At 36.8% G+C, this 121,896-nt stretch overlaps 1 long non-coding RNA gene and 1 other non-coding gene across 6 annotated transcripts; both read right to left on the reverse strand.

Moving 5' to 3' along the window:
• Positions 1 to 16,213: 16,213 nt before the first annotated feature.
• LOC143686377 (uncharacterized) lies at positions 16,214 to 116,357 on the reverse strand. 5 transcript variants are annotated; one of them, XR_013177099.1, is made up of 6 exons: positions 116,262 to 116,357; positions 104,808 to 104,918; positions 56,504 to 56,604; positions 29,703 to 29,808; positions 17,774 to 17,847; positions 16,214 to 16,624 (listed from the first exon to the last, which is right to left on the reverse strand). It is a non-coding gene; the product is annotated as an uncharacterized LOC143686377 (long non-coding RNA). The 5 variants fall into 5 exon arrangements; XR_013177102.1 differs by lacking the exons at positions 16,214 to 16,624; positions 17,774 to 17,847; positions 29,703 to 29,808; positions 56,504 to 56,604 and adding exons at positions 87,770 to 88,085; positions 89,973 to 90,104; positions 91,298 to 91,398; positions 93,504 to 93,622; XR_013177100.1 differs by lacking the exon at positions 17,774 to 17,847.
• On the reverse strand, positions 94,018 to 94,122 carry LOC143689155 (U6 spliceosomal RNA). Its single transcript, XR_013178619.1, has one exon. It is a non-coding gene; the product is annotated as a U6 spliceosomal RNA (small nuclear RNA).
• Positions 116,358 to 121,896: the final 5,539 nt, after the last annotated feature.

A 121,896-nucleotide genomic window follows, 5' to 3' on the forward strand; every position in this document is an offset into this window, starting at 1 on the left:
GTGCACACACACACACGTTATACCACTAGTGACATTAAAATTACCTGGAGAAATAATAGTGGTGGTCGTAGTAGTCATTCCAATGTAGACCTTATGGGGATATAACCGGCTTCCTATCATTTTAATGCCAGTTTAAATGTCAAGTTATTAAGAGTAGGGGAATAAAATCACACAGCCCTATTACTTATACTCAGGTATGATATTCAAAATATTTAACATAGCATATTGACCAATCAGAAGAGACACTACCTTTAGCACTGGAGGCCCTGTCCATTAGGGCTGGAGCTTGGGGAGGTCTGGTGTTGGGAAGGTACTAGGGTGGCCTGGGCTAAGGGGTTGGACAGGACATTGGAAGTCTGGGAGAGTAAATACTTAACAACCAGTATATACTTTCCTCTGTAGGTTAACAATGATCACACTCATTTGATTGCCTATTCTTGAACCACTTTAGCTCAGTGTTTTGCCCTGAACATATCATATGCATACATACTTTCTTACCTGCACATGCATTGTTGCCTTTACATCCAATCTACAGTCATCCACATTCTCCACTCCCGAGTCTATGCCTGGTAATTCTCCTCTTCAAGATACAGCTTTCAAATTAGTTCAAATCTTTTCCTCTCTATATCATCCATCCACTTTTCTTCACTGCCAGTACTAACTACAGAGGTAGCTACCTCCTCTTCCTTTGAGTCCCGAAAGAACTCTGTTATCCCAGTGTTACGTATTTTCTACTCCATTGTATACTGCTACAATTGGGCTCCTAGATAGGATGTGTGTATCTTATTAATTTTGTATGCTCACCAACTAACCTAGTGTGGAGCTCATAGTGGGTATATGTATTAGTTGGATTTATTAATAGTAGTAGAATTAGGAGACATGGTAGCAGTGTTTGTCTTCTTTATGCAAGGCACTAGTACTTTGCATGTATTAACTTATTTAGTCTTCATAACGAGACAATATAGCATTAATTTCACCATTTATCAATGAACTGCCCAAGCTTAACTGTCATCATGGCAGAGACAAGATCCCAGGCAAACTAACAGATGGACCCCACCACTAAACCTAGACCTATCCACTGACCCACAAACCTTCATGGGAGCTGGATGGGTAGGCAGGTCTCCGGTCCAGAAACCTGTGGTCACAAAATCATGTGCCCATCCCTGGTGGGCAGTTCTAGGCTGGGTATTGAACGTGCCCAGTATATCGGTCAGCATAATCAGGGAGGCCAGAGAGTGGAAAGCAAGAACATTCGCTTTGGGAATAAGTCACCTCAGAAGGGAGATAATGAGTATGTTCATTTCACACAGCCCAGGGTGAAATGAAATTCTAATCCCTCTGTTAAGTTGCTAAGAGGAGACTCTCAGACTGTGTGTGAGCAGGTGTGTGTATGTGTATATGAACACTTACTTCATGAGTGTCTGTTAAAATAATAAAAAAACACCATGAACACATATAGCCCATATTAAGGGCTTTACATTTAACTAATACATTTAGTTATAAGAGCAACCTTAAGAAGTTGGTGCTATTATCAGCTCCCTTTCACAGAGGAGGAAACTGGGACCCATAGAAGTTAAATGACTTGCCAAGGTCACAGAGTTAGAGACTGACGGAACCAAGATTTCAATCCAGTAATTTAACTTGATAGTACACCTAATTAATGGCCATGCCATTTTTTATTTTTAAATCAGAGCTAAAAATTAATGAGCAGCTCTAACATGTGTTAATAATTAAAATGTATTATGCAGGACTGCAGATAAAGAAAAGGCTCAAAAGATGTTAGAACCGTGGGAGATAGGTACTGGTTTTCACCAAATTTTCAGAGGAGAAAGCCGAAGTCCAGAGAGATTAAGTAACTTAATTCAAATTACAATAAATTACATAGGTAAGAAGTGATGGAACTATAATTTGAATTCTGACACTTGGGCTACTCCTAAACATTTAAGCAATACACTCTAATGTCTCCATAGTAGGTGGGAATTGTCAGAGTCCAACAGGAAAATGCAACATTTTAAGTATGAAAAATAATCAAGCCCAAAGCAGGGGCCAGCTTATATCTAGCTGACTAGCTGGATGCCAACCAGCATCTCAGGGTAGTGTTACATTTTTGACATCTTGAGACGTAGGATTTGGTCATCAGTCTTTAATCTTTTTTCTTATGCTTTTACTATGATATATATATATTGCATTCATAAAACTTTAAAAAATAATATAATGATCATAAATGTACCTACTTCCCAACTCTGCTAAATCTTAAATTTATATGCATCCATATTATATGCCATTTAAAATTAGGTAGATAGAAGGTGATAGATAGAGATAGATAGACAGACAGATAGATAGATAGATAGATAGATAGATAGATAGATAGATAGATAGATAGATAGATAGATATAGATATAGATAGATGACATAGATGTTTATATATGCTAAGATTAGTGAAGTTCAGGATTTTCCTCCACATTCTCATACCTCACATCACTTTGCCTCATGGTAGGAGGCCCACCACCCATTTAGTGTTTATAATACCCAGGCATTTCTTTATATATTCACTATTTACAGATGTATTCATAAACAAAATGTAGTATTTTTTGCAGGTTTTCAAATATTATTCTGTATCATACCTTGTCCCAGCACCTCGACCATGCACAGCAGAAAGCAGGTGCTCAGTAAATACTTTTCATTTTCTATTGAATTCCTGCTGTGAGAGATGAGGATTTAGCTCATTCATACCATTATACTCAATAAATAATTTCAAGTGAATAAGAATGGATGTTTTCAAGATTACTCTATGCTGTTACATGCAACTCTAATCTCTTCCTTTGTTGTATAATGTCCCGTTTTTTAATATACCATAATGTATTCACCTAACAAAGATTCATCTTGAATGTAAATAACAGTTTAAAAATTAATTTTGATCTTATATTTTGTGTTTCCTTTTCTTGACTTAATTCACTGAATGCTCATTTATTCACTGTTGAGTAGGAGTAGAAATATTTGGCATCTTTATTTTGTTTGTGACTTTAATGGAAGTGGCCTCTAATATTTTTACCTATAAATCTGTTGTTCACTGTCAAGGGTACCCTTATTTCTTTTATTGTCAAGTTCTTGGGAAGTATCTTACTCATTGCTGTCCACATGTACTTTCTCCAAGTGCATGCTCAAGAATTAAAACTCGGCGTTTCCCTATACTACTCCTACACTTGTATGCTATGGATCATAAGGTCACCATCTAAAGATTTTACAGAGTTCTTATGTCATGGGTTTCAATTTATTAATCTCAATACAATTCCCCAACATGAGACACACCCTCAAACAAAGTGAGCACTCATTTAGAAGCAACTCAATAGGGCGAGACCAAAGCTATCATTTAGGGAATTGAGGTGTACACAAATCTGTGGGCCTACCAGTGAGGTGGGGCACATGGGAAGGCAGAAGAAGACACTAAGCAGAAGGCTGAATAACAAGATGCCACTGACCCTTAAGAGAATAATTTGATCTGTGTTACAGAAAAAAAGAAAGGGCCCAGACATTCAGAACCTTCCTCCCTTACTCATCTTAAATTTGCTTTCTTCTATTTAATGTCTGTTTTATACACCTAGAAGTTACTCAAAATGTTCTTTTTTTTCAACTAGATGAGTGTCAGTTTCTAAGAGACCTTGCTGTTCTTTTCCTGGGTAGCATTTATTTTAACTCTGATTAAGCCATAAACATTTTATTACCAAGGCCTTATCAAAGTGCTTTCCAAATAGCTTTTGCCAGCAGTCTCTCTGGCATGAACAATGCCATTCTCTTGCATGATTAAATGTTTGTGCAATTGACAGGTATCTCTTGATGTTCAGATAAGGCTGAAATCTTCAGATACCATCTTGAAACTTAAAATGATTGGTTTGGTTATTTGGGTGATTTCTTTGTCGTTTGGCTTCAGTTTCAGCTGCTGAAAGAACTTCCAGGAGGTTATTTCCTGAGAATTTCCTCTGTGACTAAGGCAAAGGAGTAGAAGTTCCAATCTCATTAGAAACTGTAAAATGCGCTAAATTTCATTTTCTTAAAGACTAAAATGTCATAAATAACAGAAGAAGAGTCACATTGAGAGAATTTACTTGTATTTAGGCCAGATTTGGTAGAGAAAAGAATCCTCTCCATAGCAGATAAGGCATGAAACTTTGGTGGATTAAAATCATGGATTCTGTAGTTCCATTTGCTAGTTCAAATCTTAGCTCCAATAATTACTGGCTATAACATGATACTTAACCTATCTGTGCTTCAGTGTTTTACATGTGAAAATTGAGTCTACTAAAAATATCTACCTTATAATGAAATTAGGAAAATATAGGTAATGTGTTTATTATAGAACTTATCAAAAAATTATCACTTTTGTTATATATTATTATTATTATTTGCATGATTCATTAATTTGTCCCATTTTTAACGCATAAATTACACTTCATTTGGATCACTGGAATTGAATGAATCTCTATAGTGTTTGAATACATTCTAAAAATGAAACAAAATCAGCAGGAGGTGTGTTTGACAGTTCTGCATGGGTCACCAGGTTCTACAAGAAAAAGTAAAAATCACATCATGCATATTGCAATACATGTTGTATAGAAAAAAATGTACTTCGTTCCCAATTTACTTTTATAACATCCCTGTTAGAGTTCCATTTATAAGTGAAAGTTGAAGTTTAGAGGTGTGATAAATCACGATTGCTTCACAGCTTGAAATCAATTTAAGAGAACAACACACAAGACAGGCATTGTCATTTATTTATTCAACAGATATTTATTGAGTATCTACTATGTGTTTAGTACTGAGTAGCCTGAACCTTTGTGGGTTAGTCGGTCAATCTCTCATCTGCTGTCTCAAACCGTAAAACTAAGCATAACCAGAAAACTCACAAATGCATGCTCTTCATAACAAAAATGATTAGGCAAATGAGCGGCACCTCTTTTGAACTATTGGCTGATTCCCAACAGCCTAAAAATCCTAAAGTCTTCATAATCTAAAAATTAAAGCTAAACATACTAAAATGTTATTCAACAATCACATTAAAAGCTCTTCCCCCTTTTCCGTCTGTTCGTCATTCCATTTGCACCATCAATTTCGGTCTCTTGTAATAGTTGTGTCAGACATGAATAATAATACACATGAAAATACTTTGTAAATACTCTCCAGATGTTAAGCAGGGTTATTTTTAATTAAGTCCAACTCCTACATGTCAGATCTTACTAGATATCACCATTATAAAAATATTCTTTCATGAATTATATCATGTACCACACTAACGCCAGGTGTTAATAATAGGAAACTCTGTATTTTATGTATTTTATGCATGATATTTCTGTAAAACTACAACTTCACTAACAAAAAAAATTAATAAATTTCTGTTTTTGTTGTGCTCCCGCTTTGCAGGTACCCTCGGTATCCATTGAGTAATCCAGCATGGCTGGGTGCGTCACCCCTCCCTGTCTCCTGGTTCGGATCCCGCACAGCAGCCTCCTTGATAGCTGCATTAGTCCACTAGTTGGTTATTCTGCCTTTATCTTTCTCCATCCCAATCCATCTTTCAATGATGTTGCCAGAATGATCTCTGGTAAGCACAGGATTGCTTATACAATTTCTCTTCTTCAAATCTCTTCATGGTTCTCATCACCATCAAAGACAAACTCTTTTATTCCTTAGCATGACACACAAGGCCATTTCCACATTAGCAGCAACATGCCTTTCTCAGATCATTTCCAGATACTTCTTTCCTGACCTTCCTGCCACATTATCACCATATGTCATGTAATTTCACATTTCCTTTCCTTAACTCTTGTTTTCTCTGCCTTCTCTCCCTTCCCTTCAGCTGATACTAACATTACATTTTTTCATTTCAATAAATAAATAAACTGATAAAATTTGTTTTTGTCTTTCAATACCTTTCTCAGATGCCTCTGCTTTTGCCATTCCTAACCATTCTAGTACAGCAGAAATAACTCCCTCTTTTGATTTCCTATGTAAGTTGGTTTATTAACACATAAAACACTTACTACCTTGTTTTATGGTTAACTGTACAAAAGCCTGTTTTCCTGCTACACCACTCCTTTCGAGACCAGTAGCTACGTCTTACTCTCCATCCTTTTCCCTTCCCAGTTCTCAGAAATAAGCACTTTTTCCACTTGGAAGCTGTTGGTGTCTGGAAAGGAAGGGAACTCTAAGCTTCACTCTCTTTCCACTGGAACCTCATTTATTTTACTCCCTTCTTTGCTTCCCCCAACTCTTCCATTCAGGTAGAAGATGAAGCTAATTTATTCAGAAAGAAACACTGATTGGGCCATGTATACCAGGTTCCAAGTTGACTGAGGTGCTGCAGCAAACTTTGCCTTCCCTGTTTCACCTGTGAGCCCCAAAGCACTTAGCAGCTGCAGCTAAGATTCAGACAAATGAACCCAGAGACTTCTTCTGGGCCACGAGCCTGAGCCAAGAGCTCAGCCCAGCTGTCCAGAGAGCTCTGTGATCACTTTGGGGGTCAGCCGACAGGAATCAGGCACATTTAAATTTAGCATTTGTCTTCACCCTTCCGGTACATAGTTTCTTGGGAGTGGTCCGTGGAAAAGAGGAGAGGTCCAAAAGTTGCAGCTGGAAATTCTGGGTCCTCTGCTTCTGGAATCTTCTAGCATCATCAAAATCTAATCTTGCTTCTTAACTGCAGAGTAGAGCAACCCCATTTTGTGTATTGAGAACAGTACATTTAAAATGCTTCTATTCTCTGATGTAGCTGGGTAGATTCAATTGTTTCAATCCCTAAGCCTTCTTACCACACAACCTTTCATTCGGAGCGATTGGATGGGAGGACAATTGGATTGGGGTTGATAACAATAAAATTATATTCTTTAATAACTCTCATTTGTTTACCTGGAATTTTGTTTGGTAACCTGAAAGAAATTGCCTGCTCTTTTTTTTTTCTGCTAGTGCCTATGGGGCTGCTTCTTAGGAGTATTTCAAATTTTCTATCACCTTTCACTTTCACTAAAAGCTCATGAGGTAGAGAGTTCTAAATCTGTTTCTCACCTAAGTCAAAGGTGGTAATTCTATCCCAATGTGCATGGTTGAAGGGTGGGGTTATAGTATCTGCTCAATTATATATATGATGCTTATGCTGATCTCAAATCTGTCATGGAAGGTGCTACCTAATTTTAGCAGGTACGCATGAAGGAAAAGTGGGTCATTTACTTCAAAGTTGGAGCTACCAGCTGGCTATTAAAGCTTTGTGCTGTGCTGAATGACAATACCTTTTTTATGTCTCAAGTTAAAAATTTTAAGCAGCTACATGCTCATCATTTTAATTGATACTAGACTGCTGCTGTCCCTCCATTCTTTCCTCCTCAAATGAACATAAGTATTCCCCTTAGTTCACAAGCTTCTATTTCTTTCACTGATACCCAGTATTCGTGCACTGAGGGCGCTGTAGCTGGTAATGAAGACTGCAGACTGCAGTAGGTAACACCTGGACCTCTGTTTTGCAATGTGGAAGAAGAGCATTTGTTGCTGTCATATTACTATTTTTCTGAATTAAAGTCCCTATTCCCACTGTAGCCAAATTCAAAGAGCCTGTGTTGGATTTCATTCATCAGAATCATGATTAATGCAGTTCTCAGCTCTGGCATGAGTTATGGCCTGCCCAGGTCTGCTGAAGAGCTGGATTTTTGATTTACCTGACTCAGTATGTGATCGGGCATCTCCATTATTGGAATAAAATGAAAACTTTCAAGATCATGGTCATGCAATAGAGGAAACAATTTTACCTCAGCACTAAAGCTCAGATGCTATACTAATCTACGGTAATTCTGTTATTGCATTTGGAAACAATTCCTTCCATTCACTTAGAGATAACTGTTACAATACAATAGGCTGCCTCCTGCCTTTCCCCCTCAAGTGAGCAAAATATGCAGTTCATTACAAAGAAACCTAGCAGTAGTAGGCTGTAGTGTTTGTTTCTATGTGAATTCACCTTCGCATGAGGAGCATCAGGAGGTTCGGTTTGTACTAGATGGTTACAGTGGAGTATGAACTTGGGCTATAAACACTCAAGCAAAATGTTAGGGGGGCGGGGACTATTGCTTAATTCAGATTTAGTGAGAAATCTAATAAAATGCTCTGACTCCAGGAGTCCTACCAGCATAACTCTGGCTCAGAAATTGAGCTGTCTGGATTGTTCAGGTACCACTACCTGAAAATAAATTATTTAAACAAACAAACATTACACATTTGCTCTCTATAGATCACTATGGATTTGGCTCATTGGTTGCTCACTTGGTCTTAAGTTTAAACATTGATTTCAGATTTACATCAATCATTTAAGGTAGAAGAAAATAAATTTTATTTGGAAAAAATGACCCCAAATCCCCTGCTATTCCCCATTCTTATTGCATTTTATGTGTTAACTTTTTTACATGAGTTAATTTTTCCTCTTCCATGCCTCTCTATAGATTGCCATGTACTGATTTCAAACCATATCCTTCCTGCCCACCCAGAGAGGGAGTGATAGCCATTTAAAAAACAGCAAATATCACTTGAACACAACTTCTATTTTCCTACTATCATCACATTCTTCTCATTTTTTAGTTTATCAATCTTCTCTGCCAATTGTATTATGGGAACATTTCTTTTAAAACATAATTTTGGCCTTTCTGACCTTTACTCTAATAAAACAAAGCAGATCTTCTAGAAATGACAGATTATTTTAGACTTGGCATCATTGGGTCTCTTAGTCAAAATCCCTGTTACATGTTAGCATTTAGCTTGGAATGTAATTCTCATCACTGTATGGTGTCAACTTTCACACAAACAAGCTAAAATAAACATGAAGGCTGTAAAGCTTATAACTGGAGAAATCAACAGTATCTGGGGTATGTAAAAGAGGAGGAGTTGAGTATCCACAGCCAAGAGAATCCAAGGAATGAAAATCCCAGGCTAATCACCCCAGACATTTTTGCTTGATTTGATTAAAACATATGTTTAAAATGATGGGATGTGTAGATTTAAAAATAGTAGCAAGGCAAAGTACAACTCAATCCTTTTCTAAATTGGGAAAATGAGGTCACAACGATTATTCAAAGAAGAAAACTTGTGGAAGACAAAAGGGTATTATAAAACTTACTTTTCCCCTTTGCCACTTTCCTAAGAGCACCATGGCAAGGGATAGCAGTTTCAGAAGTGAAATAAAATCATTGCATCTAGTGCAACATAAAGGAAAGAAATTTTGCATGCATTCACAAGAAGGATGGAGTGTTTATTTTGTACGTAGGGTGAAACCAAAGAACATTACTGACTTTTAGAGACTTTGTTTTACAGGACAAAGACAATCAGATTTCTTTCTTGTCGGTATGGTTACCTAAAAACCTTCCATTTTGATGCAAAGCTTTACAATAAGAAGTTCTAAGACATGTCCATGTGCCAAAAGTTGTGCTGTATGCTTTGCTAGTCAAATAAAGTACAAAGTGATATGACTTGAAATTTAAGTATTAAAACTTTCCCACCAGGCATACTTTTCTTATGTTACTCACACATAAGCAACCATAAATTTCACTTCCCACTAGTAATAATGGTTATTTCCTTGATCCCTTTATATGTAATTTCCCCTCCTTTCTTTTCAACCTTTATATATAATTTTCCTCTTTTCTTTTCACCTATGGTTCTAAACATAGTCACCAAGGAGAGGCAGAAGAGGTTCACATACTAAAGTCAGGAGCAAGGAAATAGATACATGTGGATGTAACATCTGCCATAAGCCAGCAAATAGTGTAATATGCCACTCAGGTGTCTATGCTTCTAAGCTCCTGGCATTTTTCCTTCTAAACTTCTCCTGTATAAATGCAAGCAACCAAGAGAGACAGAATCTTCTCTTTAGAAATACCACTACATTTAGTTTGATTCCCTGCCTCCTTCACTCCACCATTTCCCAGCTTTCATAGTTAGAAAGTTGAAGCTTTTATGTAAGGTTTGAATGCTCAGGGAGCCAAGTTCAGAAGATTCCTTTTTGACTTTGTAGCTTCTCAGCTTGAGCAGATATTAGGTATCTCTGACTACTGTCAGCCTTAGAAGATCTGTAGTCTGGTCCTTACCTCCTGGATGAAAAACCACCGTGCATATCTTTGAAAGCCCCATTGCTTTATGTTCTCAACGTTTGGACTTGCTTCTCAATCGCATATGGTTATCAGCATTGGGTTCATGCTCTGAATACCCTGTATTCAAAAGGAGAGCTCACTAGCATGGAGGCCCAAAGCAATGAACAATATAAAAAGTGATGCTTTTCCTACCTTTATAAATATCACTTAAATAGGTTTTCATATATAAATATAACTTCTCTAGCAAAACTTTTTCTGGGAACCATCTGGAATACTATGGAAATGATCATATGGGATCATATGTTGATCCCATTTTCTCTTCCTCCTTTGGTATCGTTAGAATCCATATCCAAGATAAATCTGGGAAGGGTCAGATGCCTCCGTTCATCTGTACTTCCTTAATTCAAGCTATTAAATATGATGACAACTACAAAGCTCTTGGCAACTATAAAGACACTGATGTGTTGGGAAGGTTATTTTGGATAGTGCTGAAAATATTTGTGATGACACGATTAATTTAGACACAAATGTATACTTGAGTGGAGAAGTACTGAAATTCTTTTTTGAGATGCCCATGGTATATTTAAAATAAGAATAGTCCCTAGCAGATTTTTCCACCTCCATTTCTGAGTGAGGGTGATAGAGAAATCACATCTTCAACCCTCAGAGAACATGGATGTTCTATTTTTCTGATTTTTTTTATTATTTTACTATTTAAGTTAGGTAAACTATCTCTGTATGCTGGCAGCCATTCAACCTCATTGGCCTGACTCACTCAACAGGAGCATATCATGTTGCACTCACCCCCCCTAAAAGTTCTTAAAGGAAGCACAGTAAAAGTAAAAGCTAAAATCTCCCAGGAAGTTTCCAGAAGTAGTGAGTTTTTCTCTTCCTCTAGTATAATGAATGCTTAATATGGACTAGTACCATGCAGGGGTAGATTCAGATTTTATAAGAACTAAAGTTTATGCCATTTGAATAATCTCCTTAAGAAAAATATGACAATTAATAACAAAAATTGATTGTTACATTGCATGAGAAACAGAAATCACACAAACCATAAATTTTAAAGAGCTGACAAGGGTCACATACATCACAAAATTTAGAAAAAATAGCATAATATTTATATTAATTAACTGCCTGGCAAACCTCACTAATACATTTTTCTCTCTGTATTTTGCTACGTATACCTCAAGGGCCTCTTCTCTTGACAAATTAGTATTTTCTGGGGGCGGGGGGTGTAACAGGAAGATAATTCTGTTTTTCTTAGAGCATGGTTGACTGAAATTTGTTGTGATTGTATTTAAATTACTGATAATTTCAACAAATTTCTTTTAGGTTCAAAATCACTGTAGTAACATCATATAAAGTTTTCTGGGAAGCTTCTATAAATTTTCTTTCACATAGGAGCTGTAAGATTTGTGAAAATATTCCACAGATGAACTTCTGGCTCTGCACCTCTAAGATCTTATTTCTGTTCCATTGTCCACCTCTTTCTTGGTGCCTGAGATAGCAGGACAGGTCCATTTTTGACATCATTCTCTGTCCCTGTACTTTTGGGTAATGACTCTGGATAAATCAGGCAGTTCATAATGGGTGTATTCCTGGAAGTACACCACAATGACCAAAAGTATCTTAACTAGAACTTGCTGTGGCATTAAGATTCTTCTCTTGGTCTCAAGCCAATCATAGCCTCTAAGTAAAGCTGTTAAATTTACCAATTTGATTTCCTTTTAGCCATGTCTCCAGAATCCCTGCAGCTGCTTCAATGCCACTCAATGTAAAGGGAAGGAGGGAGGGGTGAATCAGAGCGAAAAGAGACAATGGTCTTAACTGGTTGTGATTCAAATATCTTGCTTTTTCAAACTTTACAAAAACATATGATGATGTGAACAAAGTTCCCTTCTAAGGCCTTGAAAGGAGCCTATGCAAGTCAGAATTTCCCTTGGATATGGAGGCTGAGGATACCAAAGGAGGAAGGGAAAATGGGATCAACATTCTTATACTCTCTGATGCTATTATAAATGGAGCTGTCTTCTTAATTTCATTTCCAGATTATTCATTGCTAGTCTATAGAAATGCGATTGGTGTTTGTATACTGATCTTGTACTCTGCAACCTTGCTGAACTCATTTATTGGCCCTTATAGATATTTTGAGAATTCCTTGGGATTTTTTGTACACAAGATCATGTCATCTGCAAATAGAGATGGTTTTACTTCTTCCTTTCTAATAAATATGCCTTTCATTTCTTTTTCTTGCCTAATTGCCCTGGCTAGAACCATCAGTACAATGTTGAATAGAAGTGGTGTGACAGACATTCTTGCCTGGTGCCTGATCTTAGAAGGAAAGCATTCAGTTTTTCACCATTCAGTATAATGCTAGATGTGGATTTTTGGTAGATGTTGTTTGACGTTCCCTATTATTCCTAGATTGTTGAATGTTTTTATTATGAGAGGTTGTTGGATTTTGTTAAATGTTTTTTCTGCCTTTATTGAGATGATCGTGGTTTTTATCCTTTATTTTATTAATATGCTGTATTGCATTGCTTGATTTTCATGTGTTGAACTATGCATACTTGGTCATGTTGTATAATTTTTTTATGTCAGTGGATTTATTTTGCTGAGAATTTTTTTGTATTATTATTTCGTTGCTGTTGTTGAGAATTTATACATCCATTTTCATAAGAATATTGACCTTTTTCCTTTCTTCTGAAGTCTGTTTGCTTTCGGTATCAGGATAACATTGGCCTCATAGGATGAGTTGGAAAGCATTCCTCATTTTCAAATTTTGGAAGAATTTGGAAGGAGTGGTATAACTTATTGTTTAAATGTTTGATAGAATTCACCAGTGAAGCCACCTGGCCCTGGAATTTTCTTTGTGGGAAATTTAATCTCTTTACTTATTATAGATTTATTCAGAATGTCTATTTCTTCTTAAGTTAATTTCAGTGGTTTCTGTCTTTCTGGGAATTTTTCCATTTAATCAAAGTTACCATGACACTTTTTTTTTTTTTTTTTACCATAAGGAAGGTTATGTTAAAAAAGGCTAAATAAATTTCCAGAAATCAGGCCTTCATGTTTGAACCCAAGGATGGGTAGCCCTCATCTCAGGATACTATCACAGAGGTCCCCAGAGGCCTAAGGCCAAAGGGAAAACTCCTATGTCGCACTGAGCTCTGCCTTCCAATTCTCTACTGAGAGAATATTCCAGAACGTTGAAGATAACAAAAACTGGAGAACTAATATTTTCATTCCATTCAAATTCTTTCAATCTGTACATTTATCCAATACTCTTTTCTTATATTTATAAAATCATATTAAATTTTACTTTCTTAATCTACTAGCTTTAGCATTTCAGTTTTTTATAAATATTTAAATTTCACTCCACTTTCTTAGAGTATTACTTTATGCTCAAATAGTGCAGAAATGAAAATGTATAGGTCACAGTTTCTAATTTCAAGAAGCTTACTTTATTAGTAAACATATTCCAATTTTTCTCTATGTTTTAACCTTCTTTCTCAAATTCTTTTTAAATTCTTAGTCTATTAATGAAGTTGTATATTAAATAGTAAATAAAAATTTTATATTTATTCACACCTCAATACTATGCTTAGATTGCTTCAAATTGGTCTCTTAGACACCACCATGTATTAGTTATTGTTGCCACCTCCTTCTGCAGATGTTGAAACACATATCCAGGGATGCAAATAATTTACAAAGGTTGTACAGCAAAGAAGAATTCTTCACCACCACACTTTCCTTATTAACATTTCATCTTCAAATCAAATATGGTTAACCTTTTAAAGCCTAATTCCAGGGAAATTCTGTCCCAGACAGTATCAGGCAGATCAATACTAGAATGCTTGGTCAGGTATAAATGTGTCTTGGCTCATAGCAACATTATATCAAGTGAGATAGGACGTAAATACTTCTAGTTCAATCAGTCTAGATCACACTGGAAATAATTTCCCTTTAAACAATCTATTTCCAAATCTGTTACATATTTAAATTCATGAGGAATAAGAAAAATAACTTTTCCATATAGAATGACTTGCCCATGATTTCTCTTCCCATGCTGAAATACAAGCCACTTGGCCAGGGATAAAAATATGATATTATTAATAGTATTGGAGTTTATGAAAAACACAAGAGAATAGAAACAGCAAGTCTATATTCCCTGGACTTTATAGTCTAAAATCCAGATCTGTATTTATATACCTACCTAAACCTGAAACTCAACAAGTGCTAACTGATCTCATCCCCTTTATCCAAATGTTTTCTTTTGTCTGTAATCCTTGTTTCAGTGACCGGCCTTGCCAGCCACCAGTATCCAGGCCAGAAATCTGGAAACCATGTTCACTTCCTTTTCTATTTTACACCCTTTGTTCCCTCCTGCTAAATACATTCAACCAACCCATATCCTTTCAATTCAGACTCCCAAACAGCTCTTATTTCATTCTCTTCTGTTTCATTTCTACAGCTACTACCCTAATTTGAGTTTAGCCATCTCTCCTACAGGCTGTTTAAAAACTCTCTTCTATGGAATGTAATCCTCACATTGCCTCCTTCTCGTTCCCGTTCATTCTCTACATCGGTGCCAGGATGATCTTAGAAATTCAAATGTGTTCAGACAAAATGAGCAAATTTATTAGATGAAATTAAAACTCCTTAGCATAGTATTTACAGCCAATTGTAACTTGGTGTCCAATTAATTGTTGTCCAGCCCCACCCCCCCATGACTTTTGCTCTCACTTTGTTTCTTATATTTTATATTGTGACATCTTCTTTCAGACCACAACAGCATGCAAGGAAGAATGAGGTCACACTCTTAGTAATCATTTGTATTGTATGAACTCATGTCCACCCCTGCTAATTTCTATCCCCTCTAAAAACCTCACTCAGTAACTTCTGTGTATCCTTGGGACTGTTCCATATGAGCTCATGAACATTTCTCTCGGCTACCTTGGCCACCACGTGCAAACTGTTGTGCTGGTCCTCTCCTTCCCATTGGGAAAGCCCCCCTTCCATGAGAAAAACGCTCTCCCAGTGCCCAATTGCTACAGAGACCCACCGTGAATTTGCTTTCCTTGTAGCCCTCAATGGGCTGAGGTTGGTGTTAACGCCTGGGGACTTGTAGTAAAGTCTCCTGTCATACCGGCTTGTAGATTTGTTAGATAATTTCCCCAGTGTTCTTTCCTTCTTCTTTTTTGAAAATCTCTTCTAGGAAGCCACTCCTCACTCCGGTTTGGAGACATCTTCTGTGTACATACTATGAAAACCTATAACTTCATAAGGTTTTTATTTTCCAGCTCTCTTCTTGTATTCCCAGTATCTCCCACAGTGTTGGAATATAGGATATACTCAACTGATGTTTGTTAAATGTACAATGAATATCCTTTCCAGCTTACATCCAGAGAAGCATGATTTTAGAAACAATACATTTTTTAACTACAGAAAAATTAGATTAATTTTTCTACTTTTGTTTCTATCAAGACAGGTTTTATTTGGCGTAAATTCTACTGCTTATATTTTCAGGTGTCATTACTGTATTTTCAACTACAAACTGCAGAAAGAGTTAATTTAGGTGATTACGATACTGAAAAAAGAGTCTTTACATTTAGTGACCTGAGTCATTAATTAGGCATCTCATTTATCATAAGACCTAACTAGAAAAAAAAAAAAAAAAAACAAAGAAAGAAAAAGAACTAACACAGGATTCTGGTTTTGTTAGGAAAAAAGTTTAAGGAATCTGCACTTAATCAAAACACACAAAACAATCTCCAGATACTGTCTGGCAACAAATTTAGGATTTGCAGAGCTGAAATGTTGATTTGCTTAGCTATAAATATTACCTTGATGAAAGACAGTCCTAACTCTGTCTTCTACCACTTCATGCCTGATAGGAAAGTCACTCTTATATGTGTTTTCTTGGGAACCCATTAGATCTAACCTTTCTGAAACAGCCAAAGAGACATAGTTATTCAGCATGAAAAGAGATACCCAGATTTTACAAGAAAAATGCCCACCACACAAAGGCGCCACAAGTGAGAAACAGAGAGCAAGAATAAAATGATGAAAATTTTATTCATATTGAAGGACTAATCCAGCAGCCCTGTGAAAAAAAGAAAACTCCTTTTGATGTCAGTGAGAATTCTGAATTCTCAAGTTTGGGCACAGGGCCCATCCTGTGATATGTTAACTAAAAGAAAAAAATTCTTTCCCAGGCATCTGCCTTCCTTCTTCTCCATTTCCATGGCAAGCTGTTTCAAGGTGCTTTATGAAAAGCTTCTCAAAATCAATGTGTTCTGAAAGCCACAAGTTTGATGACTGATGAAAGAGTCACAAGAGAGAGTTTTTGTATCTCCTTTTTTAAGAGAGATCTTGAAAAGCCAAATGATGGGGAAAGAGCATGATTCATCCCCTGCGAATGCTGAAGAGTGTGTTTAACTGTCACCTACTGCAGTTTGCAGCAGTACCTATTCAAAGGCTTCCCAAAAGCTGCAAGTACCGTTCTGAGGAGAGAAAACAAACTGAGTCATGATAAATCTCATACTAAACTTTCTTTCATTTATGGAAATCGTGAATATTCAAATGTTACAAAGACACATTTCTATTCACATTATATGAAAACTCAGATACAGTAAGTCCTCAACTATACAGAACTCCCTGGAAATGAGTTATTCTGAACAGCTGAATTTTCCAGATGGCTTGGAGTTAACCCATTAAGTTCCAGCTGGAACACAGCAAGTATCTCCAAAGCAGATGGGTTGTCCATCTAAAATTTTTCAGGACATAGACTGAGCTTAGAGATTAGTTAACTTTTAAAAAGTTTATTCTACAAGTGTGTGCAATGTCTAAAGTATTTAGTACAGGCCTCTGCACAGAGTAAATAACTCAAGGAATAGTAGAAACTGTTACTCCCTCTTTAACTACAACTACTTATTGCTAAAGATTCTTATCTTTTGGGGAAACACTGTATTAGAAATGGGCCATCCTTAGATCATTTGACTGAGAACTACTTGAATCAAAAAAGGATTGAGGTATGATTTGAGTAGATGGAACATATGGTGTTATACCACAGCTTTATATAACACAGCAATATTCTCTGTCTCTGATAATATACAGGGCATTTAAGTCATTGTATTGATCCACTAATCCGTTGAAAAATTCCTCCTGGAACATCAACCATTGGTTCAGGTGAGGTAAACCATCACTTCCTTTTACTGCCTTCCTTTATGACCCACAGCGTGGACACCCAGGGCTGAATCAAACAAGGAGTGGGGAAGATGTTGCAGAGGAGCTCAGCATAGGAACAGAGAGTTAGCATCCAACATTCTCTGAGATTTCTATCCCACTGGAAATTACCAACATATCTCTTATAACTAAGAGATTATGTTGGGTGTAAAATGGGTGGACTGTTGCCCACAGTGGGAATTACTTCTGCACCCAGTGTACACAAGTTATTCTTACATCTAGTGAACTTAGGATAATTCTGTTCTATCTTTCTTCATTAAAAAAAAAAAACGTGGGTAGCAACCACCTACAAATACTTCATGGCCCATGTTTTGAAATACATTTATATAAACCAATAAGAAACATTTTCCCTAAATCCATTCATTATTCGGAGGGCCACTCCCCTCCCAGAGGAGATGGTACTTTACCTTAACACGAGAAGTAGAGTGAACAGCCTTCTTTTACTCTACCGCCCCTGCCACTGGCTTTAAAATTATGCTGCCTGAAAAAGAAGAGGACCCATTTCTGCAGTTTTTGCTGGTCAACTGAAATCTTGAAATTATGTTTCATAAGGACTTAAGCTTTTAGGGTGAGGTGCATTTCCTTGCTAGTCTCTGATAGAGAGGTACAGGAAGGGGGCATTTTGGTGAGATGGAAGTAGATGGTTTAGTCCAGATATATTCTGTAGACCAGCATTTCCTAGCACACCAGGAAGCTGCAAGCGGGTTGCAGTAACAGGTGCAAAGGTATTGATCCCCTCGGTCCTCAGGGCAGCAGGCAAGGCTTGAAGGAGAAGGCACTATCTGTCTGGTAGTTGCCTCTGGTCCGGTCCCATTTCCTTAGTGTATCCCAATGGGCCCTTCAGATATATGTGTGAATTATTCCCTGTGCAAGCCATACTGTGACAACGGTCAAGAAGCACTACTTTAGTCATTGCAGGACACTTCAGTACCTTCTCTTTATAACACCATTTGTACCAGCAGAACAGGGCTTCATCCTTTTGGCTGAGTCTGTTCATTGCTCCCTGTTATTTCTTTATCAGAAAATAGGTTTTCCGCTGGTTGTTGTTATGGGTTTGTTGTTTGTCTGTTTATTTGTTTTTTGGTATTTTAAGATATGAAATTGTTCAAGGAGCCTGAGAGTTCTGGAAAGCTAATCTCTGGACAACCACAGTTTTAACTAACTAATCATGCTCAAATGATTAATGATCTATACTTTTGAGAGCTGTAATTTTGCATGAGGCATTTATAAATCAATGCTTTTAATTCCTTAATATCACCAACTTGGGCAAAGGGGAAAGAGAAGAAAAACATCCTTTTCTTTATAGTTATTAATTTTGTCTTTGATTAAACATGTTCTTAGGGTTTACTTGCAGAAATGTAAATACCTTGCTTTACATATTTATAATGGGGAAATATATCTGGGGAAGAACCATATTTATTAGGAATGAGGCAAGACACCAAGAGATTATCATAGAAATCCACAAATGTTCTGCTGAGTATCACGGATTAAAAGAAAATACTGTATGCATATGAAGTCACTTTTATTAAGGTCATATAGAATTTATATAAAACATTAAGGAAATACAGTCAAAAAGCTTTCACAGACTTAGATTATAAAAAATATCTTAAATTTCTAACATGAACACACATATACTTGCTGCATTTTGCTCTTAACATCAAAGTGCTCTAGGGGTCAGTCCTGAGACCTTTTCGCTGTCCTCATTCAACCTATAGGTGACTTAATCAGGTCTGCTGGCTTTTAATGACCTGAGAAGAGACTCTACAAAAGCCAATAACCACAGAAAAACCTTCTGATAATGTTAATCATTAGGGAAATGCAAATTAAAAGCCACGGTGTGCTTACATAATACACCTTCTTAGAATGACTAAAATAAATAAAGACTGACAAGGTAACTTTCATATATTGTGGGAAAAGAGTTTGGAAATTTCTTACAAAGTTAAATGTACAGATCTCATATCTCAACAGTTCTACCACTAGGCATTTACCCAAGATAAATGAAGGCATATGTGCACAAAATTACTGGTATGTTCATATCAGCTTTATTCATGCTAACCCAAACTGGAAACAACCCAAATGTTCATCAATTGATGAATACATAAATAAATTGTGATATATTTAAACAACTGTATACTACAAAATAAAACACGTCAAACTACTAATACATAAAATAATACAGATGAATCTCACAGATAAAACGTTAAGTGGAAAATGTAGGATACTAAAGATATATACTGCCTGATTCTGGTTACATGAATTTCTAGAACAAGCAAAATCGAGTGACGGTGAAACACATCAGATCATTGGTTTCTGGGTGGTAAGTTTTGATTAGAGGGGAATGCAAATGGGGCTACTTGGGGTGATGGAAGTGTTCTAATCTTGATTTGGGTTATGAGTCCAGGAATATGTACATTTTAAAAAATTCATCAAATCATACAAATTGTACAAAATGGGAGATCATATTATATTAAACTGTAACCAAAAAAATTGATTTGTAAAAGTCTCATGTCATCAATGTCATCTACATACCTGTGACTCTCAAATTTATGTTTTTGGCTTGGGTCGCTCCCTCTCAAACATTCAAATGCTATTTAATATTCTCACTTGGATATCTTATATGCACCTTCCACAAAACTGCTCCTCCCACAATCTTCCCTGTATTGATTACTTTTATCTCATATTTCTAGTTACACAGGGGAAAAAAAAAGAGACTTTCAGTCACTTTGATTCCTTGCTTTCTCTCATGCTCTTAAACCTTATTTGCTACAAAATCCTTAAACTCTACTTTCAAAATATACAGAATATTTCTACCTGTCACCATCTCCACTGTTCCCACCCTGCTCTAAGCTATGTTCTTCTCGTCTGGATTTTTACAATAGTCCTTTCACAGAAAGACTAAGCAAGTGATTTAATATCTCCAGCAAGTTCATGGCTCACCTTTTACTAAAGCATAGCACCTTCTTGATTTAGCCTGATTTCTTTCTTTAAAAGGTGATGAGGCTCTTCCAATTAAATGAAGAGAATATGTGATTCCCATAGCTTAATCTTTGCTCCCATAGCTCAATCTTGGATTTACATAGCTGAATCCATGCAAAATGAAATATTGTTAATGTCCAAATTAAATAAAGTTGTATAAGCATGGAGATTGCACACATTTACTTCAATGGCAAACATTCAAAGTCTGAGATTTATCAAATGTTGCAAGATTATCAGCAAAAACTCCCATGTACGGCTGGCTGGTGGGAGGGGCAGGTAGTACCTCTCATTTGTAGGACAGTTTTACATAATCTAAAATTTGAAGACACTATGTTTCAGCAATTCTGCTTCTGGGTACATGCCCTAGAGAAATATATGCTCCCAGATACAAGGAGAAGAATGTTTATAGCATTCTGTTCATAATGGCCCTAAACAGGAAACACCTCAAATATTCATCATTTGATTACATATAGTCATACAATGCACTACTATAAATGAAACAATGAATATAGGCCAACGAGGGCTACCTGTAATCACAAGGATGAATCTCTGAGACCCAATACCAAGTGGGGGAAAAGACACAAAATAATACATACATGTAATTTCACCCACGTAAATGTCAAAAGCAGGCAAATATAAAAGATAGTGTTTAAAGATGTGGGTAAAACTACAAAGAAAAGCTGGAAAATGAACAAAGATGTAGATCTCTCCAGAGTTGCAGGGTGCAGAGAATGCATGTAATACATTTTATGATGCTCTATTACTTGTGTTCAGTGTTAATTGCATGGTGTTATATTTTTTTAAACAAACTATACATATGTTTTATTTACTTTCCTTTGTGCATATTTCATAACTTTGAAAATCTCTAGAAAGAAACTCAAAGAAACTGTAAAACTGTATGACTATTTAGATATAGATAAGGCTGTAGATAAATATAAAAACATATAGCTAGAGATATGGAAAGAAATGTGGAAATACACACACACGGAGATGTAAGTATATTTAACACTTTCTGCCTTTACCACCACTGAGACTTGGTTCAGGAAAAATGTAGGTTCTCTTGGTTCCATCAGATTATGAACTACTTGGTCTGAATTTCTCCTAACAGATTGTGTCCTCTGTGCCTTACAATATATTAATATCTTTCAGGAGAATCTCAACCTCTCTCAAGAGAATTTAACAATGGCGAGAGTGGGTATCTTTTGCCTCACAAGTTCTAAACCCTGCAAACAGTGATCTTTCTTCTTGATAATAGAAGCCAGAATTGGACAAATATGCATTTATCCAATTATTTAATCATTGATTTATTAAGAGTTGTCCATGTGGGCGGGCCGCGGTGGCTCAGCGGGCAAGAGTGCTTGCCTGCCGTGCCGGAGGACCCCGGTTCGATTCCCGGCCCCAGCCCATGTAAAAAACAAACAAACAAACAAAATATAATAAAACAAGAAAATGTTTAAAAAAATGTTTCCCTTTCTTCCTCCTTTCCTTCCTTCCATCCTTCCTTCCTTCTCTGTCTTTCCTTCCTTTCCTCCCTCTCTCTTTAAAAAAAAAAAAAAAAAAAAAAAAAAAAGAGTTGTCCATGTGTTCAAGCTACTGAGGACCAAGCAGTAAAAAGTGAACAAACAAAATAAATCCATATCCTCATGTAGTTTACATGAGAAGAAAGCCAAAGAAATAAATCAGCGAATAATTTAGTGGCAATATTGTATTAAATAATTGCTGACCTTATTAAGATTAATTATTATATGAAAGAAATAATTTTTTCTTGTAAAAATTTTAAGTCCATTGACCACTTGGGTTAGGAAGCAAAGAAGCACCTAAACTTTTTCTTGCCACCATTAAATATCTACTAATATATGCATATTTCACATAGGAAAATAACCAAGTAACTGTCATCTAGGACAAGTGAGATAATTCATATTGATTTAATCTATAAAGCAGTGAAAAATATTTAATCTAACTAAATTTCTCACAATAAAATAAACAGTTGGTGAAGAGAACTAGCAGATTCTTTTTACTTAAAGAGATTAAATTCACTGGATTTTCTTAAGTTCCAAACAGACTTGTAAAAATTTCTGTTAGTGTCTAAGTTGCTCAATGTAACAAAAATATTAAGTGCCTTGTTCATTAAAATATACAGACAAAAACAGTTTTAATCATGTAATATGAGATGCCAGTATAGATCTGGGCCATCATCATAAATATAAAATAAATTGAATCACAGAAATAAAAATGTAAGCACAGAGAATCTCAGTTGGGGTAACAGGGAAGACTGTCCTTTGCCTTGAGTCCCAGATCTAGTTTAGACTTAATGTATGAGATTTCTCTTGTTATTTTTGGAGCAGGGAAAATGTATTGAAAAGGAAAAAGACAAATAGAGTGATAGCATGAATGGGATCTCAAGAGACCCCTGTGCTGATTTTTCATCTACCAAAACCATTTTTGACCATTTGGAATATACTTTTAAAGCTTTCCAAAGAGAGAACTCTCACAAATCCCTTCAACAATCTATGTCAGAGAGTATATACGCCAAAGTTTCATTTCTCATCAGCCTGATGATGCAAATGAGGGTCATATAACATCAATGTCCAAATTCTAAGAGCTCTTAGGACCATCTGAAGAAGCATCAGTCTCCATGTCCTTTCATGCACTTTGGAGAATCCTCAGGGCTGCTTCTTATAACTCAGGCACAGATCCCCTAATGAATTTCTACTCAGGCTTCTCACTTAAAGTTTCTCTATATTTCTGCTTCCAACGCCTATCACACAGCCATCCTCTACCGCAGTGCTTCTCAGAGCTGCTCATCTATGAACGGTTTGCTACCAGTCAGTGACAAAATTAGGAAATCACATCACAATCAGTTGAATTAAACAATATGCTTGCCTTCTGGCACAAGTTCCTTCTTGGTTCATGGAATAGTTACAAACAACAGTCTGGGGATGATACTTCCTGTAGCACTGCTTTAGGAAGCTGTCCTGAAAGTCTTTATGATTCACCTTTGCAGAGTGTTCTGTGGTTGAGCAGGAATGGGGTGAGGTGAAGTAGGGAGTCAGAGGACAACCAGATTCTTTACTCTGGGTTGTACTTTATCACCAGCTCCTTATGCCAGATTCTCATTCTTACCTTCTGATCTTAAATACTCTCTGCCTAACCAGAACAAACTTATCATTAAATCCTTAGACTGAGTGCTTCCATCTTTATCTTTACCTTCCTCTTTCCTTCTCTCTGTACCCTTCCACAAAACAAATAAACACGCAAACAGATAAGCAGATGGAGAAATAAAAAACACTTCCTCCCTCAATCTTACAAAACATCTGTGGCATCAATTCATGCAAATAGAACATTGGCCAGTGAAATGCAACTATGATTTCTTAATCATAAAAGATTTAAAACTTAATGGTTTAAGCATTAAAAATGTATGAATATCATGGTATTAATTCACTGAGAATTTAAATGGAGTACAAGATTGTGACATATTGTATATACATAATTTGTATTAGCACATATCCCCCCAAAATCGGTTAAATTCATTTTAACCAATTCCATTCATCCATTCAAAATATGCTTGACCCCAGGGATAAAACAGTAACTAAAGGGAGGCGATACCTTCTGCTTTGGAAGCTTACAGATTAGTAGGAAAGGTAAATGTTAACAAACAAAAAAAAAACCCAAATGTGTAATTACAAACTGTGATGTACATACTGTGAAGGAGACATGCAGAGTAATATGGTGGCCTGTAGCAGGAATTCACAATCGGTGGGGGATGCAGGGGACAAAAAGATGTCAGGAGGGAGGTTTTCCTAAAGGAGGAATTTATCCATCCTGGTCAAGGACACAGAACTCATAAGAACAAAGAAATCAGAAATTGATTGTTTGGAAAGTTCTGAGCCTATCCAGATAATGTGTCTGAGACTGTGGCCAGAAACAGCTCTAACAGGTTGCTATCTGAGCTTTCAGTAAGTGAGTCCCCAGAGAATAGGACTACATGTGAGGGTTTAATTGTACATGGATCCAGTCAGCTGTCTCAATGGAAGTCGTGATTGGAAATGCTATTATGCTGGAAGGTTCTATGTAGGATTCTATCATCTGATGGTTTGGACCCCTATGAACTGCATGCAAAGTTGACAAGTTTTTTGCAAAACTTATATGAGCAGAACCACTGCAGATATAATTAAGATGCGGTCATACTGGATTACCATGGGGACTAAATCCAATGACTAGTATCCTTATAGGAAGATGAAAGGACGCACTGATACACAGGGAAAATGTGAAGACAGTAACACAGATTGGCATGGACGCAGCTACATGCCAAGAAATGCCAAGAAATGCCCAGAGCCAGCAGAAATTTGGAAGTGGCAAGGAAGAATTCTTCTCTAGAACCTTCAGAGGGAGTAAGGCCCTGCTGACACCTTGATTTTGGACTTATATACTCCAGAACTGTAAGAGAATAAACTTCTTTTATTCTAAGCCATCCAGTGTGAGGCATTTTATTATAGCAGCTTTAAGAAACTTATACAGTAGTCCACAGTGAGCTGCACTATATATATAAAAGACAGACCAGAACTTTTGTATGAAAAAAATTTTGTATGTATAATATTTAATTAATTCTTATGCTGGTTACATGTTGATTTGATAATATTTTAGATATATGGCATTAACAAAATATAAATCAATTTTCCCTGTTTGTTTTTACTTTGTTAACATGGCTACTAGATAACTAGAATTCCATATATGGTCATGAGATATATTTCTATCAGGAAGTGCTACTCCAGAGACTTAATAATAGGTTGGGGTACAGAAAACATATTTTTAGTCAAAGAGATCCTGGAATTAAGAGACCAAGATATTTGCTGGTTCATGTGCACGGATGCCAAAGTCAACAGTAATGAAAGATGTGGTCGTAAGGAAACAGTGATCAGTTTCCTTTCTCTGAAATGGAGAAAATAACCCACTCTACCCACTCCCAACACGTAAGTGACAATTAAACAGTTATTTATTGTGAAAGTCATTGGGGTCCTTGATAGCTTTCTTAACATTTCCAACAAAGTGTCTCCTTTATATATCTTAAGACAACTTTTTATTAGTCCATGTAATTCTGAGGAAGTGGAAGTTTAAAAGAAAACGTAGAAGACCAAATAGTGTTTCTTATAATTCCAGGAGCAAAACAAGTAATGAGTGGAGGAAAAGAAAGAAAAAGGGACACAATGAAGTAGAAAGGTGCTAATTTCAGTATTTCTCTAACAATCATTCTAATTACTCTGCGAAATTTGAATTTCTATGATGGCCCATTTTAAATGCTCTTTCAGACTATCTCCCACCATGATGCTTTTTTGTGCATTTGACCTTCATAAACATCAAGAGATAAGGTAAAGTTTACTGCTGATACTCAAAGGTGTGACTTTATTGCCGAATAATAAATAAAATTGTTCTCAATTTGGGGGACATTGTGTTTATTATTTTTGGGGGGGCCGGGTTCATGGTCCGAGAATCAAACCCGTGTCTCTCACATGGAAGGCAAGCATTCTACCGCTGAACCAGCAGCGCGCCCTGTGTCTATTATTTAAATAGTCATTTTGCTCTTGTTAGATAGGAGGCACTTCGAAAGCTGGTCCTAAGGGAAGCTCTAACACTAATTCTGAAATGTCTGATTTGATTTTTTTAATGTGATATTGTGAAAGTTACAAAGTATTGTCAATTCATTTAATGTAAAAGAACTGTCCACTTAAAATGGTTTACATGATTTTTATGCTATGCATATTTTACCACAATTAAAAATAAAATTTAAAAACATTTTGTTTCTATTTATGTGAATGAGACAACTAACAACTTCTAAGGATTCAGGAGCTCTCCACCTGCATTATGGACCACTCAACCCTCTTCTTTTTCTCTGCTCTATTCTGTCTCCTTTCCCCTGGATATTTCATTCTGCTCACCAGCACTTCTAGATTACACTGAACAGAAGGAAAAAATGACAAAAAATATGTCACATGATATTCATTTCCTGATCAACTCTTGATAAACAGTGAGAGAAGATGAATATATTGACTAAGAATATTTTAAAGAAGTATTTGTGAATGTAGTTTGTGCATACTGATTTTTGCTTTGAGTCATGAGCTAATTACTAAGTAATAAATAGCAAGTCTAGAATTTTGTTGGGTTTTTTGGGGGGCGTGGTGGTGTTGTTTTCACATGGGCAGACACTGGGAATTGAACCCGGGTCTCAGGCATGGCAGGCAAGAACTCTGCCACTAAGCCACCATTGCCCACCCACAAGTCTAGAATTTTAAAATCATTTCTTAAAATCATTCTAAAAAATAACTTGATTCTAGCCCATAGCTTACAGAAGAATAAAATAAATTGTAATATTAAATAATTATTCTATCAGAAAGTCAAGATGAAAAAAGAAATCCAAAGTAATTTAAAAATGAGGAGAACAAAAGATGTTGGTTGTTAAAAGTCTGGTTGGAGAAACGTTTTTCTCATCTTCTTAATCTCAAACACAGATACACACATTCTTAACTTGGCTTTAGAGCTCTCCACTTGGTTCAATGCTATTAAAATTTTTGAGATATATTCTAAGCTAATGAACATAGAACTGAAGAACTATAGCAAGACATAATATTTACAGTTTTATGCCAATTATATCTTGAAGTGTAAATATGTATTTCCTACTGTAGTATTAAAGGGCCTCTACCATTTAATCCTTCAATTCCTACTTAACAATGCCTTCTGTGATTTTTGTGAAGGACAATTTACCAAGTTCTTCAATTTAGGGTATTGTTTTTATTGTTGAATGGAATGATTGAGTCATGTGTTTAAATCACAGCTCCGTTACCTAAGTGTATAGCATTGACTAATTGATTTTGAATCTCTAAGGGGCCAATTCCTCTCTGTAAATTGTGGGTAATATGTGAACCCATCTCACAGGGTTGTTGCAAGTACTAAATTAATTGAAATACTTAGTGCATGATTTTATTGTTATATTATTCCATAGGATGTACAATGCAATCCCTTTGGCAGCGGATGATATTTTTCACATATTACTATTAAGAGAGAGATGAAGATGAACCAAGAAAAAGTGCCCCCCTTAGGTTTTTAACAGGATCAAGCATCAGGGCTTGGGTAGGACGCCAATGCTGCATAGAGACCATTCTTCCACAAAGCAGAACAGACAGACTCATCACTGCCCTGAGAGAGGGAGGTCTACATGCCCCACCACAGCCACGTGCCCCACAGAAAGTTCCAGCTCCTTCACTTATGCAATCGATGGATTGTTCCATAGCTGCTTAGCAAAAGAAAAGGAATTTCTTAACTCAATTCAGAAAACAAGAAGATTAGCTGACATCGAAATTTAAAACTTTACTATCAGAGCAGATATGGTTCAGGACTAATTGTGCTTTCTTTGCCTGTGCTACTTTCGTTTCAGCGGTCACTTTCTCAAAAGTCCAGTATTTATAACTTATTCTGCTTATATATCAGTAATAGATCAAATTAGATAATTGTGGAAAGTTGAATGATCCAAATTTCCAAATATCCTTTCACGTGGCTGTGGTGGGGCATGTAGACCTCCCTCTCTCAGGGCAGTGATGAGTCTGTGTCTGTTCTGCTTTGTGGACGAATGGTCTCTATGCAGCATTGGCGTCCTACCCAAGCCCTGATGCTTGATCCTGTTAAAAACCTAAGGGGGGCACATATTGATGTCTCAATAAAAATACAAAATAAATCTTAAGCTTTATTAGCATACAGACAAAATCGTTGGGGATGTTAAAGGAACCCTAAATTGATGTTTGGGCCTTGGGTGGCAAAGTGACTCCCAGCAAAGGACACCCTATGCTCGTGCAATCTGTGCAGCTCGGAGAACAAGACTTACAGGGAATAGGCCAAAAAAAAAGAGGACTAAGTTCTGAACAATCAGTGGGGGCACATTTCCTTCTGCCTCGATTGTTTCAATAAGCTACTAGAACAGAACTTGCCTTTCAACCACCATTTCCCTTGTGTGTGTGTATGTGTATGTGTGTGCATGTGTGAAGGTTAATACTATAAATTCCCAATGCCCACAAACACTTGGAACACTTGCTTTTACTTGGGATTTCCCAATTCATGAGCTGTCATACTGTTAATAAAACTCTCTTCTTTCTATTGCAGTAGCAATTCTTTGGATGCGATTAGAAAAATAGTCTTTAATATTTGGATATTACTTAGTCCTTCAATTACAGGTACTAAAATAGCCTAGAGACAGTTCAAAGCTAGAAAGTCCTCTTACTCTTTTCCTGTTTTATTTGGAATTGCCAAGCTGTGATTCATGGAAAAGTTCTCTGAATTAATGTTTGTGCCAAATTATATGTTGGAAACTTAGTACCATTTCCCTTGCTCTCTGCTCTTCTTGGTTTTGCAGGGCCTGGAAGCCTGTAAACTAGATGTCTCAGATTTCCTGTCAGTGGGGTTCTAGGTAAGATTCTACCAAGAAGAGGCAATGCATGAAACATGAAATGAGGAAAGGAAGCAGAACCATAGTCTCATTCCTCTGGGTGCCACGGGCAGAGATGTGGGTTTTGGTACATGTGAGATTTTTGCAACAAAAGTTTCAGTCAGTTGTGACACCTACCTGACTCCTTAGAAGGCAGCAACAAATAAGAGATCTAGCAATAGCCATGCCAAGTCTCTGTTCCTCAGGTCTTCACATAGTTTGTTACACACTGAATTTCTTTTGTTAAATCCCCTTCCACTTGAAGTACACAGAGAAGATTCTGTTTGCCTGACAAACCTATACTCATGCATGTTTTTTCTATAATGAATCAAAGGAGGTGGAAATTGAGAAGATAGAAAACCTAAACATTTAGAAGGAGCATTTTTATGACCTTGATATATCGATCTTTAGAGTAGAGATTTAATGAGTACTGCTCAGTCTAATTTTAACACACTACAGAAATCATCCTTATATAAATTCAGAAGGTAGAAGGAAAGAGGCCCATGGAAATTTTAAAAAAGAAAGATAAACTGGTTTTCAGAATATCAAAGCAAGAACATAGAATATTCTGTTTTATTTTGGTATTATTAGAATAAAGCTGATAAAATAGAAATAGTAACTTACAAGTAAGCACCTATTTTCTTTTATTTTATATCTTAAAATATTGGCAGGTTTTTGTGGATTTTTCCTAGGTTTTCTAAAATGTGTACCAACTAAATAATAGAAGAATGTCTCATTAATACTCAGGGCTGGAATGTTATCAACTTAAAATGATTTCTTCATCTAGGTATACTATCTTTTATGAATAAAAATTTCCAGTAGTACGTGTGATCAAATCTACATTACATTTTGTTTGCAGAGGGATTTTATTAATTGAAATTAGCTTTGCTTACCATCCTGAATTGATAAAACGTGGCTGACAGTCATCACAGGCCACAGTTGTTACGAATATATGGTTGCTAGGATACCGTCATTATTTCATCGTCATGTTACACCAGTCTATCAATTAATAAAGAAACACTCAAGTTAATTCTCAGCCACATTTATACACATTCTTAGCATATGATTTGCCTTATCTCCAAGTCACATTTCTCCCCTTAGCATTCACCTTCTACTCCATAAAATATTAAACATGAGGTTATCACATCAGTTTACAAATTATAGCAATGATGCACGTCTTCTATTTAACCTTTCCATTCACTTTCCATCATGGTAAAAGTTCCTTCAGCAAATATCCATGCCTAGACTAAATTATTCTTTCTACTTCTCAGGTTTATTTCCAAGAAAATTGATGCCTGGAAAAAATGTATGTATTGAATCGATATCTTCAATCCTTTTTCACTTCTTTCTAAGGGGAAGTAGTAAGGTGGAGCAGGAAATCCCTTTGAAAGTAACTCCTGCATCTTTATATATTCATAACTCTTCCAAGATTATTGCTTTACATTCGAGGGTGAGATTTATAGAAGATGGCTGATACGGGGTCTTATAATACATTTCTAAAGACTATTACCTCACAGTCAGAATCACCACATGTTGTCTTGAGTTGCCACTTGTGAGGACGTTATAAAAATAAGAACGATAGATGAAAATCTTTGATATGCTAAGTTCATCTATACTTGTTCACTTTGATTCAATATCTACTAATTCTAATTTATACTACCACAATAAAATTACATTAACTTTTCTTAAAAATGAGTACGTGGCACATTTCAAAAATTGGCAAAAGAGAATCATCAACTGTAATTACTGGGCAATATATAAATATAGAAACCTTTTAAAGACTCATAGAGCTCTGATACATTCTCACAAAACCCCTACTATAAAAGAAAACTGAGTGATACATGGATTAAGTCATTTGTTGCAAAATATCATTTAGTAACTTGAAGAGTCAAGAACAGAATTAAAATTCCTAATTTTTAGAATACTTTTAAGCTACTATCATTCCTTCCAATTTAATGGTCAATATTTGCATTTGAACGGTTTAATTCAAATCATACATCCTGTAGCATGAAAGGAAAAGACAAAGAAAAGAGGACACAATTCAAGAAATTGATATTTCAACTATTAAAAATGTTTCAAAGAAGTTCAGTACATCTCCATATGTATACACAAATACATTAGCAACCATTGTATCAAAACTGAGGCTGGCTTTCCAGATGTAATCTTTCAAAAAATTTGCCTGTGCCAAAGACTGTACACAGCTGTTTTCAATTCACTAAAATATATGTGTGGTCCTCCTTTCAGGTCAAAGAAAAATCTCTCTCTCTTTAAATTTCCATGTGTGGTTTGGCAAATTATATAGTTAAATGTAAGAGAATGGTTCTTTACCAATCTTGCTATTGTATGAAAAGGTTTAAAACTGTCTAAGAATATATACTAAGGTATTTGATAATTTACAAGTGTCTCCCAAATGTTACTTACATGTGTTTTGGACACAATGCAACCAGATTTTATAAATTTTGAGAATCAGAAATTAAATAACATAACGAAATAAAATCTAGGATCATAGTATTTTTGATGGAATATTCAGAGATTTTTTTTGTGTTTCATGTTGGTAACAGTTTCTTTTTTTTATCTCAGATGACTTTGGACTTATTCCTTAGTTAAGCATCACCACACTTCATTTCTCAGACATGGCGTTCCCTGATTCACCTTCACCTGTACTTTTGTCAAAGTAAAAATTTCAAAATATATTTTAAAAGTGTATCTGTTAGGGCATTATAACAACATTTTCCCCTTAAAATTCAAAAAGAAACTGAGTGGCGACTATGCTTCCATATGATTTTGGCAGGCTTAGCAAAATCCAAACACATTTTAATTTTCTCGCAGTATTCCATTTCCTGTTTTAAATTCATCATGAAACCTCTGTCTGAAAATATTATAGTGGAATATCCTTCAACATGAAAAATTTATGCTTTCAGCTACAAATTCCTTTGCAGTCTAAATACTAAAAAAATTGAAATTTGGGTCCAATAAATGGTTATGGGATAAAGTTACGGCATGAACAAATCTATTTGTTCAAACACTATTTTCAAACACTTTTCTTACTCCAATGCCCCTATGGCAGCTTTGTCCTTTGTGTTGAATAGCACACTCTCATTATCAAAATATTAGTCCCTTCTCTTTTGTGCCATTTACTTATATAAAATTCTTTTTGATCATAATTTCCAGCCCTCAGGGCAGAATTGATTCTCTTTTTGTTTATGTTTTCCTCACTACAGCTTTAGTCCAATACTTTCAAGCTTATGTGATACATTCCATGACGACATTTTTTTCCTGGTCAACTCAATCAAGTTTCATTAATGGCCTACTGTGTGGCATAGGCAAGGGCGGTAGGCTGTCCTGCCTGCCCCACTCTAAGACATACACCATTGTTAAAATGGCACACTTGGCACTAAATCATCATTTTGGATATAAATGGATGCGATCAACATTGCTTCTATTTTCAACGGATGTGAAGTAGGGTATAATCATTTAATCTCACTCTACCTTTCAATTAAAAGTGCCTCCCTAGTATTAACTTCATCTCATTTCTTTAGGTCTCAGAGGGAAGAAAGAGAGAGCAAAGTCAGTGAACAATGAAGTGTGTATGATTGGTGGGGGTTTAGCTGGTACAGGGGTTTACGGTTATGTGTAAAAATATGGAAAAATGTGAATGGCAAATAAGAGGGAAAGAATGAAGACCAGTTAGGAGAGGGCAAAGAAAATGTCAGGGAAAAAATGTTTTATCTCTTTGCATATTTTTATTTGGTTTACTATTTTGACTCCTATATTACCGATAAAATATTTTAAGTTGCAATTCTAGAAGTTATGGAATTCCTATAGGGAATCAACGTGAGTGCTCAATATATTCAAGCTAGGAAAATGTACTTTTTTCTGTAGCTCCACTCTTGAAAAATACATACTACGATGAAGTAATAGCCTTGCCAGGCTTGCATATCTTTTTTTCTCTTTTTTAGCATAGAAGTATAGAGGTTCTATCTGAATTTTCTGCTTAGAGATCCAGTGTTCAAATTTATACTCTGTCTCTAAAGCTCCTCTCACAGTGCCGAATCCTCTACCTGACCATTTTTCGAAGCCCTCTCTACTCTGTTTCGGGATTCCCCTCATGGCCTTCTAGGGCTGTATGCTTATCAGGAGGTAGTGCCTGAGCTTTAAATCTCTTTTTCAGTAGAGTATTTCAAATGGGTTGTATTCTTATTAAAATTTAAGACTTAAAAGATTCTGAAAATTGCACAGACTTCGGGCAAAAAGAACTGGGACTTTATTTCGAATACTCTCTGGAGAAGCATAACCTTTTACAAGCAATAATTTACTCAGCAAACAAAAAGAGAATAAATAAGCCCTAAAAATACTTTTATTAGGCAGCATGACATTATGAGCATAGCAGTATCAGTAGCCCTTCTCTTTTATTGAAACAATGAGGAGCAGTGTTTCTGGTAAAGGTGAATACTTGGCTGCAGCGAACTACTCTGAGTCCATTAATCTAAAACCCAACTGCTGTCCTGCAGGAGCTCTCAGTCCCACACCCAAAAATGGGGCATTATTTTAGAAAAATCAAGGAGAAGCTGTAAAAGCTTAAAACTATAGGATGTAAATCTAAATTACCGACTAAACTTGTACAAATTTTCATGTAGTCGATCTTTGTTTTTAAAATCTCTCTTTGGTTCACTTTTAACGTGTGGGATCTATGAGAAAGCCTGGGTCTAAGTTGATCCTGGTTGTTGAAAATCCACGGTTTGCAGCTCAATGGATTGAAAAAGAAAAGACATTTTTAAAAACCATAAGTTTAAAAGATCATGCTAGGAAAAAAATGTTAACAAGTCACAAATTCCACAATTATTTCCGAGCTTAAAATGTGGATAACAAGAACTAAAGGCCCTTTTTATTCTTTCAGGATTTCTGCTCATTTCCTTTATCAAAGGAAAAGAAATCTTCACTACTGATGCTTGAAGCATTGCAGAGGTCTTTGGCATTGCTTCCATTGTTCAAATGAAGAAAGTATAGTACAGAAATTTTATTCAACTTTTGCATTCACATACTTATTCAGCAATAAAGTCACCACTCAGAAAATGCTCGAGTTACCTGACATTGCACATTTATGAATTCTGTAACCTACACTCAACTCACAGAATCTTAAAAGTGGAATTATTTTTTTCTCCATCCTTCCTGCCAACACTTGAAATGAATTCAACTGCAGCTGCATTAGCAGCATGGACCTGGTGATAGCACACAAATAGAACAAAATTCAGAGAAACTGCATGAGATCCCAGGACATTTCTTCTAGTCCCTTCCCTACTATAAGACAAAAAGCAAATGCTATTTGCTACTCTGCAGCATATGGCCATGACAGAAGACATATACCTATGAGATGATTTCTGTTGTCTCAAAAAAGGTATTTCTTAAATCATACATAAGCATGGTCTAAAAAAAAAAAAGAAATTCTACCTGTCAATCAACTCAGAAATAAACATGAATTTTCACTTGTCACTCATTTGAAAGCCTGAACTTTTGGACTTAGTGTAGCTCAAGCCTTATTGTTTTGCAACATGTTTCTGGGAACATAATGGAAGGAAAATTTTCATCTAATTTGGGAGAAGTGGCTGCCACGTTTTGGTGTGGCATGTGGCCTTCCTATGTACACAGTGATGCCCTGCCATGTACCAGCTTTTCAGCGCTGGCATGTCACCTGGCCTGTGGCATCTCACATTCTCATGTTCTCACACTTGTACTGTGGCCCAACCAACTTGTTAAGCTAAAGCCAAAAAGCAGGTGGGACACATGCTTGTCAGAGACTGGAATGGCAGGCCGAATGCCTCTCCAAGTGCTGTAAACACCAGGGTTTGTTTGGAAATTTCATCTCCTGGTTACAGTAAACACGACTTGATGGAGCATCCAGCAGAGAAGTGGCATGGCCCTTTCATACAAAAAGAAATTTTCAGAAACTAATATGAGCTATTAGTGAATTGTAGAATAATCTTTCAAATCGCCTATTGAGTCACTACTGAACTCTATTTGAATATAATGTAATATAATATAATTTAATACCTTATGTCATAATATTTAAAATGAAATGTATATTATACGATCATTTATATTTCCAAAGTTCGGATAGCAAAAAACTCGGAGGGCAAATTACTATCAATTGTGCTTTGAAAGCATAGAACTCTCAGATTTTGGACAATAACTCTTTTAAGTAAATGTATGAATGCTTTGCTGGAGAAGATTAAATGATAGCATAGTACAATGATTACCTTTTGTCACATCCTTTTCAGCTCTAAGGAAAAACAATTATTCTATTCTATCCTGTTCTAAATTCAGAAAAAAAAACCAGGCTGTGAAACGACTCTTCAGTCTAAAAAGTAAAATCTAACCAACAACTTAAAAATGAGATAATACTCAGTACTATCAAATGCATCAACATTGTCCAAAGACTAATAACTTTTGAGGAGCTTTATAAATAGTCATGATGCAGTAACTTGATTTTCAAGGCATTAGCAGGATTAAAGGATAAGCAGAAAACTATGAACTACTTAGCTCCATGATTTAAGATTAAGATTCTGTTCTTTTAAATTGGATTATAGGCTCTATAAATATTTTTGTTTCTTTATGAAATGTTTTGTGTCTTACACCCAAATTTCCCAGCCATATGTTATTTAGCTTTGCTTATATTGAACCTAAGTGACCATGTGATAATTTTGTTATATAAGGACACATGATGAAAACTTTTAGTTATATGGGAGATGCAACTAAATTTATTCTTAAGAAAAGACTTACATATGAAGAATTTAGTTCATTAGTGAGTGGTCAGTGACAGGAGAGCTAGACTCTACTCTCCTGTTCTACCTCAATAGTTATTGGTTATTTTAGCTATGCAGAGGCGAGTTGTTAGAGAGATTTTACAAAGATTTGTTCTTCTGTAATCATGGTTCTACAGAAAATTCTAAATCAGTAGGTGATGCCAGTATAGGAATATCAGTTCTCCAGGCCTCAAGAAGAGCAATTTTCTTGAGGATTTTTTAGGAGTTTTCATCTACAAGGTAGAAGACCTGTTCTGATTTTTATTAATGAGACTCTCAATCTTATTGCTTACAGCAGAGGTTAGATGACAAAGATAAATGCAACTTTGAGAGTAACAGAAAAATCTGGAATGATATCATTCCCCTTCTGTTTTCTTTGAAATATAGCACATTTCCAAAGAATTTCAATTATAATCCTAAAAAGAGTACTAAAGTGGGGGGTGGGGGGTGAAGAGATGTGGTTTAAAGCTCTTTTAAGGTGAATTGTTAACAGTGGAAAACTTTCTCTTTTCTTTTATCCTTCCCCCACCCCAAATTGCTGCTAAAATCTTTTCTGCATCTAATTCCAATTTTTTTTTTTTTATGGTGTACCTTATATGTGCAAAGTATGGCATAGTTAAGGTTATGCATATTAGCCAGTCTCTGTCCTCAAATAGAACAAAATACTCAAATAGCTGTAGTGCCTAGCCGACTGTAGAACTTCCAATAACAACTACAAACTGTTAAGGATGATAAAGAGAGAATGTATCTGGTTGAGGAAATTAAATTTAAAAAAAAGCTTCATGGAGGAGGAGACATTTGAGATGTCAGTAGAGATTTGACAGGGAGGGAATGCGGAGAATATTTTAGGCAAAGGGAACAGCTTGAAGGAAGATATAAATGCCCAATATGTGCTTGGGAGTTAGCCAGGGGGACAGTTTGTCACTCAAAAGAGGCAGAAGGAGAGTAGGGTGAAATAACACTCTAAGCCTGGTTGGCCCAGAGCTTGGGTGGTCTAGGATGCCAGACTGAGGAATGTGTACTTAATAGGCAATGGGGAAACACTGAAGACTTTTGGTTGGAAAGAGATATTCCAGGCCTATTCTTTAGGAAGATCAAGTGGACCCTCCTTTGTACCAGATAAATTTGAATGTGGGGGGCAGCTAGATAATAGCATAACTTCTGGCAAGCCCAGTGGAATAACTGAAGATATCTGAGGTTCAACTCCAGCTCTGGAATCAAGTAGCTGCATAATTCCAGCCAGTCAACAAACCTTTTGTGGCCTCAGCTCCCTGATCTAGATATCTTCAATGTCCTTTTAGCTGTAACATTCTATGATTCAAGGTATAGTGGCAACAGAATTAAGCATAGAAAATGAGCATAAGGCATTTGAAGAGGTAGACTCGAGTTAGAGTTCTCAATGGTGCCTCCTTTGACATTAGGACTGGACAATATCAGCATTCCAGATAGTTTTACACTACTAGGTTCCTACCCACTAAAGTTGAGTAGCATCTCCCAGTCATGCACGTGACAATCAAAAAATCCCACATATTTCCAAATGCTTCCTAGAGGATCACAGCTACTGGGCCATCCAGCATCCCCATCCACTATTACACAAATGACAAACATGCCGAGTCTGTTTTGACTAATATTTGGATATGGAGAACTAGAAGACTGTTGGTGCCATTAACAGCCACGGAGAATTCATGAGGAAAAAGCTTTCATTTTGGATGCATTACCAGAAAAAAGTGGTGGATTCTTTTGTCCAGTCTGCTCAAATGACCAATTCCTGAGATACCAGGGTTTTAAAGAGAGAAAAAGTTTATTGCTAGGCATGAAGCAGGAAATCAGAAAAAAAATACATCTTCACAAACTGCAGTAATTCTGATGATTTTATAGTATCAAAATACGGGCAGGTTTTAGGATAATGGGCACAATGGCCCCAGATGATGTAATTAGAAGTGATTTAATTATTAAGCATAATGCAGATTGATTACATGCTTAGTCACAGAATGTGTGTAAGAAAATGGTGGCCTTAATATGATGATGGGTGTGATTTTTAGTATTATAATTAGGTATAGGTGACTGATAAGTTAAAGTCTAAGCTATTATGCATGTCAGACCATCCGATTTTGGTTAGATTCAGATTCGGTTATCAAGACAATTTTGGACTTGGGGTGAGTTAGTTCTGGCCTGGCTCAAGACCCTCTATCAATAAACATTAGGGGCTGTCTTTAGTGATCACAAGACTCCAAAGTACAAGTGAGGGGCAGTTACAAGGTTTTTACAATTGCAAGGGTGCAAGATAAAGGCTATGCAATCATTATCAGAGACCAAGGCAGCTGGATTACAGTTCAAAGATTTCAGGAATTTTCCTTTGTCTACTCCAATATACCAGAAAGCAAAAAGGAATATCTGTATAATGATTCAGCAACTATAATCATCCCTTATACTATAATTTCTCAGTTGCAGACACACTGAATTTGAGATGTCAGTTGGAACACCCAGATACCCCATATATACACTGGGCTATACATTCAATACTATATCTATTTACCCTTGAGAGAAAGAAGTTGTTTCCTCTTCAGATATTTTATATTTTATTAAAGAAAAAAGCATTTTGGCTGGAATTCACTGTTGCACCACTCTTTTTGAAACAAACCTCAGGATTTTCTTTTAAACTTCAAAGGAAGCGAAAGAAATGACAATCTCTTAGGCATATATTAGATGCTTGTCAGGCATTTTTACATATATACATATTTTACTGCCACTGTGTCTCAGAGAGGTTAAATACTTTGTTCAAGATGTCATCTTCCTCAAGATGTCCAGTTCCAAAACCTGGGTTCTTTTTGTTGTTTCTTAACAATGTAAAATCTAACTAATTTGAATTTTAAAAACCTATGCAGATATTTACGTTGGTATTATGCATTTATGCATTGCCCCTCCAAGGCCTTCTGGTGATACAATGTTTAAGACACAGTGACCCTGGTGGGAATTCCAGGCTCCATGCTAGGTTAAGCTAGTAGTAAACTCTTTCCATGTCTAATCACATCAAGGACTATTAGCTTTAACTTAAACAAGCTTGTGAGCATTTAGATTTGTTTGTTTCGTTTCCAACACCTTCCCTGATGACAAAAATAAATTGCTTCTACATGTTACAATGAAAATCTCAGATCTGGGTATATTCATCAACATTCCGGGAGATTGCCTTTCCTAAGTTTACTCCTAAACAAAAAAATATCTTCTTATGTGTTGACTATATCCCTGGGTATGGCTTTATCCCATCCATTTTCTTCTTGGCAATGAATTTTGTTGATGTGCTTCCTGCATCAATTTGTGACACTTTGGTGTGGCAAGTGCATCGCAACTCTTATGATTATTGCCTTATAGCCCTAATTATATCTGATAAGTGTCCTGAGATCACTTCTACTCACCCTACTAACCATTTTGCATCAAAAGCTTTCTCTTGGGCTCCCTCCCTTGGCCTTTTTGTCCTCTTTCTACTGATGATGTCAGGCAGCCACACTAGTCTAGAATTTAAGACTTGTTTTACGTGTTATCCATTTTGTTTCTGACGCTGGCCTGTAATCTAGACCAGTGATTTAATTTGCTTTCTTCATCTGTAAAATTTTATTATACATTTTATTTTTTTCCCTTCAGTTTAGCCCTATTAGTGATGATCAGATATCCCACAAGGCCATAAGCCACAACCTTTGGATTGTTCTTCTCTGGTGGAGAAGGAGGGATATCGTTAAGAATAAATAAATGCAAATGAATTAAATCACCTCTAAATACTTCCATTGATGGTGAAAATTAAAATTTACTTTCAATGTTTGTATAATAATATTTTGGAAGGACATATAATACACACAACACGTTATATATCCCAATATGTTTATAAACATCTAGGGGTTGCAAGTTAGTCTCTGAATTCAATTTCTGTTTCTGTTTACTATAAATGGTTTACTGAGAAAGAGTATTTTTTAAATTTCTCTTCTATTAAGTAAGGTCTAGGGAAGAAACATCTGTCACATTTACACTTCAGGTGTCTTGCCTAGTACCTAAGATTCAGTAAATCATGCAGTGAATACTTGTTTCTTAAGGGATATGATTTGGATTTAAAAGTATTGATATGATCCAGATTAAGGGCTAGAACAAAAAAAGCTGCTCTGTCACATGGAACAGTTCAAATAAGATTTAAAGATGAAAGAAAACCAAAACATGTTTTCTCTGTTTGAGAAGTCAAAGTAAAGTATATGAGTATATCTTACTTTTTACCTAGGGTAAGTGAAATCACATCCAAGGAAACCCAGTGAGATTTTATCTGACCATGCCCAAGCAATCCCACTTTCCTAAATGTGAGCAGTTCTAAACAATGCCCCATACAGAAGTATTCCTATCTTTAAAGAGAGGTCACCAAGAATGACTTTCATGGAAAGAAGCTCAATACAGCTGTTCTAGCTAATTCCATCAGGTAAAAATGTCCTGACCTTGGGCCATGAAGGATGTAGTAGATATATCTATTAGTTAAATCTGCATATACAAGCATTCACTTCATATGTACACATTTTAACCATTTGGGTTTGGACTTATTTCCTGTCAACGAATGATGTACATGTCTCATTGTTAATGCAAAATTAACATAATGAAAATAACTTTTTAATGAGCTTACCAATATATTTCCAATAAATAAATGCTGATTGTCTTAATATATGACTGTAAGATTGTAGAAAAATCATTGTTTTGTTTCACAAACATTCTCCTAGGAAAGAAGTAATCTAGCAAATAATTTTAAATGTGTAAGATCAGAAGTCAACTAGATATCACCTCTTAGGGCTGTAATATTAGTACAGCAATAAATATACTCAAGAAATAGTAGCTATATTATTATTGTCATTGATAAACTACATTTTATGTACCTGTGCCCTATATGCATCCCAAATATTAGCCACTAGCTGCCCACAAGGATTTAAGTAAAATTTTGTCTCAAAATCCCTTTCCCAATATCTCTAGGGGTTCAGGGGGTGAAGGTTGGTCAGAGTGACATTTTGCCTAGGCACAGCTGTACTGTGTTCCTCCTAAATCTTTAATTCCCTTCATGTCTCATAGCTTTCAGCTATTCTGGTCTCTCTCCCCTGTGTAACCCAGTTACAGAACAAAACCCTTTTCCTTGATTACTTTAACACACCATACTCACAGAGAGTTGTGTACTTGTATTTTAAGAAAATTTGAGCATTCCATCTCAGTATTGCATTCATTTTTAGTATTTTCATGGTGAATATTAAACATTCCTACTGCCATTTTTCAGCACTGGGAATATCTCACTTGGCAATTCTTCTCTCTTCTTGACAACTGTATCTCCTGGGACATCTGGGGTCCAGGCCCTCTCCATTCCTTGGCCCCTTCCCCCTTCCTCCCGGCAGCCTCCAGAAATGAAAAATTATTATGTAGAGCAAGTTAATTCTTTTTTGAAAACTCTTACTGCATTCTAGCAATGTTCTGAGGGATATTGCAGTGAAACCAATATAGATCCATATGCTATTTTGTGAAACAAAATTAAATTATCTTTTAAGAGTAATTCTGATGCCATCTCTGAACAGGTTTTTCTCCCTCGATTAGATGTGTATTTCCTAAGGTTATACAAGCATATACATGAAATTAATACACATATATATTTCACTTTCATCCTATTCTTATTCTACCCTCTAGCATTCTCATCCCTCTATAGTTAATTCCTGCTAAAAATTTAAATGTTCAGATTTCCCGAAGCTTTCTTTAAATTACTAACTTAGTGATGCTAACACTTGCTACTATCAGTCTATTTCCTCCCTGCCTTTAATGAATAAGCATCCTGCTGCCACTTCTCACCATCTTTTCCTTCCTTAGTCCTCTCAACTTGGCCTCCATTGCTGCTACTCTGCTGAAGGGATTCACCAACTTCTAGGCAAATCTGTTCTTTTTCCTCTTATGGATGCTCTCTTTGTTCTTTAAGCTCTCCCTTAGGGTGTTCTCTCTAGCATTTTCGCACTGCTGTTCTCTACTTGATTTCAAGATCTCATTTTTCACCATCCCACATTCATCCTCCGACTTCTTGTGATTTTGTTCTCTAGCACTCTTCTTTTATTCTTAAATTCATAAAGGATTCATCCATTTGTCTTGGGCCAACTACAAGCTCTAACCAAACCACCCTCAAATCCACATTTCCAGTCATGATCTTTCACTATCTTTTCAATTTTGCATTTCAGCTTCCTATAGATGCTACTTTAAGTGTCAAATACCAAATTCATTATTTTCTCACACAAACCTTTGTTTGTACTTCTTTATCATCACTTTTCTTGCTGGATAAATTTATTCCAACATTTTTATTCTCTTTACGTGACCGAGTCTGTCAGACTGTTCTACCTAACACATCTCTGAAATTTAACTTTTCTTCTTCACCATTTCTATAGCAACCACACTAGCTCAGATCTCCTTACCTACATATTTTGCCTCTTCCTCATTTAGAGCATAATTTTTCATACTAATCAGCATTCAAAAATTGTTACTTATATTTTTCTTTATATACACTTACCTCCAGTATCTTCTCACTCCAATACCATCATTAGACATTAACCAGGAGAGTTTTTCTCAAATGCAATTTTAATCACATCAATTCATGGTGAAGAACCTGAGATTAAATTGTGATCTCTAATGTGATCTACTCTAAACACTTGAAGGTTGTTTGTCAGTTGCCTTTTTCCCTCAGCAGGAAAACTATTCTCAACAGTTACTGTACATGTCTGCTATTCACTACTTGATGGTATCTTTCCGGGAATGATCCTTCCTTTCATGTCCCTCACTCGGGCTAACCACCTCATTAAAAGTTTTCTCAAGATTTACTTATTCCAAGTAGCTTATTTGGAATGCTATACTCCAAGGTGACCACTTTTTATTGTTATCCTCCCTATGTACATGGCAAATGATTACAACCTGTCAGATATGGCCTTTATGCAGAACAATTTATCTACATTGCAAACTCCAGGGATAAGTAGTGTATCTTCTCCATACTTTTAAAACCTTATTACATAAAGTACAGTGCTGTGTATCCCACAGGTGTTAAATCACAGGTACATCATGGAATCAGGCAGCCATAAATTCCACATGGCAAATTGTTACAAAAGTCATACAGCCTTTCTGCCTATAATTTGTACCACCACATTCTTTTTTCCTTGAGCTCAATTATTAATGTAAAATAAATGAACAGAGTCATAAAAGAGGAAATGCTAAAAATCCTCATTCATTCTGAATCCCACCCAAGCTGAGCAATGGAGAGGTGACACACTGCATCAGCCAGCATATCTTTAATTTCTGTGTGCTCCAGCTCCTATTATCCCTCTCCTGCCACAGCTGCATACTGCTATTGTCAGTGGTAAAGATGAGACATCTCTAATTAGAGGGCAGGGTAAATTGCTTTTATCTACTTTTAACATGCTTTTACATGGCACCTGGTACACAAGCCTTAGCTAGGCAGCCATAATTTGAAAAGCAAATGAATGCTCAGAGAAATACGTTTTTTCAAAGAAAATTAAATATCTAGAGTAGCAAAATCAACATATTGGAGACTGCAGAGTTTTAGAGCTGTCAGAGTCTTGAACGCTTATGCATTGCAGTGAATTAAAATAGGCAATCAGAGTCCATGTACCCTGTGGAGTCCACTCGTGTCTTTCTCTTTCTGTTGGCAAAAAAATGGTGAGGTTGCAAATTTAGAAAAATTAACAGTACAAGGAATGAACTTAACATCATTGCCTTGATCTAAAACAGTAGATTTTTAGGTGAAAAAAATTCAACAAGATCTTTCCTGACCCACAAACATCTAATCAGCTTTATAATAAAAAAGAAATCCATCATGTATGAGTTTGTTTCTGTTTGGGGACTCAATTTTTATTTCTTTAGCTGTCCAGAACATTTTCAACAGCCAAGCAATCTATCTGCTTTTGAAAAATAAAACAAAGAGAAATCAACCACAGTCAGATCCATAATGTGTTGGACAGCAAAGACATGCAATAAAAATATCTGACATTTATTATTGCTTGGAATATAGATTCTAGAGCTCAGAGAGCCTGAACCATCCACAGCCTCCACAGGCTCCTCTCCCTTTGATCATTATCAGCAAAAATGCTTCAACTGTGTTCCTCTGACACTGGCATCCCAGAAGGGCACAGCCCCACTCTGTGCCATCGCTGGAGCCCTTCCTCAAACATCAGTTCTATTACCGCTATAGGATTGAGGCCATTTCCCTCCAAACTTTGCCAACTTATTTCCTTGGAGATTGCCTGATTACCGGCTATAACTTTCAGGCCATGAGAACTGGCAGCTCTAAATAATAACTGGGACACACTAGTTATTGCTGGCTTTGGAACAGAAAACCAACTGTAGTACACTGGGTAAGGGCTCTCAGGTAAGAGAAGCTGCAACTCTGAACATCGTGGTTCTGACAAAGGGACTGTCTGATTAGGGATCTTTAGTTTTTTTCTTCAATTCCCATATGCCAGGCATGTATCTGCATTTAGAGCTTGTGACTTGCTTTATTCCTGATATACCATGAATGAGAGGGTACAATTTAAAGGGCCAGTGCAAGGGACATGTTTTAGAAGTATCTCTAAGTTAAATATTTGAGCCATGTGCAAGGTTAGAACACATGCCTCACTGCATTGTGGTATTTAGAAAGCACCGATACCTGTTTTAGTGTTTGTGGGAGTCATCAGCACAGTTGGTTAAATAATTCGCTGCTTTCCATGTGCTTGAAGGTTTCCTCTTTCTAGCCCTCTGTGCTTTGGTATAGCCATGTGATTATTTCTAGCCAATGATTCATGAGTGGAAATGACATTTAATGGTTGGCGTGAGACCTTCGAGAAATGATTATGTGTAGGGATCTCTCTGCCTATACAATCGACAATGTTCAAGACGGCAACTGATCTTTCAGCTTGGGATCGGTGGTGGTGAAGTTCATGCATCAGCCTGGCTAGGTTATTGTGTTCAGTTGTTTGGTCAAGCAAGCAATTGTATGATTGTAACAGTGAGGGTATCTTGTGGTTTTAAATTGTTAGTCAGTTAATTGCATCTATGGCTGATTGCATTTACAATTGACAAAGTAGCCTGCTTTCAGCAATGAGAGAAGTCACATCCAATCAATTGAAGGTCTTAAAGGGAGAACTGATGATTTCAGTAGTCAGAAAGAAAAATTTCTATCACTACTTCAGTCAGCCAGCTTCTCCTGGGGAATTCACTGCAACCTTCGTCAGTTCCCAACTTTGCAGCTTGTCTTACAGAATTCTGACTTGTGAGTCCCCTGGTCACGTGAGCCAATTCCTTAAATAAATTTCATTATATTTACATATGTGTGTATGTGTAAATATGTATGCACAGACACATACCATTGGTTCTGTTTTTCTGGAGAACCCTGATTAATGCAAGTCCTTGAGAAAGAAGAATGAGAAGAACCCGGAAGAGACTTAGGCTGGTCATATAGCATGAGCAAGAAATAAAGCTTGCTGTTTTATGCCACTGGGATTTCAGTGTTGCTTGTTACTGTGGCATACTTTAGCCTACACTGATTACTATACCATTGTTGTTTATTTCTCATTTTGAGCATAGCTCCACCTACTGAACTTGTTAATTTAGCTCCCCAAACACACTTGATCATAGTACTTACCACCTAAATTACATTTACATTGTCTGTGTCCTTTATTAATCTACAATTTTCTTGAGGACAAAGACATCTCACTTGTCCTTTTATTTTCTGTCCTTAGTAAAATGCCTCTATACAATAAACACTCCATACCCCCTTGTTGATTTGAATTGAATTCAATGAACCCTATATCAACATTTCAGCCTCTGCCTAAATGGGGAATAAGCTAGAGTGGCAATTAATCTTAAATAACATTACTTGGATATGTGCCTCAAAGTTAAAAGAGGCAAAAATGGTAGTTAGTCTGGTGTAGTAGAAAATATATTAAATTTAGTGGATTTTTAGCTGTGTGTCTTCTGATAATTCATTTTGAAAAATATTTATTATTTGTCCACTTGCAGTGTGCCCAGCCATATTTTAGACCCCAAGAATACTAAGATTAAAAAGTATTCTGGAGAAATTAACAGGGTCACAGCAAGTCACATAGTAAGTTAAATTTTCATCCTCTTTGGTAAATTAGAGACAATAGTACCTTCTTTACTTGGTGAATTTACTGGAAGGTTTGAAGAAATTAATACACACACATGTTTTGTAAATTTCAAATCATTTTATAAACATAAATGAAAGGTATTTTTATTTTAAATTTTTTGAATATTATATTTTTACTAATTGCCCACTTGGATATGTTTAATACTTTAATATTCTATATAGTAAATGATTCATTTCATGGTAAAAATTGGGGTCCACAAAGAAATATCTTTCAAATTATTTAGTATCCATTATGAAATTTTAGATCTGTGAGGGTTTTAGTTTGAAGGAGGATTTGTGTGTTAAAAATAATAGCAATAAACAGAACTTTAATTTGGCAGAATGCAAGTTCTAAGTTTTAAGTTTAAAAATAGAGAACTGTTTCCTGGAAAACAACACAGATTTACTTGTGTTTCTTTTACAGAACAACAGTTAAGATTGGGCAATATGCATAAAAATAAAAAATTATTGGGCATACCATGTGATACAAATTACGGCAACACCTGGCTATTAAATATTTATCTATATATAAATGATTCATTCAAAGAAGAAACTCTTTATGGTTTTTTTAATATGTACTAAAAAACCATAGGCAGGTATATAAACACCTACAAAAAAACCTTAAATTTTCTGAGTAGCAAATTTAATGCTGCATTCCCCCAGACAATGGTTTATTTCATAATCTCCTAGAGGCCACTTCACATGCTCCCAGAGAAATTTGCACATTAAATCTCATACATCAGATGCACTAATTTATTATGATTTTAATGTCATTAATAATTATCTTTGGTATTTATGAATGTATCCATTCAAAGAAATGTTGTTTGAATGTTTGCTGTTTTCCAGACAATACACTGGGTCCTATAAGTACAAAGATGAATTTCACTCTGTTTTTGCCCTCAAAGAACTCATGATGATTTGCAAGTGTTCACTACTTTGGACAAAGAAATGTTATTAAGTTCATCCACATGAAAATGCCATCGTCCTAATAAAATTCCCCTTCCTCAAAAACGTAAGATGGACAATTTCCTCTAAAGAAGTCTAAAATCTAGTTGGGCAGAAATGAAACAGAGAGGAGAACCAGTGAGAAACTGAACACAGTTGAAAAACCTAGAAATACTTCCTGTGCTCATATACAGTCTATAGGACAAGGCAACCCATGTTGAGTGAAGATAAAGGGCCCTCAAAGGGAAGAGATGTCTCCACTAAAACATCTAAATTCAAATGAGAATTTGTAAAAAAAAAAAAAAAAAAAAAAAAAAGGACTTTATATTGGTATTTTAAAAATTCTTACTTTTCTCTGGGACAGGGAATCAACCATAAAGCTTAAAACAATAAAGCTTCATAGCATGAAGTAAAGTGCCAGCCCTTGGTCTCACAGAGGTAAGTACGGGGCTGTCAGGAGCCAGGCAGAAATACATACCAGTACAAGATTCCAGGACAGGTGTGAGGGCAGTTGTGGTTGCTTTCCATTTCTTCCTTCTCTCATTGTATAGCAGTCTTATGGATAAAATGGATTTGAACCCCCTTTAATAATCTATGTGGGGTTTGATCAGTCTAAGCTATGAGGGTGGTTTCCTTTTGCCAAATTATTGGTTCAGGTATGGGCATGTAAGTTATGCCTAAAACCAATCAGCCATGATATTCTCCTAGATACAGAGTTCAGTCCAGGGAAGGGCATATGAACTGAATCGCTCTAATCAGAAGTACAGGAAGTCTGTATAGTGGTTAGAGAAAGAGAAGGCATCTATCTCCCCTTGGATGTGAACCGGAAAGCACCAACTCTGGAATCTGGGGGCAGCCATCTGGTGGCATCTGGGAAGCCATCCTGCAAGTGTGACAACAAACGGAGGAGGGTAGAGGCAAGAGAATGACAGAGAAATGGAGCACCACAGACCTAATGATGTTGTGAATTCTGTATTCCCTTTACATTAGCCCACACACTTAGTAAAGCTTAACAGACTCTAACTGTGAACTCAGTAGAACTGTGGGTGAGAGATAGGATAACTTGGATCTGGGGCAGTGGAAAATAGTGTCCTTGCCCCAATATCTGCAGTTGCCAGCAAAGGGTAACTATCCTTACCACAAGGGTCATTAACTGTAGAGACAGCTACTAGATGAGGCAACTGTACAGGAATAACCAGAGGGAATTGCGCTCGCATAGGTATATGAGAACCCCGAGATATCTTAGAAATATCTGGGCAACACCTAGAAGGAAGAAAATTTAGGGTGATAGTGGGGCTCTTGCCATCACAGATTAGGTTACTCCAGATAGTTTTACAGAGGAAATATTGGCTTTCAATCTATTATCACAAGTGTGCCACAAAATCTATTATAACTCAACCTCATCTGTCTTAAGCCTCTGATTTTCTTCCTGACTGAAAATGTAATGTAGTCACTTCCAGATTGCCTTATTTTTAAGACCCTTAAGGACTTTTCCCCTCTTCGCTAACCCCTCCTCCCCTAAGTGTTCGACTGTTTGAGAGATAATATTTTGCGATATTTAGCACTTTTTTCACACAGCCTTGTGGAGTGAGAGGCAGGCACATCGCTGGCTGGGATCCACTGAGACCCTTGGGGAGGTGGCTCTTCACCCATCGGCTTCTGCGAGCCTCCACTCACTCGTGCTCACTCTCTGTCCCTTGACCACGTCACAGAGGCCCCTCAAATGTCTGAGCAGCTCCCAGGTTTTGGAAGCTTTTCTTTTCTTCCTCTCCTCTCTGATTCTCTTTCTCCTCCAAGTCCAAGAAGAATTAGCTTTTAATTTTGTTTTTAATCTCATCTTATAGGAAAAACAAAACTAGTTATAAAAGAATGTTTTCCCCATATCTAGGGCTTATACAACAATTTGGGCATTGTTCTCAGAAAGGCAAGAATAAATTTCACTTGTTTCACTTTGCATTTGACTGTGCTTCCCTTCTCTGTAGGTCAGGAATTTAAGATTTGGTTTCTGTATGTGTTGCGGTGAGAGTAAACAGAAGTATTATAGGGATGAAAAAATACATAACTTTCTTTTTAAAATTAACATTGAATTTGTTAAAGCTTCTAACTTCAAACTTAGTTCTTCCACAACCTATTAAGGTGAGCTTATAAATCATATTATTGTATTTTAACAATCACTTTTAAGACAGCTTTTGTAATTTGAGTAATTAACCTTATTTAAGGATTTCTGAGCTGCATTTATAAAATTAAAATTTTTTGTTTCCTGGGCAAGTGTTTCAGATTGTCTGGCTAACAAGTAGAACTTTCTTTAGTAGCTAAATAAAACTTGTAGAATGAATACCTTAAATTTATGGTTATGGTGTGTCTTACGCTACCTTAAATCATTAACAGTACTTTTTAAAACTTTGGAGTCTCATAACTTACAAATGAAACAGCAATTGAAACCCATCACTTAATCACATTTTAAATTGAAACCTGTTGACTACATCAATATGTTAAATTCTCTTAAATATTAAAAATTCATAAAATAAAGTACATGTATTATTTCTTATTATGATTCAAATTATGGGGGTTATTTGCTGCATCATTTCTCAGTTTAACCCCAAAATTTTCTCAGGGTTAAAAAATATCCACCCAGGAAATCAATCTTGTCTTTCTGAATAATCTGGGGTTCCCTTTACAAATAGAATTGCCTTCCGAGTAGGCTGAAGTTGTTTATGGACCGGAGAATTGTGGCCAGCCTGAGAGCGGGAGCTGCAGACATCTGGGGCTGCTTTCCTCAGGATCAGAGGGACAGACAGAGCTGAGAATGATGTGCTCTTCAGCTCCAGCTCCACAATGAAGCTACACTAAATTCTCTCTTTCATGGAAAGAAGCTGAGAAAAACACTTTAAAATTTTGAGTAAATTCATATCACAAGAGGATTTTTGTTTTTACTATTTCTTTGGCTCTTTTAAGATATCAAGTGATACCGTATTGGATTTAGCATTTTCCCTTCACTCTTCTGGCTCGGTGTCATACTTTCTAAGATTATGCTAGCATTCAAATCACAATACTACAGGGTGCAATGTGTAAGCAAAGGGTAAAAGTAAATTTTGACCCCATTTTATAATATACCTATAAGCCCATCATATATAATGTTCTGTTGAAATTCAATGTATCTTGAGATTACTACGGTGAACAAGACAGTTCTTATACTCAAGGAATAAGACCAAGCAAAAAGACAAGTGAAGAAAAAATTACAACGGCTTGTGTAAGTACTGGCTCTAGAACTAGTGGGAGAGGCCACCTAATATTCCTTTGGAATAATTAAGGGGTTCTTCCCAGAGGAAACACTTCTGATTATTGCAGCAACCCCTGAAATCACTTCAATACATTCGACTGGGTTAATTTTGAATAGTTCTCAGGGTGCCTCCTCAGGTCAATAGCAGCATCAGCACCACCTGGGGACTTGGCAGAAATGCCAATTTACCACTTAGGACCTACTGATACAGAAACTCTGGAAGGAGCCCTGCAATCTGGATTTAATACGTCTTCCTGGTGATTCTGACACAACTTCAAGTTTGAGAACCACTCCTTGGAAATGACACTAAGCCAGGCAAGGTTGGTCTCCAATTATGTAAATCTTAACAAATGACCATGTTCCAAAGTGAGGTTATATGTGTTGTGTGAACTACGAAGAGTTTTATGGATCACTGCCAAGCTATACTGATTCAGGTTTGGATCCTGGACTCCACTGTAAACTTTTATTTGAAAAATAAAAAAAGGTGCCAGGTCATTGAAATGATAACTGATCAGATATTGCACGTAAGTAGCAGTGATTCTGAGCTTGGGTGACCCTGGGTGACCTGTCGAAGGACTAGCAGCAAAAACATGAAAAATCTATGAACCAAGGCCTTTGATATATGCTCTTTTTCAGCAAGTTTAGTTCCTAAAACTACAGAGTGCAAAGCAAACCTAAAAAGCTACTAGTCACTGGGCATTTTTTCCTATTGAGGAAACAATAAATAGAGGTAGGCTAGCAGGCTTTTGGCAGGAAAAATCATTCTAGGCTAATCCTACTTCAAATTGCCAAAATATACTACACAAATGAAAGCACCAAAGAATTAAAAAGGAATCGAAACATAAAACGCTCATCCTCAAAACCTTCTGACATATTTAACAGACTCCAAGTCCATCAGATCAAGATAAATGATGAGCAGTGGTCTCTTCTCCCCTTCCATCCCCTTTCCCCGACCCCCTCAGGAACCAGAAAAGCGATGCCAGCCTTAGAAACCAGGTAAGATGAAAGAAACAACATGCCCTCCTCCTGGAAGGAAGAGGGCCACTTAGGGCCCTACTGATTCCCCAAATAATGCCCCAGGCTTACAAATAGGATAGGAGTTTGAAATTCAGCTGTAACTACTTAACTCTACTAGTACACAATAAGGTAAGGAACATTATTGAGAAATTTGAGGAGGAACATGTAAGAATCCTGCCTGGGCTGAACTGATGAGCAAAGAGGTAAAGTTTTCAAAACCCATTTAAGATTAGTAGTAGTCTGGAAGAGTAAGTTTTGTTTCTAAGGCTAATTCCCCCTATTTCAAGGGAATTTGATGCTTATGGATTAAGACAATGTGAGTCTGATCAAAAATGAAAATTTTTTTCTATGAAATCCCTAAATATCTACTGTGTCAAGCACCTGTATTAATGAAATAATGTGTGCTCAAATCAGTGGGCATGCAAAGCTCATATTTTGAGAGGCCAGTGCAGAAAGAGAGGTGGCCCAGATTGAGCTGAGGACAAATGCTCCTCTGGGTTTACTTGATTATTTACAGATGGGAGGAAGCAAGTATTCACTCTCTTCCTACATGCAAGTCTACTTTGGTGATGTTTAGATGGGCAGTTTGAATGCTTGATAAAATTTGGGATGTTTAAGCATATTCTCCAAATTTAGAATTTAGTATTTGTTTTATGGTTCATGGGTGTATTAGCTAAGGTTCTCTGAGAAACAGAATTAGCAGGAGATATCCACAGATACAAAATTTATAAGAGTGTCTCACATAATCGTGGGAGTGTAGCGTCCAAGGTCTGTAGGGCAGGCGGCAAGCTGGTAACTCTGATGAAGTTCCTCAAGGAACTCTCAGGAGAGGCTGGCTGGGCAACCATGAGAATGGAAGAGTCCAAATCTGTAGGGCAGGCTGTGGAGCTGGCGACTCTAATGAAGAGTCTGAATGAGCTCCACAGGAGAGGCTCACCGACTAAAGCAGGAAGAGTGAGTGTCTCTTCCAATCCTCCTTAAAAGCCTTCCAGAGATTAAATTAAGCATAGCTTATTGTAGAAAACACGCCCCTTAGCTGATTACAAATGCAATCAGCTGTGGATACAGCTGACGTAATCATGATTTAAGTCAATGAACTGTCCTCATAGCAATAGACAGGCCAGTGCTTGCCCAACCAGATGACAGGGTACCACCACTGGCCAAGTTGGCACATGAACCAGATCATGACAATGGGGAAAAGTAGGGGTGTTTGGAGCATGGCACTTGATTTAGTGAACTGAATTTGTGCCATGAGGATAAGAACAGAATAAAGCAAAATTTGGGGATGGCAGGGGAATTATAAACCTTATTTAGATTACAGTAGATGAAATATTTCTCAACATAGTTGTGATACATAGTCACTCCCAAGATCAAAGAAGAGATTTTTTTTTTAATCAATAAACAGGAAACTCGTTTTGATGTGTTTGTGGAGTCCGCCACCTTCATATAGTCACTCTTTCTAAAAATGTATTAAATAAACATAACATATCAAAATCTAACATAGGACACACACACAGTAGATTATAATGTGAACTCTAGAAACCAAAGAAGGTGATCTATATCAATAAACAGATTCCGTATCTATTTAAGGTCTGCCACCTAATACATAGCAATGACAGATCCATGAGGGATGGCAGCTAATGGAACTCACTGTACTCCTATAGGGATATTTTAATCAACACCATAAGGGTAGGTATCCAAGCTAAAACATTTTGTTTACAGAGTTATTGAATGACATCTTATTCCAACCTGTTTGGGGTTAGATGGAAAATATGTCAGATTTATTCACTTGACTCTCTCATATGGAATTATTTCCCATACAAAGCCATTCCCAAAGTAATACGCTCCTTTGCCAGTTGATTTTCTTTTTGGAATGGCAAGGCTACTTCAATTCCTGCCACACCCTAAATAATGGATCACTGTAACTTACACAAGCCAATTCCCAGTGCAGCCAGAGCTCCCAGCTCTTCACGTCCATAAGCTAAAAATTAACAGCAATTTTTCATTATGACCCTGGAACTCCAACTGTGCTCATAAGTAATTCAGAAAAAATACAGCATGATATGATTTCCGTATATATTTTTTGAGGTTTCATACACAGCATTTTCCAGACTCCTTATGTAAATACAATGATACTCCAAGAGAGGGGGAATTATCATTATATTTCATTTTAAATGTTCAAGAAAGAAAAATTTTCATGCACAATTTCAAACTAGCACATTGTTTTGTTTTGTTTGATTTACAGGGTTTGAAGAGATTCTGAATGAATAACCCTCCCCAAAGCAATATTTCATGTATTTTCCGAAGGTCTGCGAAATTTCTATAATGTAGCAAAATAAATCTTGCCTCAGGTTTAATGCCTTCCGTTTATTAGCAGAATCTGTGCACCTGCTCAAGACACCTGCACACTTTTTTAACTTAGCATTTTAAACCAAATTCAATCAAGTATGCATTAGCACACCAGCTAACCATATAGTATATTAAGGACTTAGGGTTTGATTCATAAATTGTTTAGCAAGCTAGGAGGCCCTTCACCCTTGCCGCCTTGCTGCTCCTGCAGTGCCACCACCCCATGCAGAGGATATCTATCACAGGAGAACGGTAGCTTTATCCTTACTGTCAAGTGGAATTAGGAGGTTATTTAACTCTTGGGAGGCAAATCCATAAGACTCATGGTCTGTTGTTCATGAGACAACAGGAATTTTATTTGTGATTATAAATAGGCATATTTTCAGAAGGAAATGTCCATCAATCACAGGAACATGAACCTTGTGCATAACAATTTTTCTTTTCATTTTTAACAGCAGCTGCCAAGTCTGTTTTCTGTAGGTAGCAGAAAAGACCAGAAGCCCTTTCTATTTCTTCTATCTAGGTTCAGGTTTATTGTAGTTGTACATTTTCTTGAAATATGTATATTTATCTTGGGGAGGGGTAAAATATAAGACAAATATAATTGTATGAGACATTTTTGTAATTGAATGTATTCTCTGATTTCTCGTTCTACATCTGGGACCACATTTTCTCGGTTTCATTAATTAACTTCTGCTTTTCTGTCCGCCTTTTGTTTTTGCTCATTCAGTAAATATTCATTGAATTCTTGCCATCTACAGCACCATTATAGGGACTGATAAAACAGCATTCATCACAGCAGAATAGCTTCCTTGCCCTCACAGAACTTGCATTCTGATGGTGGTGAGGGGTAGAAGTAAACTATAAACAAGTGAGTAAAAAAAAAGAATAAAATGAAGGATATAGTTTACCTTAACAACATTGATAGGAAAGAGACAGGTATTATGATAGGAGGAAACTAATTTGATGGACATCCCCATTTCTTTTTTTAATTCACTTCAATGAATGTTTATTTTCCTTTAGGTACTAACTGGGAGTCAGGCAGTGTTCAGTGATGGGTCTACAAAGGTGAATAAGGTTGACCTGCACCTTCATGGAGCTCACATTTCAGTGGGGAGAGAGACATGTAAACAATTACAATAAAAGGTAACAAGTGCTATAATAAACTTTTTACGGTCAGTAGAGTGGGGGGACTTCCCTGATGCGGCCGGGCGGTGAAGGAGGCTTTCCAGAGCAAAGCACAACGGTGTGGCCCCCTGAAGGAGCAAGGACAATTCATTCAAGTGGTTACGCAGTGAAGGACAGTTGCAGGCGGCTGTGCAGAGGCATGTAAGCGGGTAGAAGATGAGGGGTCTTCGGGGACCAGTGTTCACACGAACGTACAGCAGCGTGTTGTCAGGGGAGGATTGCTTGCTTGGCTTAAGTGTTTGGACTTTATCCTGAAAGCAAAAGGGAACGATTGGAGGATTTTAAGCAGAGGCGAGGTAAGACCAGATTTGGGTTTTAGAGAGATCATTTGAACATCCGGGGATGGAGACATCAGCCTAGGAACGGTGGGGGGTGGCGCTGGGCTGCGGGAGAAGGAGCGACTGGTTAGGAAATGCTGCGGTAAGCACGGGGCCAGGACTAAGGGGGCGGGCGCAGTGTGGACTCTGTAATTATTTTTTTTTTTATGAAGAATAATAAATGAATGCCTGAATTAAAGGACAGTCAACTGGAGAGGGATTTAGAAATGGAACTGTCTTAGCGATTTGAGTGAATTCAACGATGGCTTGTTGTCCTAATGAAATATAACATGAATCATACATAGCTTTAAGCGGATGAACAGGTGGGCGGAAGGTGTCCCCGTCCCCGTCCAGGTTTTCTAGAGCGTAGTTCGCAACCAAGGAAGTTTCACCTACCAGGGGACATTTGGCAGTGTCTGGAGACATTTTTGTTTTTCGCTCCTCAAGGAGGAGGCTGCTATTGCATCTAGTGGGTAGAGCCTAATCACTACAGGATATTTATGTTGCTGCTTTTCTACCAAAAGTGATTAGAAAATTCCTGCATTATTTATGACCAACAGCAATAAGTGTGCATATTAAAATCATAATATGATTTTAATACATAATACAGGATACATAATTATCCTATAGTGCACAGGACGAACCCCCACAATAATTACTCCGTTCCAAAATGGGTGCAGTGCCAAGTTTGCAAAACCACAGTCTAGAAGGATAATCTCAGCAGATGTGGGAAAGCCAAACAGTGCAAATCCTAAGGCACAGAAGCAGCTGCACTGAGGGTAATGTCTAGAAGCCCGGGGCCTTGCTAAAAGATTTAAAGACTTTGGGTCTAGGCCCACCAGCTTTGTTTCAGTCAGTCATGTAGCAGAGCTATTTCCTTCATCCCTCCCTTCCCTTTCTGTGCCTTCAGAAAAGATACCACGAAAGGAAGTATTTGTAGGACACTTCCCCGGTTAACATTTACTTCTTTTAATATGCACACACGTTGCTGTTAGTCATATAATGCAGGAATCTTCTAAACACTATGGGGAAAAAACAGCGACATAATTACGTACTTGCTAGACTAATATACTCATATATCCAAGTTTTAAAAACCTGTGTTTAAAAGTATAATGCAACTGGTTACCAGTCAGAGAGGATCAATAATGGATTTGGAAAATCTGTGAGGGCTGGTTTCACTTATGGGAATAATAACTAGTATTTATTAAGTGCTTATTAACCCCGAGCTTGTGTGTGGGTTTATGTGCACTGTTTCAATTAATCCTTAAACCTCGCAGTGAAGAAGGTGGTATGACTATCTGCATTTTGCAGATGAGGAGACCAAGGCGCAGATGGGTTCATTCACTTGTCCAAGTCCCATGACAGCGAGTGTTGGGGCCGGTACTGACACTGGCGCTGACGCCAGACGCTCACGCCTACCCACTGCCATGTCGCTTCTCAGATCACCTGCTCTAATTATGAAAATGTCATGCTGTTTTCCACACGGACAAAAAAAAAATCTAATCTTTCCTGGAAATCAGATGGGAACAGACATACAAGGGTGTCACAATGTTTTCCTAGCAGAATCTGGTGAAGAATTCAAATTTGGCAAGTGGAGCTGATATCAAAGGGTTTATCTTCTTACCCAGATCAGGAACACTGGAGGGGAGTGGGTGGATGATTTCACTCGGTCTTCAATTGATATGACAACTACTCGTTAGTTCAACTGAGCAGGAAAAGTATTTACTGTAAGAAAGCAGAATAAAGAAAAAGGTAAGATCTCATTAAAACATAAATATAATATTGTCCCATGGAAATATTATGAAGTTTCTTTGTTTTGTGTGGTAAACCTTTTGAAAATGAAAATAAATCTGGTGATGGAAAAAAACCCATATGGAAATTAAAGTCTTGTTGGACCCTTATACAGTGTAATACTTGGGACAAGAACATTCTGTCTTGATTTCATCTATACAAGCAAGTATAGAAACAAAATAAATAATGCATTTATAAATTATGTCCCCAGTGTTAAAAAAAAAAACTTTCAGTAGTAATCTTGAATTTTTTTTTTAATCAGGCCACATTAATAAGATTTTAACAGCATTTCATCTCTTGTTTTTCTTTTTAAAATGATGCTCTAATGTTTTACTTTGAAAAATAAAATTATAGCAGGTTTTCAAAACACTGTTTTTTTTTTACTTCCAGGAATACAAGAAATTAAATGTTGTGGCAGAAGATGGGCAGTTTTAAAGTAATTTATAAAAATTCCCAGCTCTTGGCATAATGTGTTATACATAGATATTTGCTGAGTGTTGAAATTCTTGGAAAGTCTTCCCAAAAGTTTGAAGGCATTAACAGCTAGTGTCTAATTTGACACAAAATATGTAGGAGAAAGGTGAAGGAGAACCCAAGGAATTCAGAAATAATTTGACCAATTTACATCCATTAAATGATAGAACAGAGGCCAGTGTCTGAGCAACTGAGACATAAGAGTTAGGATTTGAGGGGCATGCTTTATAATAACACCTTGTATAATGCATCGTAAAGCATATTCGCCTACATTGTTCCACTTAAATTTCTAATGTTCTTCTGAAGATAATTATATTATTATTATAATTATGTCCATTTTAACAATTCTGAAAGATTCAACAACTAACTTAAAGCCAAAATAGAATTGGAACCTTAGTCCTCAGACAATTAAGTCGGAAAATTTTTCTAACTCATACCGAGAGCTGTTTCTCCCTCTTATTTTCCCTCTTATTTTTTTCAAATGAGAAAGTAATCATTTCTACTTTTTGTTTGGGCATTCTCTCACTCTTGAGTGGAAATGAGCCCAGAGCTTCAAGAGAGCAAAACAAATCAAATAAGTTTCCACAGTCTAACCCCCACAGTCCCCAAACTATCCCATTTTATCAGTGGACTTTCTAGTCTTCACTATTGTGAGGTCCTGTCTTTTAAGTCCACTGTGATACCATGCAGGGAAATGTTAATCAACTTCAGAGCTTGTGGGCTTTCTCCAATCCCTTTCAACTGAGTGGGGGTCTCTAAGACTTCGTGGCTGTGATCCTGACTCTCGCTTGACAACTCCATTTTTGGATCTGGGCCTGGAGGACTTGGCCTGGGCTTGTTGACATGCACTATTACCACATTCAGTTGCACAGCTTTGGCCAGGTCACTTTCATCAGCCTCTCATTCAAGCGGGGGAGGCTAGTCACTTACATAGTTAATTGGAAAAGAGTTTGCTGGTTTGAGGTGGTGGTGTAACATTATGGAGAATGCTTTTCTTCCCTTCGTGCACACGGATCACATCATACTTTCCCTCCATCCCCTGTACTGAAGGAAAGGGTGTCTGCACCTCCAGATGCAGGGGAGTTTAATCCTTTAATATCTTTACCAGTACTAGAGAGGGCGATCCTTTATTATTATTTTTGGGGGTCTGTTCTACCTGAGAATAGGAAAAACAGGCAAAATTGCCCACAAAATATATGTGCACCATAAAAATTATGACAAGAATGCTCTCCAAGATAAACAAGCAGCAGTTCCATTTCCTCTGAGAATCCAGCATTTGCTGTCATACAGTCATACATTGGTAACTCTGGCTTACTACTTTGAATGATTCATGAATCAATCTGATTTAAGATTGGTTTAAGAAACCAAATGGCAAATTTCCATTGCAAAAATTCAACGTGTTTGTTTAAAAAGAAATTAACTTTTGAACCAAAGTGTTGGAAACTTCCCCATAAAGAAATCCTTTCTTTTACCAGGTAGATATTTAGATAACTTGTTTATTTTTAAATCTGTCCTTTTTAGACTACATTTGAATTTTCCTAGCTGGGGAGAGTGCATTATTAACTGCCAGCTAAAAGTAACAGAGGGTAAGAAAATCATGTGGAACAAATCAAGGCAAGACAGAGCCATTCTCTTCAGTTTTCTTCAATTTCCAACTTTTGGGGTATTGCCATTTTGAAGTTAGAGAACACTGTAGGTGATGGGTACAATATTTTCCTTCCTTTAAATGCCATGATTTTATTTTGACTAAGCATGTCTTTTTTTATCTTTTTTCCTAGTGCTTCCCCCAAATAACTGGAAATATTCTCCTTCATACAGCAACAGAAAATGCCTTTAGGAAGGATCAGATGCCTACTTTATTAAATCTGGGCTCAAATTCCTCAGTTGTTAAATCAAGAGAGTGAGTAACTGGGATCTTATGTTTAATTATCCTTCTCCAGTCCACCTTCTGAGATATGGTAGCTGAACTTCACAGGCTATAATTAGTCCATGGCAAAATTAATTCGTAACAGGCCTTGAGGAGGTAGTCAAGAAGTTAGAAAATCAGTGTCTTACAGGAATTTAAGATCCTTTGATATGTGTATTGTGGGTAGGGTGGAACTTTATCACTGGTTTTGGAAGGCTAAAAATCAACCTTAAGAGCCAATCATCTTGTCATAGATTTTCACTATGGAGTTGTTAAATTCTGAGGAGCCTGATTTTAAAAATTCATATGATACCAGGCCCCAAATTGCAACATTAAGCACCCTGCTCTTTGCTCCTGGTCTCCATTTGTGTCTTCCTCTAATGCTACACTGACAGGACAAACCTACAGATGAGTCAGGAAATCTGAGATTGTTCTTTGAGTCATATGAGTTAAATACCCAACCATATTATTTCAAGCCAAATAACACTTAGAATCATAAGAATCAAAGTTTTGCTCAATAGACTATTCCTTACTAAACATTTAACATTTGACTATTAAACCTTCAGAGAAATTGTGCTGAAGAGGTTACTAATACGATCTATAGGCTGGATTAAAAATAACAAGAACTATTATGTAGCTCATAAAAGTGTTTCAAAACCTTTAAAGTTTAGGAAGAGTTAAAACAAATTTTGTTTGTGAGTTTCTATTTCATCTTTTTGATGAGAAAGAGGTCAAGAGGTGGGAAATTTTCAATGGAGTTGAAAATTTCTAAGGGAAAATCCTAGAAAATGAACCGTAAAGAAAACATTAGGTTATGTTTTCAGTAATCTTCTGATAGACCTCCTGGACAGTGTGAGGCTTGCCTCAATCTTCCCAATTTATTACAAGGACAGGGCAGTCATACACTTCAACCAGGCAATGGACTTTTACGGTGCCAACCCCTCTAACAGAATTTTGTACCCACCATCCACAACTGCTCTCTTCTGGATCCATTTGATTAAATATTGAAAAAAACCAAATACATTATTTTCTATTTAAAGGCTACTCCAATTATGCTAGGCAGAATTGTTCACTGGAACTTCCTTTGAATTTCCATGTATCTTGGTTCTTGATACCATGTACCTTTCTGATTCTGTCACTGGACTGGACTATGCTTTCGAATGGCAATGGACCTTCCTGCACACAACTTTATATTCCATGACCTAGTGCAAATGTCTGGCACATTCGATTCTCAATAAACACATGATAAGTGAATGAGTGAGTGGGGAAAAGAACAAAGTATTTGGTTTTGCATAAAGATACGTCTCAAAATCATTTTTGTTCTTGAGTACTTGACCCATATTAGAGTGCATGTACCATCTTAGAGGTTTCCAAAATGAGAGTCAATCACTAAGAAATAAGATTTAAAGATGTCTCAAGGCTTGGCATGAGTAAAATATGTAGCATACATGTTTACCACTTAGTGACCTACAAGATGTTATTTAGGGCCTCTTCTCTATCAGTGGTGAGAATTAGTAGTAGACAGACTATTTGGAAAACAATTTAGTAAATTGTATATTTTACCTAGCTGAACTAAGACATTTTATGCATAAAATTTTCAGTGTGATGTTATTTTAAGCTGAAAGCAAAATAGGGAGAACATTATAAACAACTGTCCATCAACAGTGGGATAATAAATTAAATCACTAGGAGATTCTAAAGTTTTTAAATAATTTGTATGTGAATGGAAATACAATGATATTGTGGAAAAGGGCAAATTTTGCATACATAGTGATCGTAACTGTCAAAACTCTATATAAAATACTAATTAAAGCAAGAATATAATGTGAGAAGTTTTTGCATTTATTGAATTGTCTGAGTATTTTTTTCCCTAGAACAAATGTATGTTTTTTTGCTACCAGGAAAAAAAATCAGCAACCTTGAGAATAACAAAAAACATTTAATGCTAACCCTTAGGATTTCTTTCTAAATAGTGTTCTCAAATATTAAAGTTGTAAGGAAGTTAGGGAAGAGTGGTTTCCAGCCCCTTTGAGGAAATCCATGACTCCAAGGCGGTGTCTGTATATTTATGTGTGGAGGGAGGGCAATGTGCAAAGTTGCAGGACTCCCAGTTCCAGTCCAGCCAGGCTAAGTCCACTCTTAGCTACTTTACTTTTGTGGTTCTGCATAATGTTTGAAAAAAGAATTTTGCCACTAAAAAAAAAAAACACAAGAGGAAATTTGAAAAGTACACTTTGGACAAAATTCTTCTAAGTTGTAGATGAAGAAACTGAAGCAGCTAAAAGCTAAGTGACCCATGGATATACACTGAGCTTAATGTAAGCAATAGAGGAAAATTTGGGGCCTCTTAATTCCCAGTTCAGTATTCTTTCCAACAGACCTAAAGACAAACTTTTCCCCGAATGGTTGCATCATTCCCACTCTATAACCAGTATGTTATTTTGTGCTAGAAAAAAAACCACAGTCTTAAATTTCAAGTTGGGGCCTGTTTTCTTAATTAACTCACCTAAACCCACCCAATGTTTGGAAAATTTCCTTCAGACAGGTAAGTTCACTCTAGACTAAAGCACAAGGACCTCACCAACTTAATAAATCCTCCTGTGTGGTGAAATGCAAATTTGCAAATATTCAACCAACTGAAAGGGGAAGAGAAAATTGAGATTAACTATGTGAAATATAACTTATCAAGCCCGACATGCTGAAATAATTTTTCTGAAACCAAGGCTTTTTTTAAAAAATCAACTTTACTAAGGTATAATTTGTAGTACCAATGAAATATACCCTTCTTAATTGCACAGTTGAATGAATATTGACCAATGACTATAACCTGTACAAACACCATCATAATGAAGATACAGAACATCTCCATTACCCCTAAAACTTCCCTCATCCCCCTTGCCAGCCAACCTCATCCCCACTTTGGCCCCAGAGAATCACTTTTTTTTTTTTTTTACCATAGATTAGTTTGCCTTTTTAAAGGTTAGCTATTATTGAGGCTGCTTTTATGTTGTTCCAAAGGTGTCAATTTAATAAAATGTTGCATAGATTGTACCATCATCATGAAATCAAAATTAGGTTATTAGCTGGCATTTGTTGTTCAGTTCTGAGCCACATTAAATGCAAGAAAGGTCTGAACATGCAAAAGTTACAGATCTGTTTATGCAAGCCAGAGCCACCTGCAGGGATTGTGTGATCTGTCCCTAACATTGGAATGGTGGGGTGGGGGTGGGGGGAACCATAGGCTCCTTATCTTTCCCCTAACCAGGATTTTGCATTAAGATTCAGGTTAGAAAGGACATCTTTTCCCTTTTGTACCACAAATGTATTTTTAAATCTGACCCTGTTTTGAAAATAATAGTAAAGATTGGCCCTATCACACCAGAAGAAAGAAATTTATGAGCTGATAGTAAATGACTCTGCTTCTCTCTACCTCTCATATTAAAATATTACCAATTGGTTTTCAAGATTTTTCTCCTACTGCAGCAACTTAAAAATAATTTGGATATCAATTTTTTTGCTTACTGTTGTGTTGTGATTCTTTCCTCTGTTGTCACAAGTATGAATATCAGGTAATGGGCACCATTCATTTTTGTGCTTAGTAGTTTTCCTGGGGTGCCAGTGACAGGAGAAATGTATGCATTAAAACAAGCGTGATGAAAAGCAGCTCTCTTTATAATTTCAGCCCAGCTGCTGTATTGATGGATACAATCTCTACCACATGCTCCAGGTGGCTTCTAATGCCTGACTCCCTGCAGAAGCCTCTATTTGCACATCTTAAACCACTTATTGGATTTGAACAGGATTTTTCAGCCTGAGTGCAGTAACAGTGTTCACTTGTGTAATATTTGTAAGTCCTGGCTTTACATTTCACTCACCAAACCATCGTCAGAAGACATTCAACAGTGCCTTTGTGCATCCCCAATTCTCTTCTGTGGATTAGATTCTGTCCATTTTGTGTGGTTAAAAAGTGCATTGATAAATATATTTCCATCATTGTCAGCATGTACAATGAAAAGCAATTCAATTAATCAGCTGTTTTTTGAATGGTGCTTTTCTTTATCTCTCAAATTCATATAAAATTCATTTAAAAGCTTTGTATTCAAAATGCATAAAGGTTAACCTATTTTTCAGACTATCTATCTCGAAAGGCTCTGATCAGTTTCTCTGATGTTTAAAAATCTACTTACTACCGTATTAATTGCTTTGAATTATTGTACTTATGACTTTTGTTCAATGCCAACAAAACTTCACCGTGACACCCTGAACTTAGCACAATTCAAGGTTTTAATAGTTGCCCATGGGTGCTAGAGATGACTAAAGTAGACAGCTTCTTTTGCTTTGAAATGTAATATAGCACAGAAATCTCCAATGAAGATAAAAAAAAATTGCTCTGTCTTCTGCAGGCAGGTAATACAAATTTCAGTACTTCCTAATATCACCAATAACTCTGCTCACAAATCTAGATGGTATAACATTTAAAGGACGTTGTAATAGGTTAGTTCACCAAATAACAGAAACAATCGCCTGTGATTTATAGGCAGTGCCCCACACAGGACTGTATTGCTGAATTGCGAGGAAGCCTTCGTAACAGTATGCCACTAGAATTAACGGCACATCAACGTATTTGCAGCTGTAAACTTCAGGTTGTTTCTTAAGGATCCCTCTCTCTGAAAGTTTGGGCTTCTTCTGTCTGGATAAGTTTTTTTCCTAGGACACTGTTGGTATTCAGAAGCACTATATGTCACATGAGCAAAACCTCGGCATCTCTGTATCCTCTGTGCAGAATAAAGATATATTCTCTTGTTGATTGATGCCTGCAAGTTGGTATTCCAGAGCTGCTGGCCTGAATTGTGACCTGAATTCAATTGCGTGTGTGTGCAATATGGATGATTACAACAGGATACTCTGAAGAGCGTTGGGGACTTAGAGAAACAAAATCGTGACCTAATGACCTATGTTTAGCTTTGGAGTAAGCTTACATCAGCGTTCTTCACTGAACTCTCCAAGGCACAAAGGCTAAGCATGCATGTGTGACAGCAAGCTCTATATAATAAACTAAGGAACCATTATAGATCTTATGGGTCAATAACCCCATGCTAAGAGGGATTTGCATTCTGAGAGGAACCCACACATAATACATTCTGCCAGGTTCAAGTCCACTTTCTGAAAGTTACTAAAATATATTCCACTGTGTTAATTCTGTATCTTCACAGTTGTCTTTTACTCCAAAGTATTCATTAAGCACATAAATCTCATATAATTTCAAATATCTTTTAGGACCTTTGGAGTTTTGCTGAAGGACAATGCATAAGGCAACACAAATAACTAAATATGAAAATGTAAGCATGGTAATTTTAATTATACAAAGTCCTCACATTTTATATCATGAGCTATGTGCACATGGACATTTTATACTACACAACTTACACAATCTTTCTAGTAAAAGATTTCATGCATATGTGAGGCTTATTAAAAATAAAATGGAACCAAAGATTACCTTCAAAGTTATTTGTGTATGACTAAAAAAGCATCATAAGATACACAGCGAAGCATTTAATATCGGTTCTCCAAATTCTGAATTGTCTTTGTACAACCTGCTTTATCTCCATGTCCTGCTTTCTTCTCAGTCACAAGCAGCCTGGAATTTATTAATTATAAAATCATTAACCAACCTCCTGCTTTGGCAAAATGAGATCACAAAACAAGAACAAAATCTCACTGGCAAATAAATTGGGCCAATAAGGAGTTCACGTTTGTTTCTTCTGAGTCACATCCACATCAGAGGCAAATTTCAAGCAAGAAATAGATATTGTTTGGTTGCTGGTACAAACACATTGAGAGAAACTGGCTTCAGAGTAACCACTCATTACTATTTTGAAAATTCCACAATACTGCTCTGGGGCCATTAGACGGTGATGTCCTTGCCTATTTCTTGTGACATACCTCGCTCAGGATGCAATGACACTTCTGTCACATGCCGGCCTCACATGACAGCCACTTAAGAGAACTGTCCAGAAAAATTCCCGCTTACATCCCTGGCATTTGTGTATTTTCAGTAACCTCAGAGATATTTTCTTGTCCTGACTTCTCCACAGTCTCATGATAGTAATTGTTATGATATATCAAACTTCAAAGAAATAATAAAATAAAATAAAACATATCAAACTTCCAACATGGACAGGTCAGCATGTCTTTTCATGAACACACTCATCGCCTCATTATCATTCAGCAAGGCAGACGAGAAAAACTGCTTCTCATTCATAGTAATCCTAGACAAATGTCTGTTAAGTTTCCTCACTAAACACCAGTGAGCAAAAATGGGAGAGTAGAACCCTGTAATTACTCCAATGTCACAAGCCAAGATAACCACAACATTATAGACAAAGTAACAGCGAGAGACACCATATGTTGAGATATGCTTAGGAGGGCTGATTTTACTGCCACTATGATCAAATTTGGTATTTTTAAGGATTCTGATAAAATTCACTATAACAACTACGTGCTACTATGCCCCGTCCTCTTCCTTAAAACATCATAATATTTAACAATACGCAAGAAAGAATAAGCTTTGAAATTCACCCTGATTTTCATCGTGGGCATTTCAAAATCAGCCCTCTACCCCCATATACATGTGCACACATAAACACACTCATCAAACAAAACAGTACAGAAGGCAAAACTGCACATTCTCCAGAATACCAGATTCTAAGCAATGACCACAGAATTTCTATTCTATACAAGGTGGTTGGAGCTTCACTTTAACCTTGCAACCTTCACAGGACAACTACTCAAGCCACAGTGATCTGGTTCTGCTCATGATGTACAGGCAGACCTGTGCTGACGCAAAGAATGTTTGAAAGGCAGGAGATAGCCCTGTAAATAGCAACTGGTTATTAGAATGTCTCACTGGGTTGCCATCTTAGAAAAAGCCTGTACTTTCCCATCATATTGCAGTTTTCCATCAGAATCAGTACCCATGTAATGTAAAGCTTTCTTAAAGATAACACGCCAATCTTCCAGAAAGTATTTCTTGTTATGGTCAGTGAGAAGTTGCCTTATAGTGAAAAGCCGTCTGAAAGCATAATCTAATCTTCCCCTTATTTTAAGAAAATAACTTTATTTAGAAAACGTTGGTGGACATTTCTGTAACAAAAGCTGTGGAGTCATGGTAGAATATAAAAATTAGTATTTGATAAAGAGTTCCCCAAACAGCAAAGAAACCAAACCAGAAACAGTTGACAGACTCAAATGAAATGGAGCTATTAGTTGTAGGAGGCAGTTAGACATTGGCATATTTAGAACTTACTGCTCTAGTTTAAGCCATAGTGTAAATCCAATCCATGTGAGACTTACTATATGAAAATGAAGCTTGTGGACTTTAGTTAGGGGTGGGAAAAATAAATGCATTTGTAGAATATCAAATTTCTACTAGTCCAGCCTTTCTTGTAGTTCACCTATTGAATTCTCTTTATAACATCCCCGTTAAGAGATCGGGTATGGTGGTCATTAATGTGTTTTCCAGAGGGTGAGCCATGGTGGCTCAGTGGCAGAGTTCTCCTGCCATGCCAGAGACCCGGGTTCGGTTCCCAGAGCCTCCCTATGCCAAAGGGAATAAAAAATGTTTTCTGGGAATGGCGCAGGATCACACTTCCTGGCCTCTTTAAGTTTTGGCTAATGAGTTGTGAATGGAGATAACATGTGTTACAGACTGCAGGAATTAACTGTCCGTTCAAAAACCTCTGCAGCACATTTCTTTCCCACCAATCATGATGATCAGCAACATTCTAGATGACTGGAACATTGCAACAGCCTGGACCTGGAGCAACGCAAATGGTCAAAGTCTCCCTGCCAACCGTGGTGGATATAAAGCACAAATAATAATGTTTGACAACCCCGAATTTTAGGGATTTTGGTATTGCAGCATCGCCTAGATTTTCCTAATGGATATGACAACCTCTTCTAAGAAAAATCCAATGGTAGCAAAGACATTGTTTAAAAGATATCTTGTTCCATTTTTGGATTTCCCTAAGGTTTAATTTTCATCTTTTTTATATTGATCCTGAATCCATCTTCCTGTATCATCTATTACTAGACTAGTTTCACCTCTTGAGATTATAGAATACAAACCTAATTTGCTTTTCACATGATTGCCTATCATGCCCATTTACTCATCATTGAGCAAACATTACCACTCACTTATTGAATGCCTGACAATGAACCAGGTGAGAGGCACCAAGAAATAAGTAAAACTCAGACCCTGCCCTATATGTGAATAGCACAAAAGTAATGGGTTACATTAGCTGGTGTAGAATAGTGCTTGTGCCAGGTGGTGCCTTAGGGGTGACGAACTGCCTTCGTAGACATGACTGTACTTATTTGTTTGTTATTATTACCATTATTATTATCTATAACCCTCACTATATAGAGGGAGGGCAGGAAGGTAATTTTATAATTATTACTATTATTACCCACTTTTTAAAAATCAAAAACTGAGAATCGTAGTGCTTAAAAGATTTGATTATATCCTCACAAATGGTATGAAGCCCAGGACTCAACCCAAGATTTTTAGCTTCAAATGATATGTTGTCTCTGATGTTGTGTTGATGCCTATCATACTTTCTGGGAGTTTGCCAGATGGGAATACCAACCAGTGATAGGTGGGACAGAGCACATTTCTCATCGAAGATGTTGATAACCAAACCAACAGTTTTTTTTTTTTTTTTTTTCTGGTTCACCAGTAATCAGGTATCCTAAAAGGGACTTAGTACACATGTGACTTTAATTTTGTCTGCTTTCTCACATTTTTCTGTTATGTATTTATTACTAAATGTTGCTTTAACATATGTCAATATAAAGGGTCTTTCAAACAAGGGTCAAGTAGACTATCCATTAATGAACATCCAAAGCGGCCTAAAGTTGACCAAAAGGTTTCAAGAAAAGAAATATGCCTTTTGTGAAAATTATTGCAACCTTCTACCCACTGGCGTCTCTGGTATGACAGTTCACACTACGTTATGATCAGCTGCAAGGTACAAGCCCAGTTTTGTTCTTCCCCTACTCCTTTCTCCTTACCATCCATTATGTCCCTGAAAGCTGACAAGCTTCCATGCATAAAAGTTAATGTTCCCATTTCAGCAGACTCCACTGGCAGGAATAAATTTGCAAGCCAAATCAAACAGGGAAGGAGGGAAAGAAGCAAATCACAGACAAGAGGGGTAGAGAGAACATTTGTGGAATTTTCAAAATGAGCACCAGTATTACATACTTAACAATCAAAAAGCACTCATAATTTTTAATTGATTATAAAAAAAGGAAGCAAAAATAAAGTCCTTTAAAGGCAGAGGCAAAGCATGAAGTAAGTTTACATTAAAAAATTTAAGGACATAAAGGACAGATACAGCATACAATTTGAGCTTTTTTGTTGTATGTATATATATATTTTCCATTCAAAATTTTACCTAAAGATTAGTCATTGATTTCGTAATGCTATTTATTTTACCTTCATCCATTAGTAGCTTTACAAAGCATGAATTCTAAAACTGCCTACTGTAACAACCTGGACAAAATTTGGGAGTTCTAAAGATAAGCTGATTATTCTCCTTATCGATATTTCCCCTTTCTCATCACAAAAGACTTTTACATTTTTCAACAGTCACTGTTACCTTAGAAAGTATAGACTCTGGACCTTCGATTGCACAGAGAAAACTCAGTGGGTGGTTTGTTTGCCAACAAATGTAGACGACAGAGCAGCCTGGGCCATTAAATAACAGATATGTAAAGTGTAATTTCAGCATTTTATACAAAATCACTTTAAAACACTAGGATATTAAATAATCTAGAATTAAATGATTATTCACGTTTAGAATCTGCATACTTCCTGCTACATTTACTATTTAGCTGAGTAGCTAATAATATCTAGTTATTAAGATTGAGCTACAGGAACAGAATATTTAAAATAATCTCTCTGTATATATATATATATATGTTAAATGAAGAAAAATAGATGAAATAACTTTTTGATAACTACAGTAGTCTGAGATATTTTTTTAAAGTCATCATGGAGGAACGCTTGCATATGTGGATAAATATGTAATAGGGATAGTATTCCATCCCCGCCTCAAGCCCAAAGACTGCAGCTCTACTTCAGCATTGATACATTGCCCTATTTGAGCACAGTGTTCTCATAGGTCATAGAAATAAGGTGTGTTTTTCTACACACACAAAAAAAAGATTGAAAATTTCTATTTCTCCTCTGTCACATCCTATTCTTTTAAAGAGCCAAAATAAAATATATGGCAGCACTAACGCAAAGCCCAGTATTTTTTATTCCTACATATGCCGATCTGTAACGGCAGCAGTAAAACTTTCAAAATCAAATGACCCTTTTTATGTCTACTTTTATTTGTCTTGTATTCCAATTGCAAAGAAAGTCTATAAAACAGTTGCACTCTGTAACTGGTAATATTCAATTCAGGTTGTCAAAATAATGAAAGAATGGCTGTAGTTTAAAAATAGATTTGTCTCTGACCTTCATCAGAGTAGGTAAAAGAACTTTATTACTGATAGAAACTACTCTAATAAATAAAATTTATCTGGACTTAATTTCTAGGCAATGGAAAACAGAATTCAGGAAGTTCTATTTTGTACAATTTACTCTCTAATTGAGTGTATTCTAAGATTTTTGTTTAACATCAAAGATGAATTTATTCAATTAATTTAAAAAATCTTATCCATTCATCTACATCTTATTTTAAAGTCTGGAGTTCTCTCTGAATATTTATATTATTCTTAAGAGATAAATGAGTAGATAATGTTTAATTTACTCTTAATATCTGTGCAAGTGACCACATAATACGATCAGCAAATTAGCATGCTTAAAATTATGCCAATAGAGTATAATGTTGTGAGCTAATAAAACCCACACAAATTAATGCCCTGCACACTTTCCCAATAAGCAAAGTCACAACTGGACTGATATGGTAGTTAACCACAAATACTGTGCAATTAATAACACTAAATCAAATCCAGATTACTTTTACACATCAAAAGAACATGTTTACAGTTTTCCTTTTCACATGTTTCCAGGGAGTTTTGTTTGTTTGCGTCAGATGATTATTTATTGACCTGAAATACAGGAGTTCTCCGACCACTTTTCTCAGCTCTCCACCAATGTCCTTTCTTTTGAACTTCTTTGTTCTTATATATAAACTAAGAGGGCTCAATGAATTGATCCCTAAAAACACCTCTAGATCTAAGCTTCAAGAAGACTTGAATTAGACTAATCTTAATTCCTTTTATAGCTCAAAGATGCTGTTTTTCAATAACCCATGTTCTCTAATCCTCACAGCAGTTGCTATAACTAGGCTGTAACTAGGCTGATCCATTATTCTTTCAGAGAAGAGTGGACACTCAAGAGGTAACCAGTCTTCAAGATCCATGCGTCTGATAACTACAGGCTTGTATAGTCCCATCTTATTTTTGTTTTGTTCTTTAATATTTGTATTGACAAAACAACATACAATACACATTCTTAACACATGAATATCCCATACCTGGTGTACAATCAATGGCTCACAATATCATCACATAGTTGTGCATTCATCACCATGAACATTTCTTAGAACATTTGTATCACTCCAGAAAAAGAAATAAAAAGAAAAAACTTATATATACCATACCCCTTACCCCTCCCTCTCATCGACCACTGGTATTCCCATCTACCCAATATATTTTAACCTTTGTTTCCCCTATTATTTTTCCTTTACCCCTTGCCACTCCCTTTCATTGATCACTAGTATTTCAATCTACTCCATTTATTTTAACATTTTTTCACCCTATTATTTATTTTTTATCCATATTTTTTACTCATCTGTCCATACTGCAGATAAAAGGAGCATTAGACACAAGGTTTTCATAATTGTACAGTCACACTGCAAAAGCTATGTCATTTTTAATTATATGAGCATCTTCAAGAAACATGGCTGCTGGAACACAGCTCTACTATTTCAGATGATTTCCTCTAGCCTCTATAATGCACCTTAAACTAAAAAAAGGATATCTATATAATGTACAAGAATAACCTCCAGAATAACCTCTCAGCTCTGTTTGAAATCTCTCAGCCACTGACTTTATTTTGTCTCATTTCTCTCTTTCCCTCTTTCAGTCAAGAGGGTTTTCTCAATCCCTTGATGCAGAGTCTCAGCTCATTCTAGGATTTCTGTCCCACATGGCCAGAGAGGTTTACACCCCTGGGAGTCATGTACTACATAGAGAGGGGGAGGGCAGTGAGTTTGCTTGCTGTGTTGGCTGAGAGACAGAGAGGCCACATCTGAGCAACAAAAGAGTTCTCTGGGGGTGACTCTTAGGCCTAATTTTAAGTAGGTTTAGCCTGCCCTTCATGGGGATAATAAGTATCATATGAACAAACCACAATATTGAGAGTTTAGCCTATTGAGTTGGTTTTTCCAATTGCTGACTTGATTGTCCCCACTGCTTATAGTCCCATCTTAAAATTATTCAAAACTGTCCTTTTGTGACCAATAGAACTGGGCAGAAATGAGACTTCTAATCGCAGGTCATAAAAATCATTTCAACTTCTGCTTTGGCTTCTTGAATTACACGCTCTGGGGAACCCAGCTACCAAGTTGTGAGGGCACTCAAACAGCCCCGCATGGAAGCTTTCAGCTAATAACCTCCTTGGAAGTGAATTGTCAGCCCCAGCTAAGTCTTCAGATGACTGCAACCCTCTGACTTCAACCACATAATGACAGTGAGAACTGCCCTGTTGAGTCCTTCCCTGATTCGTAATCTAAAGAATCAGTGGTCAGAATAAATGATTGTTTTGTATTACTAGCTTTGGAGCAGTTTGTTATGTAGCACCAGTAATTGGAGCACAAGGAAACAAGAAACTTGTTTCTTTACATGGTGGCAGAAAAGGAAGGGGAGAAGATTATGATAGAGGAAAGGCAAAATACCTTCCCATCTTATTGATTCTATGTCACCATAAAGAAAAAAAATTAGTTTCCTAAGTGCAGTTCTGATAAGTAAGAATAGTACATATTATATCTACCTAATATTCTTATCTATTTCATGATCTTGCTAATACAGAGAAATCTAAATCACTGACATCACTGTTGCTCATAAAGTGCTCAAATGAAATGAGAGAGGCAGGGTTTTGTATGAAAGTTTCCAAATCCACCTTCTCCATAATCACTGGGGACAATGCCAAAACACTAAAGACAACTGCAGTTGAGGTTTTTCATCCTCCCCAGCCTTCCAAGGGAACAGCACTGCTCTTTGTAGCTTTTAAAGTGAAAAATCCAGAGAAAAGAGGATAGATGGAAAAGAAAAAACTAAAGTGAGTCAGGCACCTAGAAGAAGCCCTGGTGCAAATGGGGTATGAGAAAATTTGCAGAAAGGAAAAAATTGAGAGAAGGGGTGCTATGTGTTGGTAGTAACTTTAATATTCTCTGATAAACATAAGTAAAAAATGGGATTTCTTTCATTAAATTGCCTTTTTTTTTCTTTGCATGGGCAGGCACCAGGAAACGAACCCAGGTCTCTGGCATGGCAGGAGAGAACTCTGCCTGCTACGCCACGGTGACCCTCATTGAATTATTTTTGTCACTACTTCAACACTACATGCATTAAAAGCTCTCATAAATATAAAAATAATGTTGGAGACTGAATCATATTCACTACAAAAGACATGTTCAAGTCCTAATCCTCCAGTCTAGTAGCTGTGAACCCATTTGTAAATCGTACCTTTGAAGAAAATGTGAAATGCAGCCTATGATGAGTGTTCTTGAGAGTACTGCAAAAGGAGCTAACAAGTGTTTCAAAGCAGTCACAGGGGTTCTCAAAGGATACGTGACTGCTGAACCAGGAGTGAAGAACCTACAAGGTATGGAAATGGGATTACAAATGGTTCCTTCTGACTGGAGGAGAGAGGGCTGTGTAGGAGAAGAAGGAGACAGGCAGGGAACAAACTTGGAGAGGATGTGTATACCTTGCCTTGATCTTCTGGGCTGATGGGCTCATACTTTGTTCCATTGAGTGGTTCCCTCAAAAGCTTCCAGAGTTAAAACCATGGGCCCATTACAGGCCTCCTGAATCAATGTCTCCAGAGAAAGGGATGTGGATTGATATTTAAAAACATCTCCACCAACTGAGTCTCACAGGCAGTCAGGTTTGGATGTCTGCTCAGATGACACAATAACATTAGAAAATTTTGAGCAGGAGAGGAACATCATATGGATTGTGATTTTGAAAGCTTATTCAGATCACAGTTCAGATGATGGGATAGATGGGGAGAATATGCAAACCAGGAAAGAGGCTGTAAATATTTCTGGTGGTAAATGATGAGGACCCGAACTAAGGCACTAGCACTTGGGATGAAGAGAAGTAAATGGATGAAAAAACATTTTTTATTTAGAATCAATAGAGCTTGGGAACTGATAAGGTGCAGAGCTCACAGTCTTCAGAAACCCCTTTGCTTTGCTCCTAAAGCTTCCATCTCTCTGGAAGTTCCTAAAAGTCTTTCGGAGCATACAAGCTATATCATTTCACGATTATTGATGGAGCCTTAAAATCTAAACATGCCTGGCTGAAGAGACACAATGAAAATCATTAGCATATGTACAAATTTAATTGGAATAGCAACAAAAATGTGTGGAAAGCTGATTTTAGATCATTTCTACTTTAAATGAAGGTAGTAATTACAAAGGAAAAAAATTGAGAAAGATGAGACCAATTCCAATTACTTCATAATTTTGTCTATAATAATAGAAGGTATATTATTCTGAAGGTATATTGATTATCACTCTGATCATTTGTAAAATTCCAACTTTCAAAGCTCAAAACCTAAACTTTCATTCCAGTCAAAGGCTGGTTTTGTGCATGTGAGGCATTTTCAGGCTAGAAGAATATCTGAATATTTTGAGTATGTTGAGAGACCTTGCCTTCCTCTCATTTCTAAGCTAGGAATTTTACTATCTATATTTACATATCTTTTTATTTGTCATTAGATCTTACAGTGGTGCCCAGGTCTGCTTGAATGTCCTTAGGATACAAGTTATTCCTCCTAAACTTTATGTAGGTGGTATTATTACTATTGTTACTGTTATTATTTTTAAGTTATTATTATCAGTCTCTCCACTTTACAGAGGTGCAAACTGGGGCACAGAGACATTAAGGTGCTTGCCTACAGCTAGCAAGTGATAGAGCCAATTTGAAACCAGGCAATTTCGCTCCAGAATCTATGCTTTTATCCAATTCCATGATAAATGTTTTGAAAATGTTGAATGAATGAATGAATGATTTACTATGTGATCTATTAATTCATTAAACTCATATTTCTTAGTTCCTGTTTTGTCCCAGGACTTGTTATTTTACATTACCCTGCGTATCATTATATCTTAGGCAATGAGAAATATACAGTAATGATGATATACTAGCTGGACAGCAGAATTTGGCTGGGATAAATTCATAAAACCATTATTTTCAATATAGAGTCCATACGAATTTGAATCTTCAGGAACTTTACCTTTTATTTCATCAACTTGAGGATAAATCACTGATTTTCTAGATTTTTTAAAGCACTCCTAGTGAATCTTTGCTATAATATTCAAAATCAATACTAACTGTTAATAACAAAAAAATGGATTAAATTTTCTCTTTAAAGAGAATTCCAAATAGATAATTGGAAGGTATTTTACAGGCTGGAAATTGAAGAGATTTCCATGAAGAGCTGCACTTATCAAGAATTGACTTTTTCCACAAGTGAAAAGTCTAAATGTGTGTATTTATTTGTTAATCTGATTAACAACCCCCAGATATTATGGGTGTTAAAGAAGGGAGCAATACAAGAAAGAATCATATTGAGATAGTGGAATATATTTAGGAGCTTCCAGAAAGACCCATTACCATGAGTAGGAAAATAAAGTTTAATTCCTAAAAACCTGAGCATTAACCTGAGCATTAACTCAGAAATCAAGTTGGTTATTTTATACATAAGATGATAAAGAAATTTTTAAAAAAGATAACAAATACAAAATCCACCCTCTGATTTGCTGAGAGCAAAATTCTTACGCTCTTTCCCCTCGGTTAATCCATAATGCTCCTTACTGACTTTTCAGACCCAGTTTTACCAGCAGAATTTAGATTATCAATACACTGAGAAGAGGGTACTCAGCAATATATTATAGCTAGCCCTGAAGGCAGTTTCCAGATGCATTGTAAATAAAACTATTATTGGTTATGCCCTCCAAATTAGCAATCTGAAAACATAATACACTAATCTGAAAACGTAATACACTACATTCATTTTATTGGATTTATTGTGTTAAAACTTTACAACTGGTATTAACATATCTTATCAAGGATTTTTTTTTAACCATTGCCTCATTCAAACTGCTCCGTTGAAGAAGTGACAAAGATATTTCTTTTATTTCCCATGGAATATCTTAAACTACCTATTTATTGGGAGAACTTGGAAATCAGTTTTTGTGACAATGAATATGAGGTAGCAATTTAGTACCTGGTCTATAACAAGAATTATTTATAACAACACTGAATAATGTATAAGTTTTAACTGTGGCCACATGAAGATGTCTTTAGATAGCAATAATGAAGGAGCATTATTATAGGAGACACTGAGAAGACTGTGAAAAGAATTCTAGTTTAATAGCATTATGAAGAAAAATCAAATATAAATGAGTTATATGAACAGGAGGAAATGCTAAGTGGCTCCGATGTTAGAGACACTCTGGGACGTGGTGGTTTTATTCGTTCCTGTCTTTATTCTACTGTTGAAATGCAACTGATATACACTAGATGACTTTAAATGAGATGAAATCAATTTGAGATTTTTCCCTTCTTAAACATAAATGAATTTAAGGATTTAGATAACAACAAATGGGACTGCAAAATTTTCTTAAACGGTATAACATTCCATCTTGCTGCTTAGAAGATATTTCTTTTATTCTTTTCTTTAGCATTCTCCTTGGGAAATAAACTTTTACCCAGATTTTCCATTGGAAAAAGACATGGTTGTAGTGCATGCTATTCAGAATTGGGAGCTAATTAATACTTCAGTATTGATAATCAAATGATTTTAATATTGTTTAAAAATATTTTAGTGTTTTAATACTTTAACATTAATAATTAATAATACTTTTAATATTAAAAACTCATTACAGAATTCAGAGGGTAGCAGATTTCCAGATTATATCCAGAACTAAGGGATGTGGTCAGATACTTAATATTTTAAGCCTTCCCAATCAGATACCTACTATTTCTTTTATATAGTTTGAGGGCTATATAGATACTATTGGTTCTTCACTACCTTTGTCTTCTGAGTTCAAAACAAGAATAAATTATTGGTTTACCCAGTATTTTCTTTTGTTTATAGCTAGAGGGACTTACTGGTTTCTCCTCTTTCTCCCTCCAAATTCTCTGAGCTCAAATTCAGAAGCACTTCCTATTTGTGTGTGTGTGTGTGTGTGTGTGTGTGTGTGTGTGTGTGTTTTACCAATACCTCTCCTCTAGATTGTTTCTGAAAGGGAAAAAACTATCCTTTCACCAAACTTCACAGCTGCTAAAATTCTGCGAAATAGAAAGATAAAAGATAATCCCAAACCCATTCTAATTTTTAAATAAAGTCAATATTACTATGATACTTGTCAGTTGATGCTTTTAAGCATTTAATGCATCTGCTTAATGATGACTTCTTTAGCCTCTAGAATGCTGTAGCAGGGCTTGATATAATAAAATTTGAAGTCAATTTAAAATCAGTAAATCTCTGACGCCCCTAAGCCCGGTGTTATGCATCCTTTGAATGAGAAGGCTTACTTACAATGCTAATCACCTCCTGAGTGCAATTCAGCTGCATGCTTTCATTTCACACCCAGGGAGCAGGCACGAAAATCCCAAACGGAGGAAATATACAAACAGGTTTCAGTATGCACACACTGCTACCCTGGGGCTGGGTATGTTGCATATTTGTGTACACAGTATATGAATGTGTGCAGAGCAAGTGGGGATTACAGCTGAAATAAAGCATAACTAACTGCATGTGCCACAGAGAAAACTTTACCAGAGCAAGCTAAAGGTGAAAAACACCTTTTAGAGCATGCTTCCATGTGGAATGCTGCAATGTTTTCTAATTATTACAATGTGAAAATCATTAGAGTAATAGAAGCAAGTTTATTTCCCTCCCTGATTCCTAATTACAATATACAGGCTACAGATAATAGCATTTTTCTGTTGTCACTATTTAGCAGCTTTGAGCTAGTTTTTAGCAGTCCACCCTCTCTATTGCATGATGCTATTAATTGCAACACAATTCAGCGCACCAGTGTGTAATTTCCCCAAGGTTTTCTAAAAATCATTAATATGAACCATTAATGTGGAGGGCCTGTAGGCCTTTTTTTTTGTTAAGAGTTTAAATCCATTGACTTGTAACTGGCTTTTAAAAGTGACATTCTCCCTCGCTGCCTTCAATTCAGTCCAAATTAAAAAAAATAAAATAAAATAAAAAGATGCCAGATGTCATGAGGCCAATAAGCAGGTGGGCCGAAGCTTCTGTACCAATTCAAACTGGCACCGCATCAAACCTGGTGGGTATAACCTTTAATTCACTGCTTCCCTGGCACCAGATCTAGTGCCATCTGCTCAGCCTTGCTAAGCTGTGCTTGTTTCTGTGCAGGGACGATGCCAACAATGCAAACTGTCTCCTACATGTGCAGGGAATCATCAGTGCAACTAGTTTTTCGAGACCCATATGGTGGCATCTGCGAATGCACACTGTCAGCATCGCCGCCTGTACCACCCTTCGAGTTTTAAGAATGGGAGGAGAGAACGTCAGTTCGTAATTCACTATTCAGAGCCAGGAGGAAAACTTTTTCCTTCCTTCTCAGTGATTTTTTTGGGGGGGTGTTTTGAGGTGAGCACCCACAGCACTGTAAGAGGCTTGACTTTAGCTCGGGGGCCAAGAAGTCAGGCAGCCTCTGTGGTCCTCAGAACCAGAGAGGATCCCCTCGAGCATTCACTAAAGAAGCTGAGATCCACAGAAACCCAAGTCCTTCTCCATTCATGTACCAACACTCCAGAAGGCTATCTTTCAATAATCCTTTCTTATTTCTATTGAAACTTTGAATACTAAGATTTAAATAGACATAGCGGGGAAACATGGGGGAGCAAGGGTCTTGTCTTGCATCTTCCAGAAAACAAATGAAGATGGGAGAACAAATATGCTCTCTCTGTGTCCAGATTCAACATGTCTTGGAGATGTTAGATGTTGAACTGTGGTCTCTGTGAAGGATGATCCTTAACCTAGTTATTCCTCTGAATCTTATTTGAGGTGTTCTGACAGAAGCACATACACACACCAACTCTGCCTTGGGGAATGGCTGTAAAAGCAGAAGCTACATGCCTACAGCCAACTCCCTCGCTGCCCCCAGCTCCCACGAGCAGCAATGAAGTTGTTAGATTCACCGACACTGATAATTGCCCACTCTACCCCATATCCCGGGACAAATGGTCTGAGCCTGACGCCCACAGATTTTGGCAAGGGTCTCTTATCAGCACACTGTTACTGATAAGACAGCAGATCAATATTGGTTAGTTTGCCTGTTTATTATCTATTTCTTATACTGAATGTCATGTCCATGAAAAGAAGGACTTCGCTTAGCTCACCGTTCTAAATCAAACTTCTAGCAAAGCTCCAGCACATGGAAGTTGCTCAAAAAATACTTGGATGAATAAATGAATTTGTAAAAATACAAAGAAAATTCTGCTTATAATTTAAAAGAAGTATATATATATATTCCAGAATATAGAAAATATGTAAAATATTGGCTAAAACAAGTAAATCAATATTATTTTGATAAGAAATAATATATCAATAGTGCTATCCAATGAACACCACCTCTATGCTAAACCCCATGCTAAGGACTTCTTTTTTAAAAAAATGTTTAATTTGCCTATTAGTTGCCAATATGATTCCCATTATAGAAATGAGAAAATGGAAGCCTGGGAAGTTTAGCTAGTCAGAGTCAGAAACAATACTCAAATCCAGCTCTGATTCTGGAGCTGGAGCCTTTAATCACAATATCAAAAGGCCTCTCTTCTATCAAAATATTTGCTAAATTCAGCCTAGAATGAAAAAATAAGTGACAGACAAAAGGTATATGTTTCTACCATATGTTAAGTATTGTTTAGAGAGCTTCTTCTCTGTGAAACTGTTACTGTCATTCTTCTACCTATTACTTACTTATTATTAAATTAAGGATTTGGGGCAGGTATCTGTCTAACCTTTTACTTGTTTAAAAGATATTCTTATCAAGTCATATATAAAACATATGTGTTTCACTAAGGATCCTAAATTTCGCAAGTGTAAAAAAATATATAATTCTCACTCTGTTAACACCCGTGCATGACTGTTACATTTCTGCATATATGGGAACTCCTGATTGCTGTATTAGTGATCTCAATACCATCTGGCAAAATAAAGATCTCAAAATACAAGGCAGATCATTTAAGGAAAGGATCATAATGATTGTAGTGCAATATTTATCACATACACATTCGCGAATGCTAATTCACCTGATAAATATGAACTGAAACTACTGAGAAAATACGTTTCCTAAACATAAACTTACTGAAAAAAAAACATCCTGGTTACCACTAATACTAGATACCACTACACACAGCGAGATAATTTAAGCAGCACAATCAGAACCTAACAGCATTATTTCACCAAAAAAATCCTATAAAATCATCGTGACCATGAGTTCACACCTATGTAGATCCCACCTTTAAAGGATGTGTTTTGCAATATTTATTATTATTTTTCTACACTTTGATTCGTCCGAGTCCATCCTTTTCCTCATCCTTTATCCCTACCCTCCTCCAGCTCACACATGCACACATTTCCCAGCAACAACCAAAGAAGGAAGGAGGGAGAGAGGGGAGGTGAGTAGGGAGAGAGGAAGGGAAGGAAAGGTGGAAGTAAGGAGAGAGAAAGGAAGTAAGAAAAGAGAAGAAAAGAAAAATTTACTGTATTAACACCTGCTATGGGGAACGTTTCCAGCAGAAATTCAGCCAAGAGTATAAGTCTCAAATGTGCATTTCTTTTCAATAATTAGTTTCACTAATGTTAGAGAGATATGAGAACAAGATGGAAAGAGTCAGAGGATAAGGAGTTTAAAAAAAGGCAAACAGATTATTAAAAAAAGTAAAACTTTAAGTAGCAGAGCATGTACACAAGTGCAGAAATGAGATGACTATACAGGAGGTAGAAGCACACTCTAAACCAAAGCTAGTCACCATGTGTCCTTTAAGAATATGTCTAGTCTCTGGCTGCAGTAGGTTTTCTAGTTCACTGAATTGCTTCAAGGATCAAATAAGATAATGGATATGACACTGCGTTGTTTAATGTGGCATGCAACACAAATGTAAGGTGACTTTTTATAAGCATTATTATCATTCCTTATTGCCAGCCATGGCCCATACACTTTTGTCAACAGAAAAGGGATGGGCATAACTCTCATCATCAGGAAAATCTGACTCCAAATGGCAGATGCCTGGAAAATGACCACTTTGCACATTTAAGTTCCACCTCATCTCACACCAGAGCTGCCGGGTCAACTGACTTGAGCTTCATAAACCGAAATCAGCACATTTTGGTTCTCAGTGACCACAGTCCTCATTTGCATTCAGGTAGGTTTTGCAACTTGGAATCTGTTCAGACTTTAAAACTCAATGGAAAATAACCCTGCTTGAGATTCATTGGAAGAGGTTAAGGATGATCCCAGGGCAGCTTCCTAGCATAGCAGGAGTGAAGGCCCAATCAAGGTAAGAAACACTGTCCTCTCTTCTCACTCCAGCATGCTCCCTCCAGCTCTGCTCCCTGCCTCAAAGACTCAGTCTATAAGCACTAGAGGATGGGGAATTAAGAACAATCAGATTCTACTCTTCTCCTTCGTCCAGCCTTGACTTTCCATTGCCTACTCTTGCCAACTCATTCAGAATTGTCATAAAACTAAGCATGTAATGGCACCAGCACTGCCAGTTTCAGAGGCACATTCATTAATAAAATATTATAATATAAATATTGCTGTAAACTTATCTGCCAGGCCCATTATCTATGCATTGTATTGTATTAAATCCTCACAACCACCCCATTTGATAGATGAAGAAACTGAGGCTAGGCGAGGTGAAAAGTCTTGCTCAGGACACTCAAATACAAGTGACAGAGATGGGATGCACACCTGGACATGCCTGATACCCAAACCTGAGCTCTTGAATTCATGCCAGTGCAAATGTGGGAGGAGAACAAAAGCCATAGAATTATCATAAGTGCATCATGTAAGACCTTTTTAGTTGAAGATTTTTTTGTGAAAAAATATTTTATATTGAAACAGGTTGTATTATAGAGTAGAAAGCCACAAGTATATGAATTTTTAAGGAAAAAAAAAAAAAAGGTGAGAATCCAGATAATCACAGGCTTGTGTTGGCTACTTCTCATGAGAGGAGATCCTGCTCTCCACTCTGCGTTCTAGGGAAGCCTGGGGAGGGGAGAGCAAACTGCTGACACTACAGGGGCCCCTGAGAGATGCTGACAAATTCTTCAGAAAACAGTGGTTCTTGAACCTGACTGCATGTTAATATCACCAAGTGCACTTGTGAAAAATGCCCACGTGTAGGCCCTGCCCACAAAGATTTTGATTGAATTGGTCTGCAGTGGACCCAGGAATCAGTATTTTTTTAAAAGTTCCCCAGTGAGGTTTAAGAATAACTCCACAAACAAAATGCAGGCAGGATCCTACCATTTAAATCAGCATGATTTAAAATGCTTCTTCTCACTCACTCAGTGTGTATTTAATGTGTGCCAACCCTGAGCTCAGCACGGCTTTAGGCACAATGGATCTTGTTAACAATACAGAGCTGAGATGTCTTCTGTAGGCCTGAAAGACTATCTTAATTGGATTGTCTAAGTAACTTTCATTTCCTTGCCTCCGCCCTCAAAGGGACTGCCTTTAATAAGTCTTTGAATATATTTATTATGACCCTTATCTCGGTACCTGGAGAAAAGAAAGAGGGAATTCCCTTCTGATGCTACCAAGAGACAAAGTAAGATCAGTGCAAGGCAGCAGAGCCCACGCAGCCAGAAACCTTTGTCAATGAAGAAGGAAAACACCCCTGGGGGAGCTTCATGAAACAAGAAGCTTGGAGAGCAAGCTAGCAGACATTGCCATGTTCACCATGTGCCTCTCCAGTTGAGAAACCCTGAACTTCGTCGGCCTTTCTTGAGTGAAGGTAACCTCTTGTTGGTGACTTAATTTGGATATTTTTAAAGACTTGCTTTAATTGGGAGATTTTCATGACCTTAGAACTATAAACTTGCAAATTAATAAGTTTCCCCTTTATCAGTGCTAGATTGTGGGGTAGTAGAGGCAGGGGGTAGAGGAAAAAGGAAAAGGAATGAAAATATGGCAGGACAAATATGCTTACCTTTGAGAAGGAACTGCACTGAATTCTGAATTCCTCCAGCTTAGGTGTTGAATGATTACTAAGTCACTTTCAAATGGAAGATGATGATTTTAAGTATTTAAGACATTTATGTGAAAGTAATCATGCAAAATTTATATGTGAGAGTGAGAGCTAAGAGCAAGAAAGAGCACACATACAGAAGATATAAACAAGGGAATTTCAGAAATTGTTTCTTTTGGGGAAGTTGTGCATTGAAATAATGCTAAGAGAAAACAATGAACGGCTTCTCTCATTTGAGCAATTTCTAGTTCGTTTCCGGCGTTCATAAATGGTAATTTGCAGGATTTTGACTCATGGTTCAGGACCCACCCTAGTGTTTTACATGCACTTCATGTATTAAACCATCTCATCATTGCATCAGCCCTGTTATACAGTTATTGTGGGCAGCAGTCATGCACATGTGCTGCAGCGGTCTCCCTTCGAGAGACACCCACTGTGAGGAGGCATGGTTAGCTGACAGCGTCCAGCTGCTGTCCATTCAGAATCTATGGCAGCATCCACTCCAAGGCCACTCTTTCCCCAGGTTACCCCTAGCAATGACTGAGCACAGGAGAAATACTAGATCTAAGACATTTGTGTCCAACAAGGTGCTCCCCTAATGGGTGATATGTACTCAGGACTCCCCATCAGTCTGGCCAAGACCTTCTCAGAACTGCACTGCAATATGAAACTCTTCCAGCACAATTTTCTGTTCTTCTCTCTCTCCTTTCACAGATGTTATACCTGCACTGTGATCTGAAGGTTCTCCACGACTATTCCCGCTCCGTCTTACTTTTTAAGCCTCGCAGTTGCTTTTCCCAATGTTTTGGACACCTAAACCTGTCTTGGCATCTGCTTCTCAGACTACCAAGACTGAGGCACTTCCAAGAACCATATTCTACAGAGATGTTCATTAAATACATCTCAGTCTACATGACCAGAAAACAATGGAGCTTATATTTTAATCCAGGCACTTTTTCAACAATTACTCTGGTTCCATTTTCTAGATTGAAAATTTCCAGAAGAAAGGGGCTCTTGGTCACATACTTTCTCTATGGATATGGGACTATGCTGGATTTGGGAGCTGTCACAACAAAAAAAGACAAGTAGACTCACTGGAAAAGATGTTTAGTGTCCTAGCTACTGTGAGATTATAGTAGTAGTTCTCTTCTAAAGAGCTGCACTCAGCTCTCTAGCCAGATAATCAGAAGGAATTGATGTGTGATTGAGATCTGAGGTGCTGAAGAAAATATGCCCTGTCTCATAGGCTGGTGAAAACTGTAACTTACTTATCACACATTATTCACTACAATGAATGGCAGAGCTAAAGAGTCACTCTTGGTTCTTTGCCAAATTACTTTCAGGCCCAGAAGCATGCTTTGGAGAGAAATAATGTGCAGAGAATGCACAGTCTCTGGCAGGAGGCAACCTAAGTTCAAATCACTGCTCCCTATTATCTGGGTGACATTGTGATATTTAATCTTATGGACCTCAATTTTTCCATCTGGACTCTAGAGATAATATAATTATATTTTAAGAATTTTAAAATATTACATGAGCCAATGTAAATAAAATTTCCCAATGCATGGCAGGCACTCTACAAATGTGGACTGATTTTACTGCAAACATCCTTTTCATTTATATACAGTAGTTCAGTTTCCATATGAACTGAAATTGCCTTGATTGTCAAAGGCTGGGAAAGCCTTGACTACCCTACAAGCGGTGCTTACCCCTAATTCTTAATATGTGAACTATGATGGATTAGTTGGCATTCGTTTAGCTTTCCACGTCAGGATTTCTGGCAGTTGCAGCGACTCCCTATATTATTTAAGGAGGATAACTAATTGTTTTTCAACCTTCTGAAAGAGCAGGCATTCTCTGGATTCTTGTTACTTCTCTCTTTGGGATTTGTCTATGGATGGTAAAGTTTCAAGAACTTACTTTCCCATTCTCCAAAGAAAAAAACATCATTGACTAAAACTGTTCTCCACACAATCCTTAGTGTCCATTGAATGGCCTTGGTGTGCAAGAGAGGGGTCAAGTAAATAAGTCTTAAGTCCCTCCATCTCTATTTAAGTAAAAAATCCTTCCCTTTTAAAAATTTTCTTTGAAGAAGAGGCTGATGAACAAACAGAGAATTCTCTTATATCACTATATAACAAATCGTCCCGAAACATAGTGGCTTAAGCCAACAACAACAATTTTATCTTCTCTCACCAGTTTCTTTGGATTAGAAATTCAGGAAGAACTTGCTTGGCTGGCTGTGTCTGGCTCAGGGTCTCCTGCAGGTGCGGTCAGTTGATGGCTGGAACTGAAGCAGCTGGGGACTGGCTGGGCTTCTCTTTTTCTTCATCTAGTCTCAGATTCTCCATGTGGCCTCTCCAAATGGGCTAGATTGAACATCACAGCATGGCAGCCACAGGGCAGGGGCACTGCTTCCATGGAAACCACAACCAGTGTTCCAGCTCCCAAGGAGAAACCACATCACCTTCCATTCTATCAGTTTCAAGCAAGTCACAATCCCACTCCAAATCAAAGAAAGGGGAATTAGGCTCTACTTCTTTCCTAGAGGATGGGAAGGTTCTAGAATAGCATGTGCCACTGTGTGATCTCCTTAGAAAATATTCATAGGTAGATACAGATGTTTGTATATTTGTATATTACACGCACAAACACAAATACACACACTACATTGTTTCTTAAATTTTGGTTTGTGGAACTCTCCAGTGATGGGATCATCTAGGCACTGACCAAAATTACTTGACTGACATGCTACCTGTTCTCAATGGTATTTTGTATTTTATTTCCTTAAGTTGCGAAAGATTCCACCCATATTAGAAAAGGTTTATGACTGAGGTACAGTGACAATTGTTCCCAAGTGACACTGGAAGCACACTGAGCTGCCTGAACAATGAACTAGATGGAATCAAGCTCTCCTATTTTTCTCCAAGGTACAGATTTTACCCAAACTCAGATTTCCACAGAACTGATGACTTTTTCCTCCCATTAAGGGGAGCTGCCATTTCCCAAAGTCTCAAGATCCCCAGATATTGGACACTCATCATTACGAGACAACTCCTGTAATAATTGGCACCCAAGTCTAGGCAGCCTGCTATCCAAGCCATTTGCACATCCCTGTCACACTTGTTCCCAACCTTAGCATTCACTTGGGGCAGGGAGATGCCATTTCCCTGGGATACAGAATCACACCACATAGCCTTGTGTTGAGTATCCCTAAACCAAACCATCCTTCGCTCTGATTACTGTGATGCTTCCTTTCCCAGGCTCCTTTAGAATGCACATTTATTTCAGTGATGAGTAATTATATACATTGAGGCTTATATTTTTTTATGTTGCTCCTGTGAAAAGGACAAATGTAAAAAAAAATCCTAAAATTATTCATTATAGATTCTGAAAGATCTGGATATAAAACTGCAAAATGTTGGTTCACTTGTTCATCAGGCAAGTCATCCTGACAACTAGCATCACATTATACCCAGATGTCTACTTACTGCAGGAATTGATGATTCGCTGCAAATGTATTGATCTTTATATTAGAATTCTTTGCTTGTAGGTGCCTCAAAATTGACATATTGGCATACCTAAACAGCACAGACCACAAACTGGTTGCTCAAAGGGTATGTGCAGCATGCAGTCATGTCTGCGCATCCTGTATACTTTAGAAATATTTGAATTAATGAAAGGATATAAAAATAGAGAGATAGTTTAAAAATTTCATATATAATTTCTCTTTAAAAGATCAGGAGAGTCTGCATCCCTAGACACAAGGTGCTTTTTGCCATTAAGTACCATCATTTGATGGTGGGTGGTAGCTGTTACCTTTGAAACAAACCAGTGGCTAATCTGCTTTACTTATTTTATATAATCTCCCTGGCCCCTGAGGGCATTAAGTTTCAGACACTTAATAAAGTTTATAGCTCAAAAATTCTGCTGACCAAATGATGAATAGTAATGAAGCATGCATTATGACTGGTCACATCTACTGAAATACAAAGGAGCAATGGAAAATGTCAAGAGAACTACTTAATGTACAATGACCCAGGAGTAAAGGTAAAGCTATTGGTAGCAATTTATCTGTCAACCTCACTACATACCCAGGATCAGGGAGGGAGATAAAGAAATACCTGAGAAGCCTGAAGATAGGGCATAAAATTCATGCAATAGAGCTCATGCACTTCACTCATAGGTGAGTGCCCTAAACCCACACTCAAAACCTGTTTACTCTTATTTTAGATCATGCAAGATCTAAAGCTTAGAAAGTGTGAAATGATTCTACACATAATCTGTAATCCATCATAAAGAATACTGTTTATAGTATGGTGTATAGTCGCCTGGTCTTTAGTACCCAACTGTGAGTCAATTTAAAAAAGTAAAATTGGTACATACAATTTATGTACGTGTGTGTACATAAGCATTTACCAATATGTTATTTATAATAGCAACAAAACAAAACATGAAACTAAATGTCCAAAGAAAGGGAAATATCTGCATAAATCATGGTATGTCTAATTTGAGGCTGTGATAAGCAGCCATTACAATAACATTTATTTGTAATTGGCAATAATTTACAGGAAAAGAAAAATGTCTACACAAAATTGTGCAAATAATTTTGTCATAGCTATCTTAAATAAAATATATACAAAGACAAATTTGAAAAAAGCAGAAAAATGTCTAAAAATATATCAAATAAGAGCAATCATCCATCATCTTCAAGTACAGAACTATAGAAAATTGTTTTTGTTTTATTTTTCCATGTGCTATAACTTAATGACCATATATTATTTTTATAGTGAGCAGAATCAATACACATTCATTTTTAAAAATATATCTTTCTCAACGGAGACTAGAGAAGGATTCTAGCTATTACACAAAAGGTTTATTTCTAAATTGTTATACTAATAAACAATTTTTTTAGTTTCAAGTGGTAAGTTTCAATTATCTGGGGAAATACTCAACAAAGTTAAACATGTTATTCACTAGTGATAACAAATAAATTCGATAATACTGCTTTTGAAATATTTCCCATTTCTACAGCCATTTCTGTGTAGACCAGAAAAGTATTCTTGTGATAGCATTAATAATAAATATGACTGATCATTTTTTGACAATCCATTCAATTATCTATTGCCACAACGATGGTATATTATAAGAAACACCACCACCTCAGTAACAAATAATAAATATTTATTATCTGTGGATTAACTACTTAGGCTGGGATTGGCTGGGCATTTCTTCTGGTATTGAACGGGCTTGCGTATGTGTCTGGGGCAGAGCTGGCATGTGTGGCCTTGACTGGATGGATTGTGGCTCTTTGGCTTTTTCTCACATCTTTCATCCTCCAGCAGGCTACCTGGCATGTTCACATGGTGATGGCAGAGGGAAGAGGACAAGCAGAAGTCCTCCAGTGCTTTTTCTAGACTCTGCTTAGTTCACATTCTTCAGCATCCCTTGGCCGTGGCAAGACACATGGCCAAGCCCAGAACTAAAGTGGGGAGACACAACAAGGTTACACAGCAATGGGTGTGACCACCAGTGCAGTCAGTCTTCCACAGTGTAGAAAACACTTGTAGGTTCTTATATTTTTAGAGCATTATTCAGGTCCTGATCTGGTGTTGCCACTAACACACGAATTGCTCTAGTGCACTTGAGAACCATTAAGCCTGAGCAAGAAGGCAGGCTTCATTCCTTTTTATAGCTCTACATCATAGGGATAAATTAAAAATCATTGTATTAGAATGGGAAAAAAACACTATAAGAAGAAGCTTTTATTAGGACGGAGCTGGACAAATCTGATATTGCTGGAGAAATTTCTATTGGCCCTAGTTGACATGTATTCATGTTATTCATTTCATAACAAAAAATCGAAAAGAGCATCTGGTATTTTATGACATGGCTTTGATATAGTTTTTTTTTTTCTGCATGGGCAAGCACCAAGAATTGAACCCGGGTCTCTGGTACGGCAGGTGAGAATCCTGCCTGCTGAGCCACTATCGCACTGCCCTGTTATAATTTATTTTTAAGCTTGTATTTTATCAGCCAAACAAAGTTAATTTCTTACCAAACTAATTCCATGAGAGCATCACAATAGATAAATGCTCACTAACTTAATACTGGATTTAATCAATTGATATTTGTATTATGTGATACAACAAATTATAGTAGAAATCTCACTGCCCTTGAATTCATCTTGACAGAAGAAGACCATGTATGCTCATCTATGTCTATCATCAGACTAATTTTAATTATGGATAGGAAAAAAAAAGGGCTTCAGTTATTCCACTTACAAATATATGTCTGATCTTGAAGGTCTTACTAAAATTAGTTTGAAGAGGGTATTAGTGGAGAAAACTCAGCAGATGACAAACAGATGGCTTCTTAATGGCAGGTGGGGGCACTTCTTTTGTCCTACAATTGCAATTGCCCATTGAGACAGTAAGCCAATAACATTTTAGAATAGGAGATATTAAAGTGAAGGTATTACCTAAATTATTTTGATTAATATGGAATTTACTCAGAATTGATATATAAGAACATTGTGAATAAAAAGAAGCTAAGACATTTGTAGACTTTAAAATGTAAAATTATTTTCTGACCATGAAAAGGAATGAAGCTCTGATACATGTTCCAACACAGATAAACCTTGAAGATACTATGGTAAGAGCAAGAAGCCTGTCACAGGTAAATACATATTGTATGATTCCATTCATATAAAATGTCCCAAATAGACAAATCAATAGTTATAGAAAGTAGAATAAGGGATGCATCAGACTGGGATAGAGGGTAGAGAGCAAGAATTGGGAATGGTTGGGTTTCTTACTAAGATGTTGAAAATGTTCTAAAATTAGATTGTAATGATGTTTGTACAACTCTGAATATTCTAAAAACCATTGGACTGTATACTTTAAATTGGTGAATTTTATGGAATGTGAAATATATCTTGATAAAGCAAAACAAATGCAAAGTTAAAAATCTGGCAGTGATGCTTAGAGAAAAGACAAATACAAAGAATATTGGCTACAAAAAGAATAGCTATTAATTTACATTACTGTAAAGCAGTTGGAATTATTTTACTCAAGTTATATGAATAATTCAAAATGAATTATATAATATCACCTAGACTTAAGTAAACCGAGCTAAGAATAATTTTTATCATTAGTGCAATGAAAATAAAATGCTTGGAAACATCTGAAGAGCTCCCTATTGAGTTTAAAGAAGTCAGACAATGAGGAAAATGGAAAACAGGAGCCTATACATATACAATGGAAAGACAGGGACAAATTCCAGGGAAAGAAATGAAGGGATTTGAAAAGAATTAAAAAAAATAAGATAAAGTAGGAAAGAAGTTTAAGAGGAAAATAATGAGTTCTACCTTAGGACTCAAGTTTCTGTGAATGTTATCAGTTGATGAAGGTGAGAGAAAGACGATGTTTCTTTCCAAGTCAAATTATCTCCTCACAGCTTCTCATTTTCTTTTTCAATCTTCTTTGAAATAGGCACACCCCTATTTACAAAATAGTTTTGAGACAAATATAAATAATACACTTCATCTCCCTACCACTGTTCACCTGTCCAAATAATTAAGAACTGATCATATCTCACGCATGCAAATGCACAGAACCCAACCAGCCCAGAAGACCAGAGAAAGACTAGCTGATTTACAGGTACTCTCAAAGGATGGATTCTTTTATCTGTATTTCTGTTGTTGTTTTTTTTAAGTCTTCCTGTCTCTTTGTGATTCTCTAAAGCAATTGAGATGCTTTTGGACTCAAGTAGGTGCCCACACTGCGGGCTTGCACACTGATCTCTAATAACACAACGCAGCATTTCAGGATAGCCAGTCCCCTCTCGGGATCTGCTGCAGGTAGCCTGAGAATGCCCAAAGATGTGAGAGTACTAATTGATCGGTATCACGTATCCCAAATCATACTTTCATTGAATTCGTATGCCCATGTCACACACAACAATCATAGCAAATTACTTATTTGTTTTCTGTCAAGCAACAGCTAAACCTTGGATTGACTTCTTAGCTTACAAGCTAAGCAGAACTATTACATGACAAGGAAAAGATGAAATGCATTCAAGGAACACAAACAGGGAAGGCCATCCATTCAGAGTCAAAGAAACCAAAATGGCAGTTCATAGTTTATGTTGTCTAAGGGGAAATTGCCCCACTAGTCATCTTCCAGTGTTCTGAGCTATAGAATGCATTCTAGGAAAGAAAATAAAGTGAAAGATGAAATATTTAAAGAACACTCTATGGTCATTGGATAACAGTAACAATCCAAAAAGGGTTTGTCTCATTTGAAACATCTTAAATCCTCTACCGAAACAAGAACTGCTGGGGTGGATGGGGGATGTGGCTACTCTATCCAAGAAATTCACACAAAGTGAACCCAATCCTTTGGTTTCTGCACCGTTACCCTATTAGTGCTTCTGTTTTCTTCTACTCTTGGGGTCTAATATTCCCAGATGCAACTAGGTTTGGGAAATACTCTTATCTTGATTCTTTATTTATTGCCAGAAGATAAGATTTCTTGTTCACCGTCTTACCTCTTATTTTATATAATAATAGCTACTGTTTACTGCTTGATGGTAAGGATCAGGGCAAACATTTAGATGATGAAATATCGTAAGCAGCAAAGAGGCAAACTTAGCAGTGAAATTGTATAAGCATTCAAATTAATCTTCTCTTACTTTATAGAGTGTAAGAATCCAATTCGTTGCAGTTCGACACTAGATCTTTATTGCATCTAACCAAATACGTTTCTGTGATTGAGTCCCACTTCAGTCAGACTCTGAAATATAAGACCACAGAAATATGCTAGGAAAACACCCTTTTGGCTCAGGATAGCACCTATGAAATTAATATTTGCATAGCATTATTCATAAAAACCACAGATCTAAATACTTCTTAGAAAAGCAGGCATAATTTTAAAGTACAGACCTGAATTCTAATAGGGACTGAATGATGGAAAAATATATTTAATATGAAATAAAAGAGGAAAAAGCAAATTCATAATTCAAATAGAGATGAAATGTAAAGGAAACATCAACAGAGTTGTATTTAAAAAGTGATTAAAATGGCCAAGGTAATTCAGAGATAAACAGTTATTAACAAAAAATCTTGTCAAATAGCATCAGTGCTGAATACAAGAAATGGACAAGGAAAATTAGAGAAGATGAGTAAAAACTGTTCTCATATTGGAAGATATATACACAAGAAAGGGATTTATATAATCTTATCTCAAATTATTTCTAAATTGACAGGATATAAGCAATAACTAATTAATGAAGATATATTTTAAAACAAGTGGTCTCCTGCTAGGATGCCTTATTGAGTGTACAAGATTTTTGGAAGGAGGGAAAATGTTAGAAAAAGATACATATTCTAGATTATTCCAGGAGGAAAAAGATTCATTTAAATTACAGTAGTGGAATGAACTTTTTACAGTTATGCCACAAGTCATGACCAGAAATAAAATTATATAAAAAAGAAAATAATATATATTTATATTATACAATTTGTACTATATAAGACAATATATACCATAACTTTTACTTGAATAAAAGTTAAAGTTTTTGACTACATCTACAATTTTTAAAATGACAATGTGACAAGAATATAGATATTTTAAATTTAGAAGTAAATCTTGGATCAAATATCACCTTTTTAAAAATTCAGATGGAAAAACAGCTACCAGCCCAGCCACCTAAGATATCTGCCAAGAAGCCAGGTGATTTGTAGGAATCTCTACCAAAGCTTTGCATCTGGGTTTTCTAAGTTGTTACCAAGGGAGGAAAATGGGGAAAAAATCTAACACAGTATATAGTGCTGAGGTTACTGGCCTCTTCAGAACAATAATATGAAAATGTTTTCTTTTCGACAATGAGACTTACAAAATGGGAATAGAAATCCAAAGGTAACAAAATACTGTGTGCTCTAAAATGTCTTTTCTGCATTATTTCTAATTTATGTTAAGACTATATTAGCTTCAGAGTGTTTATCTATGTCCCCAAGAGAGGATTAGCTGGGAACATTCTTTGAGATAAACTAAAAGAACTATTTGGTGCTGGCACTGTTAAATTTTTCTGATGTGCAGGTGTTCATAGTATTTGTACAGTTGCCTGATTGGTTTTCATCCAGGTAAATCCACAGAGAATAAGGTTTATCGTTTCAGAATAGCGAGGTGCAGAGGCTATTATGGGGTGTAGTGAAAATCTGCCACTAGCCACTTCCAAGCTGTTTTCTAAAGAGTTTCGTGTTCTGACTCCTAGGATATAAGCAAGCCTTCATTTCCTCATTAAACATTTCTTGCTGATCTTTGCTGAATCCCATTCATCTTACTCTGTTCCAACATCTTTCATAATCAACTCTGTATTCATGACTCTTCATCAGTATTACAAAGTAAGGATATATATTGTTACTGACAAATAATAAAATATACCAAAAGGCTTATTATTTGTACAGATGCTTTAGAACAATACTAGAAAAAGAGTTCATTCATTTCCTCAATTACTCCATCAACAAAATTTTGTGGAGTGTGTAACTTCCCAGGCACTGCACTGGGTGCAGGGAATATAAATGTGATTAAAACAGAAATAATCTCTGCCTTCATGGAATTTAAGGTACAGTGGGGAGGCAGAGAAGAACAGGGGATCATATGAAAAGTTTCACCACAATACAATTTGCTACATTCCATGGATGTACTGGACTAGACGCAGAGCTAACAGATGATTTAGCCAAAGCTCTTTTATCCTTGAAAACTTCATCCAAGTGGAAGCTATGAAATTGGAAATCAGGTAAAGATTTGCAGGGCAAGTTTCTTTGAATTCAGTTGTATTATGAGTCCCTCCGCCCCAGACAGAAAAAGGGAGGGTTGACGTGTGCCTGTCTCCTTACCTTAACCCTTCAAGTAGGACAAGAAGTTCGTACTTGTCCACTCAAGTTAGAGAACAATGGATTGATGTCTACCCGCAACCTACAAAGTCTAAATCCAAAAACCGGCTGGCCATCTGCTTCTGTAGTGGAACAAAGAAGAGGAGATGCTGCATTGGGATTGGCAGGCTCTTCCAGAATTCGTACTGCTAAAAGAAACAAAAGACCATTATGTGAGCCAGATGTGGACCAGGAAAAGAAAAAGCTGGCCCGGATCTTTTACAGTTCTACCTCCGAGAGCCAAAGAGAGGAGATGGCAGGACCCAAAAGATAAATTTTATGTGGCTTAGACTTCCAAAAAAAGATGGGGGTTGCTGAGGAATATGTGACCAGCAAGGGAAAAAAATGCATTTCCTATGTTATAGGAAATACAGGGAAACAGGGCTAGGACTAGGTGAGATGAGGGGCAAATTTAAGGTGCCATCCAAAAGAAAATGAAGTAAGCAAGACAAATAACATTTTTTTCTTCTTTATTTAAAAAAATATGGAACACTTCACGAATTTGCGTCATTCTTGTGCAGGGGCCATGCTAATCTTCTCTGTGTCGTTCCAATTTTAGTATATGTGCTGCTGAAGCAAGCACGCAAAACAAATAACATTTTAATGCAATATTTTAAAAGTCCATATTAATGCAAAAGAATCCATTGTGAACAAAATGTCTACATTTTTAGAAAGACATAGATCCAACCCTGTCCTTACACAGCCCTGCCTCATTCACCTCACCTTAATCTCAGCCCTACAGGAAATGCTTTCAGTAGGGGCTACTGATGGATAAAAAAGTACCAAGTGAGAGGCAGCTTCAAACCCCTGCCAGTCCTAAAATGAGTGAAGCTATCTTATCCCTATATCAGCAAATATGGTTTTGCTGCACCCCTTGTCTCTTTCCTCCCTTCCCAACGCAACCCCAGTCCCCATTCCTGTGGGGATCAAACCTTCAGCCTGTAAGGGGAGGAGATGAATGTGGGCTGTGTGCAAGGTGTACTAAGAGTTCCAAGTTGAGACTGTGACTTGTGTCTTAACGATATCACAGATCCTTCGATTATTTAAGATTTATGGATCCTCTCAAAACGTTCATGCAGTGGCAAGGAAAGAACTCACCAAATAAGTAATAGAAAGGAACAGTGGGAGACAAAGATGCATTCTGCTTATTTAGTATAAGTTACTTGGGCAAGTAAATAAATTTATAATTACAACATGTGACATGCGTTCTGTAGAAAGCAAGCATAGTGCTAAATGAGGTAAAAAATAGCAGGGGCTACTTTAAATAGGCTGGCCAGGTAAAGTATCTCAGAACATCTCTGAGGAGCTGAGAGATACCAGGCATCCTTAGAATTAGAGGCAGAGGAAAAGTCCAAGCAAAGGTCCTACAGCAGGAGGCAGCATGGGTCCTTCCATATCCCCAAGACCCGAATGGCTAGAGTGTAAGCCCCAGTGGCCTCAGCAAGTTGGAAAGGGCAGCAAGGTCCAGACCACATGGGGTGTGGCAAGAAATCTGGTTTTTCATCTAAGTTTTATGAGGGTCCATGTACAAGTTTTGAGGTTATGACTCATATGTTCCGATCTTTAATGGCAAAAATGATCACCCAAGGGCGGCCATGGTAGCCAGCAGGCAGAGCTCTCGCCTGCCAGGCTGGAGACCCGGGTTCGATTCCCAGTGCCTGCCCATGCAAAAAAAAAAAAAAAAAAGAGGTTGGAAGGGAAATAGTGAAGCAGATGTAGCGGCTGTAGACTGGGCTCTAGAACATGGGGGCTTGGCCTGCAGTGGTGGCAGAGGAGATTGAAAGGATGGACCACTTACCAAATAGATTGGATTTTTGTCAAATAGATTGGATTTTTGGTGGGTACATTAGCTAAACCTTATAGCACTTTGCATCTAGTTTATATTTTAATTCGTATTGAGTGCACTTATAAGCTGACCATTCTGAGAAATGCAAAGATGCCTCACACTCTGGTGCTGCCTTTATTGCATCAGTGCTAAGGGACCTACCTACACAATCTGCCCCTTTTGCCTCTCTGACCTCATCTGTTACTACCCTCCCCTTTGTTGACTCTGGCCAAGTAACAGTCTGGAAAGACTGGAACAGTACTTTCCAGAATCTTCCTGTCCCAGGACCTTTGTGCTTTCTATTTCCTCTTCCATAATGCTCCCCTCCCCACAGCCACCCTCATAGCTAACTCACTCCCCTTGCCACATCTTTGCTTGAAGGCTCTCTCAATGACGGCTACCCTAAACACAAGACTTAAGTTGTGCATCTCCCATCTCAAGTTCCCAATCTCTCTATCTGTCCAATACTTTTAGAATTTACCACCTTCTAACATACCACATAATTTACTTATTTATTATGATTATTGCTTATTGTTTCCTCACTCCCAACATAATTAGAATTCAGCTCCATTAGGGAATAAATTGTTCTTTTTCAGATTTGTTCTCTGAAAATTCCAAGTGCCTAAAATAGTAGGCATTCAATAAATATTTCAAATAAAGGAAATTCTACTAGAAGAAATAAAATAAGAATGTATGTAATTAAAGTATAATGTATAACATAAAAATAATGTTAAAACAGAGAAAATACAATGGGAATATAGAGAGATTATTTCCAGGTTGCGATGTTGTTGGAAGGGAGAAGAGAAAAGAGGATAATTATAATTAAAAATGAACCTCAAAGGATGATGTGATGGCTGATTTTATATATCACCTTGGCTAAGTCATAGAGTACAGTTGTTTGATCAAACCCTGGCCTAGAGGTTGCTGTGGAGATATTGTATAGAAGAGATTAGCATCTACAACTAGTTGACTTTAAGTAAAAGAAATGACAATTCCCCCACCCCCACCCATAATGTGGATGGGCCTCATCCAATCAGTTGTAGACCTTAAATGCAGGGAACTGAGGGTTCTGGAATTAGAATGAAGTCTGCTTCAAGACTACACCTTCTACCCTTTCCTGAGTTTCCAGACTGAGAAATTTGGACTTAAGGCTTCAATACTACTCTTGAGAAATTCAATCTTTGCCCTGCCCAAGTTGAATTCAAACTTGCAAGCCACAATGTTTGTGCGAGCCTCTTCCTTATATATAATAAACCTCTTAATATATATACGCATATATAGGCATACATTGCTTTATTGTGTTTCACTTTATTGCACTTTGAAGATGTTGTGTTTTCTATGAGCTGAAGGCTTGTGGCAACCCTGCTTCGTTTTTCCAGCAGCATGTGCTTACTTCTTGTCTCTGTGTCACATTTTGGTAATTCTTACAATATTTCAAACCCCTCATTATCATTATATCTGTTGTGGTGATCTGCAATCAGTGATCATTGATGTTACAATCGTAATTGTTTTGGGGCACCACATACTGCACTCACATAAAATGGCAAAATTAATTGATAAACGCTGTGTGTTCTCACTGCCCCAAACTGGCCATTCCCTTGTCTCTCTTCTTCTCTCCTCAGGCCTCCCTTATCTCTGAAACACAAAAATATTGAAATTAGGCCAATTAATAGCTCTACAAGTGAAAGGATGTGTTGCACATCTCTTACTTTAAGTCAAAAGTTAGAAATGACTCTTAGTGGGTGTGATAGTTAGATTCAGGTGTCAATTTGGCCAGGTGAAGGCACTAGTTCTGTTGCTGTGACATGAGCCAATAGTATGTGAACCTCATCTGTTGCTGATTACATCTACAGTCTAGGAGGCATGCCTGCTACAATGAATGATGTTTGACTTAATTGGCTGGTGTTTAATGCGAGAGCTCAGCATAGCTCAGTAAACCTCATCTCAGCACTTGCAGCTCAGCCCAGGCCTTTGGAGATGCAGAGAGAAATCACCCCAGGGGGAAGTTGTTGGAGCTCAGAGACCTGGAGAGAAGGCCAACAGAGACCACCCTGTGCCTTCCCATGTAAGCAAGAACCTCAAGTGAAAGTTAGCTGCCTTTCCTCTGAAGAACTAATGAAATAAATCCCCTTTTATTAAAAACCAATCCATCTCTGGTGTGTTGCATTCCGGCAGCTAGAAAACTAGAACAATGGGGAAGGCATTCTGAAGGCTAAGATAAGCTAAAAGCTAGTCCTCTTGAGCCAGTTAGCTGAGTTATGAATGCAAAGAAACAGTTCTTGAAGGGAATTAAAGTACTACTCCATTGAATACATGATTGACAAGAATGAGGAACAGCTTTATTGCTGATTTGGAGAAAGTTGTAGTACTCTGGATCCAAACAGCCACAGCAAACATTAAGCATAGCCCAGAGCAAGAACCTGACTGTCTTCAATTCATGAAGGCCAGTAGAGGTGAAGAAGCTATAGAAGAAAAATTCAAAGCTAGCAGAGTTTGGTTCAATAGGTTTAAGGAAAGAAGCCATCTCCATGACACAAAAGTGCAGGGTAAAGCAGCAAGATGATGGTTAGCATTTTTTAGCAATAAAGTATTTTAATAAAGGTATGTACATTGTTTATTAGACATAATGCTATTGCACATCTAATAGAGTATAGTAAAAAGTAAACATAATTTTTATATACACTGGAAAACAAACAAAAAAAATGCATGTGACTCATTGTGTTGTGATATTACCTTATTGTGGTGGTCTGAGATCGAACCTGTAATATCTCTGAGGGAAGCCTGTAAAGCCTGTTGGTTTGTTTCTCTGGAGAACGATGACTGCTAGAGATGATTAAGGTTTGTGCAGGTGAAGATCAGTAGAAAAGGCATCTTAGACAGTGAAGACAATTGGATAAAGACCAAGAAATAGTAAGACAAGATCTATATAGGGAAAACAAATGGGTATTTCGATGGAATAAATGGTCCATGGAGTGGGAATAGTTTGAAATAAAATTGTAAACTCATCTTGAGGCCAGTTAATGAAGACTATTAAATGATGAGGTTTTGATTTAGCAGTTTGGGCAGTGAAAGTGGACTTGAGGTTGCAAAGCAGAGGAATTATACAACTGATGATGAACATCAAAAAAATTAATTTATAAGCCAAATATACGGCAAACAGGAAAATAAGGATACATGTAGAGGGACTGCTGCAACAATAGAGATGCAAGTGCAGAAAGAGTTGAACCAGGATAGAGGCTATGAGAAGAGGGAGCAGAGGTTTGTTATAAGTAATATTGCATACTTAGTCAATACAAATAGAAAACTGATTGGATATAACACTATTTTAGAAATACCTACCAGTATACAGTATGTAATATGATAGGACTTGATATTTCACAAAATAACGTTCATATATACTTTAGCATTGAACCTTCACAGTGTCCCTGAGAGATACATATTATTATTTTCCATTCACATTTGGATATACCAAGGTGTAAGTATGCTGTCCACGGTCCTCAGGCTAGAAAATACCAGATTCAGGATTCAACTCCACATGCTATTATTTCAAGTCTAGGTTTCTATTTTCCTAACCCTTTGAATATGAAAACTAGAATGAGGTGAATGAATTAATTCAAGACTGGAGAACTAGATGGTGGTGTCTAGCGACATCAGAAATTGGGAGCACAGGAAAAGGAGCAGGTGTTGAAAGTTAGTAAGAGAGAATGATAATTCTTGAGTGCATGTAGCTCAGAGCTTGGCTCAGAAACAACCAATAAATGTTGGTGGAACACTGTGGTAGTTTTCTATGCTGCTATAGCAAATCACCACAAACAGTAGCTTAAAACAATGCAAGTTTACCATCCTACAGATATGTAGGTCAGAATCCAGACACTGGTCTCAACAAGCTAAGGTCAAGATGTCAGCAGGCTTACATTCCTTTCTGGAGGCTCTAGAAAGATTCTGTGCCCATGAAGGTTTTCCAGCTTCAAGAGGTTACCCACATTCCTTGGATTTTATTGACATTCAGCAACAAACTCACTCTTCTTCCCTGGACCCAACTCTAACCATAGCTAGGAATGGTTCTCTGCATTTAAAGACTCATGTGATTAAATCAGGCCTATCCAATAATCCTGAATAATTTTCCCCATCTCAGGCCCTATAATCTTAATCACAACTGCAAAGTCCCTTTACCATATGAAGTACATGTTAGGAAAGGTCACAAATTGTAGGGATTAGGTGTAGTCATATTTCGGGTGCCATTATTCTGCCTAGTACAAACAAGAATATGATTATTTTGAATACATTTAGTTTGATACATAGGTGGGAAATATAGATTTAATGTCTTACAAGTAGTTGGAATTGTATGAGTTGAGTTGCAATGGAATACAGTGCTAAAGCCATGCATGTGGAAAATATCTGCATTGTTAGGATGATAAATGCAATGGCATCACCTAGGTAGAGAGAGAAATTATGTAGATTAGGAGAGAACCAAGGCCAGAATCTATGAAGAAAAATCAGAGAAGTGTTCACTCCAGGAGAATACCAAAAGTAAAGGCAAGGAAAGCTTCATTGGTGTCCTGGTTTCCTAGGAATCCTTTCTCACCTCTTCTAGCTTCTGGTGTTGTGGGTAACGTTTGGTGTCCCTTGGCTTGTAAACATATCCCTCGAATCTTTGCCTTCTCCATCTTCATATGGCCTTCTCTCTCCAGTGTCTTCTGTGTCTCTTCTCCTCTTTTTATAAGGACAACATTCCCATTGGATTAAGGGCCCATTCAGCCTGACCTCATTTAACGTAACTAATTTCATCTGAAATAACACTATTTCCAGGAAAGTTCACGTTGTAAAGCATGGGGGGTTAGGACTTCAACATATCTCTTTGGAGGATGCAATTCAAGCCACAACAAAGAGAGAGATGATTATAAGTTATTATAAAACACTTAATGGTCAAAGAAAATAAGGATGTGGATAAGGAACCAAGCATACAATTGAAAGGTTTAGCCATGGAGAATACAATGAACACTTTCTTCTCTAAGGCACAAGGAAAGGAAGACAGCACGAGTGAAGACTGAAAAATGTTGAGAGGGAGGAAAGTGGTGTCAGAGAATGGTCTCCTAATTTTAAGAATTGAGTCAATGACATATTATAGAAAATAAAGAAAGCAAAATTCAGACTCAGAAAGAAGAACCTGGCAAGGAATCATTAAAATTTTGGTAGCAGATAAACAACCACCAAAGGTCAATGTCACTGTTTATCAATCCTTGGTTTGAAGATATCATCCTCCACCTGATAACAAGTAACTAAGCAGATCCCCCCAGCCACCAGCATACTTAAACACTTTCTTAATATGAACAGGCAAGAATGCATGTTCTAATTGCTGAGGTCCTAAATACTATAATAAAGTAATAAAAAAGAAATAACAGGTACAAAGAATGGAAAGGAAGAAGTAAACTGCTTCTATTCACAAACCATAAATAATATCCTAAGGAATTTGCAACATAACTACTAAGTAGTACTAATAGACGGAGTTAGCAGTATCTCAGAATGATTCATTATTTTAAAAATCACTTTTATTTCTACACATTAGCAGGAAAAAAATCAGAAAATAAAATTTCCAAAGCAATTTTATTTATAATAGCATCAAAAAAACATAAAAAATACTTAGAAATGAATTTAACAAAAGATATGTAAGATCACAATGAAAAAATATACAGTCCTATTGAGAGAAATTAAGGACTTAAATACATGGAGTTTTTCAGTATTCAAGGATTGGAAGAATCAATAATGTTAACATATTAATTTGGGTGAATTGGTCTATAGATTCAGTGCAATCCTTATTAAATTGCAATAGGTTTTTCTGTAGAAATTGACAAATTAATTCTAAAATTTCTGTGAAAAAGAAAAAGACCTAAAATAGCTAAAACAATCTTGATTCACAATCAAACCTGGATTCACAATGCTTTATTTTAAAGTTACTTTTATAGCTACAGTCATCAAGATAATGTGGTATTGACATAAGAAGAGACAAATAAGTGGAATATGCCTAAATACGTGGCCAATTAATTTTTTTACCAAGGTGTTTTGGTTTGCTAAGGCTGCTGAAATGCAATATACCTGCAATGGACTGGCTTTTATAAAGGGGATTTATTAAGTTACAAGTTAAAATTCTAAGACCACAAAAATGTCCAAATTAAGGCACCACAAGAGGGTACCTTCACTCAAGAAAGCAGATGCTATCTGGGACACTTCTGTCATCTGGGAAGGTATGTAACTGGCATCTACATGTCCCTTGCTCCTGAGTTGTATTGCTTTCAGCCTCTCTCTCCTCAACTGGGGACTCCTGACTTGGCTTCTCCAGGGCTGAGTTGCACTTCTTGGCTTCCCTTGACTTTCTGTTCTGACTTACTTAGCATCTCACGAGAAGGCACATGCAATATCTGCTGTGCTCTGCATCTCCAAATATCTGGATCTGTGTCAGCTTTGAACTGTTTCTCCCTCTTTGAGCATTCTTAAAGACTCTAGTAGTAAACTAATCAAGACCCACCCTGAATGGGTACAGTTACATCTCCATCTAATCAAATGGTCACCCCCATAATTGAGTGGATCACATCTCCATGGAAACAATCTAATCAAAAGGTTGCACCCTAAACAATAGGTCTGTCCCCACAAATTGGATCAAGATTAAAAGGACGTGGCTTTGGTGGCTCAGTAGGCAAGAATGCTTGCCTGCCATGCCAGAGGACCCAGGTTCAATTCCCGGTGCCTGCCCATGTGAAAAAAAAAAAAAAAAAAAAAAAGGACGTGGCTTTTCTGGGGTACAAAACATTTTCAAAAGGTATAGGAAATTTCAATGGAGAAAGGAAAGCCATATCAACAAATGTTACTGGAACAACTGAATAGCACACAAACAAATAATGAACCGTAGACTTTTATCACAAGAAATACAAATATTAACTCAAAATGGACTCCAAACCTGAATATAAGAGCTAAGATTATAAGATTCTAGGAAAGAATATAAGAAAAATGTAATAACCTTGGGTTTTCAAAGACTTCTCAAAGAAGACACACTAAGTATTAAATTAAAGAAAAATTGATAAATTGGCAAAATTAATGTCAGCTAAAAAAATTCCATAAAGAAAATACATGACAAGCCACAGATGGAAGGAAATATGCTTCAGTCATATATTTATCATTTTCACATATAAGTACTCTTACAAATCAATAATAAAATGCAAATAGCTATTCAAAAGGGGAAAAGACTTGATAAAAAAATAAGATATAAAAAATTAATTAATATTTTAAAGGTTGCTTAGAATAATTAGTAATGAGGAAAATGTAAACCAAAACCAAAATGAGATTCCATTTCCCATCCACTAGAATGGTGAAAATGAAAGAGACACAAATTGTTAGGAGGAGGTGATGAATCTGCAGTTTTCATAATCCACAAGTAGGAGAGTAAGTGGAGAAACAATAAAGAAAGCAGTTTGGTAGTTTTGCATTAAATTACATTTATGCTGACTTGCTGGCCAAGCACTTCCACTCGAGAAGCAACATACTTCCACACAAAGAATTGTGCATGAAAGTTCACAGCACCACTATTCATAAAACCCAAAGAGTGAAACCAATCCAAATTTCCGTCAGCTACTGAAGGGATAAACAAAATGTGTTATATTCATACAATGGAATAGTACTCAGTAATTTAAAGGATACACTTTATTGAAATATATCATAAAAAGGCTTTGTAATTTTTCTATTGCTTCTAGACATCTACCCAGCAATCATCACTCAAAAATAGCTCACTATTTGCCTTCTAAAAGATATTTGGAAAATATTTCATGTGGTGGTCCTAAGAGACAAGCAAGCACAAGAACAGTGCAGAGAACTGAGTTCTACATTTTCTCTTCTTACCTGCTAAAAACAGTGGTTTGAACATAATTTTAATTTCTTCTAATTTGGAATTAAAGTGGGGGGAAATGTTGTTAAAGCATAATTATAAGACATCTTATGTATTTGTTATACGAAGACCTTTGATGTGATGAATTACTTTTACCCTTAGTTTTATAATTGATGAAAGTTACATTCATTTGCAGCTTCCATTTAAAGAATCTGAATTAAGGGAAAACATTTGCTTACTTCAGTGAATAGAAAAATGAAACCAGGTTTAATAGAAATTAAAATAAGAGAGAAGCAAAGAAAAGTAATTTACCAAAACTTATTATTTATTTATAATAGACTTAAGCCTTTATATTATATAAATTATATATATCACTAAAGGGCCTTTCGGCTTCCCTCCAGGACCCTTGGCACACCTATAAATTTGAACAAATATTTCAAGGCTCTGTTTTTCTGATGAATTCTTTCACTACAAATTAAATACTTATTGTAAGCAAGTAATATTTTATATAGTTATTGTGTTTCTTCATTTCAAGAACACGTGTTTGCCTCGATTCATTCTAGACAATCCCCATATGTGGGTTGCTACAGTTTTTGTTAACGTGTAATTATGTACCATTAAAATAATAACAGCTGCCACTCATTCAGTACCTCCAATACCTGATGCTGTGATAAGTACCTACCTACATTATCTCAATTAATCCTCACAACAGGCCTATGAAGTAGGGACAGAATTAACCCCCATTTTACAGATGTGGATTTGGAAGTTCAGAGAAATTAAGAAACATAACCAAAGTTGCACGTTAGTGAACACCAGAACCGGGTCTGAGCTCAGTCCTCTACCACTTGAGAGTCTGCATTCATAAATGCCAGACTACACTGTGCTTGTTTCTCTTCACCTGATGCACGTTATTTGTGCATATTTACCTAACTAACGTCGCCGAGGAAGGGGGTGAGACCAGCTGTCCTAGCGAACACAAAGAGAAGGTGGCCACAGCTTGACTGTGGCTCTTCCCATCGCCCTCAGCTGTCTTGCTGAATGGCACTAAGCAATATAAATACTGAAATTACCTAGATGTAAACATAACCTGTCACTAGGCTTCAGCTACAACCAATTTCCAGTTGTGTTTTACCTTAAACTTTGCTCATAAAAACCCCATTACCAAAAATGTCACATTGATTTTGCATTTATTTATTCTATCAAAATCCTGCTGAAAGGGCAGGAAATGTGTTTAAAATGATATTAACCTACAAGGACAATAAGACAGGGGAAGATGAAACAGAAAAGGATGTTATGTAAATGGAAAGGGGAAAAAGAATGACTTTTAAAAATTACAAAATATGAAAATTGATAAATAAATTATAGTTGGAATAAAATCAAGGAAAGAACAAAAAGGACAAAAATACAGAAAAATATGAGAACAGGTAATAAAAGCATGTCAACATCTGTCTAATATTACTTGTACAAAGAGAGAACAGAGAAAATAAAGAGGAGGGAATTATCAAATATAAAATACAAGAAACAATTACAAAACTGAAGGACGCAAACCCCCCAGAATGAAAGTGCTTACCGTGATCAACAACGTGCGTGAGGGAAGATGAACTCCACAGCAAATTACCTTGAAATTTCAGAACACGCCAGGGACTGAAAGATACACTTACAGAGAAAAGAAAGAAGTCTCCTAAAAATGAACAGTAAGCAAAATGGCATCATATCCCTCAATAGCAATGTTAGATCACAGGAGACAATGCGGTTATGCCTTCAACATTCTAGAGGAAAAATTATGTTTAACCTAAAACTTTATAACCAATATCACTCAACTAGGAAAGTAAAATATTGTTAATTACAAGCATAATAAGTCCATCATATTAAGATAATGCCACTTGCTAAAATAAAACAGAATACTAATGTATATAATTTCATATATATATGTACACTCCTATTACGTATGCATTTCATATATAAACGCACACACACATACACATACAGGCATAACTGAAAATTATTTCTTGGTCTTCTAACAGAATGTGGTTAGTTATCACTGCTGCCAGGTATGGATTTTCTCCATGTGGTCAGTCAGGGGACCCAGACAATGGGCATGCTGCCACCTTCAATAGGTAGCTTCCAAGGCAATTGAGCAAATAAGAACTCGGAGGGCCATACACGGGAGGTTTTGACAAGCTAGATCTGGGAATGGCACATATCGTGCCTCACCTTTCATTGGTCATCATTTAGTCTCATAGGAGTCTATAAAAGTAACCTGACCATATGCCCAGAAAGATGAGGAAATGGACTTTGGAAAACAGCCAGTAGTTTTGCTGTACACAGACTCCAAAATATATGCCGAATGCTCACTTTCTTAGAAGGTGGCCCTATCTATGCTGAGCTCTCTTATTAGACTGCATGCCCTTGGTGAGACTTCACTCTTTCTCTCTTTCACACCCTAATAGACTATGGAAATTGGATTTGATTGACAGCACCCTCAGGATATGGGCTCTGCTTACCATTTCAAGTTCCCACTTTAATTTAGCTTTTAGTTAGGTATGCTGTTTTGAAACAGTTATGTACACCAGAAAAGCTAAATTCTTTTAATCCCAATTCTGTTTTATAGGTGCAGGCTTGTTGTGGGTGGAGTCTTTTGATTAGATTGTTTCCAGGCATTTGTGGCTACGCCCATCCAAGAGGGTCTTAATTAGTTGACTGGAGTTCTTAAAGAAGCTCATGAAGAAAGAGCTCAGAGCTGATACAGAGAGCAGACGCCTAGACACAGACATTTGAAGATGCAGAAGGGCCCATAGACGCTGATAGAGCCATCTTGAAACCAAACCAGGAGGGCCAGCTGGCGTCACCATGTGCCGTAGGAACCCAGATGCCGCCTTTCCTCTGAGAAGGTATCCTTCTGTTGGTGCCCTACTTTGAACATTTTCACAGCCTTTGAATTGTAACTTGTAACTTAATAAATCCCCTTTATAAAAGCTAATCCATTTCTGGTGTATTGTATTCCAGCAACTTTAGCAAACTGAAACAGTTTGATTTCTGGGAAATCTTTATTTTCTAGCCAGATGTACTTTCAGTAGCATAACAGTCCATTTCAGCAGAAGAGTTATTTGGAATATCTAATATGATATACCTATAGAAATGTAATGGATACCGCTCTTTTTTTATTTCATCCTTTTGATACCATTTGGTTATTCAATTAGGTATGTATGTATTAATAAAAGACTTCATTATTGGTTATTTATTACCTCCGAATTCATTGCCAAAAGGAAAGTAATGAACATGACATTAGTCCATAATTCATATTTCCAAGAAAAGCAGATAGGATTCTTCCAAACTGGAATTTATTTTTTAAAAAATAGTAATTAGCTCCCCCAGAATAATTTCCTCTTCAGTCCCAAACACCTTTCCACATAATTTGCCTCTGCGTACTACTGGGAGTGGTCAGCTGGCCACATGTACTGGATCTCCTGGCTAAGGCTCCTTATCCCATATCCCATAAGACATATCCCATAACTGAGCCATTGACATACTTTTTTCCTGCAAATCTGAAACTGGAAAAGATGGAAAGGGGGACCCTAGTCAGGATAATGTTGCAGGCGGGGACTGTACATTCATGAATGGCAAAGGCGGTCATTTTCCTTCTGCACACAGTAGTGAGAAGAATGCCTCAGTGATAAGATACCATTTGGTCACAGACAGAGATGTAGCTCCTGATGACTTGTAATGTCTCTTCTGAGGCCCAGCTGTCCGTCTTCATTTTTGTGGTTAAGAACATTAGCTCTCAAGTCAGTCTTAGAATCCCGGCTCCAATAGCAATGTGATTTTGCCAAGTTATTTAAGCTAACTTTCCTTCAGTTTTCTCACATGTAAAATGAAGAAGATAATAATCTCCATTTCATGGAGCTAACGTAAGTGTGGTAAATTGTTTTACTGTTTCCAAGTATTTGTTTCCCTCCCTGTAAAGAGCGTCATCCTTCCCTGCTCATTGACCCGTGACTGGTAGTCTATCCCTGCACTGTGACAGCCAGTTTGGCCCAGTGGTTTGCTTTGACCTGTGAAATATGAGTGAGAGTGGCACACCCAATATCTAAGCAGAAGCTTTATGGCACATTGCATAATTCAGTCATTGCTCTTTTTTTTTTCCTTCTTTTTAAGGAAGAAAGGAAGGAAAAAAGAGAAATAGAGAAAGAGTGATGGAGAAAGAATAAGAAAGGAAAGGAAAAGGGAGAGTGGAGGGAGAGAAGAGGGAGAGGAGGAAGTGGGCAGGAGAGCACCACATTCCCCATCTGTCTCCAAAATCCAGATCATACTAGAGCAAAATATCAGAGGAAGTTGCAGTGACTTTCCATCTAGGAGCTGATCGCTTCTTGGCCTTCTATTCAAAGCAACTCATTCGGCTCACCTGAGCCTTGATCTTGTCATTTTTACCAGTCATAATATTGAGATCATACAGTATCCATCCATTTGTGTCTAGCTTATTTCACTGGGGATTGTCTTTAAGGTTCATCCATGTTGTCATATACCTCAGGATCTCATTTCATCTTATTGCTGCATAATATTCCATCATACGTATATAACACATTATGTTTATCCATTCATCTGTTGATTGGCACTTGGACTACTTCTATCTTTTGGCAATTGTGAATAGTGCTGTTATGAACATTTGTATGTAAATGTCTGTTCCAGTCAGGTTTCTTTTTTCCTCTAACCCCAAACCCGGGTCCTCAAACAAACACGTTTGGGACAGAGCCAATGCTAAGCCTCAGTTAACATGTATGCTGGTTTGAAGCTATTATATACCCCGGAAAAGCCATGTCATTTAATCCTCATTCAGTATTGCTGGGTGGGAGTTTTTTTAATTGTTTTTGGAGATATGACCCACCTAATTGTGGGTAGTAACTTTTGATTAGAAGACTTCCATAGAGATGTGTCTCCACTCATTCAAGGTGGGGTTGCTCACTGGAGCTCATTAAGAGGGAACCGTTTTGGAAAAAGCTTTAGAGCCACGAGAGCTCAGCCAGAGACCTTTGGGGATGAAGAAGGAAGCGCCCCAGGGGAGCTTCATGAAACAAGAAATCTTGAGGGAAAGCTAGCAGATGTCACCATGTTCCCCATGTGCCTTTCCAGTTGAGAGAGAAACCTTGAACGTCATTGGCCTTCTTGAACCAGGTTTTCAAGAACCTGATTGCCTTAGATTGTACATTTCTATAGCCTTGCTTTAATTTGAACATTTTCACAGTCTTAGAACTGTAAATTCACAACTTATTAAATTCCCATTTTTAAAAGCCGTTCTGCTTCTTGTATGTCACATTGTGGCAGCTTTCAAACTAGAACACCAACATATAGCCAACATGTAATAGAGTAAGAAGTCAATCATCCATGTTGTAAATCACTGAGATTTGAGGTTCTTTGTTAGCACAGAAAATGACTAAGAAATAAATTAAGAGATTGCTTAATTCCTGGCACATAGTAAGCTCTAGGAAAGTGTATGCTATTATTCCTCCTTATATATTCCTATAAAATTCCAATAAATATCTCCTTTTGCTTAATCTATTTTTACTCTTTGCAAATAAATACTCCCTCTATATGAACAAAACATTCTGTTAAAAATATATAACGAGGGCGGGCCGCGGTGGCTCAGCGGGCAAGAGTGCTTGCCTGCCATGCCGGAGGACCCCGGTTCGATTCCCGGCCCCAGCCCATGTAACAAACAAACAAAATATAATAAAAACAAGAAAATGTTTAAAGATGTTTCCCTTTCTTCCTCCCTTCCTTCCTTCCATCCTTCCTTCCTTCTCTGTCTTTCCTTCCTTTCCTCCCTCTCAAAAAAAAAAAAAAAAAAAAAAAAATATATAACGAATTAGCTGGTGACTTTTCACCAGTTGCTTTAGGATCCAAAAGATCATAAACAATTGATTAAATGCAGCTCCAAGCCTATTATCACACTAGACAGCACAATGCATGGCTTTTCAAACCAAGGTAATTTTAAACTTTACTATTGGGTAATTTCCATAAGCAGATATTTGCCTGAAAGGCAATTTGTTAATTTAGAAAGTGATAACATAAAATTCTCATAAATTATAAAGCCATAAATGTGCTTCTTAGTTCTACTTAATCTTAAAGGTGATGCAAGGAAATATTAGTGGGTAAAAATATATGTAGACAAGTTGATAAAAATCTCAATTCAAGGTGATAGAAACTATTAAAATTATCTACTTCAACTTTGTAGATACAAGCAATTCCTTTATATTTATATCAAATGTAATGATTATTTGATATTATAGTATAACAAATTATATAATGAAAACCATGGCTTAAAAGTAAAATGTGCTAATCTTTAAGTTTTAAGTTTTAGTTTAGATGTATGTATGAATTGGATTCTCTTCCATCATCACTTCTCAAGTTACACATAAATTTTCCTATATATACTAAAATTCACCTTTGAAAGCTTCAAAATAAAAAATCTTGCATATGAATTCAATTCTGTTTCCTTAGTAAAGGTTAGGAAATTAAATATTATTTTTTATTGAGTATATATTCCAATTAATTGAAAAACTTTATCTACAAATTATCAATTAAAAAAAAGAAAATACACTATAATTTTAATGCCATGACTGCTTATCATGTATTCTATTATTTATGAAGTCTGGTTTTTTTTGGATTGACAAAGGGATGTCATCAGTATAATTACCATAAAATGGGTTGCACACAGAGGATAAAAGAAAAACCAGTATGAATCTGTAGTATAAAAGCTATGTCATATATGTCAGACATTATTTTTTAAATAAAATAAGTCACTGAAGATAGATTCAGCATCAATCTATCTTCATGTTTATTAAGGATTTAGCAAAGGTAAGTTACTGCCTGAGTTTTCTGGGTAAAAGATATAGAAAACATAATATTTGCTTTCAGTAATTTTATACTCTAGTTTAGGTTCTAGAGCCTGTGTGTGAGGTCACAGAACCACAAAATTTTATTCCCTTCTATTTGATCCACATGGTAGCCAAAGCTCTTGAGAAAGTTATGTCTACACACAATGTTGATTCTAATTCCCCAGCCACACTCCAACCCATTGCAAGGTGGCATCCACTTCCATTATTCCTCTAAGCTGCTCTCATCCAGTTAAGTCACCTTGTCATTAAACCTAATAGTACCTTCCAGTCCTTATCTTTCCGGTATGACCATTTGCTCTTCCTTGGAATGTTCCCAGATCCTAGGCCTCAAGGATGCCACGTTCTCGATCTTCTCTTCCATTCTCTCAATCACTCCATTGTGTCTTCATCCCAGGGGGTTTTCATCCATTGACATTCCTTAATTTTTGGTGCTACTTAAGCTGATGTATGCCTTCTTATTTCTCACATTTTCTTATTTATCCAAAGATTTATATATCTACTTATGTACCACTGAGTCCCAAATAAACGTTTCCAGTCCAAATCTCTCTCTGAATTACAGACACTTGGATGTCCCACAGACACCTCAAACAAAATATGTCAGAATAAAATTCAGACACTTTAAAATGGCTCATAAAATTGTAGGATTCTTGCTTGCAACTTTAACTACAACAGCCACCTTAAAATACATACAGGGCTTTTCTGTTGTTCTTCCCTGCCTAGGCCCTCCTACTTCTACAAGGGAAGACCTGCTGGGTTAGAGTCTATAACAGCCTGGACCACATTTACTCACAAGGGCTGTCAACCATTCCATAAACTAGATGGGGTGATAAACTCTGGATTATCATTCACAGCTCTCTTAAAATTCCTTCCTCCTACTGAATAGTTAAGGGAAAGTAGAAGATCGCACTTGGACTTTAAATATAAGTCCTGCATCCCAACATCGCCTTTAACCAGAATTTTCCTTTTGGGAATCAGGTGCTTGCATAGCAATTAGAGTTCCCTGATTCATATTCTGCTTCTGTTTCTGCATTATACAGGTGGTTTGAGAAATTGACAGGGCAAATTCTAGCATTCCCATGGGTTTGACTGTGAAACATCATCATAAAGCAGAACACTGACAATCATATTCCTAGCACATGCCAATGTCCACCAGGGGTAGACACTAGAGATAGTGGATGACCTGGAGCCGGTACTGCCCCAGATGTAGCGGATACAAAGGAGAACAAGGCAGCCCTGCCTTCCAAAAGGTGACAGTGTGTTAAGGCAGATGGATATGTGTTATATACTATGGTAACTGTTTTACTAGAAATATATGCATAGATGGAGAGGTAACAGGGAGCAATTAGCTCTCTTTGAGGAAGTTAGAAAAAGCTTCAAAGAAGAAACATTCAGGAGTTCTCCAGATTTCAAAAACAGGACAAATGTTCTCAGAGGAGGCATAGGCAAGTCACAGAAGGTTAAGCAGCAGGATGGAATTCAGGAGGTAATGAAGCGATTGCATATACCTTCAGGGTAGGATGCGAGGAGAGGCTGATTACGCGTGGCTTTGGAAAAGGAGGCAAGGATCCCATAATGGAGGACCGTGTCTGGTTGGACTTTATTGTCTAATGTATGGGGGAAGCTAGCAGAGTTTGAAGCAGCCTTGTTGAAGCTTTGGTCTAATCACTTTAGAGGCAATGTGGACTGACAATGGAAGTATACTCTTCTCGGCATGAAATTTGCTTCTAGAGCATGAAATGAACGCTGAAAGGATAATTCTGAATTTTCTCTAGAGGAAAAATAAAGATATTAATTCATGTCACCGTAATCATGGGCAATGACTTGAAGACAAATACTCTAAACACAATTCTAATTGGATTGCCCCTAAAAATGATTAAAGAAAAAATATCTAACTAGCAAAACAGAGACAATTTCAAACCATTAAAATTAGAGATGAGCTCATGTTTAAATTCAGTTTTATAGTCTTTTTCATATGAGTTTCAGAAAATCTAGAAGATTCAGTAAAATAGAATATCCCAGACGCCTGGTATAATTCAGACAAGTGAAACAAGTGGTAAAAATATCTGATTGAGGCTACATTTGATTTCTAGCCAGAAAGATCACAGATTCTGTGACTCTCTCTAGAGTCTGAAATAAATAAATGGCTGGAATTCGATAGACTAGAAATACAATGATAGCTTTTTGTGGGTCAGAAAGTCATACCCCTTTATAAGGTCTAAGAAGGTAGGTTCTTCTGACTCCTCAAGTAGCTCAAACCTATATTCCTTCCTATATTTGTACTATGAAATATCCAGAGGAAAAGTAATCCTTGCACATATACTGAAAATAATCAAATCCAGTGTTGGAGATAACAGGAAAGTTTATGGAACCCCCAAATACTTCCACAAAGTCCTTCCCATTCCCTGGGATAAATCAATGTAACACATAAAACACATATCGTCTTTTATTTGTTGGTAATGTCTAAAAGAGGTTGCTGCCCGTAGTTCTCATTACTCATTCTTTGTAAACGATTCTTGATTGCAAAAGCTCAGTTCCCTGTCAGTTAAAATCTCACCTCTCACTTACGCACCTCAGGGGTGTTACATTCTAGTAAGGGATACAGTCAGTGGAAAAAAGTGTTTTGAAAAGTATTAAAAGAAGATTTTTTTTAAGTTTATTAAGAAATGATTTTACCTTCCCAAAGCAGGAGGATCAGATGACAGGAACTGCAGGGAACCAGTTACTCTTAGGTGTTTATAACTCACAACTTTTACACACTGAGATTCTGCCTCAAACGTGCAATTACCATAGCAACTATCATATCATCTGATCCTAAAGCTATTTTTAAGATGCAGATACATTTCTTAAGGAATATATCCACATCTCAAGGTAATTTTTTCCCCTAAATCAGCTCTGTTCCCAGTTGCACCAGCAAGAGTCCATTTCTCATGCTGGAGAAAACAGGTTTGTGTGTATTCTGTTTATTGAGTTTACAGTTTATTGACATTAAAGTTCAAGCTTATTTTTAGGTATGCATTTTAATTTTTTCCTGTGTCTGTAATAACTTAATTGAGATGTAATTAACATATAAGAAATTTCATATATTTAATGTGTAAAGTTTGATAAGTTTTTAATTATACGAGTATACTATGAAACCATCACATTACATCTATCACCATGAACATTTCTTCCTGCTTTCCCTCTTGCCCGCTTCAATTTCCCCCACCTTCTCCAGGAAGCCATGGATCTGCTTTCTGTTATTATCAATTAGTTTGTATTTTTTAGAAATGTATCTGAACAGAATCATACAATATGTACTCTTTGTTGCATGTTTCCTCTCATGCAACATAATTATTTTCATATTCATCCATGTTATAGTTTGTATCAAGAGTTCCTTCCTTTTTACTGCTGAGTAGTGTTACATTCTATGGATATACTACAATTTCCTCATCATTCAACAGTTAATGGACATTTGTGTTGTTTCCAGTTTGTGGCTATTACAAATAAAGCAGTTATAAGCATTCATATACAGGTACAGGGCTTTGTATGGACATGTGCTTTCATTTATCTTGGATAGTGACCTATGAATGAATTGTCTGGACCATATGATAGATGTATGTTAATTTTTAAAGAAACAGCCAAATTGTTTTCCAAAGTATTAGGACTAGACGTTAAATACAATGACTGCTTCTTATGGATCAATAAGTCACTCCCCTATTTTTTAAAGTCTAAGAAAGTAGATTCTTCACTGGCTCCTTAAATAGTGCAAACCTTCTCCATTTATCGTGTGAAACATTCAGAGGAAAGTAGTTTTTACACCTATGCTGAAAATAATCATATCCAGTACTGGAGATAACAGGAAAACTTATGGAACCCATGGACACTTCCACACTTCCTTCCCATGCACTAACTGGAATGAATTGACCTAATGAATAAATCCTATTTTAACTGTTGGTTGTGCCTTTCTTTTTTTTAACATCCACACTAGTAGTGTATAATTCCAGTTGCCATCTGTTCTAGTTTGCTAGCTGCCGGAATGCAACACACCAGAGACGGATTGGCTTTTAATAAAAGGGGATTTATTTTGTTGGTTCTTCAGAGGAAAGGCAGCTTACTTTCCCCTGAGGTTCTTTCTTACGTGGAAGGCACAAGATGGTCTCTGCTGGTCTTCTCTCCAGGCCCCTGGGTTCCAACAACTTTCCCCGGGGTAACTTCTTTCTGCATCTCCAAAGGCCTGGTCTGAGCTGCTGGTGCTGAGATGAGGAATGCCGAGCTGCTTGGCTGTGCTACGTTGCGATCTCTCATTTAAGCACCAGCCAATTAAGTCAAACGTCACTCATTGCAGCAGACACGCCTCCTAGCCGACTGCAGATGTAATTGGCAACAGATGAGGTTCACGTACCGTTCGTTGGCTTATGTCCGCAGCAACAAGATTAGGTATGCTCACCTGGCCAAGTTGACAACTGAATCTAACTAACACACCATCCTTGCCAACAACATGGTATGATCAGCCTTTAATTTTAGCCATTGTAGTAGGTATTTACTGGTATATCATTCTTGTTTTAATTTGCATTTCTCTACTGACTAATGACATTGAGCATATTTTCATGTGTTTATTTGCTACCCATATATACTCTTTGATGAATTACTGTTCAAATATTATGCTTATTTTTTTTAACTTGGTCTTTTTCAAATCTAAAGATTTGAGAGTTCTTTAAATACTATAGATATAAACCCTTCATCAGATGTATGATTTGTAAATATTTTCTGCCAGTCTGTGACTTTTCCTTCTATTTTCTTAATAGTATCTTTCAAAAGCAGACAATTTTAATCTTCATGAAATTCAAATTACAAGTATTTCTTTACGGATTATGTTTTTGTTATCTAAAAGCATTACTTGTTATCTAAAAAGATTATCTAGAAATCTTTGCCTGCCTCAAGGACAAAAGTTTTATCATATTTCTTCAAGAAGTTTTATAGTTTTAAGTCATACATTTAGATCTGTGATACATGATGAGCTGATTTTTCTGTTTAATGCTATAAATTAATCATCAAATCTGCTTTAACATAAATACCACAAATTTTAATAAGTTGTATTTTCATTTTCATTTAGTTGAAAACACTTTTGAATTTCTCATTTGATTTGTTTTTTATATTTTGAAGCTCTATTATTGGGTCCATAAATGTTCAGGATTGGTATATTTAGAAATGTTTAGAATTGATTCCTTTTCCCTTATCAAATTACCTTCTTTATCTCCAAAAATATTCTTTACTCTGAAATCTACTTTCTCTGATAAATAATACATAAATCTACTTTGTCTGATATATAATACAAACATAGCACTACAGCTTTCTTTTGTTCAATGTTAGCAATGATATATCTTTTTCCAACTCTTACTTTAAATACATTTATATCTTGATATTTAAGGTGGGTTTCCTGTAGACATCATATAGTATAGGAAGGCATTTTGGTTTCCTAAAGCTGCCAGAATGCAATATACCATAAATGGGTTGGCTTTTACGATAAGATTTGTTAATTTACAAATATTCAGTTCTAAGGCCATGAAAATGTCCAAATTAAGGCATTAAAAGGAAGATATCTTCTCTGAAGAAAGGTTGCTGGCATTGTGTTCTTCTGTCACATGGGAAGGCACATGACTGGTATCTGCTGATCGTTTGCTCCCAGGTTCTTTTGCCTTCAGCTTCTGATTCCAGTGCTTTCTCTCTGAGCATCTGCGGGGTCCTCTCTTAGCATCTTCAGGGTGTTTCACTCTCTCCAAGCTCTCCCTCATGATGTTTCTGCCTTTTATCCTCATATGAAGGGCTCCAGTAAAGGATTAAGACCCATCTTGAATTGGGTGGGCCACATCTCAATTGAAACAACCTAACCCAAAGGTCCCACCCACAATAGGTCAAGAATTAATTAAAAGAACGTGGTTTTTACTGGTGTGTGTAACAACTTTTTATTTACTCTAACATTCTCTGTCTTTTAATTGTGGTGTTTACACCACTATATTTGTATTAGTTTTATATTACTACATAATAAAGTTTCAGAAATTTAGCAATTTGAAGTAACACCCATTTATTATCTCACAGATCTCTAGGCTAGAAGTTCAGGTGGGCTCAGAAATCTTCTACTTAGACTCACAAACCTGAAATCAAGGTGTTGGCTGGGCTGGGCTCTCATCTGGATGCTTTGGAGGAGAATTGGCCTCCAGTTCATTCAGGTTGTTGGCAGAATTCAGTTGTTTATAACTGTAGTCTTGAGATTCCAATTTCCTTGCTGGCTGTTAACCAGGACTTGTTCTCAGCTTCTAGAGGCTGCCCACTTTCCTCACCATGTAGCCCCTCTGCCTTCAAGCCAGCAATCTCATATCAAATCTTTCTCAAGCTGCAGATTTCTCTGAGTTATCCTTCTGCTCCCTGCAGAAGAGACTCTTCTTTTAAAGGGCGCTCATGAGTAGGGCCACATGGACAGTTTCTTTTTCATGATATAATCTAACCTAATCAAAGATTCGAGCTCATCATATTTATAATCGTGGGGATTAGGGAGGATAATTTTGTGGGGTCAATTTAGGATTTTGCCTGCAACAACAAATAACATGACTATTGATGTAGCTGGATTTATACCTACGGATTTATTTGTTTCCTGTTTGTCCCATCTGTTCTTTGCTTGCTCTTGCCTTCTTTTTTTCTGGCTTTTCTGGATTGAATTTTTTCCAATTATTTGGTTTCCTTTGTTGGATTTTCAGTCATAATTCTGTTTTATTATTTCAGTGGCTGTTTTAGGATTTATAGTAGACATCTTTAGTTTACAACAGTCTATTTTCAAGTGTTATTATGTCATTTCACATTTAGAAATGTGAAACTTACCTTGTGATTGTAAGTTTCTATTTCTTCTCTCCCAGCCTTTGTGTTATCGTTGACGTACATTCTATTTCTACATATGTTATAAGCTACACAATAAATGGTTATTTTTTCATTTAAAAAGCCAACTATCTTTTTTCTTTTTTTTTTTTTTTTTGCATGGGCAGGCACCAGGAATCAAACCCGGGTCTCCTGCATGACAGGCAAGAACTCCGCCTGCTGAGCCACCATGGCCCACCCCCAACTATCTTTTCTTTTTTTCCAACTATCTTTTAATGAGTTTTAAATAATAAGAACATATCTTACATATTTGCCTATATAGTTAACATTTCCTTCATTCTTGTATAAAGATACACATTTTCATTTGGGATCATTTTCCTTCAGCTTGAAAGTTTAGTTTGAACATTTCTTATACTGTGAGTCTTTGAGTGATGATTATTTTCAGATGTTGTTGTTCAAAAAAGGTCTTTGCATGAAATATATATTTCATTTTTGAAATGTTCTAATCTTTCTTTCCTCTTATTTTTATCTTTTTAGTTTTTATTTTTGTTTATTTATTTTTTTGCAAGGGCAGGCACTGGGAATCAAACCTGGTTCTTCTGCATCGCAGGCGAGAACTCTGCCACTGAGCCACTATCACACTACCTTCTAATCTTTCCTTCCTTTTAATACTTAAAGATGTTGCTCCACTGTCTTCTTGCTTGTATAATTCCTAACAAGAACTCTGCTGTAATCCTTATATGTTTTCCTTTGTACAAAACTTGTCTTTTTTCCTTTGGCTGCTTTTAAGATTTTTTTCTTCATCAATGGTTTTGAAGAACTTGACCATGATGTACCCTGGTATAGTTTCTTCATGTTTCATGTGCTTAGGGCTCACTGAAAATTTTTGGACCTGTGTATTTATAGTTTTTATAAAATTTGAATCTTTTTGGCCTTTATTTCTTCAAATAAATTTTCCCTCTCACACTTCTTCAGGGACTTTAATCATATGTATTTTAGACGGAGGTTCTCTCAGAGCTCTCTTTGTGTAATATGGGTAGTTTCTAGTACTGTGTCTTCAAGTTTACTTATCTTTTCTTCTGAAATGCCTATCTTCCATTAATCCCACATAGCGAATTTTTAATCTCAGACATTGTATTTGATTTGTGATCAAAAGCTGTGTATAAAATAGATAGAGAGATAATTATCCATATCTTTATTTAAGATGTTAAATTTTTCTTTAGCTTCCTGAATATCTTGATTACAGTTACAAAATCTGTTTTATGTTCTTGTAGGCTAATTCTAGCATCTGTCAGGTCTGGGTTGATTTCAATTGATTGATTTTTTCCCCTCAATATGGGTTGTATTTTCCAGCTTTTTTGCATGCCTGTAATTTTATATTGGATGCTAGACTTCGTAAATTTTTACCTTGTAAACTTTACCTTGTTGGGTGCTGAGTATTTTTGCATTTCTATAAATATCTTGGGTTTTGTTCTACTATGAACAGAACTTGGAAGGAGTTTGATCCTTGCTCTTAAGATTTGTCATGGGACAAAGCAGTGTTTAGTCTAGAGCTAATTTTCTTTGCTGCTAAGGCATGACCCTTCTCAGTACTCCATACAATGTCCTGTGAATTATTAGTTTTTCCAGTCTGGCTGGTGAGAACAGGCAACATTCCCACCCTGTTTAAGACTCCTGTGCTGTTTCCTCTAACCATTTCATTTGGTTCTTTTCCCAGACTTATTTCCCTTGTATGCATATATAGGTCAGTACTCAAGAGGGGAACCTCTGCAGATCTCAAGAGTTCTCGCTTTATGAGCTCTCTTCTCATTTCTGTTCTGTCCTGGGTACTCTTCCAGAGTCTCAGCTTCATCTCCTCAACTCAGGGTATCTGTTGGGTTCAGTTTGGTCTTCCACTCCCTGTGCTACACACTGGAAACACTCTCAAGGCCATAAGATGGAGTGATCCCAGGGCTCACCTTGTTTGTTTCTTGTTTCTCATGGTAGCTGTTCTTAGAAGCCTGATATCTAATATCTTGAAAAACACTGTTGCATATATTGTCCTTTTTTTTTTTCTATTGTTTCAGGTAAGTGTGTAATCCCTACCACTTATTCCATCCTGTCTCAAAGTAGAGGCTTAAATATACATTTTAAAATTCTAATAGCATCAAATCCTCAAAATATGGTAGGTATGTACAATCCTAGAGAGATGATGCAATTAAAACAGCTAAAGAATATCTGTATCATGGAAATCAAATCAAGCTTTGGCTACGATGATTAGAATGTGTGCCTGTTCAAGACAAGTGTCACAGTGTTTAGATGTTATTTTACCTAGAGGGATAAATATTGTCCAGAGCTGAGATTGTCCTCTAGGCTTTGAAATTCACCATGAATGTAAAAGCAGTGAATTATAAAATTCTACTTTTTACATTTTCAACAGAAGTCAGATCTTTCCCAATACTTTGTGAACTGAGCCTAACCAGAAAGAAAAGGATTTCTATATAGAGTTAACACATAAAGTTCATAAGCCCCTTATGCTTAGATACTGATGCTCATCATAATAGTAATCAAATTCTTCAGATTTATCCAGTAGGTAACTGAAGATATTATAAAAATAAAGCTTATCCTTTTGTTAATACTTGGGGGATACAGCACAATTTGTATATCTTTTTTATTGTTCATGGACACTTTGGATTTTTTCCAGGTTTTGGCTATTAAAAAAAATGGTGCAGTACCTGCCCATGCCAAAAAAAAAAAAAAGTGCAATGAACATTTGAACATTTCTGTATGTATTTTACCTGTGCACATTGGAAAACATTCCTTTAACGCACATACCTACAAATAAAATTCCTGAGTCATGTGCCATGCACATTTTTATCTTTACTAAATAATGCAAAAATGTGTATATCAATTTATACTCCCATCAACAGTAGATAAGGATCTTTGCTTGTAAACCAGAGAAAATGATAAAGGTTATGTTCATTGTTCCATTCATTTTCTTAAAAAAGTCTACTTTTTTCTTACTTTTTAGGTATTCTGGATTCAAAGCAAAGACAGCATGACCCTTACCTGCCCTAGAGGAGGTCATAGATGAAAGGATATATCTTTATTATAAAAGATAAAATCCAGTATTCAATTTTGTGTTAAAATAGGGGGTTGATTGGGGGTGATGTACTCATGCCATATAACAAAAAATAAGATGTTTATAAAGAATATATATTTGGCTAATGACAAACTGGTCATTCCAAGTCCTATGGTTTCAGACTAGGTTTAATAAATGTACCTGGAGCTGTGTGTGTGTGTATGTGTGTGTGTGTGTGTGTGTGTGTATGAGAAAAGAGGGAAGTGTGGGTTGGGAAGGTGACTTTCGCCATACTCTCTACTGGCACAAGACCCTGCTTCTAGTACTTCTCAAACTATCTTGAATGGACCTCCCTACCTAATGATTCTGATCCCTACACATTACCAAGAATCTCCAGGCCTGACCCTTGGCTTGAACCCCCAGAATATTGATATCTGCCTTGATCAGAACAAAACTGGTTGAACTTCCTTGACCTTGATGTCTTATGAGTGTTGTATCTCCCTGGAGATAGTGGTATCTTCTTCCCCTGTTAATTTCCCCCAGCCCCTGCTGGTATTGGCTGCTCTCCTCAACCAGTGGAAACTCCACTGTGCTGCCCAGCTGGGGTCAACACAATCAGTCCCATCCTTCAACCTGGGTCAGAGGCTCCCAGTGTTTTGCCAAGTGAGCCTTTCAATGTTCAGGACCTGGTTGTCTGAGCCTATACTTGACACATTTTTATTCTTCTAAGCAAGGAAGTCAGGGGATGATGAACTAGGAATATCTATTTCCCCACACAAACCCATTAAAAAAGAGAGTTTTTTTAAGGGCAGGTAAGGAAGTTTCTGTTCAAGTTGCTGAAAGTTCCCTTCAGAGGTTCAACTCTAGGGAGTAAATAGTTTAGGCTTTGCAGGCTATATGGTCCCTGCCTCAATGGACATACATGCTCTCAATGTGTGCACAGCAGGCTACTCTGCTCCCTGTGGACCTGGACCAGGGACCCACATTAGGAGCACAGGTGGGTCCCCACTGAGCCCGTGAGGGTGATGGGGAGGAGCCAGCAAGGACGCCAGAAGAGCTTACGATGTTTACGTGGCTTTTTTTCTTGATTGGGCTCTCTTCCTGTTACTGCAATCCTTTAACTGTTTCTAGAGCTTTGAGAAAAATGTTTCTGCCAGTTCTTGTTGGTTGTTTAAAGCTTCTGTCGATGGACACAGCACTGGAATTTCTCACTACCCCATCTTGTGTGCACGGGATGGGGGGGTGGAGGGGAGCTCAGGAACTTGATCTTTTAAAAGACCTTGGCATAATGGAGGTTTGATGCTTTAAAGGAAAACTAAAAGGAGCTTCCCTCTGTGTTTGATTGTCACTTAACATTGCATGCTACTAAACATCATATTTTACCAAAGCAAAAACACTGTCCTCTCTGTCTAGAGCAAACTACTCGCAGATCCTTCCAAACTGTTGCAAATTTTCTCCTCGTTCTTCTGGCAAACTGGTCATTCCCTCCTCCATAGTGCCTATGCACTGCGTTCCTGCAGCTGATTACAAAGCCCTGGAGGCATTGCTTGGCAATGATTTGCTTTTTTAAAATTGTGCTATCATATATTTAACATAAAATTTGCCATTTTAAGCCTTTTCGTGTGTACATTTCACTGGTATTAATTACACTCATAATTTTGTGTCACCACGCACACCATCCACTACTAAAACTTTTCCATCACCCCAGACAGAAACGCTGGACTCATTAAGCAGTAAACTCCTCTTTCCCCCTGGTAACTGCTCATTTATTTTGTCTCTACCAATTTGCTTATTCTAGATATTTCATATAAATGGATTCATACAATATCTGTCCTTATGTGCCTTGCTTGTTTTCACGG

The sequence above is a fragment of the Tamandua tetradactyla genome, chromosome 6, assembly GCF_023851605.1.
Source record: "Tamandua tetradactyla isolate mTamTet1 chromosome 6, mTamTet1.pri, whole genome shotgun sequence".
Taxonomy (NCBI): domain Eukaryota; kingdom Metazoa; phylum Chordata; class Mammalia; order Pilosa; family Myrmecophagidae; genus Tamandua; species Tamandua tetradactyla.